The sequence below is a fragment of the Neomonachus schauinslandi genome, chromosome 6 (genome assembly GCF_002201575.2).
Source record: "Neomonachus schauinslandi chromosome 6, ASM220157v2, whole genome shotgun sequence".
NCBI lineage: Eukaryota > Metazoa > Chordata > Mammalia > Carnivora > Phocidae > Neomonachus > Neomonachus schauinslandi.
Genome location: NC_058408.1, coordinates 128953599 through 129092790, shown reverse-complemented (window position 1 = coordinate 129092790; position 139192 = coordinate 128953599). Strand labels below are relative to the sequence as shown.

General features: G+C 44.8%; 7 protein-coding genes and 2 pseudogenes across 8 annotated transcripts in view; 6 read left to right on the top strand and 3 right to left on the bottom strand.

Annotated features, from left to right (window-relative positions):
* Positions 1-2181: 2181 nt before the first annotated feature.
* On the top strand, positions 2182-7870 carry CALHM3 (calcium homeostasis modulator 3). Its single transcript, XM_021700183.1, is given in 4 exon segments — positions 2182-2468; positions 4488-4743; positions 7386-7569; positions 7572-7870. Coding segments are annotated over 4 exon segments (1026 nt in total).
* A 10320-nt stretch (positions 7871-18190) lies between these two features.
* Positions 18191-21467, top strand: CALHM1 (calcium homeostasis modulator 1). Its single transcript, XM_021700042.1, is given in 3 exon segments — positions 18191-18751; positions 20819-21005; positions 21008-21467. Coding segments are annotated over 3 exon segments (1020 nt in total). The 5' UTR covers positions 18191-18211; the 3' UTR covers positions 21301-21467.
* A 2395-nt stretch (positions 21468-23862) lies between these two features.
* On the top strand, positions 23863-28452 carry CALHM2 (calcium homeostasis modulator family member 2). The gene is made up of 3 exons (XM_021699855.1): positions 23863-24092; positions 25261-26656; positions 27673-28452. The coding sequence occupies exons 2-3, from the start codon at positions 26102-26104 to the stop codon at positions 28087-28089; spliced, it is 972 nt and encodes a 323-aa protein (XP_021555530.1). The 5' UTR covers positions 23863-24092; positions 25261-26101; the 3' UTR covers positions 28090-28452.
* Positions 28453-30257: 1805 nt separating this feature from the next.
* Positions 30258-75847, bottom strand: PDCD11 (programmed cell death 11). Its single transcript, XM_044916595.1, has 36 exons — positions 75697-75847; positions 73773-73885; positions 72153-72281; positions 70576-70743; positions 68802-68963; positions 67120-67243; positions 66238-66419; positions 61845-61952; positions 59842-60048; positions 59077-59201; positions 58833-58893; positions 58037-58183; positions 56257-56508; positions 55541-55675; positions 54814-55008; positions 53757-53927; positions 52563-52782; positions 51448-51597; positions 50909-51024; positions 48456-48997; positions 47517-47579; positions 42882-42990; positions 41017-41106; positions 40709-40811; positions 40091-40268; positions 37312-37368; positions 36676-36798; positions 35939-36061; positions 35233-35536; positions 34896-35012; positions 34042-34191; positions 33572-33819; positions 32706-32874; positions 31962-32115; positions 31332-31497; positions 30258-30597 (listed from the first exon to the last, which is right to left on the bottom strand). The coding sequence occupies exons 1-36, from the start codon at positions 75752-75754 to the stop codon at positions 30426-30428; spliced, it is 5691 nt and encodes a 1896-aa protein (XP_044772530.1). The 5' UTR covers positions 75755-75847; the 3' UTR covers positions 30258-30425.
* Positions 75848-75948: 101 nt separating this feature from the next.
* Positions 75949-81633, top strand: ATP5MK (ATP synthase membrane subunit k). Its single transcript, XM_021699603.1, has 4 exons — positions 75949-76034; positions 79915-80010; positions 80099-80191; positions 81538-81633. Exons 2-3 carry the CDS (start codon positions 79924-79926, stop codon positions 80186-80188), a joined length of 177 nt encoding a protein of 58 aa, XP_021555278.1. The 5' UTR covers positions 75949-76034; positions 79915-79923; the 3' UTR covers positions 80189-80191; positions 81538-81633.
* Positions 81634-81656: 23 nt separating this feature from the next.
* Positions 81657-95499, bottom strand: TAF5 (TATA-box binding protein associated factor 5). 2 transcript variants are annotated; one of them, XM_021699602.2, is made up of 11 exons: positions 94919-95499; positions 92920-93157; positions 89124-89439; positions 88184-88347; positions 87942-88077; positions 86991-87111; positions 86053-86182; positions 84104-84268; positions 83297-83474; positions 82937-83114; positions 81657-82682 (listed from the first exon to the last, which is right to left on the bottom strand). In XM_021699602.2, the coding sequence occupies exons 1-11, from the start codon at positions 95478-95480 to the stop codon at positions 82465-82467; spliced, it is 2406 nt and encodes an 801-aa protein (XP_021555277.1). In that variant the 5' UTR covers positions 95481-95499; the 3' UTR covers positions 81657-82464. The 2 variants fall into 2 exon arrangements, with proteins under 2 accessions (XP_021555277.1, XP_044772529.1); XM_044916594.1 differs by lacking the exon at positions 84104-84268.
* A 12143-nt stretch (positions 95500-107642) lies between these two features.
* On the bottom strand, positions 107643-108199 carry LOC110589481 (annotated as a pseudogene).
* A 4285-nt stretch (positions 108200-112484) lies between these two features.
* PCGF6 (polycomb group ring finger 6) overlaps positions 112485-139192 on the top strand; it is a 33857-nt gene continuing 7149 nt past the window's right edge. The window contains 10 exon segments of the mRNA XM_021699593.1: positions 112485-112605; positions 112607-112894; positions 113685-113784; positions 113873-113969; positions 114722-114777; positions 114878-114937; positions 115820-115928; positions 120921-120948; positions 129130-129228; positions 136025-136111. Coding sequence (XP_021555268.1) covers positions 112537-112605; positions 112607-112894; positions 113685-113784; positions 113873-113969; positions 114722-114777; positions 114878-114937; positions 115820-115928; positions 120921-120948; positions 129130-129228; positions 136025-136111 — 993 coding nt within the window. The 5' untranslated portion in view covers positions 112485-112536.
* Positions 117907-118359, top strand: LOC110589153 (annotated as a pseudogene).

Genomic DNA, 139192 nt, shown 5'->3' with positions numbered 1-139192 from the left:
TTCTCTATTTTTAAAGGTTTCATAATGCTGTGATTAATCAGGAAAACTGGAGATTTTTCTCGAAGTTACTTGAGAATAGAGAAACAAGGCTGGTCAGTGCCACTGCAATAGTCCAGGCGAGCCCCCTGGAGATGGGAGAGTTGGGCCGGGTCTCTGAGGATGGGAAGGATACGGAAGGATGCTCACCTGGTGTGCCCTACAGGGTCGGTGTGAAGTGGCACTCAAGACTGTGAGGACCCCGCGTCTGAGGAAAGGACACCAGGGCTGATGCATGAACTTGACTGAGGCCATCACTTGGCGCCCAGGGTGACTGCTCGTCCAGGATGGACAGAGCAGGGGTCAGTGGGATTAGGGTCATCCCAGTCCCTGAGGTTTTCCCTATCTCAGAGGTCACCCTGGCCCGAGCGAGGGAGCCAGAGAGATGGTGAGTAGCTGGGGTCTGGCCACCTCACCCAGCCCCAGCCTACGCTCCAGGCCCAGGGCCCACTGACCCGTGACCCCAGGGACAGACCCCGGGGCTTCTGTGGCAGCCTCACTCCTCTCTCCAAGCCAGGTGGCCAATGTCAGAAGTGGGGGCCAGTAAGACAGGGGTGCTGTGGGTGGACAGCAGGCGAGAAGGGAACGATAGAAAGAAAGAGGCAGCAACACAGAGAGAGGGACAGAGACAGAAAGACCCAGAAACACACATGGAGGGACACCAAGAGTCACACACTCACACACACACACACTAAGGTAGAGTCAGAGAGACAGAGAGAATGAGAGACAGAAAGGGAGGGAGACTGACAGAAATTTGGGCAGGACATACATCCCACTCATTGGCTTCCTAGAAGCAGACAGGGAGGCAGGTGTAGGCTAAGTGGTCGGCAGAGAGGACAGAGCTGGAGATGAAATAAGGGGGTCTGGGCATGAATATCCCAGAGAACAAACGTTTGTTATCACTTGCTGTGCACTCAGCACCATGCTAGATGCTGCAGAGAACAAGGTTGCAGGCCAGATCCCTGCCCTCATTGGGACATGCACCCCCCACCCCTGAGAAGGATTAATAACAGGCTGACGCAGCCTTTCGGGGCCAAAACGGAGGTAGAGGCTCCCCCAGAGCTGAGGTCACCAGGGAGGCCTTGGTGACAGGGCTGCATTTGAGCTGCCTCTTGAAGAGCAGGTGGGAGGAAGGGGCAAGGCTGTTCGGTGGGGAGGATGGTGTCAGCAAAGGTGTGGAGGTAGGAGGGCATGTCTGGGTACATTTAGGAGGGCCTTGAATGTTAAGCTAAGGAAGCTGAGGGAGCCCCTGGTTACACCCGGGTAGACGAGTGACGTGCGGGAAGCTGTGCTTTAGAGACACCTGGGCTGGTCGGTGGCCGGACCTGGGGACAGTGGAATAAAACAGAGAGGAAGGTTGCAGGCACCCACTGACCCCTCTAGCCCCCTCTCACGACACCCCCTGTCTGATACTACATTCCAGCAACCCCAAACTCCTGGCCCATCCCAGGCTGCTTCTCACCTCCTTGCCTTTACCCATGCGGCGCCCTCTGCCGGGAAGGCCTTCCCCTTCCACAACCCCTCACCCAGCAAACGCCGAAACATCATTTAGACTCTTCGCAAGGGTCAGGCAGCCTTCAGGCAGGGGGAGGTCCCAGCATGAAAGTCAACACACAATCTCCCTGAGCTCAGCTGAGTCAAATTGTGTTTTTGACCAAGACCAGAAAATATCATTGGCCCCATCAACATCGTTGCCTTACCACACCCCAAATTTGCCTATCCCCCACAAGAAGCGCCACCAGCTGCTAAGCCTCAGGATCCAAACCCTGAAGAGAGGAAGGAATGGGCTGGGGAGGGTGGCGTGACAGGGCAGGGAACATTTGCCTAGAGGTGCTTTGGGCTGGCGGCTCACAGAGCAGTGACTCTTTCCTCCAGAGAGCAGGGGAGTGGCACTGGGGGACAGTCGGGGCCGGGCAGGGGAGCCTTTGCGGAGAGAGCCTGCCTCTGCCTTACGTCCGTGCCTGGCCCCAGGAAGCTAGGCTGGGAGCTGACCATCGCCCCTTCCTTGTCACCCCAGGCCCTCGGAAGACAGGACCCTCTTGTGCACCCCAGGCTTGCTCCCCCACCCCAATTTGGCCGGGAAGGCAGCCGAAGCCTCGGTGCTCCCCCAGACCCACGGCTGCCCACCCCCGCCAGGCCGGGACCATGGAAAAGTTCCGCATGTTCTTCCAGCACTTCCAGTCCAGCTCGGAGTCGGTGATGAACGGCATCTGCTTGCTGCTGGCCGCGGTCACGGTCAAGCTGTACTCCTCCTTCGACTTCAGTTGCCCCTGCCTGGCGCGCTACAATGCCCTCTACGGCCTGGGCCTGCTGCTCACACCCCCACTCGGCCTCTTCCTCTGTGGCCTCCTTGCCAACCGGCAGTCCGGGGTGATGGTGGAGGAGTGGCGCCGGCCCGCGGGGCAGCGGAGGAAGGACCCGGGCATCATCAGGTGCGGTCCCACACCACCCAGCTACCCGGGGACACGGTCAGGGCCTCCCCCGTCAGACACTGCCAGGTGACTCCCCAGGCCCGGTGATCCTCATGGGTATCAGCAGGCTCTCCCCGCCACCCCCATAGGCCCTATCACGTGAGCCCCTCCTTTCCCCAACTGGGGTAACATTAGCTCACAGAGACTCCTCAGCCACTTTCCACTCTGGAAACAGACATTTCTGTTCCAGTCATCTGTCACCCTTCGGTGGCCAGGGCTGGAGACCCGTGGATGATACAGGATTCCCAGGTTTTGCCCAGGTCACATCTGGTCGCTGGCCAGGAATTATAACTCAGCAAGCACATACATGAAGGGCCATCCCATGACACGTACAGCTGGCTCGCACATGTAGTAGGAGGCGTGACTGGCTTCAAGGCTGCATTCCCGCTCCCGTAAGCTCCCCCGGGGCCAAGGACCTCACCTGCTGTGCCGATGGGTCCTCAGAGTCTCCTGCTCGGTGCACTGCATCAAAATCAGCTGATGGAGTTTAGCAATGTGTAATGCCCCCTGACCGACACTGAGCACCCACTCGGTGCCAAGCTCTGTACCAAGTGCCACGTGTGCCCGGCCTCTCAGTTCTTACCTCGGCCCCGGTCTGCTCCAGGAGTAGACCCATTTTTAACGATGAGGCACCTGACGCAGAGAGGTTAAGTTTAACTCAACTGAGCCCCCACAGCTTGGAAGAGGCATGGCCCAGATTCAAACACAGGTGGACTCCCAGGCCAAGCTGACACCACAGCCCTTAGGGTTTTAGACAAAAGGTCTAAGTGCTCTAGATCTGTGGGTAGAGGCAGGCGGGGCTTGGGTTTCCGCCTGCTCACCATCTCCCCCTTTCCCCTATTGTTTGGTATGGACAATCGCGGTGTTCTCAAGCGTATGTAATGTACGTCCGTAACAAGTCCTCAGTTCCACCTTCTAACCACAGTGCCCCTAGAAAACACCAGAGCCACCCCGATCTACGATGTATTAGTAATTCACTGCTGGGTAGGCCATGCACCCATACACACCCCCCAGCATACACTGTTTTACGTTTTGCACGCGGTCCAAGTCAGAAACAACATCTGCATGCAGTTCTCAGCCGCCTCTGCTTCCTACTGCACTGGGGTCCCGTGCTCCCTGTGATTCGGCCTCGCGGCAAGGGTCACACGCACTGGCTGTGCCCTTTGCCTTTTCCTCTGGGGCCCAGTGAGTACAGCTCCACGGGGCTCCTGTCCTGTGACCAGCACCCAACCTCCAGAAGGGCAGAGGGCTGGAGAGGCCCCTGGCACAGTGGGGCGGGGGGCTTCTGGACCTGGAGGGAGGGGTCTGAGGCACTGCCTCTGGAAGGGTTATTGGGCAGGGCTGGCTTAGCTTAGCCCTCCCCCCGCCCCCCACCCCAGAAGCGGCTCTGGGGAGAAGGTGATAATGAGTGGGCCACTGGGGTCTGTCCTTCTGGGGACCCTCTGAGAACGTGGGTAGAACACACCTCAGAATTGTCCCACTGAGAGTCTAGGAAGCTGGGGTCCCTGTGGAGGGAAGGTTGATTGGGGTCCTTAACTCTCCTGGCTTCCAGCACCCCCCTCTGGGAGCAGAGGCTCCTCCAAAGCCCTCAGGCAGAGCCAGGCAGCTAGCTCAGGTCAGAGGCCCTCAGTCCTGCCAGTGAACAGAACTAGTCACCAAAGATCTAAGTGCCTCTGGCATGGGCAAGGAACCAGCAGAGCCTGCCCCAGCGGTAGGAGTAGGAGGCACACCAGCCCGCAGTGTTCCAGTCCTGGGACCGCTGGTCGGCCTTTCCTGACCTCCCGGGGCCCCAGCCCTCTGGCCTCCCTGCCTCTGCTGCTGGGACCTCTGCAGTGGGAGCCACAACCATCTCTTTGACCCAACCTCACCAGGTATCTCCCCGCCCTCCTGGGAAGTCCATCCTTGCATCCCTCCTGTGGCCTTCCTGCTGCAGCTGAATCCCAGCTGCCCTGCGTGACCCCTCCCTCCCTCTACCCCTAGGTATATGTGTTCCTCTGTGCTGCAGAGAGCCCTGGCCGCCCCCCTCGTCTGGATCCTCCTGGCCGTCCTGGACGGGAAGTGCTTCGTGTGTGCCTTCAGCAGCTCCGTGGACCCCGAAAAGCTTCTGGATTTTGCCAACATGACCCCCAGCCAGGTGCAGCTCTTCCTGGCCAAGGTGCCGTGCAAGGAGGATGAGCTGGTCAGGGACAGCCCCGCGAGAAAGGCAGTGTCCCGCTACCTACGGTGCCTGTCACAGGTAATTCGGGTGGTTCTCTCCCAGTCTGGAAAATCTCCTGCACTGGTTCCGAGGGGCGTGGGGTGAGGAGGTACAGATGGTTTCCTGGGGCCCCTCCCCACTGCTGGAAACACAGCCAAGGAGCAGGTGGTCCCTGGAAGGCTCAGGACCATGATCCACATACAGGACACTGGTGGGCCTAAAGAAGTGCACACTTTACCTTCAACACTTCAGCTAAGTCACCCCAGGGCGGAGACCAGGTGCCCATACCCTCCAGGAGCAGCTACTTCCATCCCTAGGAAGCTAGAGGACAAAAGCACTGGAGATATACTGCTCTGTCCTGTCCCCCACCCCATACGCACATTCTTGGCACCTCTCAGAAATAATACTCATTACCATTTATTGAGCACTTATGTGTCAGGCACTGTGTTAAGTATTTCATATGCATCACTTCATTTATTCTCAGAACAACCCTGTGAGGTGGGTACAATCATTATCATACCATTTTGCAGATAAGGAAACTGAGGTCCTGAGAGTTTAGTTCAGAGGCCCAAGTTGCACAGCTCATAAGAGGCTGGGCAGGGATCTGAAGTGTCATCATTCAAGCCCTCTGAACCACCTCCCTGCAATGCAGGTCCTCCCCAGACCCCTGGCTCCCCACACTGGCACCCACTCCATCACCCTGGGGGCAGACTCCAGCCCCACCCCTAGCCCAGACTCCAGATTCCTCCCAGAGCCCCACTTGGGGCTGGATCCCCCCAAAAGCATTTATATCAACCCACCACATGCAGAGCATGCTGGGGCGACAGGAAATAAAAACACAACCCAGCCCTTTGTGGGAGCCAAGACAAACTCATGGCGGATGCAGGCCCGTGTGATTGAGAGAGGACCAGTGCTTAGGACACATTTGATTCTGGGTCAGACTCTGCCTTGGCCACATTACTTCCCCTCTGGGTCTTAGCCTCTCCTAAAAATCAAGGGAGGTTTGGTCTCCTCCACATGGAAGGGCCCTCCAGGCTTAAACTCTCTGGGCTCTCGTTTGTGCACTAGAAAGAGTGTAGAAGCTTCAGTCACACCAGGTTTTGTGTCCTGACTCAGATGGAGGTTATCAGGCACATAAAATACTCTTCATGTGTAAAACACTCACTCGACTATTTTAAATTGGTAAGAGGAAGGGGGCATCCTGAGAGAGGCCAATGAGAGAACTTTGTAAACCACATCTACAAATGACAAGCGTTCAAATATGTCTTTGTGGCTTAGAGGACTAATTTCTCTGCCCCAGGAGCACACAGTTGCTCTGGTCTTAAGCACAGCCTTGGAGAGACTAAAACTTTGGGTGGGCAGAGAGGAGGGAGAGGTGTCGGGCAGGTGTGGGCTCCAGACTCAGGGAAGTCTTCAAGTCTTTCTTCATGCTTGGCCTGGAAGACTGTTCCCTATTTATATCCTATATAACTATTACTCATCCTTTGGTGCTCAGCATCCACCTCACTGTTCCCTGAGCCTTCAAGTTCAGCTTGGGTGTCCCTCCTCTGTATTCCCATAATCCCCTAGACATCCCTCAACATGGCATTCAGCCAGTCTATCACCAATCTCATTGTTTCCTCCACTAAAGTGTGAGTTCTATGAGTCCCCAGTGCCTCTCCCAAAATATAGGACGGGTGGCTTCATAGATGGGATTCATAAGCCTGTGTGAAGGTAGCTGAAGGACTAGATAAAAAAACAAAAGGATGATGCCTGGATGGAAGGATGGATGGATGGGTGGATGATGGGTGAGAGGGTGGATGGGTGCATGGGTGGAATGTAAGGTTTAGGTTTTCAGCTGAGACTCTAACAACAATGTTAACAGGAGAAAAACAGTTTCTTAATGTGCACAGTACACATCATGTGGGAAAAACCTGAAACAAAGAAAGCGTAACTCAAAGTGGTGGCTTAGAACTGCAACTTATCTGCCATCTTCAAAAAGAGCAATACCTTTGTAGAGCAATGGCAGGACAAAGGAGAGCAGTGTTAGTCTCCAAGGGCAGAAACTGTGGGAGGTCAATAAATGACCGGACACTAATAGAGTAAGGTTTTTCGGCAGATTCCTCTGGTGCTGTCTCTGGGCTGATAAGAGTTGTCTCCCAGTAAAAAGAGAATGTATTTCCTGCCTTTAGGCACAAAAGGGGAGGGTAAAGAGAGCTGTTCCTATGGTTGCTGCTTCTTGTCTTCCATTCAAGATAATTTTGATGTCAAAGAGGCATATTGTGGGGTGACGTATTCTGGTTTCCTTCAGGAGGAAGGTTGGGACGATGAATGGTGGGTGGGTGAGTGGATAGATAAATGGAAGACAGGACAGGAGTATGGGAACAGGATTGGATGGGTAGGAGGATGTATGATGGACCGTCGGAAGGTCCGCAGCAAGGATGGCTGGATGGGACACTGATAGATACGTAGTCAGGTGAGAGGACAGATGGATGGATGCAAGGATGAGACTGAATGCAAGCGAGGATGGGTGGAGGTGGTTGGTAGGATGGATGACTCAATGGGAACATGGATAGATTTGGGGAGAGATGAGAGGGCTAAGTAAAGGGAGAGACCTTGGAACACCCTTGCCATGCTGTTTAGCACCCGACCTCACCCACACCCAACCTGCTACCCCCACCCCTACCCACCCCCCCCCCCAGGCCATCGGCTGGAGCATCATCCTGCTACTGATCGTCGTGGCCTTCCTGGCCCGTTGCCTGAGGCCTTGCTTCGACCAGACGGTCTTCCTGCAGCGCAGATACTGGAGCAACTACGTGGACCTGGAGCAGAAGCTCTTCGACGAGACGTGCTGTGAGCATGCGCGGGACTTCGCGCACCGCTGCGTGCGCACTTCTTCGCCAGCATGCAGAGCGAGATGCGGGCGCGGGGGCTGCGGCGGGACCCCTCGGGCAGGGGCCCCGAGCCACCCGAGATGCCCGACGGCCTGGACGGCGGCGGAAGCAGGAAGGCCCACCTGCGGGCGGTTTCCAGCCGGGAGCAGGTGGACCGCCTCCTGAGCACGTGGTACTCCAGCAAACCGCCACTCGACCTCGTGGCATCCCCGGGGCCCTGGGCGTGTGGCCTCAACCACCGCGCTCCCACGGTGGCCCCAGGCACCAGGCTGTCCCAGCATACTGACGTGTAGGGACCCCAGCAGCGCCCCCACATGAAATGACCAGGCTTACAACGGTCTGGGGGCTTTCCAGGCTGTGGGGATCCCGAGGCAGGGCAACCTAACCCTTGCTGGCCTCCTTCCTCTAAATAGCCCAATCTCTGGGGCGCCTGGGTGGCTCGGTCGGTTAAGTGGCTGCCTTCGGCTCAGGTCATGATGCCGGGGTCCTGGGATGGAGCCCCACATCAGGCTCCGTGCTCAGCAGGGAGCCTGCTTCTCCTTCTCCCTCTGCCTGCCACTCTGCCTACTTGTGTTCTCTCTCTCTGTCAAATAAGTAAATAAAATCTTAAAAAAAAAAAAAATAGCCCAATCTCTGGCCTAGTTTCAGGGTGTGGCCTCCGGTGCACTCTAAAGCAGTGCTTTGCAAACTTTAGGGTGCTCACTGTTCACCTGAGCTCTTGTTCAATGCAGATTCTGATTGGGTGCATCTAGGATTGGGTCCATGATTGCATTTCTGTCAGGGTCCCAGGTGATACTGAACTTATGAACTAGCAAGAGTCTAAGATCTGCAGTGGATTCTGGATCCTGGATATACAGATTCTAAATTTCAAATAATAATAATATAATAACATCTAATATGCTTCAGTGGTGCTTACTACATGCCAGGCATTGTTCTAAGGTCTTTACAGATATAACTCATTTAATCCTCATGATAACCTAATGAAATAGGATGATTATTAGACCCATTTTAGAGGAGAAAACTGAGGCCGAAAGAGGTTGAGCTGCCCGAGGTCACCCATGTGGGAGCTGGAATTTGATCCCAGGAGGTCTGGCTGCTACATAAGTCTAAGCTGCTATATGCCTAGGCCCTCTAGAGAGTTTGTGTATTGGTTTTCAGTGCTCTGGTTGGGTTTCCTGCAGCTTCCACCAAGTTTCTCTGGGCAGCTCCAGGTGTGTGGCGTATGGACGAGATCTGAAAATCGGGGCAGGCAACCCCCACACTGAACTAGCACCCCAGGTGATTTGATAAGTTCCAATGTGGTTTGTTTTAAGATTGATTTATTTGTTTCAGAGAGAGAGAGAGAGAGCGGGAGAGGGTGGAGGGGCAGAGGGAGAGGGAGATAGAATCTTCAAGCCGACTCTGTGCTAAGCACGGAGCCTGATACGGGGCTCGATCCCATGACCCTGAGATCTGAAACCAAGAGCCCAATGCGTAACCGACTGTGCCACCCAGGCACCCCTTATAAGTTCCAGTGTTTAAGAACCTCTGCGCAAAGTGTGAGTGTGGGGTCTGGCTAGGAAGGAAACCACTTGAAACACCAGGGTTAAGTCTTGCTGGAAGAACTGCCACTCACTCTTTGGCAGCCCAAACAGGAAAGGTTGGGAAGATCTAGCCTCTGAGCTCCTCTGGGCCTCCACCCCTCCGTGGTGACTGTCACCATACACATGTGCACACTCACACATACATACACATCCTGCTCTTGTCTCCATCAGCACAGATGGTGACCACAGACAGGCAAACCTGAATTCCCCCCATGCATTTCTGGTCCTCAGGGCCCAGGCGGGGGGCAGTGCAGGGGCCCCTGGTTGCCCCCCTGGAGCCCAGTCCCCTCCCTATCAGGCAATCTCTGCTCTCCTGAGCTCTTGCCAAGAGACCTTCTGGCCAGACAACCCTTGCAGCCCATGCAAATGTTTGAAGTGGAGCAGGGATTGGGTGGGGAAGAAGGAGAGAGATCTTAGACGTAGCCCATTCAGCACAGGGGAGCTCTCAGCTCAGGGGAAGGGGGCTCAGGGACCCCACTTCGGGCTGCAGGGAAGCAGCATTTGGCCCAGGAAAAAGCCACCAACTGCAGTCAATAGCCCTGCCTTCTTGTACTGAGCACTTATGAAGCACCTAGTGCGTAGAAAGCATCGTGCCAGGGAATAGGGAAGAGAGAATACACAGATGATATACCCTGCCCTCAAGGAGTTCACTGTCTGATACAGGGACAGAGATGGGTACAGAAACAATTATAATCCAAAGCAAAAGGTATAAGTGAGACGATAGAGGCAAGCCAGGTGCCACAAAGATTTAGCAAGGAGAAGAATGGCTCCAAGCTGGGGGATCAGGGAAGGCTTCATTTGAATGGGTCTGGAAGGAGGGGGAGGGCTCTGACCAGTGGATAGAGAGATGGGGGTGGGGCCGCAGGGCACCTACAGCGAGGGAACAGCAAAAACAAAGGCAAAGGACAGTGTATGTGTCACTTATTCATTCAGCAAATATTGATGGAATGTCTGGAGTGGCAGAGAGTAGGACAGACAGACGGACAAAAGTTCTGTCTTAATGGCACTTCCAGTCTGGAAGGGAGATACGACATGAGCTAGTGAGCACACAGCCAAATGGAAGGGTGTGCCATTCAGCCTGGCAAAAGTGAGGGACCTTGGCTAGGGGGCTGAGGAGCCCACTCCCAGTGAGTCCCACCAAGAGTTGCTCCCTGAGCCCTGCATCCAGTGGCACATCTTCTGGATTGTCAGCCCTTGACAGCCCTCAAATGTGTCCCTATCCTCTTCAGTCGCCAAATGATGTGGTTTCAAACTCCAACCTCTTTGCCATTGTCCATCCACCATTTGCTCATATCCCATGAGAGGCCTGGGGCAGTGCTTGCCACCCCACCAGGGAGTGAGGGACACGGCTGGAAGGCTTCCACCTGCTCCCAAAGACCCTCACCTCCCAGGAGAGCAGCCATCATGGGTGCCCAAGCCCATTCCCCCAGCCCCAGCCAACTCTGGGTGATAGCCCTCCTGAGCACACCTTGTACATAGGGCCTCTCTCCTGGGAGACACAGTGGCAGAAATGTACTAGAAGCTGCCTGGACAACGGCAGTTCTGCACGAGAAGGGGAAGATGGCAGGAGTCTTGGGGGTTTAGGTCAGGACTTTGGCTTGATCCTGCAGGCAGCTAGACATGAGAGCCAAGAGTGTGTGAGCAACGTCAGGGGGAAGGACATGGCAGTGATGTTTTGACGCTGCAGAAATGGGCAGGGCCAGAAAGAGAAAGAGAGAGGCTTGAGTGAGAAGAGGAAGGAGCAAGACCTTTAGAGCTTTGGAGGAGAAAGCGGGGGCGGTAAATGAGAGAAAGAGGAAAAATCACAGAGGAAGAGTCCAGAAAAATGCCAGGGACGAGGGAATTTCAGGATGGGGGAAGGAGAAGCAATAAATCCAGAGCTTCAGAGAGACCCAGGAGTAGGAGGAACTGAGGGAAAATCATTGGGTTTTGGTAACTGTCCAGGGCAGGGGACTGCTCACAAAGGGAGGTGTCCTGGTGAAGCAGATGGGTGGGTTTCTGTAGGATTCTTATAAATCCCTGGTCATGTGTCCCCCCACCCACCCACACACACCCAGGGTTATAAAGAACAGGTGGGAGGTTTGGAGCCTGCCCCTGTTTTAGGATACTGATATGGGAGGGATCTTAAGCACCCCTGTTTAGGGAAAGGCACCAGGACCCAAAAAGTACGATGAGAATAGAGGAATCATGTCCACACTAACACACTTCCACTGCCAGGGTCTCATAGAAGGTAAAGGAGTTCTCTGCTGAGAGCCCAGCTCTGCCCAGCTCTTTGGGGCCAAATGAAATGATCTCCCCTTGTCTCTACTTGATGTGCTCTGCAGGGGAAGGGCAGAGAGGGCTGTAGAATAGGGAGAGTATCCCTGAAGGTCTAGAGAAGAGCAATGGGAGATGGTCTGGGGTAGAAGGGCAATGGGAGATGGTCTGGGGTTGCAGAGCAGAGGTGACATTAGTTGTTACCATGATAATGAGCTTTGAATGGGCACCAGCCCTTCCTGCCCACCCCTCCCACCCAGGCGCCCTTCACATAAAGGAGGAACCCGCTCTCAGTCTTCCCCACTCTGCTCACAGAATCTAACCCCGGCAGCAAGCCCAGAGCCAGGGTGGCAGGACTGTCTCCTCTTTGTGTCTGAATTCCTGCCTCCTCTCAAAGTTATCTTGATCCAAGGCTCTTTTTCCCCTTATTCACTTATTCATGTATTTATTCATTCAGCACTTATTAACTGAGCATCTACTAAACCAGCCACACTGGGCCAAGCATTGGGAACCCAGCAGTGAACAAAAGAGGTGTGGGCCTTTGACATTTATGGTCCAATGAGAGCCCCCGATCGTAAATAAACACACCCCTCCAAAACAAGGAATTCAAATTGTCATCAGTGCTGGGAAAGGGAAGTACATCCCGGGGGCTATGAAAGCCTGTGTCAACAGAACTGTCCAAGCTAAGGGTTCCGGAACCTCTCTACAGACGGACCATTAAGTTGAGGTCTTAAGGATACAGGAAGGCACATAGCACATGCAAAGATTCTGAGATGGGGAGGAGTTTATCCTGTTTGAGGAACTGCAAGCGGGCAACTGAGCTAGAGAGTAGATACTGGGAGCAGAATGGCCCCGGGGAGCTGGCTCTCACATGGGCATATAGAACCTGTTAAGGATTTTTTTTACTTCAACCATTGAAGGAAATTAAGAATGTGGTCATATAATCAGATGTCCACTCTTAAAAGATCACACCGTCTGCAGCCTGGGAGGAGTTTGATAGGGGCCAGTGTGCACTACAGAAGGAGGCAAGAGCTAGTGGAACCAGGATTAGGGTGGAGATGGGCAGAAATAGTAGGTTAGAAGTATCTAGAACTCTGGGTATTCTTGTTTGTCAGTGTCCTGCTTAAAATGTAATGCATAGAACAGACCACCATTAGGTTAGACCAGGATGTAAAAATAAAATGCAGTCAACATCAAACCAAAATGTCAGTCCCTTAACACAACAAAGATATATTTCTCACTCAGGCCAAGTCTGAGGTAGGTAAACAGGGAAGGGAGGGCAAGAGGAGAGGAGGAAGCCTCCTCTGGTTACCTGGGGACCCAACTGACGGAGACTCCCCCCATCTTGGGATGCCACCATCAAGACACATCGTATTCTCCAGATCCTGAGACAAGGAAGTGAATGCAAGTAGTTTACGTGGAAGCTGCTCCCAGGAAACACCAAAAAAGGAACAGGGGAGGTAATATAGAAAGGGAAGAAAGCCAGCAAAAGGTGGGGAGCTGGCCAGACACTGCTGTGAGCAGGTCTGGGAGCCGTGCGTGGGAGTCATCCCAACCCAGGAGGGAGGAAAGTGGAGTGTTTATTACCAGTTTCCAACCGTCATTCGCTGGGACACTCACTGAGGCACCTCCAGCTCGCCTGGGGCCAAATGTCTCAGGTGTGCTGTGAGCAGCCTTCAGAACGGACTGGTGAGTGCCGGCAAGGGTGGGTGGGGCCCAAAGGCACCTGCTACATCGGTGTCCGGGGTCTAAGAGACAGAAGAAAAGGAGCAGAACAGTGGTAAGAGGTGGGGGGTTCTATCCCAGAACTCAACCACATGGCCCCAACCTACCTGGAGCATGGGCTGGGAATTGTAGGGAAGCACATAGAATATTTGATGAGCACTATTTGTTTTTGCCACACGTAACGACCTCCAATACAGTTTGGCTGATGCCGGAGAGAATGGCACTATAGCCTTCTTGGGTGAAGACTTCATACCTCTGATAACACAACCTGACAGCACTTGACTTGCTTCACAAGCACATCTCACTGACGGTCCCTGCCTCCTCCGCGGCCCTGCCCTCTGGGTGTTCCCACAGCTGCGGCTTGAGGGCAGGGCCCACTGGAGCACCGCACTCGTGCCCTCCTACGCAAATCGGGCATTTTCCTAGACGTACAGCACCCACTCCCCAGGGGCCCCCTTTGCATGACACTCTTGACTCCTCCAAGCCGGAGGGACCTCGCCAGCCTGGGTGCCAGGACAACTCCTGGGGGCAGAAGGGGAAGGGGCTGGTGTGCATCCCACAGTGGTAGCTGTGGGTGAGTCTGCCGCCCAAGGCATCCAAAAGTTTGAGCAGAGTCGTGACGTCCTGTTTTTTGTCTACGCCCAGTCACGCTCTAGAAGCTAGAGTTACAGCGCAGAGGTGCAGAAGACACGGAGTATGGCTAGCCTCTCTACCAAAGACCCCTGCTGCAGTAGATAAAGAGTAATGGGCCCCCAAGTCCACCTTGTGGTCTCTGGAACCTGTGTTACCTACAAAAGGGACTCTGCAGGTGTGATTGTGTTAAAAATCTTGAGATGGGGAGACTCTCCTGGATTAGCCAGGACTACCCAAGTGTCCTTAGAAGAGGGTAGTGGGGTGGGGCGCCTGGGTGGCTCAGTTGGTTAGGCGACTGCCTTCGGCTCAGGTCATGATCCTGGAGTCCCGGGATTGAGTCCCACATCAGGCTCCCTGCTCAGCAGGGAGTCTGCTTCTCCCTCTGACCCTCCTCCCTCTCATGCTCTCTGTCTCTCATTCTCTCTCTCGCAAATAAAAATAAAATCTTAAATAAAAAAAAAAAAGAAGAGTGTAGTGGGAGGGTCAGAGGCAGAGGAGAAATGACGACAGAACAGAGGCTGGAGGGACACGGGGTGGTGACCTGGGGAACGTGGGTATCTTCTCCAAGCCAGGGAAGGCCAGGAAATGGATTCTCCCCTGGAACACAGCCTGCCAACCCCTTGATTCTTAACCCACTGTGACCCATTCCAGACTCCTGACCACCCCCCCCCCCAGAACTATGAGAGAATACACTTGTGTGGTTTTAAGCCAATAAACTTGGGGTAATTTTCTAAAGTAATGGGAAACTAATATAGATTTTTTAAATGCACTACTGAAGCTCAAGTGCAGAGATGATAATTATTACCATTCCAAGGTTATCAGGGTCATTTCCTGAGAGCTCACTGGGGGCCTGGCGCTGCACTCAACTCCTACCTTCAGCATCCTCACAACAGCCTGAGAAGTAAGCTCTTTAATTCTCCCCATTCCACAGATGAGAGGACTGTGGCACCAAGAGGTAAAATTACCTGCCCAAGGTCCATGGCTGCTATGTGGTGGGGCTGAGACTTGAACCCAGGTCATCGGCTAGGTTGCTCTTAACCACTCTGTGACATGGTTTCTTGACTGTTCAGTGAGACAGTGAGTGAATGGGCAGGGCCTTGAGATGGATTTGGGTGGGCAGATGAGGGGCAGCTGGCATTCCCAGAGGGGGACAGTATAAGTAAAGGGATGATGGCTAAGGAGTTGCCCCCAAGCAGCCTTGTGTCCCTTCTGTGGTCGCTGACAGTTCTGGCCTCCTCCAAGCCACCTCCACCTTCTCCCCAGTAGAGCACCTGCCCTTGCCCCACCCCCCTTTAGAGGCAGAAGTTCCTAACCTTCTTCCCTTCCCAGTGGATCAACACACTAATAACATTGGTACAAGACACTGGGGCAAACTGAGGGGATTTGGAGACATCTATATAGAGCCTGGTGGGAAAAAAAATTACACCTTCCTTATCTTCTATAATTACGGTAAGAAAGCTGTGGTACAAAGTACTAGGAAAGTTATTAAATACTGAATTGGTATAAAACATCCTAATGAAATCTCCCAGACCTCTTAAAATGAGAAATGTGAGCTGGTTTTGAGGAGCACAACTTTTTAACATCAGATTTTTTTTGCATGAAATGACCACAGGCAGTTCCTATTCAAGGCTCTTTTTTTTATTGAAATATAATTAACATATAACATTATGTTGGTGTCAGCTCCACAACATAATGATTAGATATTTGTATATACTGCAAAATAGCCACTAGTTAACATCCATCACCACACAGAGTTACAACATTTTTTTCTTGTGAGGAGAACTTTTAAGATCTACTCCCTTAGCAACTTTCAAATATATGATATAGTATCATTAAGTATAGTCACCATGCCGTATATTACATCCCCATGACTTATTTTATAACTGGAAGTTTGTTTTGACCTCCTTCATCCATTTATCCCAACCCCCACCTCAAGGCTCTTTAATGATGATCTTTTCAAAAATTTACAAGAGTTCGAGTGGTATGTAAAGAATCTAACACTCATTTACTTGCCATAACTGTAAATAAAATTCTTGTGATAATGAGAATGGTAGGTTTAGAATCCAATCAAAGTGGGTTTCTTGGTGGGGGGGGGTGTTAAAGATTTTATCTATTTATGAGAGGGAGAGAGCGCACCCCGAGGGAGCTGGCGGGGGGTGGGGGGGGAAGGAGGACAGAGGGAGGGAAGAAGCAGACTCCCCGCTGAGCAAGGAGCCCCATGCGGGGTGCCATCCCAGGACCCTGGGATCATGACCTGAGCCGAAGTAGACGCTTAACTGACTGAGCCACCCAGGTCCCCCCCCCAGTCAAACTTTTATATCAAATATTTTAAAATAACGTTGAAGTTAGAATTGGCAGAGAATGTATGCAGCGTGGCATAGAGTAAAAAGAGGTTCGAGCGGGTAGCCAGCTGGGATGCCACTAAAAGTGCCCACCAGCTACAAACAGGGAGGCACATCCACTATAGGAAACAGAGATTCCAGGCAGCCCCTGGAGCGCCCCCCCGCCACGAGCTCCTGGGCTCCTGCACCCCCCACCCCACCACTCTACACTTGCGGCGTGTACTAGGCTCGGCCAGCAGGTCAGTGTCTACCACGCACACTGATGCTGCAGTAGGTGGCTGGGAGCAGACACCTCCTTGGCTGGATCTCCCTCATCCTGCTCTCCACCTATGGGTGCACCCCTCGAGAGCCCCCAAAAAGGGTGCTCCAAGGGCCACCAGCCTAGGTGCTCGAGCTTGAGGACTGAGGAGAGCAATATCCCTCCCCACCAAATCCTACTTGTGATACATTCGCATTTCCATCCAAACTAGTAGAATAGGGGAACCTGATTCCGTTGGAGGAGAAAGGCCAAAAACACACTGCCCGGCCCCCTCCTTCGTCCCCTAACTCCCACCTAGTCTGAATTCAAATCCCACTCCTCCACCTACAAGCCACGTAACCTTTAGCTAGTAACTTTACTTGAGCCTCAGTCCCCAGTTCTGTACTATGGGGACAATAACACGTCTCCCATAGGATTGTATGAGCGTTACACGAGGTGATGCATGTGGAGGGTTGGCATCGGGCCTGACCCGGGGGAAGCCCCAGACCCGTGCTCCTTCTTGTCGGTCATACAGAGATGCAAAGACACAAAGACCTCTCCTGGGGGCACTCACACACATGCAGATTCACAGAGGCCCAAAGTCACAGGAAGCTCACACGTGGACACACAGATCTGAGGGCCCCACAGAGCCTTCCTATCCAGGCTCTTGCTCTGCTTCGGCCCCATTTGGTTGGCGCTGGGTCTGACCCGTTTTTCTGGGAAAACTGGCAACATCAAAGGAGCCCTTTAAGCTCTACCCCACTTTGATATGCTAATGGAGGGGCCCTGGCCTGGTTCCCCAGACACTCTGGAGGCCACAGCTCCAGGCATGAACCCCACAGCACCACCCCTTTAATTTTTGATCTGGGGGAGTAGAAATAGGAGGGGCAGCCAGGAAAGGATTTGTCATCCACAGTCCGTAAACACACAGACACAGCCACAGAGACAGGAGCAGACAGGACCTAGAAGCACCAGCATTATGCTCACAGGCAGCGCTCCCAGGCCAGCCAGGAGGAGACCCGACAATCTTGCGGATCCCAATCCTCTGAATCCAAATTCAGGGCTTTTTACACTATGCCAGCCTGCTACCCCCCCCCCCACCACCACCGTTGTCGTCCCCACTGTGACCGGCATCACCAACGGCATTGCCGTCCCCCCTCCCACCACCACCCTAACTGCCTTCCCCACCACTACTTCCACCACCACCCCCCACCAACACTACCCCATAGCCACCATCCCCACCATCCCCACCATCCCCACCATCCCCACCATCCCCACCATCCCCGTCATGACTACCTTATCACACCATCACCGTCTGAACTGACGGAGGAGCCCTCAGGAACCCTCATACAGCGTGGAGGAAAGACCCCTTGGGCAGGGCAGAAGGCGGAGGGCTCCCCCCCTTTCTAGGAACGCAGGGGAAAAGGTCAAGAAGCTCAGGCCCTGCCCCAGCCCTGGATTCTCCCACACTCCAACCCTGCTGGAGACCGAGCCTTCCCGGCCTGCGTCCAAGCCTCCTCCCCGTCCCTGCTCCCACACCCACAGAGAACTGGTCTCCATCAGGTGTGGCCCCGTGGCTTCCCAGTGCCGGAGGCAGCCGTGGCGAGAGGAGGAGCCCCGGAGGGGAAGGCAGGGGAGGGGCGGACGCTGGCGGCCCCCACCGGATTGGCCGACCCGGGCCGTCTCAGCCAGCCCCTGACTAGCAGGCTCTCAAAGAGACAGCGACCTCGGCCACTGCCCTGAGCGCTGCCCGTCTCAGCCATGCGGTGGGCGCCCGGGGCACAGAGCCGGCCCCGGGGGCCATCCTGAAGCAGGTGGCGAGGTGGGAGGAGGCCACCTGGCGCCGTAGGGGGCACCATGGACAAGTTCCGGATGATCTTCCAGTTCCTGCAGGCCAACCAGGAGTCCTTCATGAACGGCATCCGCGGAATCATGGCCCTGGTGTACTCCGCCTTCGATTTCAACTGCCCCTGCCTGCCGGGCTACAACGCGGCCTACAGCGCGGGCATCCTGCTGGCGCCGCCCCTCTTGCTCTTCCTGCTCGGCCTGGTCATGAACATCAACGTGTCCATGCTGGCCGAAGAGTGGAAGCGGCCCCCGGGCCGCCGGGCCAAGGACCCCGCCGTGCTGCACTACATGTTCTGCTCCATGGCCCAGCGCGCCCTCATTGCGCCTGTCGTCTGGGTGGCCGTCACACTGCTGGATGGCAAGTGCTTCCTCTGTGCCTTCTGCACTGCGGTGCCCGTGACTGTGCTGGGCAATGGCAGCCTGGCACTGGGCCTGTCTCGGCCCGAGCTTGCCCGCCTGCTGGCCCGGGTGCCCTGCCCCGACATCTACGAGGGCGACTGGCTGCTGGCCCACGACGTGGCCGTGCGCTCCCTGCGCTGCATCTCCCAGGTGAGGGGGCGGCCCCGCCTCAGCCCGGGCCTCCCGTCGCGGCCCAGGGTCCCTCTGGCAAGGTCCAATCCCCCACCTCTTGAAATGAGGCTTGCTCGGGGCACAGCCGTGTTTTCCCAATAGATGGGAGCTCCCCAGACTGGGCTTGGGGCTCCCCCTCGGACGGAGCTCTTTGGGGGCAGGGGCATATTTTCCCAACCGAGGCCAGGGCTTCTGAAGGCAGAACCGTGTGTCTTCCCTGAATCCGTTTTCCCTGGAAAAAGTGCTATGGCTACCTCAGTTCAGAGGCCTGTGTCCTGTCTTGAGGTCCCTAGAGTGGACCCCACAGCTCAGCCAGCCCCACATTCTCCATCCTGAGCTCCAGCTGGGAAGCCTGGTGTATTTGCATCCTTTTCTTCTTCCAGGCCGGGGCAGTGGTGAGGCAGGTGGGTGGCTGGGCCATTTGGGTACATTTTCCTGGCAAATGCCCCCAGCAGGTGCCTCCCTGCTCCGGGAGCGGGATCCGAGGGTCCTGGTGCCCCTGCAAGGGAGGGCTTGGGTGAGGGGGATGCATTGTTGTGATGTGCCCTAAAGGCAGGGTTGGAGGGCCCACTGACAGGAAAATCCAGAGCTTGGTCCTCCCCAGCCCCACTCCTTGTCTTCTGCCCCTCTGGACCCTCCCCCGTCCAAGCCCCCACGCCTCCCCTGCAGTCAGAGCAGCACGGGGAAGAAGCAGCCGTGGGTCCTTGCAGCAGATGTCAGGGGAGGGGCAAGGGACCAGGCCTGCCGGGCCAGGGCCAGAGGAACACTCTGCTCTGGCAAGTCCAGACCCCTGGCTCCCTGGCGCCAGCTCTCCTGTGGGGCCCACGTCACCACCAGACGCCCCACATGAATGTCACGCTCTGAGTGTACAAGCTCTGCTTCCCTCCCAAACCACTTCCTCCCTGTGGGCACTGTGCCATCGTCCCAGGCCTCAGGGCCTAGGACAGTTGTCCCTCTGCTTGACTTCAAACCACCGCAGCATGAGCTAAAAGGGCCCCCAGAGGACAGGCTCCCTGGCCTATAGACATATTTCGTCTGGCCTTCCGAGTGAATTCAAAATTCAACTTTGCAATTTTGGAAAACCAGACATTTTCACACAAAAATCAGATTTCCGGCTTTACCTGAAACATGAGGAGACCCAGCCCCAGGGGTCTACTCCCCATGCCTACTCCCCCAGACCAAACACAGGCTCTGCAGCCTCCCAGCCCATGTTGGCTTGGCCACAACCCCCCGACCCCGATTATAGGCATTTAGCCACCTCTCTCATCCTGATCTGGCCAAAGGCTTCTCTGTGCGGCTGGGGGCTGATCCCGAAGCCCAGATTAGGAGAGCCTCCTGCCCCATGCCTGGCAGTGAATTATTACAGAACAGGCCTAGCACCCAAGTGTCTTCCGCACAGAGTTTGAGCAAGTGTCTGGTTTGTCTCTGCCACCCTTGAGGGCCCAGCTCAGGGCCCACAGAGGAGGCTTGTTTAGTGCAGGCTCCTGAAAGGCAATGCCGGGAGCCAGGGGAGGGTCACTATGCCCCGCAAGGAGGTCAAGAAAGACGCATGGTTAGTGAGGGCCTCTCGAGGTAATAACAGTGGCCAACAGTTATGAGCACTAACTATGTACCAGGCACTGTGCTGGTCGTGACTACATTTAGTCCTCACAACAACCCTATGAGATACATACTACCAGCAACCCCATTTTATAGGTGGGGAAGCTGAGGCACAGAGCAGTCAGATACCTTGCTCCCGGTCAACTAGTAAGGACTGGAGACAAGGTCCAAAGCCAGGTAGCCTAATTCCAAGGTCTGCCCAGTTAACTCCTGCGTATTAAGTGCCAGGCCTACACGTGGGGCATTTCCACACAGAATCTCATTTCTGTGAGAGAGTTTATCTATGCCCATTGGACAGAAAAGGAAATGGAGGCCAAGAGGTGAAATCATTTGCCCAGTCAGCACTCTTCTCCCTAAAGGCCCTAAGAGATCATGCTTTGGGGGGTGTATACAGGCCTGGGAGGTGGGAGGGCAGTGCCAGCCAACTCTCTCTCCTCTCCCCTGCAGGCCCTGGGCTGGTCCTTCGTGCTGCTGACCACACTGCTGGCATTCGTCGTGCGCTCTGTGCGGCCCTGCTTCACACAGGCCGCCTTCCTCAAAAGCAAGTACTGGTCCCACTATATCAACATTGAGTGCAAGCTCTTCGATGAGACATGCATGGAGCACGCCAAGGCCTTCGCCAAGGTCTGCATCCAGCATTCTTCGAGGCCATGAACCATGACCTGGAGTTGGGTCACACCCACAGGGCACTGACCACGGCCCCGGCTGGCTCGGCCACCCCAGCGGCCAAGGATGGGGCTGAGGAGGAGAGAGAGAAGCTGCACGGCATCACGGATCAAGGCACCATGAACAGGCTGCTCACGAGCTGGCACAAATGCAAGCTGCCCTTGCGGCTGGGCCAGGAGGAGCCCCTGATGGGCAACGGCTGGGCGGGGGGCGGGCCCCGGGCTCCACGCAAGGAGGTGGCCACCTACTTCAGCAGAGTGTGAGCTGTGGCCAAGTGAAGAGGCAGGAATGGGGGTCTGAGCCCACGGCCTCTCAGACCCCCGCAAACCAGATGGAAAAATGAAGGTAGGCCCCTGGGACAGACCCACATGCCCAGGCATTCACCTGCCCATTGAGGCAGGAAATTTGGAGCTGGAAGGGGACATCAATCCCCCAGCTGGGACACAGCAGTATTAGAAAGGTTCAGAACTGGCTGGGGGAGGCATGGTCACGTTCTGATGGAGGCCCTCTTCCTTGTTCAAAGCCGGGGCCTTGTCGCTGTGTCCCCACAGGTAGAAGGGGCAGGGGAACTCCCTGGAGCCTCTTTTCCAGGCACTGATCCCATTCATGAGGCTCTGCCCTCCTGACTTAAGCACCTCCCAAAGGCCCCACCCCCTCATATCATCCCCTTGGGGAGTTAAGATTTGGCACATGAATTTGGGGGGACACATTCAGACCATACCACCCTCCCTTGGAGGGCTCCTTGGAGACCACCTGAACGCCTCCTTCACATCCAAGTCTCAGGGGGAAATCAGACCTCCCCAGAGCTTGGGCATTTAGAAAAGAAGCTGTTATCTTCCCATTTTCTCCAAACCCCTACCCCTGGGGAGGGGGCTCCCGAGTGCTAAGAGGCTTTGGCCTGAGCTAGGGATGAGGGTGGTGGGGTGGTGGAGGGAAGCTGCCTAGAGTAGAAACAGCTCAGACTCCAGAGTGAGAGAGAACTGGAACAAATGCTGTTTCTACCACTTACAGTGTCCCTCAGGCCAATTGCTTCCTTTTCTGTGCCTCAGTTTCCTTATCTGTACAATGGGGATGAGGGCACCTACCTGATGGGGTTGTTGTAATCAGGAAACAGGTGAAGCAAGTAAAGTTCGTGGGCCAGAACAGGCACTAGGTACACGGCGGCTAATGGGCTTGTAGATTCCTGAACCTGAGTGCTTATCCTCCTCCCCTGCACAGAAGGGGAGGGTGACACGAGGAACTGGAGCCACCTTGTCGAGGAGGGAATTGAGGGCCAAGAAGATGTAAGTCCCACTCATCTAAGAATTTGTTTTGATCTTGATCCCTGCAACATTGCTTTAATGATTTCCCTTCTTCCCATCCATTCCCACTTCTGAGACCCGGTCTGTGTTCCTTTCATTATTCGGGAGGAGGACGAGCTCTGTAGGCCCAGGAGGCTGGAGGAGGCTGGGGGGCTCCTCTGGGAGTGGGACTTCATCTAGGCCCCGAATGCAGACAGGTTTTGAAGGAGTAGAGACCAGGTCTGTGTTGGTGGGTGGGGAGGGGCTTCCAGTGGGAAAAGCCAGTGCAGAATATCGGGAGGTACAAATGTCAAGGAAAGAGCAAAGCTTTGGGTCAGGCAGATTGGGGTTCAAGAACTAGAGCTGTAAGGGGCGCCTGGGTGGCTCAGTTGGTTAAGCGACTGCCTTCGGCTCAGGTCATGATCCTGGAGTCCCGGGATCGAGTCCCGCATCGGGCTCCCTGCTCGGCGGGGAGTCTGCTTCTCCCTCTGACCCTCTCATGCTCTCTCTGTCTCATTCTCTCTCTCAAATAAATAAATAAAATCTTTAAAAAAAAAGAACCAGAGCTGTAAGACCTCACAAATCCCTCCAAACCTCAGTGTGTCTATCTGTAAAATAGATCTTAAAAGGACCTACTTTTCAGAACTATGGTGAGAATAAAGGAGGGTAACTTTGGAGGAAGAATCTGGAGTGGTGTTTGGATCTGAATAATAAACACTGGTCCTTTCCCTTCATTCCTGCCCATGACAAGCACAGCTCAGGGAGGCCAGCATGGCACTCAGCAGTTCCACGGTCCTAGAACCACAAGCATTGCAGAGCTGACAGGAGGGTGGGGGGGGGTCTCTCCCTTAATCGTAGGGGTCATCTAGCCTGTCCTTGGACAGGGCTCTCCCCTTTAGCATTCTTGACCCATGACTTTTCAGCCTCAGCTTACACAGTCCCACGGATGGGGAGATTATGACCACTTTCTGGGACAGGCTGGGCATATCTGATGGTAACAAAGGGGTTCTTTCAGCAACCACCTGCCTTCTTGTAATTTCTATCCACGACCCAGAGCTCTGCCCACAGGGCCTCAGAGGATCCCTTACCAGCCCTCCTGAGATCTGAAGCAGTACCTGGGAAGGCAGGTGAAGTATGGACAGAAGAGCTGATGGTGGGAGGAGGACTGGCAGGGGCAGGATGGCTCTGAGGGAGAAGAGCCAGAATAAGGCGGGGAGGCCCTGGCCTGTGCATCCTGCTAGGGCTCAGCATCGGTCTGAAGGCATGACCCTCCCCTCCAACCCTGCCGGGGTCCAGCAGGAGTCAAGCATAGGGAGGGCAGGCCCAGGCAGGATGTCCTAGCAGGCCCCCCTGCCTGGCCCCCCGAACTGGTCCCACGGGTGCGCAGGCCGCCAGGGCAGCTGGCTCGGGAGGGCAGGCAAGGCCAGGCACGGGCCGGCGCCGCCGCCGAACGGGAAGCCCAACTTCCTCTCCTCTAGCACCGCCCTCACTGCCCGCCCTCCCCTGCCTGGCGCCGGAGGGAGGCTGTTTTTCCACTCCCCGCTGCTGCTGCACAAGTCCCATCCTGCTTGTTTCCTCCGCTTCCCTGGAGTTTAAAACTTCTTTGAAAACGCCCCCAACCCCGGGCCCTGCTGGTCTCAGGCTCCCTGCTCCGGTGCAGAAGAAAGCACAAGAGAGCCCGCGGAGGGCACCGCCGGCAGCACTGGGGGGTCCGCCCTGCAGGCCCGCGCCCCGCCGAGGCTGGAGCCCCTGGTTGGCGCCGCAGCTGGCCCCAGGTAAGGAAGGGCCCCTCGCTGGGGCGTGCCAGGCGACAGGGGGAGCATGGCAGGACTGCTCAAGGCTGCCCAGAGGGATTGTCCTGGGGAGAAAGGCCCCTCACTGAGGCTCCTCACTCTGGGCAAGGCCAGTGGTACCCCCCTCCCCCAGCCTATCCTGTCTTCTGTCCTGACTGCGGTTGTTGGAGGTCCCAGGCCTGGTCCCTCCTCTGCTCTGCTCCTCCTCAGCTCACCGCCCCCACTTTGGGCAGTTTATGAACCCAGGGCCCCACGAAAGCTCATGAGAAGCCCTGAAGCCAAGAGGGGAAGAGGAAGAGAGGAGCCTGCCTTTAACCCATTCAGCCTTGGCAATGGTACAAACTCTTTCCCAGGGAGTGGGATGGAGCCCCTGGCCTGGGAGTGAGAGGAAGAGTCAGATCCCTCCTCCTCCTGGCTCCGCACGTGGTCACCGAGCTCTGCCGGGGCCCATCTGGCAGCATTGGCAGAGACCGGGTGGGGTGCTGGCGTAGGGAAGAGGCACGGAAGGAAATATGGCAGGTCTCCCCTCCTCCGTTTGCTGCCCACCCTATCCCTCCATTCCCTGGCTTCTTCTGGCTGCGGACTTTTTTCATCCCCCAGATGGGGAGGACATGGGCCACGCCCTGGCCTGTGTCTGCTTGTGTGGGTGGGGTCTCGAAGCCGCAGCCACTTCCTGGCACCGCTGCAGCCCAGACCATGGCTGTAGCAGGCTGGGGATGGGCTGGTGGGGATGGTCGAGCCTTAGCCTCCATTCCCTGTCACTGGGAGGCCGCTAGATAGGGAAGGGGGAATGGGTGGGGAAGGGAAGTTTCGCCAGGGCTCTCATGGATGAGCACAGAGCAAGGGTAGGAGACCAGGAAAACAGAGGACTCACTTGGCTTGACCCACCCTTGTCCGCTTCCCAAGCCTCCTTAAGTCAGGCTCAAAAGTCCTGCCCAGACACCTCCGTACTGTCATGGCCTCAAGCGAGGCACGTTTTCCTCTTCAGGCCTTAGTTTCCTGATCTTGGCAGGAAGGAGAATCGTCCCCACTGCCTAAAGCCTTGGCAGGGTGAGATGGAGGGTCTCAGGCATCGTTTATCCCCTTTCTTTTCCCGCCAGCATCCCTACGGGGAGACCAAGGGCCGGAATGATTTATCCTCTTTTCACAGATGAGGACACAGACCCAGAGAAAAGTCATGAAGTATGTTGAGAGCCAGGATCTCCTAAACCAGTCCAGACTCTGAGGTCTCCAGAATGAAAAGTTCTCATGAACTCCAGGCACACTGCCTCGCTCGGCACTGACCAAAGCCTCCTTCCTCCACCCCACCCCACATCACGGAGTCAAACCCAAGACCCTTATCTCCCAGGACACCCCCTCCAGCTGTGATGCCCATGGGCTAGAGACCTGGAGGACAACAGCCCCCAAATAGTCCTAGGTCCGTCAGCGCTCTAGCACTGCCCGGAACCCCACATTCCCCGGTGCCACAGGGCCGTCCTTAATCCCGGCTTCAAGGGAAGCTTGTGGGAGTAACAAGAACCCAAGTGCCTGAGGCAGACAGATCTGAGCCTGAATCTCAGCTCTGCCCCACCGCTTATATGTGCCCCTGGCAAGCCCCTCAGCTCCAGGGAGCCTCCACCTTGTCTGTGCACACTGGGGACATGTCAGCTCCATGCAGGACCATGACGATGGGCAATGAGGGATAGAAAGCACCTGACACCCAGTGGGAGCTTAGTGAGCAGTGGCCACCACGTCCCCTAGGCCCCAGGGCTCCCCAAGTCTCCTTTCTCACTAGCCTGGCCATACAGGACCCCCCGCCCCCGCTTCCTTTCAGTTTTCAGAGGCCAACATTTATCGGTCCACTATTCCACAGGAAGCACCAGGCTGGCCACTGGAGGGGATAAAATGGCAAGACAGTGCCCTGCCTTCAGATGCCCACCAGCCTGTACTCCCTCCTAGTCCCTCAGGAACCGTCGATCCCGGTCCCCCCGCCCCTCCACTGACAAGCCACCATGGCAGCCCTGATTGCAGAGAACTTCCGCTTCCTATCGCTCTTCTTCAAGAGCAAGGACGTGATGATTTTTAATGGGCTGGTGGCACTGGGCACAGTGGGCAGTCAGGAGCTGTTCTCCGTGGTGGCTTTCCACTGCCCTTGCTCGCCTGCCCGGAACTACCTGTATGGGCTGACAGCCATCGGTGTGCCTGCCCTGGCACTCTTCCTCATCGGGGTCATCCTCAACACCCACACCTGGAACCTGGTTGCCGAGTGCCAGTACCGGAGGACCAAGAACTGCTCGGCTGCCCCCAACTTCCTCCTCCTCAGCTCCATCCTGGGCCGTGCGGCCGTGGCCCCCGTCACCTGGTCTGTCATCTCCCTGCTGCGCGGTGAGGCCTACGTCTGTGCTCTCAGTGAGTTTGTGGACCCCTCCTCCCTCACAGCCGGGGAGAAGGGCTTCCCACCAGCCCATGCCACAGAAATCCTGGCCAGGTTCCCTTGCGGGGAGGGCCCTGCCAACATGTCGGGCTTCCGGGAGGAGGTCACCCGCAGGCTCAAGTATGAGTCCCAGGTAAGGCTGTGCAAAGGGAAGCCCCTTTTCTCTCTTCTCTAGGCCGTGGCGGGTGCGGAGGTACTGGGATGGTCTAGTATTGAAGCTAGAGCTGGTCCTCAGGGGCTGAGGTCTCCAGGAAAGCGCTAGATCATCAGCATCAGGTATCTGAGCTGGGTAACCTGTAGGTTAGGAGTTGGTGAGGCAAGTTTTAAACATTAAAGGAATGTTTTTCTGGCTCAGACTGAGCCTTGATCCCAGTCACAGATTACGCCCCTACTGCTCCCAGATTGAGCACGAACCCCTGTAAGCTTACGAAACATTTGCCATCAGCTAGGAGTTGACATGTTCCTATCCCCAGAAGGACCCCAGCCCAGCCCCGAGTCAGCGCCAGGTGTTGCTGACATCGGGGAGTCCCCTAAGCGAGGACGGAGTGCTGAGTTAGGAAGCAGCGCCTGCGGCCCTGGTCCCAGCCTCAGTGTGGCTCACTTCTGAAGGAGGAGAGCTCAGTCAGGGCAGAGACCTGGGCAGAACACGCGGCTGCAGGTATTCGCTCAGAGCAGCAGGGCATGAGGGAGACAGGAAGGAGCACGAGATTGGCTAAAAAACAAAAACGAGGGCGCCTGGGTGGCTCAGTTGGTTAAGCGACTGCCTTCAGCTCAGGTCATGATCCAGGAGTCCCGGGATCGAGTCCCGCATCGGGCTCCCTGCTCAGCAGGGAGTCTGCTTCTCCCTCCGACCCTCCTCCCTCTCGTGCTGTCTCTCGTTCTCTCTCGCAAATAAATAAATAAAATCTTTAAAAAAAAAAACAAAAAAACGAAAACCAGAGCACGTTGAGTTCAAGGGAGCGAGGACGAAGTGGAATCAGCCGGACGGGCTGGCTTCCCTCATCGAAGGAGAATCTGCTCTCGGGGGGTGTGCAGCCCAGGGTCAGCCCAGCCCAAGCCCTCTGACCAGCTCGTCCGACTTCTTCCTGGGGCGGGTGAGGGTCCAGGCAGCTCCTTGCCCCTCCTCAAACCTGCCCCTTCTCTGGCCAGCTCTTTGGGTGGCTGCTCATCGGCGTGGTGGCCATCCTGGTGTTCCTGACCAAGTGCCTCAAGCATTACTGCTCGCCACTCAGCTTCCGCCAGCAGGCCTACTGGGTGCAGTACCGCACCAACGAGGACCGGCTCTTCCAGCGCACGGCCGAGGCGCACTCGCGGGCGCTGGCTGCTCACAACGTGCGCCGCTTCTTTGGCTTTGTGGCGCTCGACAAGGATGACGAGGAGGTGATTGCCAGGTTCCCAGTAGAGGGCACACAGCCTCGGCCACAGTGGAATGCCATCACGGGCGTCTACTTGTACCGCGAGAACCAGGGCCTCCCGCTCTACAGCCGCCTGCACAAGTGGGCCCAGGGTCTGGCGGGCAACGGAACAGTGCCCGACACTGTGGAGATGGCCCCGCTCACCTCCTAGGGGTCCTGTTCCCACACTCTCTGCAAGTGACGGTACTTGGTCTCAAACTGAACTCCACTGCCTGCTCACATCAGAAGCGGATGATTTTTTTCACTTTTTGGGGAAACAGGCCGGGAGCACAAAGGAGCCTGGGGCATGGAGAGAGCTAGGAGACAATGGGGTCCACTCCGACAGGAAGGCTCTCAGATCTGAAGAAATCCCCTCTCCCGCTGCCACCAACCACTCCGTCAACAGCTTTGGAGAGAAGACCCTTTCGCAGACCTGGTCCTTCATTAACTATGATGTGGACAACCTTTACTGGTGCGACTCCAAGGCTGGGAAGCCCTGGCCAGCAGAGCCAGGTGACAGTGAAACTCACCAGCAGACGCCTCATACAGGATATCATGCAGTTAACGTTATGGCGTGACGCATAGGGTTACCTGGCTCAGCAGTGCTCAGCCAGGAGATGCCCTCCAATGTATGCTTTATTTTATATACTTAAATTTTTGATAAAGTTTTTCTTAGTATAAAGGACTAGCTTGGTGTCTGCATGATTGGATGGGCTATGCCGCTGTAGGCTAGTGGTCATGAAGACAGGCCCAAATCCCATCCCCTGTGGGAGGGAGGGAGGGAGGGGGAAACAGAGAGACCCTGGACAAGATTAAAATGGATGGGAGGGAGGACAGGAGGACAGGGAAAGCCAGGTGTTGGGAAGGCCCTACAGCTTATGATGTCTTGACAATTAGATTCAATTATCTGATTTGATGTGAGGAACAGGTGAAGCCTGGCCTTTCTCACTGAGAAGACTGGCTTAAATTTCATGAGTCAGAAGATCCCGCACACAGTAGGGCAGACTAGCTCCTATAACCTAGGGCTAATGCCCAAAAACCAGGACAGCCCCAGCTATGCCTCTCCCCCGACCCACACATGCCCGCCCTTGCCTGATCACCTCCACCACCCCTAAAACCTCTCTCCTGCTTCCCAGCATTCGACCCAGTCACTTCCCATGGAAAAAGCTCTCCAGCTCTCAGGGCATTTAAAGCTCTCTGCCAGAGAAAACATTTAATCCCCTTAAGACCAAGCCAAACAAGAACTGGCTTCAACAACTAGCTGGGTCTGCGCTGGTGTCCAAGAATTCTGAAACATACGGGATTATTACGTATCAAAGGAGGTGGAGACCATCTTTCTAGGAAGTTTACAAGGGTCACAGGGAGGTGTGGGTGTGGTGGGCCCATCATATCCCCTTTCCCTCAAGTCTCAAAGAAAACCATGAAGCCAATCAATGCCCTCCACCCAGCAACCTCTCCGCACAGGAGCTACAAGGAGAAACTCTGCAGTTCTCCCCAGCTCACACAGCACAGCAGTCTACGTCCTCACTGAGCCGCCTACCCGCCAGGCCCTGTGGCAGCACACAAACATACATGCTCTCACTTCATCCACAAAACAACTCTTCAAGGTAGGACTTTTGGACCCCATTTCACAAATGAGACACCCAACTTGGAGAGCTTGGATAATCTGGGCCTGGTGGGCCTGGGAGGAAACACCACTGGATGGTTTAAGCCAATACCTGTGGCTTTCCTCTCAGATGGCCGGGTTCCCCAACTGTCCTTTCCCCCAAAGGGGTCTGCCTTTGTCCTCCTGTCCCAGCCTCACATACTCCACAAAAGAGCACAAGTACTAGCTGAGCTCAGGTTGAGGGAATGCCCAGAGACTCCGAGACCTAGGGGAGGAGGCCCACTCCCTGGGCCCTGCTGACCCCCTCTGGCTGGACCAAGAGCCTGCCAGGGCCAAAGGGGGATCCTGACCACAAGATTGTCAGGAGTCAGCCCCTCTATTCCTGCTCTCCCGGAAACTTCCAAGAGGGAGAGAGTCTTAGCTTTTCTAGGAGTCCGAGAGCCTGCTGTCTACAGCCTACTATCTACAGCAGCCCCAGAAAAAGGGGAAATGGGCGCCTGGGTGGCTCAGTCAGTTAAGCATCCAACTCTTGATTTCAGCTCAGGTCATGATCTCAGGGCCATGAGATCGAGCCCAGTGTCAGGCTCTCTTTTCAGCGATGAGTCTGCTTGAGATTCGCTCTCTCCCTCTGCCCCTCTGCCCCTCACGCATGCTTTCTCTCGCGTGCTCTAAAAAAAGGGGGAGGGGATGATATAAAGTAGTACTAAAACAAAACACGCAAAAAGGAATTATAGGAAAGCTCAAATTCTTTTTCATCCTGACAGGATTACCATAAAGGTGGTGCAGAAGAAGCAACACTTAAATAAGAGTCCTCAGGCAACATGGTTTTCCGGCTGCCCAGGCACCTGAGAGTCAGCCGGGCTGGCCCACTACAGACAGGGGTCACCGGAGACAGCTAGCCACTAGTCCTCTAACACGGAGCTCTTCGCTTCCACGTATTCCAGGGCCTTCGCCTTCACTGCCTGCACGTCCTTCTCAGTGCCATGTTGTTTCTCATAGTCCAGGTAGCGCTTGAAGAAGAATTTCATTCGCTTGGGGGCCAGGCTGAGATGAATGACCCGTTCAAAGATGTCCCTGTAAGGAAGAGCAAGGCAGCGTTTGCCTCTTGGCCCCCTGCCCCTCGACTGCTGACTAGCCTTCATCCACTTGCCCTCTGGCTCTGCAGCCAGGCCCTCTGTTCTCCAGCACTCTCACTTCTACCTTTACGTTTATTACCATTTTAAACTCCTAAGGTGTCCATGGGGAGAGAGACTGCCACCCTCACTTTCTAGATCAGACAGACACCCACGGGTGTTAAAAGGACTCACTGGCTTGAAGTCACACAGTGAGTCAGGACAAAGCTACTGGGATGGGGACACACATGAGGTAGGGATCTGTGAGAAAAGTTCTGCTTCAAACTCACTGACGTGCTTGCGTGAGGCACTGGTTCTTTCTGGACCTCAGGCCACCCATCTCTGACCCTCCCTGCCCCGTGGGGCTGTAGGCGACAACAGCAAGCCTGTGACCATTCTCTAGCACAAGAGCCAGGCTCAATGAATTATGTGGGAAACCCAAGTCTCCTGACCCCCACATCAGGGCCAGCCTCCCGCCCACCCAGACATAGACCAGAGGTTGGCCCCTGAGGCAGCAAAACAAGTCAACAAGTGAATACCACAGGAGCTGGTGTGTCATGTCAAAGCTGTTCTTCCAGACATGGTAAGAGAAACTGGGGACGCTGGAAGATGCTGTGGGGCTAAAAACTCATCCACTTGGCCAACATCCACAACCTCCCACAGTTACTTCAGCCCTGGCCTGTCTTCCCCTCTCACCGGACTTCCTTCTGGCTGCCATGCTTAATGGTCATGTCTATGTAAACTGACCAGACATCAGTGCGCTTTGGGTAGGTGCTCAGTGTGTTCTCAAAAATGGCTTTGGCCCGTTCCGCATCCCCCAGCTGAAACTCCAGCTGGGCAAACTTGGCAATCACATCCACATCTGCAGGGAGAGAACAGCTCAGACGCACAAAGCAGAGAGACCCCTCACCACAGCATTAACGTGCTGCACAGACAGACTGACTCCCGACTCCCTACTCATAGGTTCCAAGACCTGGGTGATGACAAGTGAACACTGGGAAGGTTTGGGGCCGGATATACACATGGGCACTAATCTATGATTTCCACTGCAGACATCCCACTCCCTGGGCCCAGAAGGGAGAGGGGGCAGCGGCAACAAAATTAGTGCTAATTGTTTTTTGTTCCTCCATCTTTGAAGTTTAGCATCTGAAATGCAACACATGTTATGTTCATGAGCATATAATCAACAGAGAGATCCATGCCCTCCACTAGGCTTTCCTAATACCACACCACCCTCAGATGAGAAAATCTCCAATCCCTATGCCCAGATATCAGAGAGCTTAATGTGATCAGGAATCGGGCCAAAGGGTAGGGATGAGCACTCACGCTCTTTATTGGGCAGACACTCGAGAGCTCGCTGCATCACACGGTGACTGGCCCCAGCCTGGCCCCTCCGTAGAAGAAAAGCGCCATATTTGATCCAGACAGCTTTCTCCTGCCTGAATCGCTTCAGCATCCGGTTGTAAAGTTCACCAGCTTCCTGTGGGAAAGACAAGGTAAGCTATGGAGTGTGATATGACAGAGGGGGCAACAACAGAGACAGAGGGGCAATGACAGAGACAGGCAGCTAGGCTCATGAGAAGCTAGACGTGGCCTCAGACTCTGGTCACTATGTAGGTGCAATTCTAGATGCCTGAGGAAAGCGGGCAGGCTCCCAGAGATGGGGAGAGCATACGAGGGGGCCTAACATGGTGGGGAGAGCCCCTACTAATCCTGTGCTGTATGGAGGTCCTAAGAGTACAAGAACATGAGAATGACAAGGGGGAACAGGAGAGACAGAAAAGGGACATTGGCTGAGCTGCTGCCTTGTGGCTGTACGCCCAAGGGATACACACCAGGGGTCCACTGTCCCTTTACTTTCCTCATCTTCACCCTGCATTCCTAAGGCAGAAGTGGGAGGAAAGGACTCCTCCCACTTCGAAGATGAACAAGTTAGGGCCCAGAGGTCACACAGCAAGCCTGCAGCGGGCCCAGATCCATAAGAGGGGGATTCTTTCCTGGACTTCCCAGGAATTCGTTTCCAAGCTGCTGAGGACCTCTGGCAGCGGGCCACTTGGCCCAGACTCCTACCTGGAATTTCTCGGACTTGGTATAGATGTCAGCCAGATGGAGAAAGACCTTGAGAGGCTCATTGTACTGCACGGCCCGCTCAAAGACCTTGGTCAGTGACTCCTGAGAGCCGTACATGTTCTCTAGATTCAGCAGTGCCACCCACACGTTCAGCTTCTCTTGCTCCTCTCTGGAGGGAGAGTGAGCATGTGAGCTCCATCACCTCAGCCCAAGGAAGCCCCCACTACCACCCAGGGATGCTGACTGGAACTACTTCTCAGTTCCCACCATCAAGTGAGCCACGGAGCAGCCTGGCCCCCACTGCAGCTCACAGAGAAGCAGGAATGCCAACCCGACGCTGGGCTTCCCCGGGTGTCTGCCTCCGTTCCGAAAAAGGAAGCCCAAGAGATCTTAACCTGGCCCAAGGTTTGGGCAGAAAGGAGCAGAATCTCTGGTCTGATTCTGTCTCCAAACTAAGAGAATGAAGCAAAGGATTGCCATCCCTCCTCTTAGCTGTCAGGAAACTCACTCTACCCTGTGCCTGGAAAGTGGCCACTGAGAGTGTCTGCACCCAGCTATGTACAGTCATTGTCCCTGTTCTACTTCTGTTCCAAGTTGGGCACCTTATTTAAGCACAGGGAGTCCTGTAAATGTCACCCTTCGCTACTTCAGTGAAGGGGACTATAAAATATAAATGAGCAGATCTGTTGCGCAGATGGCGCAGCCAGGAGCCAAAGCCTGAAAACCCACGGGTGCTGGTGATAGCCACCCAAAGTGCTGTCGGGCTCCTGAGGAGGGAATGACCCAGAGTCCCCAAGCCCTGCAGCCCAGGGAGACAGCTCCCTGTCTAGAGCCACGCCCACCAAAGCAGCGGGCAAAGCCAAGACCTGAAGGAAATGGTCTTGAGAGCCCTCTCCGCCACGGCCCGGGCCTTCTCGATTTCCGTGGCCTGCAGGTGGAAGGCCATGTACTGCAGCCACAGGATGGAGCTGTTGGGGGAGCTCAGCAAGAGTCGGTCAAAATCATGTGCTGACTCTGGCTGTCTCCCAGGATCCATCAGCGCCTCCTCGATGCGGGACAGCTCTTTCTCTGCCTTCTGCTTCTCCAGCATCCTTTCCTTCCTGCTTTTCTTCTGCTAGGGAAGGCACAAAAATTAGTGAGTAATCTGCTCCTCAGACCACTATGGAGGTCTGTGGTGGAAGCCAAGAGCTGGCAGGGCAGTCCAGGAGCCCTAGGATTACTGGCAGGCCTGAGACCACCCCGCCCTGTCAGAAGGGACCCTCAGGCCAGGACAGAGCCAAGGAGACTAGCACCAAGGGGTCCCTGCAGAAGGACAAAGCCCCACAAAATACGACACCGTGGACTGCTGAGGCTTGTCGTCCTCCTCGCTGTCTGAGCTCTCGCCTCGAGGTGGTAAGGCCGGGGTCAGAGAGTCTAGCCCCACGTCCCAAACAAAACCGGAGGACAGCTGTAGCCGGGGCACTTCTGCTGGCCTGGTCGGCTTCTCCTGAAGGATCGCAGAGGTGTGTGAGGAAAGCATTCAGCTTAGGCTGTACCCTGCTCCCCGGCCCCAACCCCGCTGAGGAGCCGGGGCCCCCACCATGCCCAGAGACCCTTCCTCTCCTCCAGGGCCAGGCTAGGCCCACTCCGCTGGAGAAACTACTCAGTAGTGACATAAAAGCTTTCCTTGTAAATAAATTCATTTAGGCAACAAGCTTTTTAAACATACGTATGTAAAAACAAACAAAAAAAAATCCCATACGTATGTGTATTCATATATACGTTCACGTAAAAAGTACTACATGCGCATAACATAATAGCAGAGCTGGGACAGAGACATGACAGGCGTTCTAAGGGTGAAGGGATGTCAGCACCTACCGTCCAGGCAGCCCTTCCACAGTCAGGACTCAGTCCAAATGGTACTGTCCTCATCTTTCAGAGGGAGATGCAGGCTCAAAAAAGTGAGATCTTTATTTGCCTGCCCCACTGATTTAATTCAGCTCTACTCAATAAACACTGATGAGAATTTATTTTATGCAGCCCACTCCTTGGGTAAAGCAGGGTCTCTGTCCTCAGGATGCTGATGACCAAGTGAGGACCTAACAGCCCCACCTTAGGCAAAGAAAGAAGACTGCCCAGCTCTTAGACAGGAGACCAAGGACTTCCCTCCCCAGAGCAGCGTCTCTGCCCCCAGCCAGTGCTGTCCCTCACCTTGGGCAACACACTCATCTCTTCTACCTCGTCTTCCCCTTCCCGATAATATACTTCAACACCACTGTCGTCCTCCTCCGACGGAGCAGCTTTCTTCTGCTTCTTGTCCACTCTCTCCTGAGGTTCCAAGGGGGAAAGATGGCGAGCCGTCCTCCTGGCCCCAGAGAACCTGCTGGCAGCCCAGGGCAATGCCCTCCCTCTGCCCCTCCCGGCGCCACCCAGCACCTGGCTCCAAACACACCGCTCTCAGTCCAAGAGAAGGCCACTCGGTCGGCTGGCTGGCTTTGAAGTGTGCTCCTTTTCAGGCGAGGGAGGCCATCCTCCCCAAGGGACGTACCTGTTCGCTTGCAGACTCCCGGCGCCGCCGCTTGCCCTGCTTCTTTGCTTGCGGTTTCTGGGGCTCACTCTTCTCCTTGCCAGGCAGCTGCACCTCCTCCTGCCCCTCCTGGTTCCTCTTCCCTTTCCTTTTCTGATTCTTCTTCTCCTTCTCTTCTTCTCCTTTGCACTCTTTCTCTTCTGCCTCCACTTCCCTCTCCTCTTGCTTTAGAAGCGGCAGCCCTAGGGAGGCAGGAAACACGTCCGGCTTCCCGGTGTCACCGGGGAGGAACGACAGCTCTACCAGGTTCTTTTGGCGGCTCAGGCTACAACAGGGAGGGAGAACAATGAGGACAACAAGCACAGCAAACAGCCCAGGCCTTCCTCTCCTGATCAGCCCAGTTTTCTGGGCCCGGCACCCCCTACCTTGCAATCCATTCAGTATCCTTCAGGACAACCTGCACATTTTACCACGCTGAATAGTAAAATACAGGGGGCAGCTGCGATGTCCCCCTACTCTGTCCCCAACAAGTACCTATGCACAGAAAAGTCTCCACATCAGCTTTTAGGAGCGGAGGCTGGGACTGAGGTAGAAGGCTCCAAACAAAGGGGCTTTGCTCATCTGAACACTGCACCAACACCACCCAAGCCGTTATGTCTAGCTTACCTCTGAATCCTCCCAGTGCTCCCAGGGAAAAGAGGGAGTGCAGGGCAGGGGAGACACCTACCTCAGGACCTTGGCTGTGAGCAGCTTCCCTTCTGGGAGGTATCTGCTGTAAAGGGCTTTCTTGGATGGACTGTACTGGGAGACATGCAGATATCGGGCCAAACCCACAACGGAGGGGCCAAGGCTGACAGGAGAGAGACAAGGGTCCTGTGGTCATAAATACAACAACAGAGTCCCAGCCTAGCCTAGCGCCTCCACTTTCCCAGGGACCCAAGTTGTGACAAGGATTTAGGACAGACAGAAGTTCCCGGCACTCAAAAGGTTAAAGAAAGCTTTGTAAACTAGAAACAATTATCAGGCATCATGAAGATCTGACTGAAGGGCGTCTCCCACCCCACAGCAGAGCACCGCAACGCATCACTCGCAATGGCTGGGGAGGATGAAAACGACGAAGCCGTGGCAGAGAAGGCCGTGCTGCCTGCTGGCTGTGAACGTTACGTGGTTTCACAGAACATTTATGAATCACCATTAAACACTAAATCAAAGAAAATCCAAATGTATTTAAAATTGAAATTGGATATGCCATGCTCTTTGTCCAAAACACCAATAAGAATAATTCAAAACTTTTTTTAAAGTATAAAACATCTCAGAATTTTAAAAAACTGGTGCGAACTCAGACTCCCTTTCCTTCATATCCTCTTTGGAGAAGGTGACTGAGGAAAGCCACAGACCTGAGGACCAGAACAGGCCCGGAAGGGGGGCCCTCATGTCTGGCCCACCAAGCACCACCTCACTCACCCAAAGAGCACGCCATGTGGCTGGACAGACTTCACATAGCCCCTCAGGAGTTGCCCTTCCTGAATGTCCTGGATGGAGTTAATCTCAGGATCGGTTATTTTGCTCTTCGTCTCTGGGTTTGTCCTAAAGGAATAAAAGGCTTATGTACATGTACCCCAACCCTCCTTTCCCACTCTCACCCGTGACTCATTTGTGATAATCAAACTCTACATGTAAGAATACAACTCTGGACCCGTCCGTAGTCAGAGCCCAGACCTACTCTTTCGTGAGGTCCTGTCAGGACTTGGCCTCAAAAACATCCATTTCTAACCATGGAACAGGCTAACTTCAGGCCAATTACTTCATGACACATGCCACGAACTACGGAACCCTAGGGGTTGGACCATCTTCCCTCACCGGGGTCACTGCATGGTCATCTTGAACACCACATGCAGATGTCTGAACCTTGCCCTGGGCAACAAGAGTTCGAGCAGACAGGTTCTTCTAGCAATGTGAATGCCTGCAGCTTTTCTGGACAAAGATGGAGCAGGGTAGAAAGTGCACAAGCAGAGAAGAAAGGTGGGAAGCCCAAAGTTCTGTGTCAGGTCCACGGAGCCTCTCCTCCGTGCCCTTCTTGTCCCCACCACAGACTCTCACCTGGACGATCGCAGTGACAGAGTCAATACGTGGCCTGTAGTAGACAGGACGTAACACCTGGAATGAGAGCAAGAAAAGGAGATGCTGACTTTTCAGCATCCCAGGAGACAGCAGAGGGCTTCAGCTTCCTCCCCACAAGGCTTCCTCCCCACAAGGCTGACCAACAAGTAAGAGTGAGGGGACAGGACACCTGGGCTCTTCTTCTTCATTCTGTTGAGAATGTGCTGAGGGACTCTGGACAAGTCACCTCTCTGGGCCTCAGTTTACTTGTCTGTCACTACCTATTCTTACCCAAGAAAGGTATTGGGAGAAGAAAATGAAAGGAGACATGGATTCCTCGGGAAGACACACAGAGCCATATAGGTACTCAGAGATGACACCAGCCTAATGTCAGATCCCAGCAGTGTGCAAACTCAGCCACTAACCACCGGAACTGTGACCAGGGAATGACCTAGGTCCTAGCGCAGGCTCACGGCAGCAGATCAGAGGAAACATCATTGAGGCCTGAGCAGGGGAGGCTTCCAGGAGGGAAAGCAGGGTTTACTCTTTGGTTAGGTTTCCAAACTTTTTTCATCAAAACCAGCACTTAGCAACCCAAAGTCACAATTTCAAAGTACAGAAGCTTAGCAGTGGAAAGAATCTCAGCAATAGTCCAAATTTTTCCCACGACAGGCACCTGCCCCTAAAGCAGGAAGGACCTTAGGGATCATCTACTTTTAGGCAATTAATTTATTATCCATATTAGATAGTTATCACAACTGAATACGACTCACAGATATGGCTACAATAAAATATATTTAAAATAAATATTTTGGGGTGCCTGGGTGGCTTAGTCGGTTAAACATCTGCCTTCAGCTCAGGTCATGATCCTAGGGTCCTGGGATCAAGTCCCGCACTGGGCTCCATGCTCAGTGGGGAATCTGCTTCTCCCTCTGCCTGCCACTCCCCCTGCTTGTGTGCATGTGCACTCTCTCTCTGTCAAATAAATAAAATCTTTAAAAAATAAAATAGGGGCGACTGGGTGGCTCAGTCGTTAAGCGTCTGCCTTCGGCTCAGGTCATGATCCCAGGGTCCTGGGATCGAGCCCCGCATCGGGCTCCCTGCTCTGCCAGGAGCCTGCTTCTCCCTCTCCCTCTGCCTGCACACACTCTCTCTCTGTGTCAGATAAATAAATAAAATCTTTAAAAAAAAATTAAATAAAATAAAAATTTTGCTAAAAGCCACAACCACATTTTTAAGGCTCAAGAGACAAAGCAGAGATAATCCTGGATTTCTCAGATGTGTTCCTTTTCTTCTCCCAGGCCCTGGATATCTCTGTGCTGTTTAGCTCTGATCAGTGGTTGTGAATTTATTAGGCAGATGCTGGTGGCTGGGACACCTGAGGTGGGAAAGAGCATTACAACTTTCTTGCCCGTCTCCTCAAGGCTTCCCACTCTACTGTTAGCCAACCTGGATTCTCAGCCAACCTGGATTCTCAGACGTCTGCACGGTATCAGGCTGAAGCCTGCCTTTCAATGCTAATTTATTCACCCTAGAAAATGACTTTAAAACTCTGAACCAGGGGCACATGGGTGGCTCAGTTGGTTTCAGCTCACGTTGTGATGTCAGGCTCTGCACTCAGCGGGGAGTCTCCTTCTCTCCCTCTGCCCCTCCCCCCACTCGTGCTCCCTCTAAGATAAATCATCTTTAAAAGTCAAAAACAAAAACAAAACTCTGAACCAGGCTCATTTTAGTGCATATAAAATAGTTCATAACACCCCCCCCAACTGCAAAGGTCTCTTTTTGCAGAAATCACCTATAGATCAATTTTTTTTTAATTAAAAAGATGAATGGTTCAGTAGAAAAATGAGCAAGCAAAGCACAGAACAAATGTAAAGAGCTAATAAAGAGGGAAAATGACCAGTAAGAGAAATGCAAATTAAAATGAGAGATCAGGGGCCTGAGCAGGGGAGGCTCAGTCAGTTAAGCGACTGCCTTCAGCTCAAGTCATGATCCCGGGGTCCTGGGCTTGAGTCCCACAACAGGCTCCCTGCTCGGCGGGGAGTCTGCTTCTCCCTCTGACCCTCCCCCCTCTCATGCTCTCTCTCTCAAATAAAATCTTTAAAAATACAATAAAATGAGAGATCAATTTTTGCCTATTTAATAGCTTAGATTAAAAATTAAGAATACCCACTGTTGGCAGGGGTGTGAGAAACAGTCATATTTATGACAGGAACATAAATCGGCACGATCATTTTGGAGGGCACTTTGGCAAAATGTGTGATGTCGTTTGGCCCATCACTTTTAGTCTGGGAATATATTTCACAGATACACTTGCACTCGTGTCCAAACACATGCACAAGGATACTCACTTCATTATTATTGTCCATCACCAGAGCTTTTAGATAATGACAAAAAAAAAAAAATAACAGAACACCAAAAAAAAATGTTAAAAATAAGGTAAAAGAACAAGGTAGATTTAGATATACTAGCCCAGGAAAAAAAAAAAAAGTCCATGATAAACTACTATGAGAAAAAAAGCAAGCTGCAGGATATATAAAATGAAATTCTATTATTACATTAAAAACATTATACCTCCATGTGTGTAAAAGTCTTGAAAGATAGAAACCAAGGTATATAATGGTGAAAAGTGGTGGAGAAAGAGAGGAGCAACAGAACTTTTCTTTTTTTCATACAATTTTTTTCTGGTACAAAATCACATATCACATATATTTTTTTTAAAAAAAGAAATCTACCCACGTAGAGCTGAAGAGGAACAAAACAAACCAACTAGGCCTACCTGACAACCTTCTGGGGGATGAAGTCTTCCAGGGGCGTCTCTGTGTAGGAGTCACTCACGTGAAATACGCTGACTCTTCCGATCTTCCCAAAGGGGAAGGAGACAGTCAGCCCCTCCTTAGGAGTCACCTTCACCACTCGGCCCATGGCCACTTCCCCCTTCTCAAGCTTGTGAGGACCTGGTAGGCAGGAGAATGAACCTGATTCAGGGAAGGGCAAATGAAGAAAGAAGCTGGAACACTGGCCAAGCACGGGCTGGGGAGTCAGAGGCTGCCCAAACTTGGGGATGCCCAGGTTAAGGGGAGCAGAATGATCATGAACACCCATGTTACCATGCCATGTAGTCAGGAAATCTCAGGGCCATGTGATGGACACCCCTTCTGAGAGACTTGTGAAAACCAACTGTGTCAGAAAAGGCGGCTCAGACAGTAGCAGAGTGACACAAGCCAGAGAACAAAGCCCCAAAAGAAAAAATGGTCCCGGAAGGCACAATCCACACTAGGCTTTCTGAGGACTCCAATACCTGAGGCATCCTTGAACCTGGGCACTACCTGATGACTCTTTCCTGATCCTTTCTACCCTCTCCCTTCCCTGACCAGGCAGCATTTCTTCACCACACCTATAAGGGAGAGACACAAGAAGGCCTTGGAAGAATCTGGGCCAACCACAGTAGCCTTCAGGGCCTGGCCAATCCGGAACTTCTTATCTGGATGTTTCAGAACCTGGAAGGACAAGAAAATTCCTTTAACGTTTGAAGAAAGGTCTGGCATTTACCCAAAACTGGCATTTAAGTCTCTATACCAAGTATGTCCCAAACCAATCCCTGAATAAGTACATGGTTCTCTTTACCCACTGCAAACACACCAGACACTGATTTCAGACTCTGAGTTCAGAGATCTTCTCTCCAGGGATCTCAAGCACACTGACCTTGAAGCTGAGAGAAGTGAGCAACAAGGGAATCCTGCCCCGGATGTCTGGAGCAATCTCCACCTCAAGCCATTTCTTAACCACATTGTACTGGAGAAAAAAATAGGAGGAGAAATGGAATGGGATGGATATAAACATCTCCTTTTCCCTTCATTAAAACAGAAGACTTTCCTAAAAATCACAGGGTTGAAGAGGCCCTAATCCTACATTTTTCCAAGGGACAGGAATCCACCCCCTACATCCCACTGCCCCTGCCCAATCTCCACTTCTCACAGACTTCACTCAGAGTCTAGCTCAGAGCCTTTGCTGAGCTAGCCAACCATGCACCCCTCCTGGTGCCTCAGCTGATCAGGAGGCAAAAATGACCTCAGAGGCGTCCTCAAGTAGCAAGAACAATCCCACTGACCTCTGCAGACTCCTCCAAGCTCAGCTCTGCCCAATGATGGTTAATTATCTCCAGGGCTCAACATCTGATTTCTAAATCAATTTAGATTTTGATCCTTCACTGTTTACAGTGTCCTGCCCTAAACACAGAGCCCTAGTTTTCAAAGTGAATTCAACAAAACATTTATCAAGCAGCCACTACGTACGTGGCATCCTAGTGATAAATAAAAGCCAAACCCTACCTTCAAGATTACAGTCTACAAAGAGTAAGTCAAACAAGTACGCAAATAACCAGAGCAGTAGAAATACAATATGCTATGGGAATATATAGGAGAATTAGGAATATGGAGTGGGGGGAATATCTGTGCTAGGCCTTAAAGGGTTGTAGGGGGGCGCCTGGGTGGCTCAGTTGGTTGGGCGACTGCCTTCGGCTCGGGTCATGATCCTGGAGTCCCGGGATCGAGTCCCGCATCGGGCTCCCTGCTCAGCGGGGAGTCTGCTTCTCCCTCTGACCCTCCTCCCTCTCATGCTCTCTGTCTCTTATTCTCTCTCTCTCAAATAAATAAATAAAATCTTTAAAAAAAAAAAAAAAGGGTTGTAGGAATAGAGGGTACTCTGAGCACAGAAATAAAAAAGGGAAAAAGAGGAGGTTTTCAGGCTGACTGGTACACAAGGAGTATGAGGTCAGATTATGAAGAGCCTTAAATACCATCCTACGGCACCGGGGGCTTATGAACCCCACCAAGAGACAACAGGTAACTAAAGGGCATCAGTGACAAGCTCAGCCAAATGCTTATGGAAGAAAAATCTGGCAGCAGTGAAGAGGAGCTAGCCCTCAAGGTCAAGCCCAATCCAACTTTCTCTCTGATATATTCCAACCGGTACAGTTTTTACTGATCTCTTCCCTTTCTTGAATGCCTGTTCCACTTGGGGCTAGAACACATAATCTGGCACCCAGGTATGTATTGCTCTGCATTGCACCTGAACTTTATGAAAGACAAGAATCCAGGGGCGCCTGGGTGGCTCAGTCGTTAAGCGTCTGCCTTCGGCTCAGGTCATGATCCCAGCCAGGGTCCTGGGATCGAGCCTCGTGTTCAGCTCCCTGCTCGGCAGGAAGCCTGCTTCTCCCTCTCCCACTCCCCCTGCTTGTGCTCCTGCTCTCGCTATCTCTGTCAAATAAATAAATAAATAAATAAATAAGACAAGAATCCAGAATCCAATAGCACATTTACTTTAAATCTTGCTCTCTATTTTCCTTTCCCTTTCGTATGATTAATCTATAAACATGTTGAACTGTGAGTTGCTTGCTAATTGTTTCATGAGCCGTAATTTTAGCTCCTCAATTAGGCTTCTGGTCTCCCACGAACCAGCACGGTAGCAAACAGACTCAAATGCTTAGTGCTAATGGCCTTTGTCTCCAGCTGCTCCCCTTTTTTCTGAAAGAAGGATGGCATTCACACTGCAGGGTGTGCATTACTCACCTTCTTCAAGAAGCAAATCAAAGTCTGTCCAGCCTGGTACTGTTTAATCTTCTCCAAGGGGCTAACAGAGTGAGTGTTGAGAGCAGTGCGGCCATCCTTCTCCAGCTCACTGTTCGCAGAAAAGCAACGGAAAGAGTATGCCAACTTCTGCATAAGGCTTCTAGCTTGAAACCGTCTCCCCCACGCGGCCATGGATTGACTGTACACCCCTCGTTCATGCACACCTCCCAAACGCCCATTTCTCTCCCCCAAGGGGAATGTTCATAATACCTACATGAGAGCTAATCTCTTCCTTTTCATTCACCTAGGTATGAACAAGCTATAAAGTAGGTAGGTAGCTTACAATCTTTACAAATTTAGGAAACAAAATTGTTTTACTTCTTTCCTAATACTTTAGCTGTTGCTTTACAGTTTGCAGAACCTTCCCAAATAGTCTCTCAATGAATGTGACAACAATCACATGTGAATGAGGCAGGGCAGATATTACTAAACTCATTTTATGCTATTGAACCAGGAGTTGAAGTCAGGGCTCTGACTTCAAAAATCCAGGGCTCTGTTCCCTATGCTACCTTGCCATTATTACTCTCTTTTCCTGCTCACAAAAGCAACAAGGGGATGTGGTTTGTGGTTACCACAAAGCACTTCAAAGAAATCACAGAACTCCCAACCCAGCTTACCAACTGAAGTAATTTCTAAAACAAAACCAAACTCAACAATAAAATGGTACAAGTAATGCTGGTAGACTGTCACATATAATAGCAAGCACTGGTGAATATAGAAAAATGGAAACCTTCATATACGAGTAAAGTTAAAAATGCATGTACCTTACAACCCGGTAATTCCACCCTACAGAAATCCAGAAGCACAGTGGAACAAGTTCGAAGATGTTCACTGTGGCATTATTTATAAAAGAGAAAAACTAGAAACAACCTTAAACGTCCTCCATCAGTTGGAGAACATATAGAGTTGGGCACATCCATTAAGATGAATTACTGTTTTAACTACAGGCACAAAAGCAGATCTCAAAAACAAAATTTTGAGTGAAAAAAACAAGCTGCAAAATATTAAGTACAGCATACCATTTATGTAAAGTTTGAAAACCACACAAAATAATTTTGTAGACATACATGTGTGTATATAAATATATATGTATGTATATATAAGTGAAGTATGAAAGAGCTGGATATGTATCAAATGAATAACAGGTAATTCATCCTCTGAGGGTGGAGAGAGAAGCCTAGGGAAGGGAACATCTGTAAAATGTTATTTCTTAAAACACACACACACACACACAGAACATCTATGTGCCTGGCACTGAAATAGATAATTTATACACAGTATCTATAATGCTTATACAGTGGTATAAAAAAAAGCTTATTCACTCAATAGCTGACATTGGAATGCCTCTGTTACAGGCTAAACTGTGCCCACCCCCACCTCCAAGTTTATATGTTGACAGGCTAACCCTCAGTATCTCAGAATGTGACCGCATTTGAGATCGGGAATTTAAACGGGTGATTAACTTAAAATGAGAATGTTAGGGTGGACCACTATCCAGCTATGGATTATTATTATTGTCATTATTATTATTAGGGTTAGCCTATAACACAACAACAAAACCCAATTAAAAACCAGGACTTGAAGAGACATTTATCCAAAGAACATATAAAAATGACCAACAAGCAGAGAGCCTGAGTGGCTCAGCCAGTTACGCGTCCGACTGTTGGGGCGCCTGGGTGGCTCAAACCGCTGGGCGTCTGCCTGTGGCTCGGGTCATGATCCCGGGGTCCTGGAATCAAGTCCCACATCGGGCTCCCTGCTGAGCGGGGAGCCTGCTTCTCCCTCTCCCTCTGCCTGCCGTTTCCCCTGCTTGTGCTCTGTCAAATAAAAAATTTAAAAAAAAAAAAAAAAAGCGTCTGACTCTTGATTTTGGCTCAGGTCATGATCTCAAGGTCATGAGATCGAGCCCCGAGTCGGGGTCTGGTGCTGGGCATAGAGCCTGCTTAAGATTCTCTCTCTCGGGGCGCCTAAGCCTGCTTCTCCCTCTCCCACTCCCACTCCTCCTGCTTGTGTTCCCTCTCTCGCTGTCTCTCTGTCAAATAAACAAATAAAATCTTTAAAAAAAAAAAGATTCTCTCTCTCCCTCTCTCTACCCCTCCCCACTCTCTTAAAAAAAAAAAAATGACCAACAAGCATAGGACAAGGTGCTTCACATCACTAACCATCAGGAAAATACACATCAACACCCCAGTGAGATATCTCACCTCACAGCTCTAAGGATGGCCATTAACAAACACACAATACAAGCGTTGGCGGATATGTGGAAAAAAGGGAACCCTTCCTTGCACACTGTTGGCAGAACTATAGGATGGTATAGCCACTATGGAAAACAGTATGGAAGTTCCTCAAAAAATTAAAAACCACCATACCATCCAACACTCCCACCTCTGGGTATATATCCAAAAGAACTAAAAATAGAATCTCAAAGAGATATTTGTACGCCCATGTTGACTGCGGTGTTATTCACAATAGCCAAGAAGATGTGGAAGCAACCTAAATGTTCATGGATGGATGAAGAAAATGTGGTCTATACATACATGGAATATCATTCAGCCTTTAAAAAGAAGGAAAATCCTGCTACATGCTACTATGTGGATGAACCTTCAGAATGTTGTGCTGAGTGAAGTTAGCCAGTCAGAAGGACTGCATTTACACGAGTTATCTAAAGTAATCAAACAGAAAAAGAAACCGTAAAGAAACAGAAAGTAGAATGGTGGTTGCCAGAGGTGGGGGGTAGGAAGAAATGGAGAGTTGTTCTATGGGTAAAGAGTTTCAGCCATGCAAGATGAAAAAGTTTTGGAGATCTGTACTACAATAATGTGCACACAGTTAACACTGTGATGCCTACTTAAAAACTGTTAAGAGGGTAAATTTATGTTTTGTATTTTTACCACAATAAAACAAAAAAGCAAAAAAGGGAAGAGATTAGAACACAGATCTACACAGAGAACACCACATGAAGACACCCTAAGACAGCCATCTGCAAGCCAAGAAGGGAGGACTCAGAAGAACCAACCCTCGTTAACTGAACTTGTCTACCCTTAGCTTGAATAAACTACTTGACCCCCAACTCTTAATTAAACAAGGCATCACACCTCAGGTGAAGATCTGGCGAACTCAAACAACTAATACGGTGCTCTCTCTGTTTTCACTACAAAGACTGGAGGGGGACATGATCAAAATCTACAAAACTAAGGAAACCACACAGTAAACAAATAGGAATGTGTGCATCCACCAAATCTCATTATTCTGGAACTAAAGGGCTTACTCTGAAGTTCCAAGAATGTGGTTAGCATCTCGAACTCAATATTCCAGGAATATATGCCCATCTCAGACCCAAGCCTTCCCAGAAATATTCCTCTTCTATTCTGATACCTTCAGGACAATGACCAAACCTTACTCCCTGATGTAATACTACTCAGCCATAAAAAGGAATGAGATCTTGCCATTTGTGAGAACATGGAAGGATCTAGAGAGTATTACACTAAATAAGAGAAAAACAAATACCACATGATTTCACTTATATGTGGAATCTAAAAAACAAAACGAATAAGCAAAAAAAAGCAGAAATAGACCTATAAATGCAGAGAACTGATGGCTGCCAGAGAGGAAGTGGGTGGCAAGATGCGCAAAATGGGTGAAGGGGAGTGAGAGATATAACCTTCCAGTTATGGAATTAATAAGTCACAGGGATGAGAGATACAGCACAGGAGATATAGTAAATGGTATGATACGAGCATTTATGACAGATGGTCGCCACAAATGTGGTGAGCACAGCATAAGGTATAGATTTGTCCAATCACTATGCTGTACACCTGAAATTGACGTAACATTGTATATCAACTATAATTAAAAACAAGCAAACAAAAAAACCTTACCCCCTAAAAGTTACTTCAGAGGCCCTTCCATTATATCCCTCTGCACTTGAGACTTACACCCTGGATGGACCCCACAGCTGACTCTGAAGAGCCATTCTCTCGGTCATGTGTATCTAGCTTCATTCATTGATGACCTATTAACTTCAAGAGGCTGGTTTTTTAAAGGAGGAAGCAGAAATAGGCCCATGGATCAAAATGCTTCAGATCCTCTGAAAAAAAAAATGATCCCAGACAAACTGGATCCAACATTAAATGAAACTAGTTTTCCTCCACACAGAATCCCTCACTGAACACCCCTCTATAAAATCCACTAAAACATGAGCTAAAATTCCAGTCAACAAGGAGTAGTCTCTACACTCAAAGAATGGGTATTCTTGGCTACATGTTGTTTATTTTTGGAATTACTGAGTTCTAGAAAATTGGATTGAGAGCAAAAATGTGCCTTTTTTTTACATGCTGACAAACAGAACTGCAACCAGCCTTTTAAACCCTAAATACAGCTTTTACATTAAGTTTCATATAATCCCTCTAACTAGCCCTATCAGAGCCAAATATCCTTACTAGAGAAATAAGACAACTGGGACAGACAGAGGCAAAATAAGTCACAACACTGGCAGAATCTAGGCTGGAACTCAGGTTCCTGACTCCAAAGCCCCACACTCTTTCCATGAGACCATGCTGCTGGGGTTCCCCTTACCTTGGCCGGACACTCAGCTCCGGAATGGTTCGAATAAATCTAGGATGACTTATTGGAAGAAATCTGGAGAAAAAAATTAGGTCAAATCATTTCTCTTATTCTCGGTACCACCATAATCTGGAGATCAGTCTTTCTCTCTAGTCCCAGGAAACCAAGCTTAAAAGCCACCTGCTGTGCTGCCATCCCACCCACTGGTGATGTGTCAGGCCTGAGGGCTTCCTCTCATTCTCTGCAGTAAATGTTGGGGAGCTGGCTCATCTGACCTTTCAGTATTATCTTATTAAACCCTGAGTAGTATTTTCCTTACGGACTACATTCTCCAACTCTTTCACTCTGAAAGTAAGGAAACTGAGGTCTAGAGAGAGCAGTTACTGAAATTAATATGCAAATTATAAACTATGAATTATTTTGCTTTTCTTATTACAGCAAGGATTTCTGCTACAATAATAATAGTGCAAGTAGATTTAAAGAAAAGAAGGATGAGTACAGTATGTAGTGGAGAATAGATTATAATAACCTCTGATGTATACTGAGCAATAACTATGTCAGGCAACCTCCTAGGCACATTGGGTACCAGATGTTCTCTCAAGTCTGCAAAAACGGTACTAACCACCCGTACTCCCATTTTACAAATTAGGAAAATAAAACTCAGAGTTAAGTAACTACTTAAGTCATGGTCACCCAATTTTAAGTGGCAAATCTGGAATGCAAACCCAGGTCTCTCTTCACTTTAAACTAATGCCCTTAACCACTACATCATATGCCTTTTTTTTTTTAAGGGGAAAAAGACAAAAGAATTCTTTCGGTAAACATTTCTGCTAATTAGAAGAAAATCTGATTCGTGCACAACTTTTTCAAACCTGCTTTAGTGCCCATTCCTTCTGCCACAATTACAATAATCTCCCCTCAAAACCAGCCCATCTCCCAAAGCCTCCATACTTGAAGGTCTTCATGTCGCGACCACCAATCACTCGGGCAGTGACTGTCTTCCCAACTTTCAGCTTGGCAGTAGGAGATGTGCCCTCTGGAACTTCATCTAGAATGTGGGAGGCGTGAATACAGCCAATGATGCCATCTTCCAGGGTTACAACCACATGAGTGGGCTTAATGGACTTGACAGTGCCCGTGACCATGTCCCCAATGGACAGGGTGTGCTTCTTTATAGCCCCCACAACCAGAGCTGGATCTGCTTCCTCGTCCTCATCGACTGTCTCAGAGTCCTTCCGGGTCTGTCTCACAGTCCTCTTAGCAGCTGGCCCCTCAACAGCCAAAAGAAAACCAGTCACTCCTGGTTCTGTGGTCTTGAGGGTTAGGGAGACACCCTGTCCCACCTGCAACTTCTCTGAGTCAAAGCGGAAGGTGTCATTGAGGTGAGAGGTCAGGGAGAAAGCTGCCAGGTGGCCAGTCTCTACCAAGGAGGCGACAGCAAAGGACTCCTCCAAGTGTTGCACAATCGCCTGGTACTCGCTGCCTTTCTTCAGCTGGAAAACAGAAAACCCACCATCCCCACTTCTTACAGGGCACAAGTGCTCAGTCATCACCCACTGGGCAGAGCGGGGCTGGGGAAGCCCCCTGGGTCCAGGGGGCCCAGGGCTAGTATGAGTTGTAACAAACTAGCCTTCACTCCCTCCACCTAGCTTCCCCGCTTCCCCTCCTGTTACTGAGGTGACCTGACTAAACTCAAGGCACCACATCAGAAGCCCTGGGACTTAGCTTTTGTTTTGAATTCAAATTCCTAGGATCCTATCCTAGAACTAGCGAAATCGGAATTTTAAAGTTACTGAGGTGATTCTGAGCATAGCCGGGTAGCCCCGACTCTTGTAGTTCTGCAGCGCCCCACCTGATTTATTCACCCGTTCAACCACTCATCAGAGTCATTACTGAGAGCTCAATGTATGCAAAGCATTTAGCCCACCTTTCCTCAAAGTCCAACCTGTGCTCATACCCTTATATACGCACCAGCTTCACTTGGATAAATGGAATATGGACCTGCTAGAAAACTCAGTGAGGGGTTAACACTATTTCTATTTCTCTTTGTTTCCCCAGGTCTTAAAATTATAGGCAATCAGACATGAGGAATTATACCTATGTAATTCTCTCCACCATACCCTACACAGTTAGATGCTTAATAAGTACTTTATTTATTTATTAATTTGTTTGTTTATTTATTTTTAAGTGGAGCCTAACATGGGGCTTGAACTCACGACCCTGATATAGAGACCTGAGCTGGGATCAAGAGTTGGGATGCTTAACTGAATGAGCCACCCAGGTGCCCCCTTAATAAGTACTTGAAATGAGGACCAAATATACACATCATCCAGAGAAAAATACTACAAATGTTGAGATTCCCCTTGAACCCATTCTTCTCTCACACAAAAGTGTATAGGAGTGAATGTGGATGAGCAGCCTGGAGGTCAGAACTATGCACAGACATGTTTTGTTTGGGTTATGTGTCTTAAAAAACAGTTTCCAACATTTCCCACATTTATTTCAAATAAAAATCAAATTCTGCCTTCTTTTAAAAATCAGATTCAGCAGAGCTACCCTACGACCCAGCAATTGCACTACTGGGTATTTACCCCAAAGATATAAATGTAATGATCCGAAAGGGTACGTGCACCCCAATGTTTATGGCAGCAATGTCCACAATAGCCAAACTATGCAAAGAGCCAAGATGTCCACAGATGAACGGATAAAGAAGATGTGGTATATACATACAATGCAATATTATGCAGCCATCAAAAAAACCCAAATATGCTAAGCGAAATAAATCAATCAGAGAAAGACAAGTATCATATGATCTCACTGATATGAGGAATTCTTAATCTCAGGAAATAAACTGAGGGTTGTCGGGAGTGGTGGGGGGTGGGAGGGATGGGGTGGCTGGGTGATAGACACTGGGGAGGGTATGTACTATGGTGAGCACTGTGAATTGTATAAGACCGATGAATCACAGACCTGTACCTCTGAAACAAATAATACATTGTATGTTAAAAAAAAAAAAAAAAAGATAGTAGGAAGGGAAAAATGAAGGGGCGAGGGGATCAGATTCAGCAACATCGGACACTGATGTTCCCACCTGGCAATAAGTAGATGGAACTGACTCGTCTCTGCCCCTTTGTAAGCTGACCATGCCCACTTCATTCATTTACATTATCTACCTGGCCCTGAAGACAGGGGGACCACATAATTTATCACCGGCACCAGAGTGCAAATCAGTGCTATTAATAACCACACCAAGACAAGGGGTATAGGAACGACCCACACCAATCCAGGCAGACGATCACCTCATCCACAGGCATTTGCATTAAAACCCCCAAGCAAAGTGTGTGGGGCTGAAGAGGTGGGTAATGCCTTTGAAACCATGGGAATGGAAGTCATCGCCAGCTTACCTTTTTAGCTTTTCTATTCACCAAGTCATGGCAAAGGGAAACATGTACCTCCAACTTCAACATATCAACATTTAAGATGACAACCTTCTTTTTCTGCCCAGGTTCCACCTCTTGCCCTGCAGTGCAGAACCAAACACAGCATGGTCGCCCTCATGGAGCAGGGAAGGAAGCGTCTCTCCAAGAGCCCTGCAAGCCCTTGGGCACAGAAAAGGAAAGAGGACATCCGTCCTGGGACGATATGGGCGAGGAAAACCAAAAGTCTAGCTCCCATAATTCAAGTTCAGGGGTGCCTTAATTTATGCAACCTGATATACAAAAATCTAGATTTACCCAATTATAACAACAGAAGGATTCACACTTAAACCTTCTTTAGCATGCTGTCAGTTGTCTTGATTTACGTCGATACAAGACAGGGATGCCCAAATTTTCTACTGAATCAGGTCCTCTACACTATGTATTTGGGAATTCTGTATCCGAAAGGGAAAAATGGGCAAAGAATTTCCCCCACGAACCATGAGGGGCGAGACAGAAGTGCTCACCTGCCCGATGATATCTGCTGGCCCTCAGGACCAGGCCAGGCACAGGGCCCTCACTGAACACCACAGAGCCATCCTCCAACAACTCCTGCACCTCCAGGTCAAGGACCATCCCAGGGGTCATCTCAGCCAACGTCTGGATCAACACAGAGTCTGCCAGAGACCCAAAGGAAATAGGAATTAACAAGCAGAAACAATACTCACCGTTCTTTTCCTTTGGCAATGTGCTGCCCCATGGAGGACAGCAGAGCGCTGGGGCATTGTGAAGGGAAGATCACTTTTGGTAGAAATATGCAACACCATGAACACTCCTATTGAAGTGAGAGAGACCTGCACCTCTTGCTAATCCTCCCTGGCCAGAATTCATGAAAGTAGCCAACAAATACCACAAACACACACTTTCCTTTGCTTTTTGAATTTTCATTGCTTCGGTTTGAAATCTACCTTCTCAAGCTTCTTATTTCCAAATCCCATCAGGGTTCCAACAATCCTACCTGATGGTTCAAAACTTCAGAAATCAACACAATAACCCCTCACAGTCTTCTAGCAGGTGCTTGCTCCATTCTATCATCCACCAGATATTTGTTGAATAAGAGAACAGTGAAGAGGTAAGTGGATTCACAACAAATGCAAACCTGAGGACACAGAACTAAGGGAAATTTTGATTTTGGTCTGGGAGGGAACACAAAGGGGACCTCTGGGATGCTGGTAATGATCTTTATCTGAATCTGGAGACTAGTTAAACAAGGGTGTTCATTTTATAAACATTTACTGAATTGTACCTTAAATGCCTTATTCAGTTTATACAGGTTATACGCCCATTAAAAAGGGGGGGGGGTTGGCGCCTGGTGGCTCAGTCAGTTAAGCATCTGACTCTCAATTTTGGCTCAGATCATGATCTCAGGGCTGTGGGATCAAGCTGAGCACGGAGCCTGCTTGAGATTCGCTCTCTCTCTGCCCCTCCCACTCGTGTGCTCTCTCTGCCTCTCTCTCTCAAATAAATAATCTTTTTTTTTAAGTTTATCAAAATTGTTTGAGCCCAACAACTCATCGGGACAGGCATAACTTACGACACACTCCCCACCCCCGACCCTCAGCCTCCACCCCCATGCCCCCACCTCGGTTGCTCATGAGGCTGCGTACACCCTGCCGCTCTTCCAGGCACTGGCTCAGGAGGAGGAGGCTGGTGGTAGCCACGTCCCCCAGACAGCAGTCCGACAGCCGCAGCGACAGCAGCATGCGCTGCTTCTCCTCGTCCACGGTGGTCACCTTTGCAACCACCGTCTGCCCCTCGACAAAGTGGTCACTTGTGGAAGTCACAAACTTGTCACTCATGATCTAAAGAGTGGGCAGAAAGTAAACACAGGAAGTCTCTATCAAGACAACTCACTCCATGCCCCCAGAAAAGGATGTGTGGAGGAAGGGGTGGGGAGAAATGGAAGCCAGGAAAGTCCCCCAGTAGAGCACAGCTCTACTCCCCTTCCAGAAAAAAACACAAGACCTTGGCTGTCCAACCCAGCCTTCTAGAGGGCACCCAGCCTAGGCAGCACATCACTGGCAAGCCAGAGGGACACCAAGCTGTCCACGTCTCTAACACCCAGCGGTAACCCTCTGCCCTGCACTATGCATGTTTCTGCAGGCTTCCCCTCTTCTCCCATTGTTAAAATTGTTCTGGCAGGGGATGCAAATGAGAGCCGCCCAAGGAAACATCAGGGGACAAACCTATGGAAGGGAAGAAATATTTATGAATAAACTACAGGCCACTTGCTCTCCCACCGTACTACAATGACTTCGCTAAGACTCCTCCCGACTCTGGGTCTGTTTAGCCAGCAGACATGAGGGGTTCAACGATGGGGTCATGAAGATTTTTTGCAGTCTGAAAAGTTTATGACTTCAGTGACATCGTGGTAGAGGGGATCCTTCCAAGGGTATTCTGGTATCATGATGCCTCAAAAACGCCAGGAGGTTGCAAAACCTATACTCAGCAGCTCAGGAAAATTAACTTCCACGTCTATACATGCTGAGAGTCTAAGTTTACTATCCCCACACTGAAGACTAAAATCTTCACAGCCCCTGCCCAGCTACCCAATGCTGTACTGTGAAGTAAAGATGCCCCTTCTTCCAGGACACAGCCCTGGGCCAGGACACATGGCTGGGCAAGAATCTCAGCCCCATTCCCCTCAGCCAGGTGCCTTTTTGCCTTGCCCCTGAAAATCTTGCAAGGGATTAAGGTATCCTGCTCCTTCCCACCCTCAGGTTCCATGACCCTAATACCTCTCCTCCAAGGCTCTTGTGCATGGAGCTGAACTTACAGCTTTGGGGGCCAGTCCACTAAGACCTGACGGGAACTGGACGAACACACCGTAGTCCTTGATGCTCGTCACAAAACCGATGAGCAGCATCCCAGGATGGATTTCTGTGAAGCTCTTAGGATCCTGGCCACCCTCCACAGTGGACACCAAAGCTGGCTTCCTACAAAGGAGCTAATGGCACTTCATCAAGGAACGTTTCAGAAAGGGCAGATTAAATATCCATCTCTCCATCTCCTTCTTCCACTCTACACACTCAGCTGCTACAATGATTCTCTCAGCATGCACACTAGCAGCATTAGCATCACCTGGAATTTGTTAGAAATGCAAACTCCTAAGCACTGTCCCAGACCTAAAGAATTATAAACTCTGGGGTGGGGCCCAGCAAGCTGTGTAAACAAGGCCTCCAGGTGATTCTGACACACACTCAAGTTTAAGAACCAGTGTTTTTCCTTTCCCTATTAATTCATCCCCAGATTACTGAAGAGGACCAAAAAGAGACTGGTTCATCCCTGCGGTTTGGCAGCTGGACCATGGTCGGTCCACAATCTTCACACTAACCAACTCTATCCCACCTCCTCTGTCTTCACTCTACGGAGATTTTATTTTATATTCTGTGAGAAAGAGGCAGTGTTCTCCTTCGAAGTGTGCACACCAAGATCAAAGGGAAACTTGGAGCCCCATGGGGGTAGGGGGGCGGCTGGGAAGGACGACAACAGCTGCCTATTAATTGTTCCAGCTCCAGGACTAAGCACTGTCTGAGAAGGCAAGATGTGCTATTGGAAATATCCCGCTGGACCTGGCAGGCCACTCTGCCCCCTCTCCAACATCCTGGACTCCCACTCTGCCCTGACCAGCATCTGCTGGTAGGACTTCAATCCTCTTACTTTCCACTAGGGGAAGACAGGGAAAGTACAGTCTGGTCACCAGTTTGGTTTTATGGGGTTATTTCTGAAGTCAAATAACGGACTTTTTTCCATGGAGTTTCCACTTAAGAGCAGAGCCTGACCCAGAGTCTTCCCCCAGGTCCCACGGCTCACCAGATACCAGTAAAGGATACGACACGTCCCTCACTCTGGCTCAGACAAAGTACTCTGTGAAGGGCGTCGCCAGCCTGGAGCCAGTGATACAACAGAGGGCCATTGGCAACGTGGTCCGACAGATGAGGTGTGGGGAGGAAAGCAGGGATGTTGTGGGGCAGGACAGCCACCTGCAGCCCATCTTTGGTCTTCTCTAAAACCTTCACATCCACCAACTACTCAGGAAGAGAAAGACAAAAAATTGTACTTGTCTTGAGCAGACAGCAACCACATCTGGCTCAGGCTAAGATCAGAGGTATCGAGTCCCAGCATCACTGAGGGGTCAAGATCAGAGAAGGAGCTTTCTTCCAAACCCCACACAACTGCCCCCAAAGACCCGGCAGGCACTCACGCACACACACATCAGGACTCATTTGCGTGCTCACGTCACTCCTCTCCCAAGTCCCTCCACTGAGTCCCAGGGGAAAGACAGTCTTGCAGGCTGGTCCTAGAGACCAGAGAGGAAAGAGGACAGCATATACTGCTGAACAGCCATACGAGAATGGTGCTTTCCTTTCCTGGACAGCTTCCATTTGCTCTGACACACAGAAAGAACCCTCTTTCAAGACCCTCAATTCTCTCTAGCCCCAGAACCTTATCCAGCTACCTTGATCTTTCCCTCCACGGGTCCCAGGGCCCCACGTGTCAGTGGCACCCCACTTTCTGCCACTGTCAACTAAAATAGCTTGTCTGGAGAAGTCCACGTACCTGTCCAAGACTAACAGTCCTTCTTTTCTTCTGACTGTGTCCCGGAGGCTCTTTCTTTCGATCACCCAACAGCTTGAAGGACAAAAGCATCCTCTCTTTGGATGGCTCACAGTTCAGCACCACAACCTTCACCACCTAGTGAGAAACCACACTGGCCTGGCTAACTCTTCCCTGCAGGCCAGTCAGGCCCCGGAGAGAGCTGCCCTCCATGAGCACTGCAGAGGGAGATGCACCTAGACCTGGGATCAGATCAGAAGGCAGCGGAAAGCAATGTACTGAAAGGTACGCAGAATCCCCCTACGTCAGCCTTTTGCATGAAAGGAAAACATGAGTAAGTTTTTGGTACAACCCCAAGCTTTCAAAACTTATTTTTCCTATATAGACCCAGACTCACTAGTTTTACGGCACTGCCACCTTGTGGTGACAGTGACCTGAGAACAACTTCTGATGTGAGGAACACGAGCATGTCTGTTGTAGGTAAAGACTAATTCATTTCTTCCAGGTTGTGGGGCTGAGGTCCCTTAGTGTGCCAGCTTCTGCTGAACCCCCTTGAGGGTTTCTCTTGGTTCTGTGCCACATCTCTCCACCTCGCTGGCTCAAACCCACTGCCCTATATGCGCGGTCCTTATCCCTTAAAAAGTAGTCCTCCCACTACTCTGTCAAATCCGTGTTCATGGGGTCACCAAGGACATGGGTCTGTCCCAGGAAAGGGTTACCTGGCCAGCATAAAAGACCCTCTCTGGGTCGGGGACATACTCGGCACTGAGCTCATGCTTAGGCACCAGTCCCTGCACATCATTGTAGAACTTCACAATGCAGCCATAGTCCTTGACCCTGAGGATGAAGCCATGTGTCTGCAGACCAGGCTTGGCATCGGCATAGCAGGTAATGGCAGGCAGATTAGACTCAGTTAGGGTTTTCTTCAGGGTCATCATCAGCTTTTTGGCTTCAGGATCACAAAGCAAAACCTAGGGGAAGGATAACGGTTGTCATCAAGTTACCCATTATCAAGAAAGCCACTGGACTGATCTCTGCGACCTCTGAACCCAAAGGCCAGGGTCCATCCCTAAGAACCTATCTCTGTCCCTCTGAGAATAATCTCAGCCGTAGATCCTCCCTGTTCCCTGCGGGATGACAATCTGGGGAGTAGTCACCTATTTCAAAAGTACTTCTTCCTGTACGTTCGTTCCCTCCTGGGCCTGCATCAACACTCACCATGTCCCTGCACCTCCACAGAGTCCTGTGTCAGTTACTTCACCACTGCCTCAGCTCCTCCCAGACCATGTGCATCTCGTGTAATAGAATGAACAACCGAGCCAATTTACCACCTCGGTACTATTGCGTATTAGCTATTAACTAAGACTGAGGGCGCCTGGGTGGCTCAGTTGGTTAAGCGTCTGCCTTCGGCTCAGGTCATGATCCCAGGGTCCTGGGATGGAGGCCCACATCAGGCTCCCTGCTCGGCGAGGAGCCTGCTCCTCCCCCTCCCTCTGCTTCTCCCCCTGCTCATGCTCTATCTCTGTGTCTCGAATAAATTAAAAAAAAAAAAATACATTTTAACTAAGATTGAGAGATCCAACCATCTCTCATCCCTCAGGTCATCTCCTTGAGGGCAGAGAAATTCCTTTATTTTTAACTTCCTGACTCCAGTACTATAAAATTTTGCACCAATGGGTGAGATCAGTATCTTTCTTGACTCAATAATAAAATAAAATGAAAAGAAGAAAATCTAACATTGTGAGTGCCTGCACACACCAGGCCTTGTATTAAGCACTGTGTATCACATTTAATCTTCACAACTCTGTGAAGCTTCTCTTGGGATTCAAAACTTTGTTATAAACCACTCAAGTTTTGGCAGCTTAGTCTTGATATTTCTGTGCCTGACACAGCCCTTGCTCCTCTTTAAATCCTTTCCAGTTCAAGGACCACCTCTGCCAGAAATCTAGAAGACATTATTGTCATATAGACCTGAATGTGAAAACTGGTTCTGCCATGTATTAGCTGTGTGACTTTGGGCAAGCTGTGTGACTTCACTTTCCTAAGCTTTAATTTCCCCACCTGCAAAATGAGGGTAACAGTACTTACTTTATGGGGTCGTTTTAAGGATTAAATGACATAATGCATGTCATGGGCCTAGGATAGCAACTGGCACAAAATACATGTTACACGGTGGTCGCTACTGATACCACCAATGATTCTTGCTGGCCCAGCCCACCCTCACCTCCCCTTTGAGATATGACCATAGCATAGAGCCTGCACCAAACTATGTGACAAAAGGTCACACGGTGGCCTGCTCTCTTCATGTATGAATATTTTAACTCTCAATTATATCACACAACTCTCAAAGGCAGAGACCCAGTTTTCTCTTCTCAATGCCAGACACATACCATAGATGTTATATGGTCATTCTATGGAAAAAGGCAGAAACTTCAGCTGAGAAGCACTGCTCTCTTCCCATCTGGCTTAAACCCCAACGAGACCCTTCCGGAGGCTCACCCGGCACTTGACCTCATCCCCAATGTGGTACTTCTTCTCTGGATTCTTCATCAGGATGTCGGCCAGGTGCATGGGAGGTATCAAGCCCTTGATTTGCTCGCCCACCTTCACCAGCATCCCGTATGGCTTTATGGTCAGCACTGTGCCCTAGGGAATCCCAAGAAAAGATGCCATCATACCTCAAGAATGGCTTTTTTCCTCCACCTCTTACAACAAAGCAGGTCACATCTCTCTTTTGAAGCCCAGTTTCCCAGGCTAACTGCCTGTTATTCCAGATGTCATGGGGTAAAGCACACACCCCACACTGATTTGAATGCAGTCTGGTTTGTTTACGGGAAACTTCACATCTTTTTGTGGAAGCATGTTCTTTCTATCTACCTCACAAGCACGTTCTCTGAAGGTGACTCTGTCTCCTAAGGAACAAACTCTACATATAAAGGAGATCTGCTCAACTGGGGCTAAATGGTTGGACACGAGAGGCAACTGTAAGTGACCTCTTACTAACATCCCAGGAGTTCAATTATCATAGAACTAACTTTTGCCCAAATCTAATAAACACCATCAAATCCCAGGATTTACAAACTACTGACTCTGTGTATTTGGGTGATGCTATTAAGACCTTATCTTGCAATTAATTACATTACCCAAGAGAAGAAAAAGAAACTCCCGTTAAGAGGCAGAGGTAAGGAACGTGACTTTAAATGTGTTCAGTGAGAACTAATGAGCGGCCAGTTAACTAGCGAACTAAAGAATGTCTGAAGGTGAAAGAGTATCTAATTATATGCTTGAGTCTTACCTTTACCAATGCCCCAGGTTTGATGTCATGATATCTAAGGTACTGAGCTTCAATAATGGACCTAGAACAAAAAGAAAATACAAGATTAAATAAGCCAGGGCAGAGGCTACCTAAAATTCAGGGCTCCCAAAATCATGCTGGCAAGAAAGAAAACCCTCACCGAGTCAGGCCAGGAGAAACTGTGACCATGCATCCCTAGAGAAGCACACTTCTATAGTCCCACATGTGTCAATAACAGACTTACGTCCTCAGAGAGAGCAAGGCCAGCTCATCCATTTGGCTGTAATCGATGATTCTACACTTGTGAGTGTTCCCCGGCTTGAAGGCCTCAGCATTGAAGACGTTCTTAGAATCGGAGAGATGGCTGAGCTACAAAATACCAAGTGATTAAGGGCAAGCCAGACACAGTAAATCTGAGGCAATCAGACATGAAAGCACACTGACACATTTATCACCTACCATAAAAACACTACTAATCGCCTGTTAAAAAATTCCTCTAACTAAAACATTGCTCTTTACAGTCATAGAATATAAGGTCAGAGAACAGTCTAGATCATGGGTCTGTAAACTATAGCTCATGAGTCAGTGCCTATTTTTGCAAATAAAAGTTTTTACTAGAACATAGCCATACCCCTTCATTTACGTACAGTCTATGGCTGCTTTCTGACTACAACAACAGAGCTGAGTAGTTAGGTCAGAGATCGTATGGCCCGCAAACCTGAAATATTTACTATGTGGCCCTTTAAAACCCTTTGCCAAGCTCTGGTGTAGATCTTAATTCATTCTTGTACCTACCATCGACCAGGGATCAAAGTAAGTCAAATTAATCCTAAAGAATTCTAATAGAACAGATAGACATTGGTCTAACCCCTCTGCAGAGTCTGCCACACTTGGGGATATTCAAAAATAGGAAACTAATACAAGGGATGTAAAAAACAGAAAAGGACCCATGTGTCCCCAAAGTCCTTCTAGTGATAAGATCCTGATGAAACAAAGAGCGCCTCCTCACCCGGGCATAGGCCAGTGCCCCATCCTTCAGCCTGAAGGTGGCCCCGGCCTTGCTGAAAAAGCTCTGGACAGGAACCTCATCCAGCACAGCTCCCAGGTGCTGGCAAGAGAGCCGAGTGAGCACGTGCCCCGGCTGCAGGAAGATGGGACGCAGGCTCAGCCGCACAGCCCTGGTCCGAGGATGGACAGAGAGAACACAGGCCCTTACCTAGACAAGGGAAAGAGAATCATGAGCAGGAGGAGGCACACAGAAGATAAGGCCCTCAGAGCTGACTTTCGGAGGTCAAGATTCCACATGTGCCGCCCAGGTTATGGATGTAAGTAGTAATATCAGCTTGTGCAATCAAGCAGCATGTGGAAAATTCAAACAAAATGCCCCAGAGGAACTGTGTCCGACTAAAACAATGCTTACTCAAGGCCAGGAAAACATACCAGGGTCCCCTCAACACCATGAGGCTAATAACGCATACACAACAGAAGCCACGTACCGGCATCACTAGATCAGAGGCCCGTCTGAAACACACCAGAAACAGCCTGCCCTGATCACAAGGTTACAGCAGGTAAAACATCTGCACTTTGTACACAAATACGATTGTATTGCTTCTCGGCTTTTTGGCTAAGATCAAGTGTAGTACACAAATATGATTGTAAGGAGAAAAAGTTACTAGAAAAAAGTTCACCAAACAGTTAATATTATCACTAAGTGCTGGGAAAGCTTGTTTAGCTAAAAAACATGTCTCTATAGACTCCAATAGAATATATTACTGTTAAAAACAAAACAAAGAAAAGAAAAAAATCATTTTAGGATTCCTTTTAAAATTCTGAATAACATATATTGGGACTTTCTTCCCAAATATTCACGATCACTGCAGAAAACTTGGGTATTTAGATAAGTGTAGAAAAATCAGCCAGAGTCCATCATTAACACTTGACTGTGTATAATGTTCCAATATTTTAACCAGGTGTACCATTAAAAAATTTTTTAGGGCCGCCTTGGTGGCTCAATCAGCTAAGCATGTGCCTTCAGCTCGGGTCATGATCTCAGGGTCCTGGGACTGAGCCCTGCATCGGGCTCCTGCTCAGCAGGGAGTCTGCTTCTCCCTCTCCCTCTGCCCTCCCCTGCTCATGCACACACACATGCTCTCTCTCTCCCTAATGAATAAATAAAATCTTTAAAAATTTTTTTAAAAATAAAAATATTTTTTCAGAGCACCTAGGTGTCTCAGTTGGTTGAGTGTCCAACTCTTCATTTCAGCTCAGGTCATTTTAGGGTCATGAGATAGAGTCCTGCATCGGGCTCCACACTCAGCGCAGAGCCTGCTTGAGATTCTCTCTCTCCCTCTCCCTCTGCCCCTCCCCCAGCTCATGCTCACACATGCACACATTCCCTCTCTCTCTCTCTAAAATACATAAGTAAAATCTTTATTTTAAAATAAATTTTTTTCAAAGTTGGACCTACTCTACCCATAGCACTTTTTTTTTTTTTTTAGAGAGATAGCGAGAGCAGGAACACAAGCAGGGGGAGTGGGAGAGGGAGAAGCAGGCTTCCTGCCGAGCAGGGAGCCCATGTGGGACTCAATCCCAGAACCCTGGGATCATGACCTGAGCCAAAGGCAGACGCTTAACGACTGAGCCACCCAGGTGCCCCCCATAGCACTTTTAAACCATATTTTTCTAATTAAACATATATTTTGTTCTTTTACATTACATATTCTTCTTAAACACCTTAAATGATAACAGCAAAAGATTCAGTACCCACCCCCCCAAAACCAAACTATATAAAAGAATTACAAACTACAAGTTATCTTCTTTTTCACAGATTCCCTTCTCTAATCTCAGTGCACAGAAGTAACCACCGTGGCTTCCTGTGATCCTTCCAAAACACATTTCATTCCCCTCACTGCCTCTAACACCTGTACACACGCAGCCCTAGGATCTGCTCATAGCTAGCTGCAATACTGGACAGCTGTTTGGGACACAACGGAATCAAGAAAAATTTCTTACTGTTTGATTTGAGAAATATGTTCCAGCTTTCTTGGGATCCAGGTGCATTAAGTCGACCAGGCCAGTGAAGAATGAGAGGAAGTTTAGTGTAAGGCCAACTGGAGTCACCTAGAAATAAACGGAACAAGAAGGAACCAAGAATGTGAGACACAGTTCATACGAAACCCTCACTGCCACATCTCCCACAACTGTGTATCTCTCCCCCCCCAACTGTGCATCTCCCCCCCCCCCCCCCCATTAAGTGGCAGGACAACTCCCAGTAGCTCACCTCCCTTCTGGCCTGAGAGGCATCAATCCTGCCACCCTTGAGGTTTCCCAATTCATTTACACAAGGATCCTTGGGGAACTGCCAGCCTGACAACCTGGACAAATTATTGCTAACTTGATGATCTGCCCAGACTAAGAAGGCAAAACCCTAATCCTGGCAAAAGGGAGATGCTGACCATGCTGATTCGCCCTACAGAGCCCCCCAAAAGCTAAGGAATGAGAGGCGAGAAGCACCTCAAAAGAGAGCAGTGAGGCAGATGACTGAATTCAGGGAATCAAAATTAAACCCCCAGGTCCTCTCCTCAAACTATAGGGTCTACGCCTCTCCTGCCTCCACAGAAAATGAGAGTTATTCTCTAGGAAACCTGTATGAGACTCAAAAGACAGGGAGAGTGCAAACCCTGAAAATGTAGGTTAAGAAAAATTCTAAATATCATATAGATATAGATATGAAGACATCCAAGCCCTCTCTGACCTAGCTCTCAGGCAGCCAGGATTATACCCTCCTGAGGAGAGATTAATAGATCTTTTCTAGAGAAGACTTATAATGATGACATTTGGAGCTGCTCAAAGTCCTCTAGCTCCTGATCCTGACAGTGAAGTCAGCCAGTCCACAAGCCCCACCCAACCAGGCACACAAAGTTTTTTAGCACCTCACTCATAAAATGGCAGTCAAAACAAAAATTCAATAGAGTACAAAGTTAAAATTGAGAGACTCTCCCAGAAGGTAGGATATGGACAAATACATGCACATACCCAAACAAAGGTGAGATGAAAAAATAAGAAAATTAGAAAACTGAAACATTAAGTCCAACATCAGCTGGAGTTCAAGAGAAAAAAGAGGAAATTATATTTAAAAAATAAAAAAGTCCAATAAGGGGCTACTATCCATAATATATAAAGAAATCTTACAATTTAACAATAAAAGGACAACCTAATTTTAAAATGGACAAAGGACTTTTGAATAGATATTTCTCCAAAGAAGATATACAAATGGTCATAACACAACCGGCACATGAAAAGATGCTCAATATTGCTAATCATTAGAGAAATGTAAATCAAAATCACAAGGAGATACCACTTCACACCCACTAGGATGGCTATAATAAAAAGCATAGTAACAGCTGTGTGTGAAAATGGGAAGAAACCAGAACCCTTAATTGCTGGTGGGAATGTAAAGCTGTGCCGCCACTTAGGCTGTTCCTCTAAGAAGTCAGTTACCATACGACCAGCAATTGCGTTCCTAAGTATACGCCCAAGAGAAATAACAACTTACACCCACACAGAAACTTACACACCAATTTCATAGCAGCATTACTCATAATAGCCCAGAGTGGAAACAACCCAAATGTCCACTAACTGATGAATGGAGAAACAAAATGTGTCATCTCCACAATATGGAACAGTATTCAGCCATAAAAAGGAATGAATCCCATGCTACATCATGCCACAACATGGATGAACCTTGAAAACATGCTAAGTGAAAGAAGCCAGAAACAAAAGGCCACATATTGTATGATTCCATTTATATGAAATATCCAGAATAGACAAATCTAGAGACAAAAAGTACACCCAGGGGAATAAGAGAGGGAAAAATGGAAAGTGACCACCAATGTGTACAGGATTTCTTTCTGGGGTGATGAAAATGTTCTGGAATCAAACAGCTGCACACCTTTGTGAATACACTAAAGAATCACTGAGTTATACATTTTTAAAGGAGTGAATCTTCCTATATGTGAATTACATGTCAATTTGAAAATAGAAAAAAAACGAATAATATAAGAGGTTTTCTCAGAATTGAAAGATCTGCATTTCTGGATTGTAGGACAAATAAATAGAGAGAGATCCACACCAAAACACATCATCATGAAATCTTAAAAGGAATAACAATAATCTTTTTTTTTTTAAAGATTTTATTTATTTGTCAGAGAGAGAGAGAGCATGCACAAGCAGGGGGGAGCAGCAGGTAGAGGGAGAAGCAGGCTCCCCGCCGAGCAAGGAGCCTGATGCATCCTGGGATCATGATCTGAGCTGAAGGCAGATGCCCAACTGACTGAGCCACCCAGGCGTCCCAAGAATAACATTCTTGAACTCTTTTTTTTTTTAATTAAGACCTTTATTATTGGGTGCTTGCCGTTTGTTGATTTTTTTGAAAAAATCAAGTTGTAAACTTTTATTACAAATTAAAAATGAGGTTCTTAAAAATCAAATTCTTGAACTCTTCTAAGGGGCGCCTGGATGGCTCAGTCGACTGAGCATCTGACTCTTGCTTTTAGCTCAGGTCATGATCTTGGGGTTGTAGGACTGAGCCCCAAGTTGGGCTTTGCACTCAGTGGCGAGTCTGCAGGAGATTCTCTCTTTCTCCCTCTCCCTTTGCACCTCCCCCTGCTCGCACTCTCTCTCTCTAAAATAAATAAATAAATCTTAAAAAAAAAAAATTCTTGAACTCTTCCAAAAAGAAGAAACATATATAAGAAAGAGAAACCAAAGGAGCACCAGACTTTTTAAGAACAGTAGAGGCCAGATAACAGCCCTTCAAGATTCTCAGTTATTTTTGACAAAGAATTCTAATCCTAGCTTTCCTACCAATCACATGTGAGTGTAGAATAAAGATATTTTCAGACATACTAGGTGTGCAGAAAAGAGGTAACAAAGCAAGACCCAGAATATGATCCTTAGAAAAGCCTGCTGACAAGGTTGGCCATTGGCTGGTGGCTGAAAATTTAGATTTTAGGAGGGTTCCCACAACTCTCAGAACCAAATGGCTCTCAGCTGAACTGTTTGTGTTAACAATATGGAATCTGGAATTTTGGTACATGTCAGGAGGAGGGTACCTACATGACCAGCCCCAGTAAAAACCCTCGGGCACTGAGTCTCTCATGAGCTTCCCAAATCGACAGTTCTACCCTTGTGACTCCACTGGGAGCAAGGACTCTTGGAAAGAGTCTGTTTCTCCTTCTCCCTCCCTCCTGCTCATGCTCTCTCTCAAATAAATAAATAAAATCTTAAAAAAAAAAAGCTGATTATCAGCTCCAAGGATAAAGCTATTTGAGAAACAATCATAGTACATTACCTAGCTCAGCAGTAAATAATATTTATGTAACCATAATAATTTAAACTAATAATAGTAATAACCATAATAATTTAAATAACGATTTAACAAAAAATTTAATATACCTCTGTTAGGAGGGTGGAGGAAGGAAAGGGAAAATTAAGAAAGCCAAATATTCACCTACTATGATAAGAAGTTAACACTCAATGCCTAAAATCGATAAACCAAGAGATACCAGCAAAAGCTTATTGCTTAGAAATACAGAGGTAAATTTCCAAAGATGTAAGAGTTAAAGATGGAGTTAGAAGAGATGAGATAGTTCTTTGTTATAAAAGTCTTTTAATGCTATTTGACTTTCTCGGGGTGCCTGGCTGGCGCAGTGGGTTAAGCACCCGACTCTTGATTTCAGCTCAGGTTGTGATCTCAGGGCCCTAGGATCGAGCTCTGCCTTGGCTCTGCACTCAGCACGGAGTCTGCTTGAGATTCTCTTCTCCCTCTATCCCTCCCCACTCTCTAAAATAAATAAAATCTTTTAAAAAAGAAAAAACTATTTGACCTTTTCAATCAGCACTGTCCAAAAGAAACATAACCCATATGTAACTATGTAATTAAGCTCTCTAGCAGTCATTTTAAAAACTACAAAGAAAGAAATGAAAATTATTTTAATAACAGTTTAACCCAATACATCCAAAATATTATCATTTCAACATATGGCAATGGCTACATTTCAAGTGTGTAATAAGCCACAAGTGACCAATGTCTACCCTATCGGGCAGCACAAGTTTAGACTGCACATGTACCACTTCAGCAGAAATTATCTCTGTTTTAGAAAATAGTAATGACAGGGCGCCTGGGTGGTTCAGATGGTTAAGGGTCTGCCTTCAGCTCAGGTCATGATTTCAGGGTCCTGGGATTGAGTCCCACATCAGTCTCCTTGCTTAGCAGGGAGCCTGCTTCTCCCTCTACCTGCTACTCCCCCTGTTTGTACTCTCCCTCTCTTTCTCTCTCTCTGACAAATAAATAAATAAATAAAATCTTTAAAAAAGAAAATAGTAATGACAATGAATGGCTTACCTTCTGTACCTGGGCTTTGACCACCAGTCCTGGTAGCAAGTTATTAAGGGTCCAGTTTTGCTCCTCAGTAGCAACGGCAGTAGAAACAGCAGAATGACCAATAGACAGACCAACAACTCCTCCGTTGCCTTTCACCTCTTCAATGATGCAGTTCAGGTACTGACCCACCTTCAGTGTAGCACCTGCAAGCCCCAGCCCCAGCCCCCAAAAGGAAAAATACCTTCATGAGAAGGGCTCTTAACTTGGGCTCAAGCAATACCTGAAAAGATCCATGGTCTACCTGCCCAGTTACCATGTAATACCCATGTTCCCAATCTCTCAGGGACCAACTACAAGAGGGGAATAAAGTGACCCTGACAGATCTGGAATCAACAGCGTTTAAAAATATGAAAATCTCGGGCGCCTGGGTGGCTCAGTTGGTTAAGCGACTGCCTTCAGCTCAGGTCATGATCCTGGAGTCCCGGGATCGAGTCCCGCATCGGGCTCCCTGCTCGGCAGGGAGTCTGCTTCTCCCTCTCCCACTCCTCATTTATGTTCCCTCTCTCGCTGTGTCTTTCTCTGTCAAATAAATAAATAAAATCTTTAAAAAATATATATATATATGAAAATCTCAACAAGGCAGGAAGAGTGCTGCAGGGGCCCTAGGGGCCCAAATTCCAGTGGAATGTTCTAGGTGAGAAAAAGTGAAACTGGTCCATTGGATCTTAGATCCTGTTACTCACTGGTCCTTCACACATATTCCCTTTTCTATCAGCTAGGATTAACGCTGATTTTGGCAAAGCAAAAGAGCCTTTGGGGTCACCATTCTGTCATTTTACTCACCAAATGGTATTTACACATAATGCCTCACTACCATGCACTGGCCCCTCTTCTTCCTCTCACCTTTGTTCTTCTGTCGGATATACTCCTGGGCTTTCTGCAGTGGCAGAAAGGCTCTGGCCCCACAAACACCAATGTCCACTAGGTAGCCATGGTCTTCCAGGCTGGACACAGTGCCTGTGAGCAGCTGGAGGAAGTGAAAGCATTCTGAAGTTCAAAAGTCAGAGTTCAAAAGTTCAAAGGTAATGGGTCACACAACAAAAATCCACTACCAAACATGAATGTTCCCACCATCAATCTTGACACATCATCCCACAAACCTCCCCCAAGCCCACCCCCAACAACTTTGGTCCCACTCAAGGATAGAAAAGGGAAAGACATCAACTTTAATTCTCCTAGGCCTTAAGGGATCTTATGGTTTCCAGACAGTGAGAAGTGTTATACACAGCTGAATGGAATGAAAAAGAGGGGTTTCTCCCCTGGAGAATTTTCAAAAGATAGGAAAGACTATTGTTACACAAAGAGGAGTAAACCAGATTGCCCTGCAAGGTCACTCCCAGAGCCATGACTAATCCAGAACTACTCTTTTAGCTGTCACCATGTCTTTTCTAAGCGCCTCCAAGACTTCAAAAACAGGAAAAAAAAAATCTTGCTAACCTCCTTTACATTTCATGGGAAGCAGTGTGAAATTCAAATCTGGCTCTTACCATTTGGTCCTTTGCAAGTCATAAACCTTTCTGAGTCCATTTTCCCAAATGTATAAGAGGAATATCTATCTACCTCACGGTGTTGCTGTGAGAATTTCTTCAGATGAAACGTCTAAAACAGCACCTGCCAACAGCAGGCTCTTTTGACACTTGTCAATTTCCTGCAACTTGGCTTACTTCTATTCCCCTTTCTAGCCAGCTTTCAGGTCCTGTCCCAAACTGATTGCTTATAACTAAAAGTTCAAAGGTCATACTGGGGCATCTGAGTGGCTCAGTCGTTAAGCGTCTGCCTTCGGCTCAGGTCATGATCCCAGGATCCTGGGATCAAGCCCCGCATTGGGCTCCCTGCTCCACAGGAAGCCTGCTTCTCCCTCTTCCACTCCCCCTGCTTGTGTTCCCTCTCTTGCTGTCTCTCTCTCTCTGCCAAATAAATAAATGAAATCTTAAAAAAAACAAAAAAGATCATACTGATCTCCTTCCTCTTAATTACAAGAGCACCGAGATGAGTGTAGTTCATATGAGTGTGTTTTATACCTATTGGATGTTGAGACTCAGAGCTAGGACTAATTTCTCCTGAATCTCCATAGGACTAGGAGACACAGTAGTGAGCTATCCATCAGTACAGCTGACAGACTAACTGCTCTGTCTACCCTATCTCTTGCTCTCAGAGAGCAGCCCTCAAGCATTCCCCAGAGATGCCAAATAGCCTCTGAAAAAGACTTAATCTGTAAAGAACAAGTCTCGGTAAGTAAGGCACTTTGAGGAACTCCTCACTCCTGCTAAGCCTCCTTGGGAGACATTTTTTTTTTTTATTGGCCGCCAGTAAACCTTCCCTTTCTCCCCTCCAAGGTAATGTGATTAGGCTCAAGCCTTCAATTTCCGTTAAGTACCCTAGAAATCTTCCCCTCCCCCCCAGGGAAAGACCCACCCCTGTGTGTAACAGTTAAGCTGAAAGTAAAAGGTGGTCTAGATACTTCCTAGGAGGCAGAGCAGGAAAAACGCACATTGTCTGATCCTCTTCCCTGGCCCCATACGTACCATGCCAGGCTTCAGGGCCTCAGCACTTAGCACTTTGTTGACATTTTTGGGGTTCAGAGATAACTTGACACTCTTTTTGCCCCTCTCTGTGATACCCACACTGCTCACCACACATCTCACCAGCATCCCAGGTGAGAAGAGTTCAGGCAAGCTGACCAGGTCCTGCACAATACAAATGAGAAAGATCTGATACATATTCCCCCCCTGAACCAACATACCACTGCCCAACCCGTGCTCGGTGGTTTCTCATCCTCAGACCCCAAAGAACCCAAACACTGGACAAAGATAGTAACCACTCGCCAAAGGAAGAGGGACCTGTGGCCAAGTCACAGTCTTGGATTTCAGCCTAAGGCCTCCAAAATATATCCAAAGAACAGGCAGATGTAAATGACTTGTCAAGAGTCGTCTGTATTCACGGTCTCCATTTCTTCACCTCCTGCTCGCCCTTCAGCTCACTCTGTGTTCCACCCCTCACCCACCACTTTATCTCCCAATAAAATCACCAGTGATCTTCACGTCACTAAATTCAATAACCCATTTCTCAGTCCTTCTTATATGTGACCTTCAGAAAGCATTTAACACTGGTGGGGGCGCCTGGGTGGCTCAGTCAGTTGAGCGTCTGACTCTTGGTTTCAGCTCTGGTCGTGATCTCAGGGTTGTGGGATTGAGCCCTGCATGGACTCTGTGCTCAGCGGGGAGTCTGCTTGAGATTCCCTCCCTCTCCCTTTGCCCCTCCCCACTGCACACATATGTGTGCATGCGTGCGCACGCGCTCACTCGCTCTCTCTCTCTTTCAAATAAATAAATAAAATCTAAAAAGAAAAAAAATACTTGAGGGTCAATCTTTCTCCAGGGTCAGGATTCACTCAAGGGTCTGTGCTTCAGTCTCTTCTCACTCTTTTTGCTCCTTCTAGGCACCTTCTTCCCTCTTCTTAGCTTCAGTTACCACCTATGCAAAGCATTCTCACACATGTACGTTTCTAGCCCAGACTACTCTGAATCTCCTGTCTACTGGATGTTTCAACCATTCCTCAAATTCAACAGAGCAAAAAATAAAATCGTGATCGTCTCTCCCAATCCAGGTCCTTTCTCAGGGTTTCTACCTCAGGATGGCAAGGCCGACCATCAAGTCACACACAACAGAAGGTTAGGACTCATGCCCCCTATCCATCAGTGGGCATTGACTTTACTTCCTCAGTAGGTAAACCCTGAACACAGCCTGGCATCAATCTCAGAGCTGGGCTACTACAGTAACCCCCTTAACGGGTCTCTGGGCAACTACATGCCTCTTCCATCTATTCTCTGTGCTGTCTACATGTCACCCACCCCAATGAGAACACTTCAAGGGCTTCCCATTGGTTCTAGAATTAAAAACCAATCTTTAACATGGTCTAGCCTCTACCCAGCTCTCCTGCCCCATCCCACACCACTCTCCCTTGCTCTCTCTGCTCTAGCCACACTAGCCTTCTCTCTGCCCCATATTGTGCTCCTTCTGTCTGAACACCCTTCCTTCTTTACTCTTTAATCTTTACCCAGTACACACTCATGCTTCAGATCTCAGCTCAAGCATCCCTTCCTCAGAGAGGTCTTCCAGACTCCCTGGGCTAAGTCAAAATCCTCTTATTTAAAAAAAAGAAAAAAAAAAAATTCCCTATTATAAACTCTCATGACACCTTGTGCCTTGACTTTTTTTAGCACTGAGCAAAGTTGTAATTTTACATCTACTTGTACACCACTTAGGTCCAGTTACAGAGTACATTCAGGTTTCCCTTACCTTCAGAGGTTCTTCTTGAGCCACCTGCTCACTCAGCTTTTTGGTATAGGCATCACAAATTTCAGTTACTTGCACAAAGCCCCGGAGTCCATTGGGGAGACTAATCACCAGTTCCAGTTCATTGACCTCCTTTACACAACCCAAAATCCGCATCCCCTCACAAAGGGACTAGAAGAGAAAAAGTGAAATGGGCACAATAGGGAAAAGAACAATGATTGAGGATGTTAGGGGGACTGGCTTCTAGTCCCAACTCTGACATATAAAAGCTAGAGGAAGGGTGCCTGGGTGACTCAGTCGTTAGGTGTCTGCCTTCGGCTCAGGTCATGATCCCAGGGTCCTGGGATCAGGCCCCGCATCGGGCCCTCTGCTCAGCTGGAAGCCTGCTTCTCCCTCCCTCTCCCACTCCCCCTGCTTGTGTTCCCTCTCTTGCTGTGTCTCTCTCTGTCAAATAAATAAATAAAATCTTTAAAAAAATAAAAAAATAAAAGCTAGAGGAAATATCTGTGCGTATTACATCCATATACTTATCAAATAGCTGACCAAGCACCATAAAACAGCACTACGATACTGGAGGACACTTCTGTCTTTTGCTTTACTCCACACAAGCCAAACTCAAATGCCTGACAGGCAGCCAAGTGAAGGAAGCAGGCCAGTGGAGAAAACGGCAGTCTGGGGTGTACACGCCAGTCCTGAAGGCACAACCACCACTCAGCTCCATGTGACTCCGAACATGAGGGAATGCGAGTTTGTGCTATCAGCACTCTCAAATTTTTACAAGAAGCCAGAAGTCACATTTTTAAGTGAAATTTCTTCTAATGTTGGCACCAAGTTAAGTAATTATTTTTCTAAGTATCACATAAGACAAACAAAATACTTCTGCAGGCTGAATCTCAATCTTTTCCTTAGGAATCATTTTGTTTGGTTTTTTTTCTTTTTTACAACACATATCCAAGTTATAATCTAAAAACATAAAGAACATTAAAAGACCACTTCACTTTTCCAAGAGAATTTCCATAGCTATGAAATGAAAGAGGAAAAGTAGAAAGGTTTAAAGTTATTGCCAGTTCCAACCTATGAATCTACTAAAACACAAATTTCATTAAGACACAAGCACAAAGAGGGACTCAACAGCTAAAAAGAAAAACAACACATGATCCCAGGCATTGGTTAATAATCGAAGGTGATAGGGGCACCTGGGTGGCTCAGTCGTTAAGCAGCTGCCTTCAGCTCAGGTCATGATCCCAGGGTCCTGGGATCAAGCCCCGCATCGGGCTCCCTGCTCCGTGGGAAGCCTGCTTCTCCCGCTCCCACTCCCCCTGCTTGTGTTCCCTCTCTCGCTGTGTCTCTCTCTGTCAAATAAATAAATAAAATCTTTAAAAAATAATAATAATCGAAGGTGATAATGCTCAATTCTGAGCACAAACTGTAATAATCTCTACCGGGGCGCGCACACACACACACACACACACACACATATATACACAAAAGGATTGAAGGAAAAAAGAAAGAGGGAAGAACATATGCAAATGTAAGCAACCCAGGTAGTTTGTTTAGAACAAAATCAAAATGTAACAAACCTCAATATTAAGGATTTCAAACTTCTCTCTTATAGACTTGCTTTCTCTCTTTTCGGTTTTCAACTTTTTTATTTTTGCTGGCCCTTTCTGGCTCTTTTTCCTTTTGGTGGATTCCTCTTCAGTAGAAATCTACAGAGGGGGGATAAAAGATCCAAAAGAGGGGCGCCTGGGTGGCTCAGTTGGTTAAGCGACTGCCTTCGGCTCAGGTCATGATCCTGGAGTCCCTGGATCGAGTCCCGCATCGGGCTCCCTGCTCGGCAGGGAGTCTGCTTCTCCCTCTGACCCTCCCCCCTCTCATGTACTCGCTCTCTCTCATTCTCTCTCTCTCAAATAAATAAATAAAATCTTTAAAAAAAAAAAAAAAAAGATCCAAAAGAATGAAGAGAAACAATCCTGGGCTTTCCCTTAAACTGTCAGGTCACCTGTCACCTTGCTTTGTTACTCCTCCAGCACACTCCACTCCCAGAGTTCCTGTAATTCCTGCTCCAATCCCATCTCTCCCACTCTCACCAATGTTCCCTTTGCCCAAGGTGGGAGCCCTCTTCATATTTTCAAAAGCCCCTTCACTCCTGTGTTCTTCCTCCCTTGACTGGGATGGACACTGGGGTCCCCACTATGAGAAGCAATTTAGAACAGTGTGTAAAAATGGAAGGTGGAGGGGCGCCTGGGTGGCTCAGTCGGTTAAGTGTCTGCCTTAGGCTCAGGTCATGATCCCAGGGTCCTGGGATAGAGCCCTGCATCAGGCTCCCTGCTCTGTGGGAAGCCTGCTTCTCCCTCTCCCACTCCCCCTATTTGTGTTCCCTCTGTGTTTCTCTCTGTCAAATAAATAAATAAAATCTTTAAAAAAAAAAAAAAAAGAAGGTGGAGACACGGAGACCCGAGTTAAACTCCCAACTCCACCATAACAAGCTGTGTGGTTTGTTAAAATATGTAACCTCTCTCAGCCTCAGTTCCTCATCATGGAATGACATTCTCTACTCCATTGCAGTTGGAAAGATTACATAAAATACACATAAGGCCATACAATGAAATGTTAGCTCCCTTCCCTCTAGCATTTGGAGCCTACTCTAGGTGAAACTGGTGAATTTCAATGCAAATTCTGACCATTATATATGGCAATGATCCCATTTTAAAAAATCAATCACCAACTGCTTTCTCTCCATTCTTTATTTTTAATTAATTGCAGTACAGTTAACACACTATGTTACATTAATTTCAGGTGTATAGCATAGTGATTTGACAACTCCATACATTATGCTATGCTCACCACAGGTGTAGCTACCACCTGTCACCATACAATACTATTACAATACCACTGACTATATCCCCCATGTTGTACCTTTCATGACTTATTTCATAACTTTTCTCTCCAACCTTAACCAACAAGGCACAAAGTTCCTAAGAATAAGGAACAATAGCTCTGCAAACTCAAGTACTAAATGCCATGCTTCGAAAAATATAGCCTCACGGTGGTATGGACTCTCTAACAAGTTCAACTTACAAAAGCAGACTTCAAAAAGAAACAAATACGGAAAATACCAGATTCTCAAACAAGGTTCATTCTTCACAAGGATACTAGAAAATGTTCTGTGAGTTTTATCAAATAAGCACACCACTTACATCAAATAAGTTGTCTTGTTCAACTGACTGCTGCAAAGCTTTCTCTGATTTGTGGGTCCTTCTCGTACCCCCTCGGGGGAAGCTTTCTTCCATGGTTGCTGTGTTTGAGTCTCCTAAAAACAATGCAAAGAGTATCAGTGAGCTGTAGCCTTGGTGTCAGATTTCCTAAAGGTTGTGATCAGTGGACAAGAGATAGAGCCTTGGGTGCCTGGGTGGCTCAGATGGTTAAGCATCTGCCTTCGGCTCAGGTCATGATCCCAGGGTCCTGGGATCGAGTCCCACATAGGGCTCCCGGCTCAGCGGGGAGCCTGCTTCTCCCTCTGACCCTCTCCCTTCTCATGCTGTTTCTCTCTCGCTTGCTCTCTAAAAAATAAATAAAATCTTAAAAAAAAAAAAAAAAGCTAATTATCCCGTTTAAAAAAAAAAAAGAGATAGAACCTTCTAGCACCAATGTCTAGACAACATTCAGGACTAAGAAACAGATGGTTTGATGCTAGGCCCCAGATAACCCATAATTCATCTTTCCAAAGATCTCTGCTTCAAAACCACAAGTCCATACATTTTCCTCCAGGAAAAGAAGTTTTAGATCCAATTTAATAAATATGACAGAGTACACTTAAGTCAGAGATACACAAATGAATATATAAGTCCCTATCTTCAAAGAACATGCACGATTTTGGAGTGCTTGGGTGGTTCAGTTGGTTAAGCATCTGATTCTTGCTCCTGGCTCAGGTCTTGACCTCAACGTTATGAGTTCAAGCCCCATGTTGGGTTACTTAAAAAAATTTTTTTAATTAAAAAAAATAAGAACATGCACAATTTTAAGAAAATAAAACAATTACGCAAATAATTTAAAATACAAATTGGGGCGCCTAGCTGGCTAAGTCAAAAGAGCATGCAGCTCTTGATCTCATGGTCATTAAGTTCGAGCCCTGTGTTGGGTGCAGAGTTACCAAAAAAAAAAAAAAAAACCTAAAATAAAAATCAAACTATAAACAAAAAAATAGGAAGGGATGAGGTTTCAGTAAAGAAGGCAAGCTTCCTAAAGAAGGTGTCTTTGAACTGTTAAAAGATGAAAAAGATTTTGACAGGTGGAAAAGGAAAAGCAGAAGGAATGTGAGAAAAGGCATAGAAACAGTCAAAGCAAAATATTTCAATAATCACCAGCAATTTCTCAAAATATTGTTCAAGAAGTTGCTGTTTCCTTTCTTTGAAAAACTGTTTAGACACACAGGGAGAATAAAGCATAATAATCAGAGTTAAATTGTGGAAGACAGGGGACCTTTTTTGTGAAAGATTTTGACCTAGATATGAGTAGCACAATGTTTACTTTGACAAGTCAGAGCCTTAAGTAGGGAAAGAAATAGAATAGCAATCAAGAAAAATATACTGCAGGCCATTAATTGGACAGGTAGAGAGACAGAACTGAAGGAAAGTAAACAGAGTAGAAGTCAATTGCAGTACAGCAGAGAAACTATGCAAATGAGAACTAGATCCATGAAGGGAAGATAGTAGAGACTGGTTCTGAGAGACACCTGGAATAAGCATCTAGAAAGGGCTGTGACTGTAGAAGAGGTGAAGACCAGTGGAAGCCTTGGATTTGGAATCAGGAATAGGTGGGTGCATGCTTCGCAGAAATAGGAAAGAGCCGAGGAGTCTAGTTTGCAGGAAATTTGATCCTTAATGTCACTTCAGACAAGGGGAAACTGAAGCTTCAAAGAGGCGATCCAGAGGCAAAGAGGGGACATAAGCAACTTCTCAGGGTCCGAACCTGATGTTACAGGGGCCAGCTTCTGAGCTGGTCTGGGGTGCCCGAACCACTCACCAGCACTGCAGGTGCATGGCAGGGACCCAGAGGACCTAGCCCTGGGACAGACCTGGAAGCCATGAGGTTTCCTCCCTTCTCGCCCTTGTCCTCACTCACCAGCCCCGCGACGCCAGCACCTTTCTACTTCAGAGCCCGTACCACTGGAGTCACACATGCGGAGACCAGTACACCCGGAGTCCAACGATGCTATTCCGGAAGCGTGCGCGGGCCCAACACCCTATTTCCGTTACCATGCTGGGTCCTGCGGGTTGGGGGGAGGAGAGTTAGAAACAGGAAGCGGAAGGGCGGGACTTCGAGCCGTAGCCAATCGACGCTGAAGGCTGAATCGTTCTGGCCCGTTGAAAGCGTGCGGGGGAGGCGGCTTCTTCCGGCCGACTGCGGGGTAGCTGCGTACGTTGAAGGACACAACCGGTGGAATTGGTGCCTTCTGCAAGGTGGGTGTGTGGACGGGAACCCGGGCTCAGGCCTCGCGCCTCCGCTTTACAGGGCTGGCATAAAAATCCGACCGCTCCTGGTTCAGGAACACCGCTAGGTCTTCGCTTTGGGGTGCGGGGACAGTGGAGAATGGAAAAGGAATTAGAGATAACGAGAGCCAGGGCTCGAGGGTTTGGACTGGGCTGGGAAGCCTCGGGGTGAGGCGGATAGGAGGTCCCAGAGGCTCCCATAGTTCCCGAAGGCTCTTAGATCGTATTTTACAATAGAGAAAAAAGGGGCCCTCAGCGAAGGGAGTCCCCCAAGGTCACCCAGCGACGTAATATTGAATGAAACTCGGGCTTCTGGCCCAATTAACCTTTTTTCCTCTTTATGCCCATAGCAGTTTATTTCCACTGTGCTGTCTTTAGGGAGCTGGCCAGCAAGGCCTTCTTTAGCTGCGCTGCAGCCTTTGTCAAAGCGAGAGTGTGTGTGGCCCAGCCCCTGCGGTTCGCCAGGCCAGCAGTAAGCAGGTTAGATTTCAGTCTGTGTCCGATCAGCGGAAAGGCCTTTCCTAAGAGATAGCCAGAACAGAGAGCTGTATACTCCTTGAAGTGCAAGACGCTGCTTCTGTTACCTGAGTAGCTCTCGACTTTGCCTCCTTTTATCTCGTGATCTCACCATTCCAGGTAGATGTCCAGTCAGACAGGAAAATAGCAGTTTCAAGAAAATGAGAAAGTAGCGAGGACATTTGGTCACTTTGGGCCTTTTTTCACAGGTGAAGAAAGACGTGGAAGGTTTCATTAATGTTTAATAGCGGTGGGCCGGTTAATTAGAAACAAGAGCAAGACCCCATGCTTAGACTTCTCCACGGGCTACCATTTAACAGTGCAATTTTTAGTCTTAGGTAATTTTTTCCTTAGGTCTTTCTAAACTTTGTACGATTCGAAAGGGAATAAGGTTTCAGTTTGAGTTATTCCACAGAGGGTGCTCTAGCACAAGGGTTCCTGATCTTTGTCTAAAAGTAATGTGCAGTTTGCTGAAGGGTGCAGACCCCAAGGCTTGTAGGTTTTTGTCCCATTGTTTATTTCACCAGCAACATTTTACTCCCCACTCCTGCCTCCATCTCACCTTCACAAGAGTCTTCAAGACCCAGACTAAATTTCAGTTCCTATACCGTGCCCTTCCCTGCAGTCAGAATTAGTCCTCTGTGGAATATCACAGTCTTCCTCCCATACTGTGTAGAGAGAAGTTTAAAGCACTTTAGTATTGTTTCATTTGGACACCACATCCTCCTAAAAATTTTTGTTACCCATAAGGTAGTGGGGTTATCAGTTAATAATTTGATTAAGTTAAGCTCCTGTTTTAACATGTAGGGTTTCTCCTAGAAACCCACTTAATACTGTAAGAATCCAAAAGTGTATCATGAAGATGAATGGGGGGGAAACTAGTAAAATGAAATGTTAATATAAAAGCTACATTATAAAGATTTATTTTAATGCAAATTTTCCTACTTGAGCTGGAAAGGCCAAGGCCCCTGAGGAGGCCCAAGGAAGTCTGGATTTCCTTCATTGTTCCAGCTGTTCAGAATTAAGGTCATTTGTCCAAATTTTCATTGCCAATTCTGTGCACGTGAACGCCTCTGAAGGCCTTTGAATGGTAAATAGGGGAGTGCCAATTTCCATAGCAACGACTTCCTCACAGATCTCTCCCTCTTCCATTTCATCAAGAGCCAGCTGAGTCACTGCCACTGCCTACCAATCTCGACCGGACCTCGACCGGCTCGTCTATGTTGCCAATCGACTCGGCGTGGCGTCGGTCGTGGTAGATAGGCGGTCATACATACGAATTTTCAAGTGTTGTTCTGGTGACTTTTGAATGTGCCTTTGTTATTTTTTATTATAACAAATATATGCCTGTGTAAAATATAGGTACTTATAACTCCAAAATTTTGCTGCATATTTTTCCAGAGTTGTTTTTTTTTCTATATAATTACTAACAAATATTTGGTTTTCTATTACTGCAGTGTCTTTCAAACTTTAGCTTACATCAGAAATGCCCAATAAAACATTATCCAGGCCCCAGAGTTTTTGATTGAATAGGCCTGAGGTCAGGCCTGAGATTTTGCATTTCCAACAAGTTTCCAGTGATGCTATTGCTGCTGGTCTAGGAACCAGACTTTGAGAACCACTTATGTGCTCTGTAATATAATGTCCAGAAATAGAATTTTTTTTTTTATAACTTTTTTTTTTTTTTTTATTCATGAAAGTCAGAGAGAGAGAGAGAGAGGCAGAGGCAGAGGGAGAGAAGCAGGCTCCCCGCCCAGCAGGGAGCCCGATGCGGGACTCGATCCCAGGACCCCGGGATCATGACCTGAGTCGAAGGCAGACGCTTAACCATCTGAGCCACCCAGGCGCCCTAGAATTTTTTTTTTTTACTGTTTAACATTACACAGGGACACCATGTCAGTGCATAAGGATCTATGCACATTGTATTTCCTCAAATGGAAACCATCATTTTATCAGTCTTCTGTATGTAGATGGACTTTCAGTTTTTCCAGTTTATTTCATAAACAGCATTTCAGTCACTGTTCTTGAACCATATAACGTTTCCCTTTGTGGTATCTCTTATAAGGGTAAATTCCTGGAGAACAAGTGAACCAGCTACATAAAAGGGTATACTAATTTTATAATTTGAAGGTATTCCAGAATTGCACTTGAGGAAAAGTTGTACCAGTTTATACTCACGCAACAGCGGAGATGCTTATTTTCCCACATTCTTACTGTTTTTCCCAGTCTGATGGTTAAATATCAGCCTCATTTTACATTTCTTTGATCACTTTTATGTTTTCCCTTCTAGTTTTTGTCCTTTGTATTTTCCCTTACCTAAGGTAATTAAAATTTTGGTCCATGTTTTCTTCCAGGATTCTTTGGTTTTACCATTTATATTTAAATCTTTTATCTATTTTGCTGTGAGGAGTAGGGATTCCAGCTTTCACCAGTAGCTAGTATGGATGGATGCTGGGGGTGGGGGTTAGGTGCTGAGCGCACTGCAGCCTAGACGGTGGGTATCCTGCTCTTTATAACTAGTTGACAGGCTTTGATAATGACATTTTGGTAGGATCTCCATTTTTAAGAACTTGAACCAGCATGCTCTTATTAATTCTTTAAACTGTGTAAATAATCTTCCAGTTCTTATTCTCTGATGTGCATCCCTTTTGTTAAAATAATGCTAATTTTTAAAAAATGGTAGTATCAATTCCATTTAGTAAATGATACCTTCTCTTCCTTCCCATGGAGGTCCTTAATTATTTCGTAAGAAAAATTGTGAAAGGGGTTGCAAGTTGAGCTGTTTAGTTGGTGGTTACCCTTTTTAGAAACTTTGAAATGTATCATCACAAGCTCCAACTTTCAACTACTCTTAAAACTGATTGAGTCCATGCACAGTGTAACATGCTAGAACAAAAATATCAAGCAATGTTGGGTTAAGGGGTGGGGGGTGCTTAGAGACTACTGTGTTCTCTTCCTTGCTAAGTGATTTGATATGTATTTTGGAATGTTATACAATAGCAACCAAGGTAAAGTCTTTTCTGAGTTTCTCTTATCAGCAAGGCTTTTTCCACCATCTTTGCTACTTCTGTGCTGGGCAAGACATAAAAAAAACTCATAATACCTATGTGCAATGATTTTTCAGGTTTTTAAACTTAAAAAAAAAAAAAAGTGCCTGGCTGGCTCAGTTGGTGGAGCATGTGACTCTTGATCTCCGGGTTGTGCGTTCAAGCCCCATGTTGGGTGTAGAGATTACTTAAAAAGATAAAATATTTGAAACAAAAACAAAACTTAATTTTCTTTTAAATTGCATCCAAACCAATTTATTGTTGCTTTCTTTCTTTTTTTTTAAAAGATTGAAATCATGGCAGGTCCAGAAACTGATGCTCAATTCCATTTCACTGGTATCAAAAAATATTTCAACTCTTATACTCTCACAGGTAGAATGAATGTAAGTATTAATGATACCTTTGAGCAGTTATATTTTAGAATAATATAAGTGGCAAAAGCTCTTGTTTACTTTCTCCTTTCTTTTTCAGTGTGTACTGGCCACATACGGAGGCATTGCTTTGATGATCTTATACTTCAAGTTAAGGTCTAAAAAAACACCAGCTGTGAAAGCAACATAAATGGTAAGGAATTGACATTTAAGTTTATAACAGCCATTTTGTTGTTAGGGCTTTTTCTCTCACCATAGAAGTAAATTGTTGTCATTGTGCAAAGTTACATACAAGAGGAAAATATTGTTCATATCCTGTTACCCTGACAATTTTTAACATTTTGGTTTGGCTCTTTTTTTTTATATATTTTTTGTTTGGTTTCCAGTGGCTATGAGTCATGTCTGTAATATTGTCTTATAACAAATATTTTTTCTATTATTTGAATGTATGAGTATTTATGGATATATGATTTATATCTGTTCCCTGTTAGGATTTTTTAAATATAAATAACATTGCATTGAACACTTTTGAGCATGATGTGTTGTATGATTGTTTTAGGCTTAGGTGCTTTCCCCAAAGGTTATGGGGCACCCAGCTTTGTAAGAGGGTGTCTCTCTTGCCCTAGCCAATGTTGAATAGTCAGTTTCTGACCTTTACTCATTTGATGAGTGAAAATGTCTTTTTAATGAAGTTATACATTTTTTCCATTTGTTTTCCATTTGTATTTTTCTTAACATTCCCTGTTTTTCTCATTTAACAATTGAGTCTTTCTCTTTGTGAAGACCTTATTTCTCTTACATAAGCCCTTTATGTAATAATTATTAACCAACCTTTTAAATACATTGCAAGTATATCTTATTTTTTGCTAGTCTCAAATTTTTATATAAGCAATTTTATATTTTCCTTAAATTCCCATAGATTTCATTTTCTTCTTATGGGGCACCACAACCTCCATTTGCCCATGCTTGAGTGAATAAATATTTGTTTTGGTAGTAGATGATGTGCAGAAAACCCAAAACCCAGATCTTTATTTACTATAGCTCTCCACAGAAAATTTTTCCTCTGCTCTTAAAAGCTTTTCCAATCTCAAAACTATTGACTTAAGACTACATACCCCAAAATGCAGTGGTCCATGACTTATTCCTGGCAAACAGGTAGTTTTTGCCCAGTTTTCCGGATGAGGTACCTCCCAACTTTTGGGGAGAGTGGTAGTATCCCCATTATAAAAATGGAGAAATTTTATCTGAGATGTTTACTACTGTTTAAAATGTTACTTTGTACACTAGACTTTTCCAGTAGCATACATTCAGGATCATGCTGAATTGTTGGCAGCTCTTTTGTTAAAGGTGAAGCGTTAGGTTAAACTGTATTAAGCTGAGAGATGCCTTCATTTTGGGGTGGTTACTGACTCTGAGAATCTGATGAATTTGCATTCAATTTGAGGGGGTTCATGGATAGTCCTATACTAGTAATTACTGAATACCTTAAAAGTAGAGTTGAACACAATTGTGTCTAAACTATTTTTGCTTTGTTTATAGAATTTTAACCTGTACCTCATCTGTTAAGTTCCCATGCCTGGAGAAGCTAATGTCAACTCATCATGTGATACTCAATTTGTACAATAAATTATGAACCTGGAAAAGCTGGTTGTCTTTATTTACAAGATATCAAAAATATAAAAACTGTACAAAATGCAACGAAGGCAAAAAACTGGCAGTGACTTGGTCTAAATCTTTTAGTTTCCCAAAGCAAGGCTCAGTACTGGAGGTAAGCAACTGAAATGTCTGTCTGACTTCAAGTGTACTAGGTTGTATGTAGCTATTTTAGCTGAAGTAGAACATGGAAGCTAAATTTTCTTCACCTGGCTTATAGAGTGTTGGGTGCACTCAGAATCCAACAGATATAAATTCAGATGTCAGTAGATGGTTGTACTTCATCTAGTTCTTAGAAAGAAATTATAGTTCACCCTACCAGTAACATTCCACTAGTCATGGGCCAAGCAAAAATGTTAGTGGATCATTTAACATAGTACTTGAGTGCCATACAGTAACCACATTTTTACAGCAGAAACACATGCTCATAGAATTCTTCAGCTAAAATTCAAGATGGTATTATATTACTTGATTTGAATCTTGAAGCAGGATGGATTATTGAAGTCAACTGATTTTTTTTCCTAAACATAATAAATTAAAATAGCATTTGAACAGAAAATGCATAGTTTCCACACATCCAGAGCACCATAAATGTCCCTCCACGAACATAATACCTCTTATTCAACTAACGGAAATTAGTTAAATGTGGTTGCTATAGAAACGTGGAACTGTCCTGTTCAGATTTTCCAAGCAGCATCCTTCCAGATCCATATAGACAAAACATTCTTTGTAGCTTAAATATTAATCACTGAGGTATTTGCTTTTAGTCTCCCTTTTTCAAACAGTAGCTTCCAAAAGGTCTTTAATACCGATTTATTGCGGACTATAAGCTCCTGCAGCTAGAACCAAGTTTCTTCGCGTAAAATGGAGGTGTACAACTGGCGTTGATTTGGTCATATATGTTCCCAACAATAACTCCTGTGAATTCTCAGGTAAATTTATATGCCCAGTGGCTGTAGTAAAATCATCAGTCTCTAAATCTTCAAATGCTTTGACAGCATCCCACAACCGGACTGTATTATCCATTGAACCTAAGGGGAAGTCAAAGGAAACCATTTTAGTAGCATCTACCATATTTAGATTCTGACCTCTTGTCAGATCTATTTTATATATTAACTGTTTCTGGTGAAAAAATCAAGCAGTTTAACCTGAGAAGTCAACACACATGTCAGGGGATACTCTGGAATCATGGCTAAGAGAAGCAAAACCTAACACAGTCAACACTAAATGTTTCATTTTAACGTACCATTTACCCTTTATCACAAAGCCATTTCTAGTCATTTACCTGATGCCAAAATTTCACCATCTCTACTAAACCTAAGTGAACAGACTGTATCAGTGTGGCCTTTTAATTCTCCAACCATCAAACCATGTCCAATATCCCAAAGGAGTACTCTGCCATCCGTTGCTCCTGTAGCCAGGAATCTCCCATTGGGAGAAAATGTCAAGGAATGAATTGGTCCCTAGAAAAGAAGTCCATGGAAAGAATCAAAAGTGGATTAAAAATATCTAATAAAGAGAAAGCTAGAATTTTAAAGCTTAGTGGAATGAATCGTTTCTTTTAATATGTGTTACTGGTTAATTTTTAAAATATTTTTATCTCAAAAGCAACCTTGTGTGCCGTAATAATGAAGGTATAAAATACCTTGTGTCCAGTGAATATTCTTACACAGTTCCCATTCAGGACATCCCAAAGCCGCACAGTTCTGTCTGCAGAGCCCGTAGCAACATAATTAGAATTTGGATGGAATCTGGTACAATTCACATCAGCAAGATGGCCAGCAAATATCCTTAAAGGCTGATAGTGGTCTGTAGCCCAGAGCCTTTTTAAAAAGGCATTGAAAACAAAACAAAACAAAAGGTAATAGTTAACCGCCAAAATTCTAAAATAAATACAGAAACACCCATGTGAAATGTTAGCTCCAAATAGGTCCCCCCTTCACTGGCTACCTGAGGGGAAAAAAATGGAATGATTGAGACAAAGTAACATTCTTAAGGAAAACTAAGTTGATCTAGTACAAGTTTTTTTAATTCTCTAGTTCTCTGTATGTACCTGCCTTTCCTACCCCAATTCCTAGTCTAACCCATAGAAAAGTATTTTTCGCTAGTTTTGGCCACCACAAAATTGGTTTCGAACCTGAGTTACCTCATCCTGAACTTTTAAGGAGATCACAGGAAAACACCAGCAGTGCTTATAGTGGTAGTGAAAATCTAGCTGGTGGGAGGGGCTGGGAGCATGTTAAATAGCTTGAGGGGGAAAAAAGGAGGACTCTTGATATGGACATAATTGCAGACATAGTAATACTCCCCAAACTCATTTACAAATAAGGAGCTATAAATGCTGACATTCTCAAAAAGATCCCAAATAATAGAAGTGAAATGAGTTTGGCTGGAGCTTGTAATTCCCCAAAAAGAAACCATTCTGCCAGTCCTAAGATCACAATGTTCTTACCGAGCTACTCGATCGTGGCCCCCTGACACAAAATAATATCCATATGGAGAAAACTGTGTATCCCATACTGGGTAGTTGTGTCCTTTATATCCCACCAAGCAAGTAAATGTTTGAAGACTCCACAATCTAACAGTTCCATCCTCTGAAGAGGAAAGCAAGTAGTTCCTGAGAGAAGAGAATGTAATATATTTGATCCCCAGAATAACTTAGTTACCTATCCAGTTTCTCTGTACATTTGAGTATGATAAATATAGCTAACTTGACATGCTACATCTTTTACATTATACATGGAATTCACAGTAGATAACAAAAGTTGAAAGTACTAACCAAACTAATGTTAGCTCTAACACTCTACATCTACTGAGCACCTACTAAATGAGGTTAGTTGTTTGTTTTTTTTTTTAAGATTTTATCTATTAGAGCACGCACAAGCAGGGGGAGAGGCAGGCAGAGGGAGAGGGAGAAGCAGGCTCCCACTGAGCAAGAAGCCAGATGCAGGCTCCATCCCAGGACCTTGGGATCATGATCTGAGCTGAAGGCAGACACTCAACCAACTGAGCCACCCAAGCACCTCAAGGTTAGATATTTTTAAAAGTATATTGGAAAAATCACACTTCTTATAAAAAATTATACCAAAGGGTACCAACAAAAAGTTGTCAAAAAGGTCAATTGAGAAAAACTAAGAAATGTGATATATCACTTAAAACTCAACAATTTTTTTACTTTAAAATGGAAATGGCTCTTTTCGTCTCTGACTTGCATAAGCATTTTTTTTTTTTTTTAAGATTTTTTATTTATTTGACAGAGACGCAGCGAAAGAGGGAACACAAGCAGGGGGAGCGGGAGAGGGAGAAGCAGGCCTCCCGTGGAGCAGGGAGCCCGACCGGGGCTCGATTCCAGGACCCCGGGATCATGACCCGAGCCAAAGGCAAATGCCCAACAACTGAGCCACCCAGGCGCCCCTTGCATAAGCATTTAAAAGGAAATGTCTTTGGGGCGCCTGGGTGGCTCAGTCGTAAAGCGTCTGCCTTCAGCTCAGGTCATGGTCCCAGGGTCCTGGGATCGAGCCCTGCATCGGGCTCTCTGCTCCGCGGGAGGCCTGCTTCTCCCCCTCCCACTCCCCGCTGCTTGTGTTCCCTCTCTCGCTGTGTCTCTGTCAAATAAATAAAATCTTTAAAAAAAAAAAAAAAGGAAATGTCTTTTTGACTAAAAACAATACTATAGACATGTAGGTAATATTTTACCTTTTTCAGGGATAAACACAAAAGCTGAACCACTCAAACTATTACGGTTTTCATTGAAATTAGAGGTTTCCCTCAAGTAAAAATGCATCATCTGGCTAAACCTTATTAAAGTTTCACTCTCAAGATTTCATAAAGATGAAAATGTTGATGGACTGAAAGCTATTATCCACATAAGATACAAATGGTTATTATGAATATAAAATTCCCTCCCAATTTCTACAGAATGTCAGAGATCACGAAAAATAAGCAAATACCTATTTGTGGGTTTCAAATTCCCTTTTCAGTATCCTCTTAATTCTTTTGATTACACAAAATCTTCAGTTGACAGCTAACATGCCTTTAATATCAGGAATCTGTCTGAATTTGGAGATGATGGAATACAGCAGTAGCCCCAAGCCCAAGGCAGGAACCCAAAGAAGCAATTTGGCCCCTATCAGGGTTATACAAAAACTAAAGCTAATTTTTAAAACCAACAAATCCTGAAACTGTGCATCTTGATTCTATAAATTTGGGTATATATTAAGTTGCTATCTTATACACCAGTACCCCAAGATGAATTAGCAAATGGCAAAATTCTAAAAGATAATGCATAAGAGGCATCCATGAGATTTTTCTAACAGAATTTTTCCCAATATGTTTCCAGTAATTAACTTATATATAATCTCAATATAATGCAGCAGTATTTAATTTTTCATTGAATGTTACCTATCCGGACTGAAGCTGGCTCCATAGACAGGCCCGCTGTGACCATACAAAATCTTCAACTCACTTGCAGTTTTCTCATCCATTATTCTTTCTAAGACATCATCTGATTCTTTGTCTATGAGGCTAAGATCTAAAATGGTCCAAAAATATTGATTTTTTTAAATACATTCATTTTAAAAAAAAAGTACATTCATTAGAATGTTTCAAGGCAATTACATCATGGTTCAGAAGAAGAACTACCATTTGAACAGTCCTACATACCAATCTACGGCCATACCACCCTGAACGCGCCTGATCTCGTCTGAACAGTCCTACGTACCACCCACCGTGCCAATGCCTCTAACCATCCCAGTGTACAGAAGAGGAAACTGAGGTTCCGAATAATTAACAATTTGCCAGAGTGCACATAGCTGCTCAGTGTCGGAACTATGATTAAAACTCAAAGCAACTCACTATATCATGTTTTACCAAATGAAAACTATGGAAATATTAAAAATTTTTTGAAAATATATTATCTTGTTTAAATAATACATTTAGCAAGAAACTTTCTTTAAAGTGAAATCCTAAAATTAGTTCTTTTTAAGCCATTTTTAGAGCTAAAACAGAATGTACTCTCCCACTATTTACTTTAAAGGCATTTTTAAAAATTCACAGGCAAACAGTCATAAAATTAGATTTTTAACCTTACGGAGTTTTCTAACCCAATCCCCTCATTTTACAGATGAGAAAACTGAGGCCCAGAAAAGTTAAACCAGTCTAGCGCCCCAGTCTCCTGACTGCCACTCCAGTGTACTTCTCGCTTGGGAATGTTAGCATTTTGAGTTAAAGTAAAATCAAGTGAAATTCTGCTGAGATCACAATGTCTTATGTATACTCCATGGAATTCAGATCAGTGTAAACTAGGGCGAGTTCACATCTTCACAGGTCATCTCAGTTACCTGCTGCTTGTTTAACACTACGAAGCTTTTTGGGTGTCACAGACCACACTCTAACAGTTGAATCTGCAAAACCTCCAGCAATCAAACTAGAATCATCAGTGACATCCACTGCAGTGAGGCCCTGCCAATAAAAAAATAAGAACTTTGTACTACACAATATGGTCTTGGGGGGAAAATTACATCTTAGAAACTATATAATGATAACTCTTTTTCTCATAGAAAAGATTTCATTCTCTTATGAAACCCACTGTTTGAAAGTATTTACTTTTTTTTTAAGGATTTTATTTATTTGAGAGAGAGAGAATGAGAGAGAGAGCACATGGGGGGGGGAGGGTCAGAGGGAGAAGCAGACTCCCCACTGAGCAGGGAGGCCAATGCAGGACTCGATCCTGGGACTCCAGGATCATGACCTGAGCTGAAGGCAGTTGCTTAACCAACTGAGCCACCCAGGTGCCCCGAAAGTATTTACTTTGAGAACATGTCACCATTCACCCCTTTTGCCCTCCAAATTTAAAGCACACGATATGAAGAAAATGTTAATCATTTTTGTACTTTAGTAAATATATCCTCAGCAGCTTATTACAATCTATAAAGACATATAGAATCCTTAATAAAAAGTATTAAGTTCATATAAGTACTTAAGCCAAGTTCAATAGAGATAAACTACAGTTTCCTCCTCCTCAAAGGCTAGCGGAATTCCGATCAGTAAAACAAGGGACACACATAAGCAACATTCTGGCACCTGCAAGTTGCTAAAGGTCTTTTCAACACTGCCTTCTATCTATTCCAAATTCCAATTATCCTTTCCTAACTTCTGTCTTTAAGCTATATTTACATCAAGAGTTTAAAAAAGAAAACTCCGTCTTAGTTAACACATCTAAGTTTCTTTTAGTGGTAAGTCACCATTTTACATGACTCCCCAGGCAGAAATTGCACAATTATCTTACCAACCTGGTAAGCATTGAGGAATGTATAGAAACAAATGGAGGGTAAACAGTCTGGCCCAAGGCGTACTCGTTTGGTGGTTTCTTTCATATTCATTATCTTATCCAACTTATCTGAATCTTTCAACTCTGGAAGAGGGATTCTGTGAAAGAAAAACAGACTGAAAATCACTCTATTAAGAAACTGAATTCTCTATAATAACAGTTCATCCTAAACCTCCACACATGTTCCTGAAGTTTTTCCCTCACCTGTTTTGAGGTGGAGCATTGGGATCTTGTTTTTTGCTTTTGGATCCAATGCTATCTTTTTTAGGCTTCTTCTTTTTAGGTTTTCCTTCTTCATTTTCTCCTTCTTCATCTTCATCATCCAAAGGCACCTCAATTTCTGGCTCTTTTAATAAACCAAAAAATACCTACAAGTCAAAAGAGCCAACAATTTCAAAATTAATATTTCATTCATCAATACAGCCTTTTCATATCTTGATAGGATGACTCACAATTACAATATAGTAATTTATATCCTGAAGCAGATTCTGTACTTGTCTACCCAATAGCCAATCTCCCCTTCTTCCTTACTAACAGAACCCTGATTTTGTTGGAGCAGCAATATGCTCAGTTAAATCATTTCTATTCCCAGACTCCCTTGCAGCTGGGAATAGCCATATAATGTCATTCTGGCCAACAGATGTACACACAAATATACTGGGTAGGGTTTTAGGAAAAAAATACTGTTTTCCTGATAAGAAAGAGATTTAGCGGGGATATGCCTTTTGTCCTCCCCCTTCTGCCTTCCTGGAATGCAGGTGCAATGCTGGAGCTACAACAGCCATTTGGGAGCACAAAGAAGAAAGCCACATTCTAAAGATGATGGAGGAGAAACTAGAAGGAGCTAGGCCCCTTGATGGCATTGTGGAGCCCTTATGCCAGAGCAAGAGGGCTTTCCTTTGCAATTCATTATACATGTATGCAAAATCCCTTATTTGTTTCAGTCACTGTAGTCAGGGTTCTGTTAAATGCAACCATTCCCAAATTCTCACTAATTTACACATCATCCTTAGAACATGAAACTTAGTATACAGGGTACGGTTATTCCCAAACTAGCTATAAGAAAAATGTGTAAATTATGTAGATGGAAATGCTACAGTTTTTCATAATCTGCATTATATAGTTCTTAGGTTTATTCCCATACCTTTGATTTGTTTGCCTCTCGTTTAGCCTCTCCTGCCAAACTTCCCACCATCGCATCTATCTGTTGCTTACTACGCGGCATCCCATCAAAGATGTCAATGTAGAGGTGCTCCTGAACTATGTTCCATATCTGATTGTTCTGTTTCTCCTGAAGATGCCTCTTCAAGAGTTGGTACGAGTCACGGGAAATACGCAGAACAAATTTACTTGTTCGAAAATCCAACATGGTCTCATTCCCTTTCATGTGTTCCTTTTTGGTAAGACTAGATAATACTCGTAGGTCATCCTGGTAATAACATTCCTGATCTCCATGGAACCTGTTTCAGTGATTTTAAAAAGTCATTTTTCAATGTAATCATTAAGGGATCTGCTCTCCCCCATATATTTATAAACATCCCAGAATATTTTCAACGTAGCAGTCTGAATAATCCTGGACTAAGCTACAGGATCAGAAGTAACTCGTTTCAAAATGATTACAATTCAGTTTCTGAATTCATCCTGAAATTTAAAAATTTAATTCTCTAATGAAATGTATCATTAACATTTTAAGAGAATTTGAAATAAATACCATAAGTGAATGAAAGATGTCTACCACTGGTAGACATTTGAATTAGAATTTCTGCTTTACTAAATTTTATGTTCTCTCAAAACCCACTTTTAAAAACTTTTTATTATAGAAAGTTTCAAACATATACAAAAGTAGAAACTAGTATAATTAACTCAATGAACCTATCACCCAGCCTCTTAACAATAATCAATACATGGCATTCTCATAAAACCCACCATTTTCAATGACTTCTTATATTCTTAATACCAGACATATTTATTAAACATCAGTAAAATAATATGACTAAAGGACAAACAAATGTTGATACCAAAGAATGAACACTTCCATTTACTCACCATTACCAAAGGTAATTAAGTAAAGCTTTCAGCCTTGGTGAAAATTAGTAAATTTAAATGTACTTTTGTTTCTATAAATCTTAATTTTCCTAATAAAGTAAAATTAAAGATCATATATTTGGCACTAAGAGCAGCAAACAATGCAAAAACATTTAGGGAACAATGACTAAACATAAGATACTAGGCTCTAGCTCTGATACACAGCCAATAGATGCCTAAACTGTTACCCCTGTTACCCTTTTATGACTCATCAAGACAAGATTTGTTTCTGTCCAAGATTTCAGTGAAATTAGAAATCTCAGCCTCCTGGTGTTCACATCAGTCACTGCCCATAACCTCATCTGAGCATGGTGTCTGGGCAAGGGCTGAGATTGTCCATAACAAGGAGACAGAGTCCCCCAGGATATTCTAGCTTCCTATGTGAAGAAATGGCTATCCCATGAGACTGGGAGAGAAAGAGGTTTTTTGATGACAATACTATAAGAAAAATTAGGTTAGAGTAGAAGTTCTGTCATCATCAGCCTTTGTTAATTTTTTCAAAAATGCTATGCTTTATAAACCTTCTATTAGGTATCATACAATAATGAATGGATATAATGGCATAGAAGCTAAGTGTCCCGAGTTCTATTATTCCTGTATTACCACTACTTGTGTTATTTGACAAATGCCAGCTTTTGGGTCTATTGCTTGTACTAAAATGCTCTCATTCAAACTGTTAAGTACCACCTCCTTTTTAACCTCTCCTTTCTTTGGCTTCTATAACTCAATACCCTCCTGGTTTTCTTCCTACTTCTCTGACCTCTCCTTACATACCTCTTCTACGTGGCCATCCCTTCTACTCATTTTCTATCTCTTCTATTCCAAATGTTGGCGTTCCTCAAGGCCCAGGTCTAGGCCTCTCATTGACTTATTTCATAACCCCCACCCCCACCCCAGACAATCTCATCCATATCCATCAATATTACACACAACTCCAATTTATGGCTCCAGTCCCTACATCTCCTCAGAGCTCCAGAGCCTTATATATCATTCATCTATCAACTTGGTATCTCTTAAATGAGTCAAAGGCATATTCAAATCCGAAGCCAAGATTATTCCACAACCTGACAAACCAGGTCCTCTTCCAGGGTTTTCTATCTTAGTGAAGGGCACTCCTCCATCCCGATGGGGGAGCCAGAAACCTAGGGGTTATCAATAATACCTTCATTTCCCTGACTTCCATATCCAATCCATCACCAACTGCCTCACCAATATGTCTACTTACCTTCACAAACACTACTGTACCCTAGTCTAGTGTTTCTCAACAGAACATTTTGGGGCAGAACAATTCTTTGCTAAGTAGCACTACCCGCACATATTAGAACATTTGGCATCCCTAAGCCACCTGCTCTTCCCCACCCTAGCCATTATGACAACCAAAACACCTCCACGCAGTTTCAAATAGCCAACGGGAAGCAGGAATAATATTACCCCCAGTTGAGAACCACAATAACCTCCCAAACTGGTCACTCTAAAGTCACTCTGTTCCCCCTCACCACCATCTATTTTCCCAACTGCATAAAGGTCCTTTCAAAATGCAAATCGGGGCGCCTGGCTGGCTCAGGTGGTAGAGCGTGCAACTCTTGATCTCGGGGTTGTGAGTTCCACCCCAGGCTGAGTGAAGAGATTACTTTAAAAAAATTTTTTTGGGGGCGCCTGGGTGGCTCAGTTGGTTAAGCGACTGCCTTCAGCTCAGGTCATGATCCTGGAGTCCCGGGATCGAGTCCCGCATCGGGCTCCCTGCTCAGCGGGGGGTCTGCTTCTCCGTCTGACCCTCTTCCCTCTTGTGCTCTCTGTCTCTCATTCTCTCTCTCAAATAAATAAATAAAATCTTTAAAAAAAAAATTTTTTAATGCAAATCTAATAATGACATGGTCCTTCAATGGCTTCTATAGCAGAGACACCTCACTGTCCCCAAACATCCATTTTTTCTTTCTTCCTTCACAACAGAATATCTGAATATTAGCTGAGCACATGAACACCTAGGCAAAGGCCACACTTTCTACCTCCCTTGTAGGTAATTGTAGCCGTTGCCTAACGACATAAAAAAAGGAAGAGTTGTGTGCAACTTCGAGGAAGGATGTATGCCCTCCCAGCTGACTATAACACTGATGTGACTGCACAGAGCCAAAGAGCCATCTTGTGCCACAGGAGGAAGCTGCATGACAAGGATGGAAGAGCATCAAGATGGAGAGAGCCTAGGTCCCTGGTAATCAAAGACTCTATACCAGTCCTGGACTGCCTAACCTTTATGAGAGAGAAATAAACTTTTATTGTATTTAAGCCTCTATTTTTTGGGTTTTCAGTCACTCTCAGTCTAATCTAATCCTAACACAGCTTCCTACTGCTCTTAGGATAAAAACAAAAAATAAACTTTTATTTTATTTATGCCATTATTATTGGAGTTTTCAGGGAATCTCAGCCAAATCTAATACTACCCAATACAACCCACTACTGCTCTCAGGATAAACAAAGACCCTCAACATGACCCAAGAACCTGCCTGTTCCAGCCCAGCTTTGACCCTGTACTCTGCTCCAGCCACACTGGCCTTCTTTCATCTCTGTACCTACCATGACCCCTCCCACCAGAGGTGTCACACATGCTTTTCCCTCTTCTCTTCATCTGGTTAGCTCCTACCCAATCTTCTGATCTTACCTCAAGTATCACTTCCTCTGGGAGCCTTCCCTGACTTCTCCAACTAGATCAAACTCCCTCTTTTTAGGTTCTCCTAGCACCAGGTACCTCTCCTTCATGAAATACTTTTTCAGTTACAATCTTACATTTGTGTGGTTACAGATGTGTATATACATTATATATATGTGCTATATATATAATATATATAAAATTCACATACTTCTCAAAAAATGATTTTGCTTCATTCTCATGTTGATTGTAGACTAGTTCCAAGTACATGTGTACAAACAGAGGATAAAACAGTTGGGATAACTCTGCCCGATGGCAGTCCAAGGAACATTCAATGAAGTGTTTCAGTCCACTATAGTATTCTTCATACATTGTGGGGTCCCCTTGTTGGTTGTAGGCTGACAGCACAGCACTGACATCCGGCTGGTCTTCTACAGCTACACTTCCAACTGTTTAAAAAATGAAGAACAACCTTCAAAAAATGACTGATACATACCAAGTGACTAAGGCTGCTTTGCTAAGGTCCAGAGGTAAACTGCTTCTCAGATGTTTGTCCCTCTCCTCTCAAAGTCTCTTCCCCAACACAATCATACACTCTTTCAATGGGATTTTCACTTTGTTTCAGTCACCTATCCCAAACTCCTTCAGCTTGTTCATATCTTAAAATAAAATTTTCAAATCAGTAACAAAAAGGTTCAATATTTTTCCTGCAGCTACCTCAAAGGCAAAATTCATAAAACATGGTATGTGCAAATCAAACAACTATATTAATCTTCTCTCAAGGCTCAATGTAAATGGCACCCACCACCACCAAGCCAAGTCCTGAAGTAAGATTCCCAGCTCTCTGAGCTACCTAAGTATTTTGTAACTTTCCTATAACACATCCTATCCTATAGGATATGTGTACATCTATCACTCCTTATAAAATGCAAGCATTTTAAGGGTGGGAAGGCGGAGCCTTGTTTCCAAAAGATAACTCAATTTATATGCTTAAAATAATTTCTATAAACATCATTCCAAGGCAGAAAACATGAGTATTTATTTGTAATATTGCAATACCAAACAATGATAACCTGTCAATCTAATCAGTTTGTTGGAAAATTTTAAGTTGCAATTATAATACTGCTGTGCTCTTCACTGCACAAATGTTTTAAGTTCTTTTGGTTACTCTGATGGCCTCTTTTCCTTCTTACTGGTTTCTGAGTTATGATAGGTCAAGTTTCTGAAGAGATGAGAGATTACAGAAAAATAACCAACATAATTCATCCATCTTATAGTTCATTCACAAAGTTCAGCATTCAGAAAAGATTCCTCTCAGTCATATTTTTGCACATTTCTATTTGTGGGATACAATGCTACATATTCATACTTCACTTCTGGCAATGCTGCAAAGATTAGGTCTCATAAATACAGATTAATTTGGCTAGAGGCTCTGCACTAGACAACTTAATTCAATAAACGTTTATTATCAGCTCAGGATCACCTTTGAGACCTCATATTGTGTATGAATTTTACTGCATGGACTTTGCAATTACAGTTGCTAGGAAAAGGCTGGGGAAGGAGGTCTCAGGTGTTAAGTGTTAGGTGCTGGGCATAAATTTATCAGTACCAGGCATTTTATATATATTATATCTGAGCCTCACAATAACCCATTTAATAGAGGGGGGAACACTTATTCTCAGGAAGAATTAGCATCACACAAGTAAAAGCAACAGAGACAGATTCTGAACCCAGGTCTGTCCAAAGCCTATTCCTAAATGAATGATTCTCAACCTCTGCCATACGTCAATACCACTTGGAAGCATATATTCAAAAATGGAGATTCCTAGACTCCACCTCTACATGATCTGATTCACTAAGTCTGAAGTGACAGACTGTATAAATATTGTTAGTGCTAATGCAGACCTGCCAAGGCTCAAGAACCCAAAAAAGAAGAAAGGGACCAAAAGCCTGAAGCTCCCCGCCTCTCGGCGCCCACCCTCCCCAGACATCCCTCTGCTCAACAGCTCTCCTCAGCCTCTCACTGGAACTGACAGCTTGGAAGAGGGTTTGACTGCGCAGCCGGCGCACTAGAGAAAGGGGCGGGCATGTGGCCCTAGAGGCGGGCCCAGGAAATTCAAAACAAGCCCGCAGAGGTGCAGGCCTGCCAGCCTCTGCCTTCCCGGCTTGCTCCTCTTAGTGCCCTGCCTTCCCGGGACTCCGCGGCTCACCTTTCCCCGGAGCCGCAGGACCTGTCGCTAAGCCCGAGACGGCGGCGGCCCCCGAAGCGCCGGTGCCCGGAGGGTCAGGGGCCGCGGGGCCGGGGGCCGAGGCTGTGACCCGGCTGAGAAGCGCGCTAGCCGCCTCTGTACCGGCGCCGTCCGCCTCTCCCGGGGCTCCGGTGCCCGCCACTGCCTCCTCCAGCAGCCGGGCCTCACGGCGCAGCGCCTCTTCGGCCTCGCGGAGGTTGCTCTGCCGCAGGAACTGCAGCACGGCCAGCAGAGTCTGTCGGTCGTGGGGAACGCCTGCCTCCGGAGCAGCGGCGGGCACCGGGGCCGCCCCCGCCGGAGCAACGGCGGAGACAGCCGCCGAGGGCTTGGGGGTCCCACCATCCCCGCCGGCCGACGACGACGCCGTCGCAACGTTCCCGCCGCCGCCGTTGGGGCCGTTGTTGGTAGTGCCGCCGCCACCCTCGCCAGCGCCGTCCCCCGCCTGCGGAGGTAGCAGCGTCGGCGGTCCCTCTGGCTCTAACTTGACCGCCACCTCCGTCTGCTCCTCCGCCAGCGCCGCCATCTTGCGGCTGAGCCACCTCGCGCCGTCAAGCGTGATTGCGTTTTCGCCACATGGAGGGCGGGGAGGAGAGTTTTACGACACCTTGGGAAGGCCATATACGGCAGTAGGAGGGGCGAGAAAGAAGGAGAAAAAGAATAGGAGGAAGAGCAAGTTTCAAAAAGTGAGTGACAGAAAGGCAGGAAGTGGGAGGTGGCGATCGCCTGTAACATTTGACTGTAATAATTGCCGTTCACTGCAGACCCGCTATTTTTAGGCACTGTGAGAGACATTTTACATTTTATGATCTCCTTTAATTCACCAATCTTATAAGGCATTATTATCCTCTCTTTACAGGTGGCTCAACCGAAACCGAAAGAGGTTAAACAACTTGCCAAAGTCACGCAAGAAGAAAGTGAAAGTATCAAAATTCGAATCCAGGTCTCTAACTCAAAAAGCATATCCCATAGCCTGAAGGTGGCTTCTGAGATACTGGTAATGTTTTATATTATCATCTGGGTGGTGGTGACTTTTTATTTTTTTGCAGTTTTTACCTTCGTAAAAATTAAGCTACACGCATAAGTTTTGTGAGCTCTACAGTATGTATGTTATAATTCAATAAAAAGTTTTTAAGTACCTAAGTTTTGTCATTGTGAAATGTGTACATTCTGTATTCGTGCTATGTTATCCTTTATTACAAATAAACTGCGTTTTAATTGTATATTTTTATAAATAGTATGTGCCATTTTGGAATATGCTTCATAGATTATAAAACCTTGCTGATATTTTATTTCATTTGAATCTCAAAATTCTGGGCATGGGTGCAGACAAGAAAAGTGAGCCTGGGGAGTTGGGAAGATCTAGCACAGTTATTCCTGTTGCTGGTTTTTAAGTCCTACTAGTTTCTTTCAACCCTGTTGAGTAGCTGAATGACCTGGATCAAATTACTTAACTCAAGTTGCCCAATTTCTTTTTTTTTTTTTTTTTTTTTTTTAAGATTTTATTTATTTATTTGAGAGAGAGAGCATGAGAGGGGGAGGGTCAGAGGGAGAAGCAGACTCCCTGCCGAGCAGGGAGCCCGATGCGGGACTCGATCCAGGGACTCCAGGATCATGACCTGAGCCGAAGGCAGTCGCTTAACCGACTGAGCCACCCAGGCGCCCTCAAGTTGCCCAATTTCTAAAATAGGGATAATAATAGTACCTACCTCACAGAGTTGTGTAAGGATTAAATGAGATAATGTATGTATGATACCTAACACATAATAAATAGCTGTTGGTTATTTTTCCTTCACCATAAAAGCTGTTCTGTAAATGTAGAGTCCAGTTATGATGTTCAAGGTGATCTCAACACGGGAATATGAAGCTAATCTAACTAGATATCTAAAGTAAGATTATGGGGGCGCCTGGGTGGCTCAGTGGTTAAGCATCTGCCTTTGGCTCAGGTCATGATCCCAGGGTCCTGGGATCGAGCCCCGCATTGGGCTCCCTGCTCCGTGGGAGGCCTGCTTCTCCCTCTCCCACTCCCCCCTGCTTGTGTTCCCTGTCTCTCCGTGTCTCTGTCAAATAAATAAATAAAAATCTTTAAAAAATTTTTTTAAATAAATAAAGTAAGATTATGAAACCTGGTAGGAGTAGGGGGTAGTGGAAGATGACTAAGAATTGGTTAGCATTTTTTTTTAGATTTTATTTTATTTTTTTAAGTAATCTCTATACCTAATGTGGGGGCTCAAACTCACAACCCCAAGATCAAGAGTTGCATGCTCCATCAATTAAGCCAGCCAGGCGCCTTTTTTTGTTTGTTTGTTTGTTTTAAGAAGATTTGCTTAGCATTTACCCAGCACTGATCAATAGAGAGAGAACCTGAATCTCATGTGCACACTCATGAGGTGGGGAGAATTTGTCCTTTTCCTTAGGATCATTGAACTAATTTTTCTGATTCAATATTTACTAAATAACTTGATAATTGGTAAATAATTGAGCACTTAGATGAGAGAAGCCATGAATAACAAGCTCAGGCATGTTTATTATCCCCTGGAAGGTGGTTTTACGCCTTTACAAATAGTATATTAACATCTGATGCATATATATTAGTCTCGAGAATCAGATCCTAAGAACTAGATCTACCTCTACAGCTGAAGCCCACATACTGGGACTTACAAAAGTACAGCCACCTCCTTTCCCTCTGTAGGGTCCACCTTTCACCTACCTTTGTTTCTTAAGTTCCAAAAAGTCTGCGTTGGTACCTCAGACAAATAGAGTGGTTTTCCTGTTATACCACAGAAGAGATAAGTATACTGAGTAACTGCAAGGCCTACTTTTAATTTTTGTTTCTCTTTTCCCCCTTCCTTTCTAATTCCTACTCCCATCCTCCTACTCTCTTCTTAGGATGTTTTAAGAAGTCAGGTATCAATCTATATCTTTTTCCTTTACAGGAGAACTACCCTTTCTCTCTGGATGTTTCTCTTTCTCTTCAGTGTTCTTTCATTTTACTCTAATACATCTAGGATTCGATTTTTCATGTCTATCCTGATTGGTCCTTTATGCACCCATTCAATCTGAGATTTTTTTTTTTTAATTCTAGGAACTTAGAAGCATTATATCTACAAATATTTTCTCCCTTCTATTTTTCCCCTTCTTATATTCTTGTTTTTTTTAAAAAGATTTTTATTTATTTATTTGAGAGAGAGAGCACAAGCAGGGGAGATGGGGAGAGGGAGAAGCCGACTCCCCGCTGAGCAGGGAGCTCAATGCAGGACTCAGTCACAGGACCCTGGGATCATGACCTGAGCCGAACACAGATGCTTAACAGACTGAGCCAGGCAGGTACCCCTCTTCTTGTATTCTTGTAAACAGATATTGATACTTACACTTTTATCTTCTAGGTCTGCTTTCATATTTTCATGTTTATCCCTTCCTAATACCTTCTAGAAGGGTTCCTCTACCTGATTTTCAGTGAAATCATTCTCAGCCTAGCTCCCTATTGTTATATAACCCATTTATTAAGTTATTTACTTCAACCATTATATTTTCCATAGTATTTTGAATTGGTTCTTCATGATTTATTATCCTGCTTCAACCCAGTTGGGAGATTTTGTCCCCCCTGGGGACATCTGGCAATATCTGGAGACACTTTAGGTTTTTACATCTCAGGTGGTGCTTCTGGAATCCAACTGGTAGAAGCCAGGGACGCTCCTAAACTTACCACAATGCACAGGACAGCCCCATCCCACCACAACATAGAACTGTCTGGCCCAAAATGTCAGTAGTGCCCAAATCAAGAACCCATGATATAACCAATATGAACTCTTTTTTTTTGAGGATGTATATTTATTTAAATTATCTTTTCATCTGATGCATTTAATCTGTTATCTTATCCCTCCTATAACTCATTACTTTTCTCTATGAATTTGTATTTCACTAAAGGTATCAGCTCCTTGGCTAATATGTATACGCAGAGGGAGAGGCAGAAGCCCAGCATTGGGAAAAGGTGAAGGATGCACCAAAAGGAGGAAAGTCTGTAGTGTCACTGTCTGGGCTCCATCGCTCCCTGTTTGCCAACTCACATGCACACATGTGCACACACACATATCCTCAGGATTTTCACAGTTTTTACAGATCTGTCAATTTTGGTGCCATCTCAGTTTAGGTGTGATAGGGGAGCCAGCCACCAGTGTGAATTTACCATCTTGTTTGATTCCTACATTTAAACTCACACCAGGGGGATGAGGCTGAAAGTTCCAACCCTCAAATCACATGGTTGGTTCCAGACCTCATCCTGAGACTATCCAGGTGTCCTCAGCCACCAATCATCTCATTAGCATACAAAAAGACCCTTATTACTTCAGAGATTCCATGGGTTTTAAGAGTCATATGCTAGAGGGAAGGGGCACAGAGACCAAATGTATATTTCTTACTATGTCACAAACAGTTTCATTATGTCCTTTCCAATCGTATGCCTTTTATTTCTTTTTCTTGTCTTATTGCATTAGCTAGGATTTGCAATATGGTGTTGAATATGAGTGTTGAGGTGAAAGTGGACATACTTCATTCCTTGTCTTAGGGAGAAAATACTTGTTTTTTTGTTATTAAGTGTGATGTTTGCTGTGGGATTTTTATAAATGCCCTTTATCAAATTAAGGAAATTTCTGGGCAGTGGCATACCTTGTATCTCAGTTCTTAAAACCTATGGAACATTGATTAGGCTCAGATCATGTATATGCAGCTTGAGGATAAACCCAACTTTATGGGACCATTTTATTGATCTCCTTAATCTCCCCAACACTTCCCTTTCTGGTCCTCTAGCTATAAAAGGGAGTGGGCTTTAGTTTTCTCACTCTGTTGTGTACTCCCTGAAAATGCAACTGCTGTGGAACCAAGAAGCAAGAGGATATACAGTGAAAACAGTAGTGGGGATCCCCCATTGCTCTTGGGATCAAAGCTCTCCCCTCAGAGTTTTAGGTGCCTGCCTAGCCTCCACTGCCATCCCCCCTTCCATTGCCACTATGGATGTGCCAATGGACTGGTGTGAGAGAGAATGGAAAAACAACAACAAACGTTGGATTTCCATCACAGTTTATGACCTACAGAGGTCCCCTTTGCTGTTCCTCAAACCATGATAGAGGATTTCTCTTGGAGTTCTCTCTGACCACACCTGGTACACAGCTCTGTGTTTCAGCTTGTGTTTGAGTCCGGGCCAGGAGCTACCAGAGGGAAAACAAAATGGGAAATGCTGTGATGGGTCAGTTGTAGTTTGAGTTCTGGTTGCCTTCCTCAACCTGCCTCTTGCCATTTGCATTCTAGAGTCTGTAGATAGCTGTTCCATGTATTTTGTCCAGAGTTTTTACCTGTATTGAGTGGGAAATACAGAATGAAGCACTAATTATCTTGACCAGACCCAGTAGTCTCAACCACCTTAGTCGATACGTATTTTAGTTTATATTTTGTCTTATCATTAGAGAGTTTGAACATCTTTTCATATTTTGGAGCTGTTTTTATATTACTGTGGGGGATTAAGTTTTATCTTTTTCCTCTAATTTTTTAGAGTTTTTTATCTGTCTAGCATATTAGTTCTTTATCTGAGATATGTGTTGCAAATACTTTCTCCTGGTTTGGCCATTGTCTTTTCATAGTGTTTATATTTTGGGGGCCTGCAGAAGGTCTTTTTTTTTTAAGACTTATTCATATATTTGAGTGAGAGAGAAAGAGCATGAGCAGGAGGGGCGGAAGGAGAGGAAGAGAGAATCTGAAGCCGACTCCGTGCTCAGCACAGAGCCTGACGTGGGTCTCCATCTCATGACCCTGAGATCACGACCTGAGCTGAAACAAGAGTAGGACACTTAACCAACTGTGCCACCCAGGTGCCGCCAGAAGTGTTTTTTATGAAGTCAAAGTTACCAACTTCTATTTTATTGCATCTGGATTTGGAACCATAGAAAGATCTTCCTTTCACCTAAAGAGGAATTCACCCATGTTTTCCTCTGGAGCTTGTATAGTTTCCAATGAGCTCTCTAATTGGTTTGGGACTGAATCTTGTATATGAGGTGAGGTATGAATCTATTTTTTTTCAAAAGTGTTTCAGAAATCCCACAACTGAATAAATAAAATCTTTAAGGGAAAAAAAAAAGGGACGCCTGGGTGGCTCAGTCAGTTGAGCATCTGCCTTTGGCTCAGGTCATGATCCCAGGGTCCTGGGATCCGATCCCCACGTTGGGCTCCTTGCTCAGTGGGGAGCCTGCTTCTCCCTCTCCCTCTGCCAGCCACTCCCCCTGCTTGTGCTCTCTCTTTTTCTCTCTCTGACAAATAAATAAAATATTAAAAAAAAAAAGGACAGACGGAAGGAAGGAAGGAAGGAAAGAAGGAAGGAAGGAAAGGAAGGAAGGAAGGAAGGAAGGAAGGAAGGAAGGAAGGAAAATCCCACAACTGGAGTGCCTGGCTGCCTCGGTTGTTAAGCATGTGACTCTTGATCTCAGGGTTGTGAGTTCGAGCCCCATGTTGGGGGGTGTAGAGATTACTTAAAAATAAAATCTTTAAACAAAAATCCCACAACCTTTTCAAGTTTGGCAATTCGCTAAAAGCATTCATAAGACTCAATTGCAGGCTATACTCAAGGCTAGAGTTGATTACAGCAAAGGATGCAGAGCAAAGAAGCAGGAAGATATACATTGGCAGAGTCCAGAGAGGCCAAACACAGGCTTTTGCATCTTTCCCATCCAAGCCCACATAGACATGCTTTTTCTGCTGTCAAATTACAGAGACAAATGTGATATGCTTCTGCCCAAGGAATCTTGTTTGAGTTTTGGGATCTAAGGCATTTGTGGGAAGGCTAGTCATATGAGAGGCCTATCCTGCTACACAACCAGCCCTGGCAACCCACATTCAGGACCCCAACAGTGAAATCAAATGCATGCAAATCATCAGTCTTAATGTTTGTGTAAAGTAATCTGACAAGCTGGGACAGCACGGTCCATTGCTTCAGGTGTACACAGCAAAATCATCAATCACTGACACACACATACACAAAAATATTCTGAGGGCCATATTCCCAGAGGTTGACCAAGGGTCAATCATGGTTCTAGGTTCCCATGAAACAGGAGAGAATAAGCAACCAGACCTATTTTAACTCTTTCCTCATAAAATGACTAACCAATTTTCCTAAATACCTTCGTGAAAAAGTCTCACTTCACCTCAGTGATTTGAGATGCCACTTTTATCATATACTGAGGTTCTATATGGACTTGCATCTATTTCCGGATTTTCTATTCTATTTCAGGTTTATTTATTCATGTAGTAGTTAGTAATGCAATGTTTTCATTAAAAAGGGTTTATATTGTGCTTGATATTGTAGAGCTTGTCCATCCTTGTAGCTTTTCTAGTCTTTTCCTGACTATTCCTGCATGTTTATTTTTCCATATGAAGTTTAGCATCAACATGTCTATCTCCATGAAAGCTTGTTTCTACCCGACTTTTCTTCCTTTGATAATGTCTGTATCCCAACCTTTAACAAGTATCATTTTATCTACAAAAGTCATCCACATTACAGAAAGGATGACAAAGAAAAGCCACATTAAGCCCAATACTCTAACATAACATGGATATCATTGTGTTTCTTTTTATACAATTGTAATTATATATATAGATATATATTTCTATCATGTTATTACAGTCTTCATAACCATCATTTTAATGACTGTATAGTATTTTAACGGAGACTCATAATTTTTTTCATGACTTATTTAATGAAGAATATTTAAGTTATGCCCCAATCATACCATAAACAATGCTAAATACTACTTTTTCATTTATTTATTTCCTTAGGTAGAGACTCCCAGAGTAGGATTGCCAAAAGGTAAAAGGTATAAACATTTTTCGATCTCTTGATATATGTTAATAAGTTGCTTTGTTTAAAGTTGTACTAATTAAACTGTCACCAGCAATAAGAGGGCCTATTTTCATAGCATCCTTATGTTTCATTGTTTACCATGGCTTAAAATAAAATAATAACCACAAGTGTGACCAAAATGTAAACGTTTATACCTTCTGACCCACCAATTCCACTGCTAGAATTATGGAAATAATCATCTGGTGTGTATATGCAAGGATGTCCACTATAGAATATGGCAGTGTGATACCAGGCTTTTTTTTTTTTTTTAAGAATTTATTTATTTATTTGAGAGAGGGCGCACAGGGGGAGGGAAGGGAAGAGGGAGAGAGAGAATCTCAAGCAGATCCCATGCTGAGAGTGGAGCCTGATACGGGGCTCCATCCCAAGACCCTGAGATCATGACCTGAGCCAAACTCAAGAGTCAGACGCTCAACTGACTGAGCCACCCAGGCACCCCTCTACATTTCCTCTTGATGATTCTCCAGCATCTTAAACACAATACATCCAAAATGAACTCCACACTGGTTCCTTCCCTGTCTCAGTAATTAGCAATGCCATCATCCTCGTTTCTTAAGCCAGAAACCAAGGACTCATTAGCTCATATTCAGTCTGTTCCAAGTCCTAGTTTGACACAGCCCTCTATTCTGACAACCTGTCTCCCTCTTCACTGCCATCATCCTAGACCAAACTATGAGCATCAGTCATCTGGATTATTTAGGCTCCTAAAGGGTCTCCTTACTTCTTTTCTTATCCCATGTACTCGTTTCCTGAAGCTGCTATAACAAATTATCACAAAATTGGTGCCTTTAAACAACAGAAATGTATTCTCTTACAGTTCTAGAAGCCAGAAATCTGAAATCAAGTTGTCAGAAGGGCAGTGTTCCCTCTCAAGGCTCTAGGGAGTGAATGCGATCCTTGCATCTTCTACCTTCTGGTGGTTGCTGGCATTCTTTGGTGTGCCTTGGCTTGTGACCACACCAATCCACCCTCTATCTTCACACCACCTTCTTTGTGTGTCTGTGTCTTTTTCTTTTATATATATATATTTTTTTTTTTTTAAGATTTTATTTATTTTAGAAAGAAGGAGAGACAGCATGAGTAGGAGGGGCAGAAGGAAAGGAAGAGAAAATCTCAAGCAGACTCCACACTGAGTGCGGAGTCTGACACGGAGCTCAATCCCAAGATCCTGAGATAAAACCAAGAGTCAGACATTTAACTAACTGCACTAGCCAGGCGCCTCTGCCTTTTTCTTATGAGAACACTTGTCCTTGGATTTAGGGCCCACCTCAGTAATCCAGGATTCTCTCCTTATCTCAAGATCCTTATTTTAAGGGTGCCTGGATGGTTCAGTCGGTTAAGCATCTGCCTTTGGCTCAGGTCATGATCCCAGAATCCTTGGATCAAGTTCCACGTCGGGCTCCCTGCTCCGTGGGGAGTCTGCTTCTCTGTCCCTCCCCTGGCTCGTGCTCTCTCTCTCTCTCTCACTCTCTCTCAAATTAATTAATTAATTAACTAAAAAAAGATCCTTATTTTAGTTGCATCTGCAAAGGTCCTTTTTCTAAATAAGAGCATTCACAGAATGCAGTTTTGATGTGGATATCCTTTGGTGGGGGGGCCTTTTTCAACCTACCACATCACATTTTTTCACCTAGTAGCCACAGTGACCTTTTGAAATAGAAATTTATTTAAAATTTTACATACCTGGGGTGCCTGGCTGGCTCAGTCTGTAGAACATGCAACACTTGAACGTAGGGTCGTGAGTTCAAGTCCCACATCGGTGGTGAAGATTACATTAAAAAATTTTTAAAATAAAATCTTTAAAATTTTACATGGCCTATAACCCCTCAGTGCCTTCCCACCTCAGTTATCATAATATGTAAATTCTTCCCCTTGGTTCAAATCTCCTGCCTAACCTGAAGCCTATCTCTCCAACCTCAACTCCCATTCATCTGCTGCACACTTGGCCTAAGGCAGCTTTTCCCCTCCACCTCCATCTTCTTACAGTTAATTCCCATTACACCTTCTCTCTCCACAGGTTTGATGACCGACTGGTGTGGTAGTTCACCTCTAATGCTTGGATATTAGTTGATCTGCAGCTGGGGTCAACAAACTAGAGTTAGTGGGCCAAACTTGGCCTGCTGCCTTTCTTTATAAATAAAGTTTTATTGGCACAAAGTCAGAGTTATTTGTCTATATATTATCTATGGCTGTTTCTGTGCAATAGCAGCAGAGTTGAGTGGCTGCAACAGAGGCTAAATGGCCCATGAAGCCAAACATATTTACTACATGGAACTTTCCAGAAAAAAAAATTTGCCGATCTCTGTTCTAGGCTATTGGTTTCCTGTTTAGTGCTCTCAGATCCACTATTTGGTTTCCTCTTTTCTCCAGAGAGTCAACTTTTTTCCAGGTGCTATTGCTGCCTCCTCTAGTAAATCCTCTAAATTTTCAATAATCTGTAGTTATAATAGACTGCGTTGTTTGGTCTATTAAGTGTAATAAGACATGGTGTGACTTGTGGAACAGGCCACAGACATCAGGCAGCCACTGGTCTTCCGTCAGGCCAAATGAGCCCCTCCTAATGAAGAGAAGGGGTAATCTCACCCATTTTGAGGGAATTTAAATGACTGTCACATTTTTATTTTATGAGTATTTATTTCCCCACTCCTCCAGCTCTTGTGTCTGGGTCAGGCCTTGACTTATGAACATGCATCTTCTTGTTCATGATACTCAGCAGGTGCCTATGCCCAGTGATAGTTGCAGACTGGGTACTTACCTCGCTCTCTCTGTTTCTCTTCTCTGCCCTGCCCCTCTCTCCCTGTCCAAATATGCTCTTCTTCATGGAACAAGATGAGTATGATCCATTTTTACAACACTGGATTCCTGACCCATCTCTCCTGTGGGGGCTTGTGCTTCTTGGGGTGTGTGGTTGGCTGATGCTTTATCCCCTCCTGTATGAATATCCTGTAGGACATGACTATATACTATACTATACTCCAAATTGCAAGCCCTTCTGCCACCTTGACATTTGTAGGACTTGACTTGAAAAGCTCATAGCCTCCTTTCAGACATGGCTTTGGCCTTTTCTGACTCCCACCTAGTAGAGGGTTTGCCTCAGAATTCCAGTATTTCCAGTGGAACAGCATCATATTTCTCACAGGGGAATTATGAAACAAAAACAGCAAACTCTCAGACCTGAGAAATTGTTGCTTGAATGACTTATACAGGATATGCAAAAGTATTCATTTTTCAACTATTGGCTAAACGGTTCTCTACATCTGTGGACCCAAACTGGTCTTAGGGAGATTGTTGCTCTGTTTCAATGTCTTCCAGTGGTTTGCCACTGGCTGGTTCCTTTTCTTAACTCTGTGGGCACTCCTGATAGTAGTCTCAACCAAGAAGATATGGGTTGCCTCATTGTGCAGAATATCTTGTCTGAATTAAGCTAAACCAACACTTACAGCCTATCAATATATCCATACCCCCACCCCAAGTGACAAAATTTTGCTTTATAATATACTTTAAAAGATTTCAGAGTGCCTGGGTGGCTCAAGTCAGTAAAGCATACGACTCTTGATTTTGGCTAAGGTCATGATCTCAAGGTCATGAGATCAAGCCCTGTGGAGCCCGCTTAAGATTCTTTCTCTTCCCTCTGCCCCTCCCCCACTCCCTCTTAAAAAAAAATATTTCGGGGCTCCTGGGTGGCTCATCTTGGTTCTTGACCTCTGGGTCCTGGGATCGAGCTCCACATGGGGCTCCCTGCTCGGCGGGGAGTCCGCTTCTCCCTCTCCCTCTGCCTCTCCCCATTTATGCGCTCTCTCTCTCTATCTCTCTGTCTCAAATGAATAAATAAAATCTTAAAAGAAAATAATTTGGGTCTCAGAACTATCAATGGAGACATTTCATTAGCACACATACAAAAACTCTAATTTTTTTTTTAAGATTTTATTTATTTATTTGACAGAGAAAGCGAGAGAGGGAACACAAGCAGGGGGAGTGGGAGAGGGAGAAGCAGGCTTCCCACTGAGCAGGGAGCCTGATGCGGGGCTCGATCCCAGAACCCTGGGACCATGAGCCAAGCTGAAGGCAGACGTTTAATGACTGAGCCACCCAGGTGCCCCATCTAATTTTTTTTTTAAGATTTTATTTATTTATTTGACAGAGACACAGCAAGAGAGGGAATACAAGCAGGCAGTGGGAGAGAGAGAAGCAGGCCTCCTGCCAAGCAGGAAGCCAGAAGTGGGGCTCGAACCCAGGACCCTGGGATCATGACCTGAGCCGAAGGCAGACGCTCAACAACTGAGCCACCCAGGTGCCTCTTTTTTTTATTTTTTAAGGACAGGAAGGGGCTATCTAACATTCCTTGCACATGATGATGATGGGCACCAGACATGTATCTGGGGATTCATGAAAGCATATCAGAAAAACTGTGCTTTATCTTATGTAGTCTCTTTCTTGGGTCCAGTGTCGTTTTACATGAAGGCTTATTATTATTATTCAGGAATTATTCCTATTATAGAATTTTTATGACCTCTTTTTTTAACTTCCAAGTCTTTGAACATAATTTTTGAAAAGAAAAAACAATGCAATCATTTTTCATAACCATAATGTTCTATTTTCATGTTTGCTAATGTACTCTCGCTTTTTTTCAGCTATTACATTTAAGTCTGTGATCCATTTAAGCTAATTTTTGTAGATGGTAAGAGGTAGAGGTCCAACTTCATTCTTTTGCATGTGGATATCCAGCTATCCCAGCACCATTTGTTGAAATTCTTTTTTTTTTTAATTTATTTTTTTTATTTGCATTTATTCTGCAGAATTTACTCCCGGGCCATGTTTTTGTTTCTTCAGTCTCTTCTGGGATATCTTTTTCTTCTGTGCAACCTCCTCTTCTGGCTCAGGAACAATCTGCTCTTTTTCAGTAAGGATCATCTCAGTGTGGCAGGGAGAGCTCATGTATGGGTTAATCCGACCATGAGCCCTGTACATTTCCGCCACATCCTAGGGGCTTTGTTCACCTGGATGTGCTCAATGACCAGAGAATCAACATCTAAACCCTAAGTTCTGCATTACTCCCTGCATTTTTAAGCATGTGCAGTAAAAGTCTTCTTGGGCCACCGACCCTGTGTCCAGCCCCACTGTTTGGCCTGGGCACACCTACCAACTCCACCATTGTAGCGACGGAATGGCACACACTGCTTCTGTAAAGTGACGCCTTTCAGATACTTGGTGGCTTTTCGGATATGCATACCCTTGATGGCCTGGGCAGTTTCACGTGTGCCCTTAAAGTGAACACGAAGGTTTGAACCTCTTGATTTACATGATTTCGTAGGGTTTTCTGGGTCAAGCGAATAGTGAACCATTTTCAGAGGTCACCTCAGGCCGCTTAGGGGAAGAGCCATTTGTTGAAATTCTTGCCCCTTTAGATGTTCTGGGAACTTTGTGAAAAACCAATTGACTACAAATATGAGGGTTTATTTCTGCACTCTCAATTCTATTTTGTTTGATCTGTATGTCTATCATTATGCTAGTACCACAGGGTTTTGATTACTGTAGCTTTGTAGTAAGTTCCAAAATTGGGATGTGTGTGTCCTCCAACTTCATTCTTCTCTTTCAAGATGGTTTTGGCTATCATTGGTCAATTTTTTGTAGCAACAACAAAAAAATGAGTTTATTCATCCATTGCCTTTAATCAGATTTAGTATTGTTCTTACGAACCTCTATAATGGAATTCTAAGAAGGCTGTTTTGGAATGGGGTATTTGGGAAAACACTTTAATTTGGGAAAGGTACCATGATGCTTAAAACCTTTGGAGTCTGACTTGTTTCAGAGGAATCTAAAGTTTGATTTTCTTTCACAAATACAATTTGTTGTATAACATCAGAACACATGATTTGTAGGACTTGAGCAGCAGTACAGAATTTTAGATCATTAGCCATGTGATCCTTGAAATCAAAACAAAGCTTTGAGTTTCAGGAACCCTCATGGTAGCAAATCAACACAAGAAATAGGTGTAAATAATATCTTCAATTCAAGTCCTGACCTTGATTGGAGTCTGTATTTTAGGTCAGAATTGTATCAGTAATTATTTATAACATAGGCATTTGATGATTTGAAACTTTTAATAATACTTTTTGAAATGAATATTGATACCATAAAGTCCTTTTTTGGTTTTGTTGTTGTTGTTGTTTACTTTTTTTTACTTAAGTAATCTTTTCACCCAACATGGGGTTCAAACTCACAACCCTGAGATCAAGAGTCACATGCTCTTCTGACTGAGCCAGACAGGTGCCTCAGCCCTTCGGTTTTTAATCTGCTTTTAAAAATTAAAGTCTTTGGTGAATTATTTCCTTACAAACAAAGACTACCAGGAAATCACTCCAAATCCCAAGGAACATTTATGGATTTCTTGATTCCCCAACCAGTCCCACAATAATGATCATAGATCTGCTTTAAAAATTTCATACCCAGGGGTGCCTGGGTGGCTCAGTCATTAAGCGTCTGCCTTCGGCTCGGGTCATGATCCCAGGGTCCTGGGATCGAGCCCCACATCGGGCTCCCTGCTCTGCAGGAAGCCTGCTTCTCCCTCTCCCACTCCCCCTGCTTGTGTTCCCTCTCTCTCTGTGTCTTTGTCAAATAAATAAATAAAATCTTCAAAAAAAAATTTCATACCTAGAGACTCACTATCCTTCACAATCAACCAACCTCTACCATCTCCTAGTGAATTAATGTGTGAAACTTTCATAACAGTTTTTAGATATGATTTTCTTTTTTTCTTTTTTTTCTAAGTAGGCTCCACACCAAATGTGGGGCTCAAATTCATAACTCCAAGAACAAGAGTCACATGCTCCACCAGTTGAACTAGCCAGACACCCCTAGATATGATTTTCTGTTTGAAATGGCAAAGTACCACCTCCCCCAAAAAACCCAACTCCATAGCATCTCTCTTGGTCTAATGATCATACAAGGAATACAATTACTGTTTGTGTTAGGTCCACTTTTGCTGTTTTACATTTATACCATTTTAACAAGTTAGCATCCAGGGTAAGAGTGAAGTTCTAGGTCAATCTAGAACATGATTCAATTCTGATGCTTTGTCAAAATGTAAAGGTCCCTGATAAGTGCCAAAATATAACTTTAATGTGGAAACACACTTGGATCACAATGGAGATATAAGAAATTCTCATTTTATGAAATAGATACATTCCGGAAGTCCTCGCATATTGTAAATAACACATAATTAAGCCATTTACCACATAGATTAGTTGGTCTACCTAGAAACATAACCAGTAGGACATATATATTTATTAAGAGATTTATTACAAACTGGGTGCCTGGGTGGCTCAGTTGGTTAAGCGACTGCCTTCGGCTCAGGTCATGATCCTGGAGTCCCTGGATCGAGTCCCGCATCAGGCTCCCTGCTCTGCAGGGAGTCTGCTTCTCCCTCCGACCCTCCCCCCTCTCATGTGCTCTCTCTCATTCTCTCTCTCTCAAATAAATAAATAAATAAATAAGAAGAGATTTATTATAAGGAATTGCTTTACACAATTTTGGGGGCTTGCTAGGCAGGTCTGAAACCTGTAGGGCAGGCCAACATGCTGGAAACTCCTGGGAAGGATTAATGCTGCAGTCCTCAGGAAGAATTTCTCTTCCAGGGGAATTTCAGTTTTACCTCTAAGGCCTTTCAACTGATTGGCTAAGGTCTGTTCAGATTATATAGGATAATATCTTTTACTTAAATTCAACTGATTGCATATGTTAATTACATCTACAAATACCTTCACAGCAATACCTAGGTAAGTAAGTTTTTGAATCACTGGGAAATATAGCCAAGCCAAGATGACACATAAAACTACCTTCCACACCATAGAACTGACAAAGCCTGCAGATATTTCTGTTTACCAAATAAACTGACACCACCCCATGGCAATAATAAAAATTCATAATTCCTCAGCTTGCCAGCTTTGAAAATATACAATTCTTGATTGTATTTTTTAAAATTTGGGGATTCTCAATATTTTACATTATCACATACATAAAGTAAAACTTTATTAATATTATTAATAATATTTTCATATCATACTACTTCAAAATTTTATAATTAAAGCTCATGGCACAAGTAATTCTTTTTCGTCAGGTAGCTCTTACAATGCTGAAAGGTTAGAAGCTATGCCTTTATCTAATGTAATCAGGTGGAGCCCAGTGGGAGAGTATCTCAGGTGTCTATGTATGTCTGTCTCTTTCAATATCTCTCTCTTCAATGTCCTCTTTCAATATCCTGGTCTAGTTCCCCTCCTTTGAGGCTCTATACTCCCCCATGTAGGAGGAGACATTTCCTTCCTTCCACTTTTTGGATCTTGCAAACTTCAGTATCTTAAGCTTGACCAGACTTTGGGGACTGCAGAGGTAAAGGTAGAGTCTAGTCCAGGAGGAATGGGGGCACATTAAATCTTGTTCAGTTTTCCCCAGACAATCACAGTGACTTGATTTCCTCACCATTCCCTAAGAAGTAGGTACACCACTCCCAAATTAGCATTAATTTTACTCATTGACAACACAGTCTCTCTCAGATACGATTTTTTCCCCCAGCATTATTTCGTTAAGGAGCTTTTGACTCCTTTCTGAATCCAGCTTGCAAGCATCATGACATTAGCTGGCACTATGTTAGTCAGCAAGAATAAAGTAAGCCAACTCCAAATATCTTTCCTAAAAAAATTGTGGGTGGGGGTGGGAGTGCGTAATAGGTCTCAGTTCCTGCTACAGTAGACCTTCGATAAATGTTTGTTGAATTAAATATAATGGGCTTTCCTCTATGTGATGGGGACTCATGGATGGTCTTCGAATGGCGATTAAATTTCCATCCTGTGGCAATACAAGATTTAATTCCTCCAAACAAACTTAACATATTTCAACAAGAGACGTCATACTTCCTAAGGGAAATAATCTTGAATGAAAGAAACACACAATCGCTACTCAAATTTAAATCATTATTGTTCATAATACAACATCATTTTAACACCTATTTCAATGCTCTGCCCATCAACTGATGCAGACAGAATACTGCTGTCTGGAACGGTACCAATTTTGTCATTTTTAAAAGGGAGTGAAGAGGGGTGCCGGGTTGGCTCAGTCGGTAGAGCCTGCGACTCTTGATCTCAGGTTTGTAAGATCAAGCCCCACGTTGGGTACAGAGATTACTTTACAAAATAAAATCTTAAAAAAGAATAAATAGGGGCGACTGGGTGGCTCAGTCGTTAAGCGTCTGCCTTCGGCTCAGGTCATCATCCCAGGGTCCTGGGATCGAGCCCCAAATCGGACTCCATGCTCCAGGGGAAGCCTGCTTCTCCCTCTTCCATTCCCCTTCCTTGTGTTCCCTCTCTCGCTGTGTCTCTCTCTGTCAAATAAATAAATAAAATCTTAAAAAATAAATAAATAAATAAAACAAAAGGGAGTAAAGAGAGCGTCAGACTTCCAAAGCAAAAATTGGGTGAGCTTCTTCTACATACGACCCCCAAGCCCCGCCCTATATGCAGAGCGGCTCAGTGCACGCCCGCCCAGGTTTAGGTGAGGGGCAGTGAACCACATTTCCCAGCGGGCCCTGCAGGTTGCCGCGCCTGCGCACTGGCAGCGTAGGCAGGTAGGCAGAACTCCCGCGCTATCCAGCCGCGGGGTCTCGTCTCCACCGGTCTCTGGCCGCGGCATGGAGAGGGTCTCGGTGGCCACCGGGAGCGCGGGCGCCGCCAAGGCCGAGGGAGCTGCAGCCATGCCGCCCCCCCCCTGCGGTCTCCCCGCCTGCTCTTACCCCGGCACCCGCAGCGGATGAGGAGGGCCCGCCGCCTTTGCCCGAGGCGGGGGCTCCAGGCTGCTCGGGCTCCCGGCCCCCAGAGTTGGAGCCCGAGCGCAGCCTGGGCCGCATGAGGGGCCGCTTCGAGGACGAGGACGACGAGTTGGAAGAGGATGAGGAGCTGGAGGAGGAAGAGGAGGAGGAGGAGGAAGAGATGAGCCACTTCTCGCTGAGGCTGGAGGGGGGTCGGCCGGAGTCAGAGGACGAGGAGGAGGTATTTATAGCCGGTGCCGGACCACGCCGGGCCGGAGGGGCCTGAGTGAGGGACGAAGCCAGCCCTCCCCAGTAAGGGCCCGGCCGCGTCCCCAGCTCGCCGCTGCAGCTTTTGGCACTCGCGTCGACCTCCACCCCTCTCTCTCAACCTGCCTAGGCATGTGGCGCGGACTGGTCCGCGCCCGATTCCCTGCCGACTCTTTTTGTGAGCTTCCTGCCGATCACTTAGGCTCTTCAGGTCCGCCTCGATTATTTTGTAAATAATTACTAAATTATGCCAGGCGGGTAGGCGCCAAGGGTACAGTGCTCCTGCCTTCCAAGAGCTTACAGTCGGACAGGGAAACAGTCCATTTTTACAGGGTGTTCGGAGGATGGTAAACCCTTCCCTATCTCATCAGTCTCTTAATTGGGAAGGTTTTTTGTTCGTTTTTTTAATGTGGTAGTGCATACTTTATCAAGTTGGTAACACCTAGCCAGTCAGAATTGATATATTAAACATAAACACCAGTATCTCTGGCAAGTTTGCCCATTTTGTAAGTAATTCATAAAGTAAGATGCCCCTCATAGGGCAATATACAATATATCCAAAAGAATGAGATCTTTTTGAAACATTGGTGTATATTGTGTTATTGTAACTTTGAGCAGGATTTTGAAGGGTTGGAGGTACTGTAACATGTTTCCATGTTGCAAAGTAAGTTACACATTGTTCATAATGAAATGTGGGAATTATGGTTTAAGAATTTGAGAAGGCAAGGACTTGTATTTTAAAACTATTTCCATTGCATTTTCAGCGCCTGATTAATCTCTCTGAGCTGACACCATACATCTTGTGTTCCATTTGCAAAGGTTACTTAATAGATGCAACTACCATTACAGAATGTCTTCATACGTGTAAGCATATAGTTCACATTTCAAACTAATACATTCAATTTTTGAAATGTCTCTAAAGCATCCTAATTTAAACTTTTTTTCCCAACAGTTTGTAAAAGCTGCATTGTAAGACATTTTTACTATAGCAACAGATGTCCAAAATGCAACATAGTAGTACATCAGACACAACCTCTTTATAACATAAGGTAAGAGAAATATATAAGTAAAATTTGTATTTTAAATACACTTTTTCTGAAAGCTTCTAGTTGTGTAGTTGGAAATAAACTCTTGACCTATTTCAAAAAGGGAACTACATATTCTCTAAAATACATATAGAACACTTACTGTGTACCAGGCACTGTGATATCTGCTGGAGACAAAAAAAATAAAAAAGCACAGGCCTCTCTTTTTGAGGATTTTAATTCCATCACTCAAGTTAATGAGACTAGTTTAGCCTTGTCATTTTGGGGTACTTTTTAAAAGTAATGCCTGAAATAACTGGCCTCTTTAGAAAAACCCGTGTATCATAGGTCATTGTGTTTTTTTATTATTATTATTTTTTTAATTTTCAGTTCATACTCCGTTTCCTAAGGGAAGAAAAATACTAAAAGTGGATTGCTTTCATTTGTTCAGCAAATACTATAACATTTCTATCCCTTTATAGAAGAATGCTTTGTAGATGATGCATAGAAGTTCAAAATACAGTCTCTGCAAGTGAATAAGACCAGTACACATGGAACAATTGAGCAAACCATTCAAGAGTCTATGATTATTTATAATTAATTACTTCAGGTTATCTCAGGTGAGAGCCAGTGCTACCTAAAAATAATTCACCTCTGAAAAAGGAGATATCCACTCCCAAGAGAAAACAGTTGCAAAGAGCATCATTCACTCTCACTCTGTACCAAAATGCATTTTGCTGAATTCTGAGGTATTCTCCATCCTTTCCTTTTATTAGGTTGGACCGACAATTACAAGACATAGTGTACAAATTAGTGATCAATCTAGAGGAAAGTAAGTTTGTTTTATTACATAGTTGTGAATCCCAGAATCTCTGCTGACTCTATTAGTTACATTTTAAGTGTAATTTAGTCTGTGTTTTATCATTTTTTAGGAGAAAAAAAGCAAATGCATGATTTCTATAAAGAAAGAGGTCTAGAAGTACCTAAACCTGGTAAGTTTGGGTGTATATCATAATGTATTTATAGATTAAAGAATACTAACTTAATAAAATTTAATCCCTTTGAGGTTGTTTTTGGTGATAGTTGGTTATTTTATGATCAAAGAGAAAGATTATGAAGGTAAAGATGTAGTATAATCCAATTTAATTATTTATAAAAATGAAAGAGTATAGACTCTGGAGCTAGACTGTCTGAGTTTGACCCTAGCTCTGCCACTTTACTTTCTGTGTGACTTTGGCAAATTACTCCAATGTCTCAATTTCCTCATCTGTAAAGTAGGGATAATGACAGCACTTCATAAAATTGTAGTAAGGATACATTGAGTAATACAAAGCACTTAAAACAGTGCCTGGAACATAGTAACTGTTCAGATAGTTTTTGTGATGATGGTAGTGTCACAGTATAGAAGTTAGATAAATTTCTGTTTAAATCCTGATTCTTCCACTTACTACATATTGCCTAATCTCACTTAAACAGTAATCTCAGTTTCTTTACAGTTTTAACTGTTAAAAAAAAAAAAAGAGTAGCAGTATACTTATGGGATTATAACAAGGATTAAACAAGAATGCGCATGTGCAATGCTGAGTATGAGCCCTGAACCCTGGCACACAGTAGTGCTTATTAAAGATTACCTGTATCTGTTGTGTTATGATGAGCTCTCTCTGTGGCCCTGATAAACCAGCCACATATGTCTGCCTTCCATTGTGGACTGGTCCCCAGGTGCAATTTCAGTGGCTTTGACAGATTAATGTTATTAAAGAAAGGAAGATTGAGGGCTTTATGATCTTTTAAATAGTCAACATAGTTATCATATGTGTGGTTATTTTTCAAAGATCTCAATTCATGAAATTTTTTTTTCTTTGGCTATTAAACAGCTGTTCCTCAGCCAGTCCCTTCAAGCAAAGGAAGATCTAAGAAAGTCTTAGAGTCAGTGTTTCGTATTCCACCTGAACTTGATATGTCTTTATTACTAGAGTTCATTGGGTGAGTACCCTAAACCTCTGCCTCTTAACCTTAAAATAAAGAATTTGTTAAGTCCCAACAGTTATGAAATCATCCTGAACTCAGGCAAAATCAAGTTTTTCTGATATTCTTTTAAAAATGAATCATGAAATATTTAAGATTTAAAAAAAGGTCTAAAGAAATAGTACTACAACTGCTTGTATTGCCATCATCTGGCTTAAGAAATAACCCATGCTAGTATATGGCGGGAGCCCTTCGGCTACCTCTTCCTGTTCACCACCCCCCCTTTTCTTAGAGGTTAATAACCACTCTCCTAAAAGTAATGATCGCCATCCCAATGATTTTTAAAATATGTTTATCTCATGTATCAATGCTTAAGTAATATGTAGAATTGCTTTTGTCCGTTAAAAACTTTATATGGTACCACTGTGTCTTACAACTTTTTTTTTTTTTAATACAACTTGCTTTTTTCACTCAGCATTCTGTGATTCATCCTTATGGAAATGTGTAGCTGTAGTTCATTCATTTTCACCATTGCCTGGTATTCCCTCAAAATCAACATGCCATAATTTATCTTTTCTTGTACTGTTGAACATTTAGCTTGTTTCCAATTTTTGCTATTATAAACAATGTCGCTTTAAATATTTGTGTACATATCTCATGTATATCTCATATATACATAAATATTTGTCTACATATCTCATATATCTCGTATATATATACAAGAGAGTTCTCTAAGAGTATAGATTTGCTGGTCTCAGCATATGTTTGTTTTTAACTTAACTTGGTTTTGCCAAACTGTTTTCTAAAGTAGATGGATATCTTTCTAATTCATATAAATTGCTTCTTTCAAACACTGTATGTAGCCTATGGTGTACTCCATTATATTGAAACATTGTTAAACACTATCATGATCACAGAGTTGGCATGCATCAAACTGCAGTTTTCAGAATACTTAAATAGTTTGCAGAATAAACTAAAATGCCTTTTTTGGAAAATATAGACTTTCCATTTTATGTCACTGATGACTACTTTACTTTTTAGTTATTTCCTCCTTATAATTTTTGGTTGCCTATATCACTTATTAGTGTCTAGCTTGTGCTATGTTGTATTTATCTCTTTATGTAGTCACCCTATGTTCTCAGCTGATATTAAGGACCCCTAAGAGGCCAGAAACCGTTTCTCATGCCTACACAGATCCCATGTAGTAGTGCTTGATAATGAAATAAAAATCCCTTTGGAGGAATGAACAGAAACTAGGTAATACCAAACTTTAAACCAGCAATTTCTGATAATAAAGAATATGTTCCAATCTAAATGTCCAAAAGGGACCTGGTTAAATAATGGTATATAGCACATGAGTACGTGCTAATGTGATAGCATATGTGCTAATGTGGAACAATCTCCAAAGTAAGAATACATTGTACGTCTCGTTTATTTATTTATATTAAAGAGAGTGGTAGAAAATATGTGCGTAGACACGTTTTACATGCACAGACCATTCCTTAAAGGACGTAGAAGAGGATTTTAATGGCCATTAGTTGCCTCTAGGAAAGGACAGCTGGAGTCTGTGAGTCCACGATGGGAAAAGGTCTTACTTTTCATTGCATTTGAATTTTGACCATGTACCTTGGTTTTTAATAAGTCTATTTAATTAAAATTTGAAAATGGAAAGGAATTTATATTTCTAAAAAATATTTTGGGGAAATGTGATATTTCCTACAATGCACAGCAAGAACTGATGATCAGGGTTTTTTTATACATTTTTTGAAAAGTGGCAGGGATGCAAAGATAGCAAATATGTGATGGGCATGCCACCGTTACCTCTTCCTTTGCCCACTGCAGAAATCAATAATTAATCATAGCAGGCTTTCCTAATGAGTGAGACTTGACCATGGTACTCAAGGCAGTCATTACCACTTACCAAACTTACTACATTATCAGTACATTCCCTCCTATAGAAAAAAGAGCCCTCATGTTCTTTCCCTGCTGCCAGTTGCCGGGAGGCTGAGGCTCAGGTGGACTTGGTTCGGCTTCACCCAAAACCCACCGCCATGGCCAAGGAAGGCATTGCTGCTGGAGGTGTAATGGACATTAATACTGCTTTACAAGAGGTGCTGAAGACTGCCCTCCTCCATGCTGGCCTAGCACATGGAGTTTGCAAAGCTGCCAAAACCTTAGATAAGCACCAAGCCCATCTTTGTGTGCTTGCATCCAACTGTGATGAGCCTATGTATGTCAAGTTGATGGAGGCCCTTTATGCTGAACACCAAATCAACCTAATTAAGGTTGATGACAGCAAGAAACTAGGGGAGTGGGTGGGCCTCTATAAAATTGACAGAGAGGGAAAACCCCATAAGTGGTTGGCTGCAATTGTGTGGTGGTTAAGGACTATAACAAAGAGTCTCAGGCCAAGGATGTCATTGAGGAATACTTCAAATGCAAGAAATAAACAACAACAAAACTTTGTTCTTGTTCTAAAAAAAGAAAAAAAGAGCCCTCACTTGGAATAAGGGATCTAGAATTAAATCCTAGCTTCTCTATTATCTAGTTTTGTGAACATTGACAAATTGCTTTTTGTTTTTTCACACGATGTTTATTAAGGTCCTGCTCTATGTACCAGCATAGCATTCTGCTAGTTGTTGATCATACAGTTTGAATAAGTAGGCCACGGCCTTTGCCCCTCATGGAACTTTTAGTTTTAACTTCTCAGAGCTTCAGCTTCCCTATCTGTAAAAAGAAAGAATTGAGCCTTTTATGTGGATGATTATGATGAGTAGTTGAACTCATAATATAGCTCTTTATCTGTTGTCAACTAGTTGAGGGGAAGAAAGCTTCCAGGGTGGCAAGGAGTCCTTTTGAAAGAAAGCTTCCAGAGGCAAAGAATCCGTTTGAAGTCACCAGTTCCCAGAGTTCACTACATGGAAGAGCTTTTATATTGCCACAGAAGTCAGGCTCCTGAGGGTAGCCTGTAGGCAGCTCTTTCATGGCAGGACAAATATCAGAGGAGTTTTAACCTGAGGCAAGTACAAAAGCAAATTTGGTCCAGCTTTTGAGCCCACTTAAGTTGGAGGAGCAAGAAAACTGAGGTAGGTTCAGCCTGTGAACAGTGATTTTTCAACCATTGGAATATGAAGTTAGATTTCCCCCCTTAAATTGGGTATGCGTGTTTGGTGATCTTTAGATATTCTTGTACTTCTTCTTTTTGTTCTTCAGTTTCTGTGTGTAAAGTAGAAGATGATAAAAAGAAGTAACTTCAGACAAGCAGTATAGTGTGTACAGAAAGCATAGACTTTGAAGAGTCTTAGTAAGTCAAGGTATATAACCTTTGGGATGTAACTGAACTTCTCTCATCATCAGTTTCTGTATTGCTGAATTGGGGATTATAATAGCAACTAACAGGGTTGTCCTAAGTACCAATTTATGGTATTCCTACCATGTCTAAACTATTAGCAATATATGAGTATTGAAATAATGCAGGGTCATTCAAAAATAAAAGTTAAAGTAGTCTGTGGTGCTGTAATTTGTTCATGTGCTAGTGAGGAAAATGGACTCACATGACTTAAGTGTGATACAGCAAAAATTTCATGCAGTCTTAAGCTCAGTAGCATTTAGTGAACCATGGAGGTAATATCCAACTGTATGCTGTATTAATCCAACTAGAGTATTATGTTCAACTCTGGGCACTACGTTTTAAGAGAGATCTTGGTAAGCCGCGGTGTAACCAGAATAGTAAAAGGTTTGAAAAACCATATCATATGTGGTAAGGGAAGGAACAAAAATAATCTGAAAAAGAGAAAACAATCATAAGCCCCTTAAGTTCATTTCAAATCTTTAGAGGGTTATCGTATAAAAGAAAGATTGGGTCTAGTTCACAAGAGTACCGAAAGGCAAAACTAGGACTAGTGGGTGTAAGTTACAGGGAGAAACATATTTGCTTCAGTGCAAGCAAGCAATTCTAACAAAGTTGCCCACAAATGGAGTGAATTGACTTGTCAAATAAGAAGCCGTCTATCTCTTTAGGTGCCTAAGCAGAAGCCAAATGACCATACATCATGGATTCTATAGAGATAATTCTTGTAACACATAGGGTATTTTATTTTACAACTCTAAGCTTATATATCTTAGGTTCCTATTATGTCCATATATATAACATTTATATTAATGTAATATTATTTATAATATAGCTTATATGTTATATTTTAATATATTTCTCTCTTTGTATTATAAGAATATTCTGTAGATGATGCAATTGTTATCTGGCCTACTCTTCACAACATGATAAGGAAGAAAGAATGTGGGTTTTGATGCTAGGTACACCTGAGTTTGAAGCTTTATCACTTAATAGCTCTGTGACCTTAAACAAGTTATTAAACCTCTCTGAGCTTAATTTTCCTCATATATATAAGGGGAATATTAATACCTGATATGCAGGGCTATTATGAGGACTGAATGAAAAACATGCATCCTGTGTGAAGACCCAATATAATGCCTGGTACATAAGATGCCCAACAAAAATTAGTGCCCCTTGTCTCCTCATGACATAAACATAATTGATTTAATCAAGAAATCTCTTTGTACTTCAAGGTGAAGGGCAAACTGAGTAAGTCATGCCCATTATGCTATAAGTAAAACAACAGGAAATCTAGCAGCCTTCTTGTAAGAAATCTATCTTGTAAGGGTTACTGTAAAGGAAAAAAAACATTAATTATGATAGAAGTTTTACTTTAAATTGGAAAATGTTAGAATGCTACATGTGGGGGAAATCTAAATATTACGGATATACTTCTAATTCCTAGAAGTATACAAAGTAAAGTAGTGGCTGACACTGCCTTTGCCTTACCAATAGGTGGCAGAAATGACAACTACATTATTTATTTCGTAAAGGGCTAGGTGATGGTGTTTTAAAATTAAATTGATGTTCCTCAAATATTTATATTCATGTTATTTTTCTGTGTTATATGATTTAACGTATAGTTTAAAATGTTGATTAATTTTGCTTTCATTTTTCAGTGCTAATGAAGGCACGGGACATTTTAAGGTATTTTATTTTTATTTACTTCACAGGAGGACCCTGTAGTACACAATTAAAGAGTCAGATTAGCAGCCATGTGGAGATTGTTTTCAATTACGTAGAGTTTTGTAAATAAAAGTAGAAATGTGAAGTACATTCAGTAATGCTCTCATAATAAGTTTATGAGAAAAGAGTTATTAAGTAGGGATTTGTTATTAATTCAGGACAGTGGTCTAAGGAAACAAGTGAGAAATTTTTAAAACTCTAAAACCAAATACTGCGATAATTTGGTGACTTTAAAAAATATTTCAAAACATTTTTTGCATAGTTTGGCATTCAGAGTTAAATATGAGCTTAAATTTTTATTTGCATGTAACATTTTGGGCTCAAGGTAAACCTGCCCTAACTTGCGGCTTCAATCATTTACTGAAATTTTAGAGGTAAGAATGAAGTCCTTTGTTAATGTACCTAAGTTAAGAGTTGCCTTAAAGGCTCTATTATCACAGGTCCCATTGTACACAGTGTTGCTCCTATAGTATGAGTCATTAAGGAAGAGGTAACTTTTCCTTCTTTTTTTTTTGAAAAGGTAACTTTTTAAAAAGGGCTAAATCAGGCCTTATAGTTACTTGGGACTGTAAGTATACAGGAAATAACTGACTTTCATCTGTTTAGATTTTTAGTGACTTTTTCAAAGTCTGTACTAATACTTGGGTGGATTATACCTGGTTGGGTATACTGTTTTATGAGTATATTGGCTTAGAGACATGAATTGAAGCATAGGAATAGATGGGTACTTCTGTGGATGAAGTATATTGTAGATGTTTCCCAGAGATGAGTGTGATGGAGGGAATGTAGTGTTAAGTTTGGTAACTTTGAATTTCTTCTAAGTTGTAAAATACCAGATTTATGGGGATTAGGGAGTTCTTTCCTAGTAGTATGGTGGCTGGGAAAGTGGCATATGAGTTTCTGTATGGGACAAGTACAGTGTCATATGCTCCTAGAGTTTGCCGAAGATGTTTGTCTAATGACCTGTAGTAGCACACAAACCAACAGAGTATAAAAACTTCATGAAGAAAGAACTAGACATTAAGTTGAAATATTAGCCTGTTGCTTCCACAAACGCACATATGGACCTAGAATATTTATGTAGTTCCAGTTGTCACACATTAGAAAAATAGGATGACAATACCACCTGTGAAGTATTCTTACCAAAACAAATGTGCAGCTGATCACACTCCTAGATTTAATTACTAATTTACAAGAAATTCAGGGGACAAAGGAACATGTTAAATGACACCTTAGGAATATAATAAGCCAAATCTAGACAGTGGAAAGCTACAGCACAAACAATTGTGTTTCTCCAGAATAAAAGGGAGGGGTGAAGAGGAAACATAGATAGAACATATTAATTAAAAGAGACTCAGAGGACATAACTAACTACAATGTATGGAGTTTATTTGGATTTGATTTGAAAAATAAACATTTATGAGAGAATAACCCCCAACTGAAACAACCCAAATATCACATCAACTGGTAAATGGATAAACACAATATGATATAGCCACACAGTGGAGTATTATTTGGCAGTAAAAGGGAGTGTGTACTGATAAATGCTACAACATGGATGAATTTTGAAAATATTATGTTAAATGAAAGAAACCAGGCACCAAAAGACCACATAATGTGTGATTCCATTTATGTGAAATGTCTAGAGCAGAGAAATTCATAGAAGCAGAAAATACTATATAGATTGGTGGTTGCCAGAGTCCCGGGAGAGAGGGGGAAATTGGGAGTGACTGCTAATTGGTGTGGGGTTTCTTTTTGGGTGATGAAGATGTTCTGAAATTAGATAGTGGTGATGAGTTGCACAATCCTGTTTAAATAAACTAAAAATCTTTGAATTGTATACTTTAAAATGGTGAATTTAATGATACATGAATTATATCCCAATAAAGGTGTTGAATTTTTAAAAAGTAACTAAGCCAAGATCCAATGGGAACTTTGAATAGAAATATTGTTTGTAATATATTTAGTGTATATATTTTGAAAGTACAAAAATACATCTGGTAAAAATAATACATGTAAAAATTAGAATTCGAATTCATAGTTTGAGTTCATATTTGGTTATTATATTTTTTTTCACAAAATCTTTGTTTTATTTTTATTCTCTCTTTAATGACAGCCCTAAAAACAATAAAATCATTTCCTGCTGGGTAAGAAAATTGAGACATTTGGTGAAATTTGAACATTTACTAGAAATTTTCTGATATTAAGGAATTTTAAAGTATGATAATGGCATCATGTTTTTAAAAAGATCTCTTATCTTTTAGGGATACCTACTGAAGTGTTTACAAATGAAATATGTCTGGGGTTTGCTCCAAAACAAATCTGGGAATGGGGGCCACGAAGTAGTTACAGTGGGAAATGGGTGTGGTATATTTAAAACAAAATTGGCCTTGAGTTGATAAAGCTAGGTGATAGGCATATAGGAGTTTGATTTATACTGTTCTATAGTTTTGAGACAATAAGTTTTCAGTTTTAATTGATGATACAGGTGTTAATTTGAAGGCCTTATACCTGTGAGAAATGATGAACCTCTTTCAGAAACAAATGATCCTGTTAATGCTGCATTTTGTGACTATTTTTACTTTGCTAAAACTGTCTTATACTTCCTTAGTTAATAGATTGGCAATCTTACTGTTTTTCTTTTTATTCTGTGATTTTAACGGAGTTCTAGTTATAGCTTTTGGTATTATAGCTCAGTATTCTCTGCTGCTTAAAAAGCTGTTTTTATATCTTTTTTTTTAAAGATTTTATTTATTTATTTGACAGAGAGAGACATAGCGAGAGAGGGAACACAAGCAAGGAGAGTGGGAGAGGGAGAAGCAGGCTTCCCGCCGAGCAGGGAGCCCAATGCGGGGCTCGATCTCAGGACCCTGGGATCATGACCTGAGCTGAAGGCAGATGCTTAACGACTGAGCCACCCAGGCGCCCCTGTTTTTATATCTTATCTTTGAGTTTAAGTATGTCCGTCTAGATGATGCCTGGTTGTTAAACTTTTTACCATGTAGACCTGTAGCATGAAAGTCATAAACCCTTTTTGCTACATTCAATTTCACAGTGTTTCACTAGGCAGTAATAAAGTCCAGATAATTTTTCCCAGGAGTCATTTTTTTTTAACCTTTAATTACAAAAAAAAAAAAGATTTTTTTTTTTTTTTTTTTTTTTTAAGAGAGAAAGAGCCCATGTGGGCAAGGGGGAAAGGGTAGAGGGAGAATCCTAAGCAGGCCCCACACGAGCTCAATCTCATGACTGTGAGATCATGATCCAAGCCAAAATCAAGTTGGATGCTTAAACTGACTGAGCCACCCAGGCACCTCATTAATTATGAAAATTTTTAAACCTAGTGAAAAGTAGAACCTCCCTGTGTCCATCACCCAGCTTTACCAATTAACTAATGGCCAATTTAATTTCTTCTATACCTCTGTCCACTTCCCTTCTAGTATTATTCTGAAATAAATCCCCAGCATTTTGCCACTTCATTTGTAAATATTTCAGTATTCTTAAAAGATGAGTCTCTTTTTTTAATGACCATGTATCATACCAAAAAAAAAAAAAAGTTACAAAAGTGTCAGTGTCATGAAAGATAATAAAGTGGCAGAGCTATTCTAGATTAAAGGAGATTACAGAAACATGACAACAAAATGCATTGTGTGAGCCTTCATGACATAAAACAATTTTTAAAGGATATAAGTAGGACAGTTTATAAAAGAATTTGTACTATTTAGGTAATTGTATTAATGTTAAATTGCTTAAATATTCTGTATATTTCCTTTTAATTATATTGTATATTGTATATAAGAAAATCCCTTTATTCTGAGAAGATAACTGCTAATATGTTTAGGGGTAAAATATCTGTCTGCAAATCTCATGTGGTCCAACAAACCATTAGCATGCACATATACACACATACATATAAATTAGAAGAGATAAAGTGAATATAGCAATATATTAAGAGTTTGTAAACTAGGTGAAAGCTGTCTGGGTCTTCCTGGTACTATCTTACAACTTTGTAAGTTAGTCATTTTTCAAAAGGTTGGGGATGGTAAATGAAAAAGAAATTAATGATTTCTTACTGTCAAATATCTACTCAGTGTTCAGATTTTTAATTGTCTCAATCATAGTGGGTGTTTTCTCTCTCTCCCTTTTTTCTTTAACACTTTAAATCAGGATCCAGATAAAGTTCACACATTGTGATTGGTTGATATATCTTTAAGTCTATGGTTTTCCTTTTCTTTTTTCTTTCAACTCATTGTTGATGAAACTGAGTCATTTGTCCTATAGTTTTCTACAGATTGGGTTTTAATGTTGCATTGCCATAGTATAATTTAGCATGTATTTCTGTCTTCTGTGTTTCCCATAAACTGGTAGTTAAGTCTGAGTGTTGATAAGACAGGTTTGATTTGAGGGGAGCAAGACTATTTCATAGGTGGTGGTGTTTCTTTCCATCTAGAGGCACATAATGTCTGGTTGTCTGGGCCTCTTTATAATGTTAGCAGCCAGTGGTGCTCAGTGGCTAAGCGCATTAACTTAGTAGGGTTTGGAAAATGATGTTATCATTCCTTCTTCTTTTTTTTTTTTTTTTTAAGATTTTATTTTTAAGTAATCTCTACACCCAATGTGGGGCTTGAACTTACAACCCCAAGATCAAGAGTCGCATGCTCCACCAACAGAGCCAGCCAGGCGCCCCTATCATTCTTTCTCTTATTAGTTGAAATACTTCTATAAAGAGAAACTTCTCTTTGTCTGTTTGGTTAGCCAGTGGTAGTTTATATAGGAAAAAAAGGATAAATGCTTGATTCTTTCCCTTCACTTACCAAGTTCAAAGTAATGAGTTGGTTCATTAGCATACTCCAGTCATGACCAAATAGGTTTTGTTGTTTTTGTTTTTACTTTAATATGAACTCATGAATTTAAACATATTTGTGATTTAAACCCATTTCTTCGAGCCCTGCATCAGGCTCCCTGCTCAGCGGGGAGCCTGCTTCCTCCTCTCCTCCTGGCTCACGCTCTCTGTCGCTATCTCTGGCTCTTTCTCTCTCAAATAAATAAAAAATCTTTAAAAAAATTACTTCTAAAAAAATAAATAAGCCCATTTCAGTTATTTTCTTTATTGATGTTCAAATTGTCCTTCATAGGTATCATAGTCTGTGATATTTTCTTGCTATCTGATATGACAAGATGTGCATTGATGTGCTTTTCAGAGATGCTGAACTTGTACATTTTTTGTCCCCCAGACATGGAATTAGTCCTTTCTCCAAGGTGTCCTAGTTCCTTTTGGTAGGTTTTAAAAATCAAAATCTGGCTACCAAGGGTTCATCTAGCTACTGGGTTCATAACTGTTTCCAGCCCTCTTCAGTTGACAGATATAGGAATTTTTTCAAGGTAAAATGTAATTATGAGTTGATAGCATCTTTTTAAAAGCTCTTTTTAGTGAAGGGCGCCTGGGTGGCTCAGTCGTTAAGCGTCTGCCTTCGGCTTAGGTCATGATCCCAGGGTCCTGGGATCGAGCCCCGCATCAGGCTCCCTGCTCTGCAGGAAACCTGCTTCTCCCTCTTCTACTCCCCCTGCTTGTGTTCCCTCTCTCACTGTGTCTCTCTCTGTCAAATAAATAAATAAAATCTTTAAAAAAAAAAAAAAATCTCTTTTTAGTGGTATGCATTATCTAAAGCAAGAAAATAACCAAATGTCTTATAAATCTCCCTACAGATCTTAAACTAGCTTATTCAGCTTTCTTATCAAATTGACCTTTTGTGTTACAGGTGGCAGGGAAGACTGCTGTGTTTAATTTCAAAAAAGTGTAATTCTGTGGATTTCTTTTTTCCTATTTATTTGCAGATGGTAGGTGGCTATTAGGTGTAGCAAAAAAAATGAGTTGACTATGTAGGTAAGAACTGGTTTTTGAGCTTTAAATGAAAAAACAAAACAACCAAAAAACAAATTGTTTTCTTAAAAACTGGATGTGAATTATAGGGGGGGAAATCCAGTTAACTTGTGAACCTGGGGCATGAGGACTAGGGTTAGCCACCCTAGCTTTGAAAGCCAAGACCAGTTTTTTTCTTTCAGGTATTGGCACATGTCCTAATTCTGTTCTGGATGATCTAAACAGTTCAGTATTTATAACTTTAGCTAAGTTGGATTAATTTTAACGAACACCTGGGGTAAGGTGCTCACCAAGAATTTAGAAATAAGGGAGATTGGACTGTCCTCTGCTGGTATACCTGAGGTAAGCCCAGGAAATTCACCTTCAGAAATGCGCTGGTTGCCAGACAGGCATAGCTAGATGATTCAGAATAGCAGCTTCTTAAGGCACTTACTGGGATTCTCATGCTCGTCAGTCATTGCCCCCTACAGTGAGGTATTTTCTTGGGGTCTGTACCTGTGGGACGGCTGTACCTCCTCCTCAGTGAGAATACCTTAGCTTTGTGAGGTGAATCCTGTACCTACCTTAAAAGAATATGAAATTTTGCCATTTTTGTCTAGGTTATATCAGTATCCCATGGTGACTGTTAAGCCCTCTATAAGAGTCCAGTTCTTTCACATTGAGAGTAAAATGGTCACAGTACGCCAGTAGTAACTATGTGCCAGGATTAATAGGTATCTACATACATTAACTCACTTTCCTCTTGATAAACCTATGAGGTGTAAGAGGTGCTATTATCTCTTTTACAAATGAGGACGGAAAGGTTCAGCAACTTGCCTAAAGACTTATAGCTAGAAAATGGCAGAAACCCAGGACCTATAGCCAAGCAGTCTGTTTCTGGAGTACCTGCACTTAACACTTAGGCTACCTGCTACACTGTGGTAATAAGAGATGGCTTTATTGTAAGGAAAGATCTTAAGAAAAACTACAGGTAGGAAAGCTGAGCACTGTTACATGGAACAAGTCTAGGTCCTCTGGTAGTCATTCTGGGCTCCTTCTCTTTCAGGGTTGAAAAACACTGCTCATGTTTTCCTAAAAGGTACCCTTTTAGTTCTGATTACCTCAGCTTTTCATTTGTATTAGAGAGTAGCCTCCTTAAAATTGCCTCCGAGACAAGAGTAGCTGGCTAAGTGTTAGTTTCTGCTTTAAAACCCCGAGACCTCTCCACCTATCACCTTAGACCATTGGATCAGATTCCAGCCACATTTGTCTGGATGTTAATCTTTTTATTTTTCCACTTAAAAAGGAAAACTCTTTATTACGGAAAATTTTGCACTCATACAGAAGTAGATAGAGTAGAATGCCTGTGTACACAACTCAGCTTCAGTAATTATAAACTGATGGCCAATCTGATTTCATCTATATCTTCACCACTTCTCATAATTTTAAAGCAAATCCCAGACTATGTATCATTTTTATCAGTAAATAATTAAATTTATTTCTAAAAGATAAGGACTTTTTACAAACATAATAATGATACTACAGTTTTAAAAATGAATGGTAATTCCTTAATCAAATAGCACATGCTATTTAAATTTCCTAGATTATCTCATGAAAATTGTTCTATAAGCTTGTTTAAATCAGGACCCAAATAAGATCCATACATTGTAATTGGTTGACATATCTCTTATTTATATTCCTTACTAGAAGTTTGTCCTCCATCTTGTTCTTTTTTTTCCCTTGCAGTTTTTTTGTTGAAGAAACTAGATTATTTTAGACATAATTTAGTCTTAGGTATTCTTTCTCTGTCAATAAATTTTACTCTAAGTTTTATTTTTGGTGACGTATTAAAATAAACCAGTAAGCCTTTCTATTAAAAAGTTATTGATGTGGGGCGCCTGGATGGCTCAGTCGTTGGGCGTCTGCCTTCGGCTCGGGTCATGATCCCAGGGTCCTGGGATCGGGCCCCGCATCGGGCTCCCTGCTCCGCGGGAAGCCTGCTTCTCCCTCTCCCACTCCCCCCGCTTGTGTTCCCTCTCTCGCTGTGTCTCTCTCTGTCAAATAACTAAAATCTTTAAAAAAAAAAAAAGTTATTGATGTGCTTTTCAGAGAGGGCAAGCTAAGCAAAAATTCTTTTTTTTTTCCTTGATAGGTAAATTAACTCAAAGTTCATAGTAGTTTTTTTCATAAATCTGTTGAACATCTTTGCTGTAAAATTTGCTTTTTGACTTACATGTTTTATGCATATTTGTTCTGAAAATATTTATTTATGTTTATTTATGTAGCCCTTGGAGAAGAAGTTTGTCCGAGTTTCAGGAGAAGCAACTATTGGGCATGTAGAAAAATTTCTGAGAAGAAAAATGGGTCTTGATCCAGCTTGTCAGGTAGAGTACATGTGTGTAAAAGGACAGATGAAGTTGTGAGGTCACCTTTAGCATTTTGAAGAAAGAACTGTCTCAGGATTTTATGGCATGGCTTTTGTTTTATGATATGTAGATATTGTAAATGTTCATTAAATATTGGTACACAGTGGTTCCAGCCCCACTTGAATCACATTTGACTTACTGTCTGCTTCTCGCTGCCACTGATGACCACCAAGTGTCAAAGAAGAGCTGAAGACATGAGCCTCAGTTCCCCTCTTTGGTTTTAAAAATGAATGGTAATTCCTTAATCAAATAGGCACGTGCTATTTAAATTTCTTAGTAGCGTAGCATAGTGGCGTAACAAATTATCTCTTATCCATCCACTTCTTTTCAGAGGACATCTTTGCATTTATAACAAGCTGACTCCAAGACACCTAGAAAAGTGAAATAGCTATCTGGTATGAGCCCTGTTTGTTTTTGTTTTTTTTTAAGATTTTATTTATTTATTTGACAGAGACAGCAAGAGAGGGAACACAAGCAGGGGGAGTGGGAGAGGGAGAAGCAGGCTCCCCGTTGAGCAGGGAGCCCAATGTAGGGCTCGATCCCAGGACCCTGAGATCATGACCTGAGCCGAAGGCAGACGCTTAATGACTGAGCCACCCAGGTGCCCCACCCTATTTGGTTTTTGAGCATTGGAAAATATCTCCCATTCTAGCTGTGTAATTTGTTCTTGTTATAAGGTGGAAACTCAAACCTCATGTATTGTTGAACATAACATAGAATGTGAGCCATTAACAATGCACATCTATATAGTTTTCCTTTTTTATTACTTAAGTTTTAAAGGGGTTTTTGTTATTCTCCATCATGTGTAAAATGTCATAAAATAATTTTTATTTAAAACACCTATTTGTTGTTAATTTAACTGATATTTTAAAGCTGGCTGAAAGTTTGGTAGTGTTTTTAGTACTGGTATTTGTAGGTACTAAATAAATGTCTAATCCAGAGAAATGTAACTTCTCTTACTGAGTTTGACATAATGCTGGCTGTATCTCATGACAACTAAAGACTGGAATGACTTACCTGTAACTTTGTAGCCATAGCTTACTTGAGGTTATTCCTCCTCTTTTGGTTAGAAATAGGTAGCTGCTTAGAGACCTCTGGACAAAGAATTGTGAGTGATCCCGTAACAGTCTATTATTTCTAAAAACAGAAGTCAGAAGACTTGCACCTGATTATGTAGAATAACTAAGAAGTGCCACCCAAGAGGGCTTTCTTAGGATATAGGTTATTTCCTCTGTGGCTAGATACTGATCAGAACACAATTAGCATTTATAAGTTTTACATTGGTGTTTTAAGAAATGTGGTTGTGGGGCACCTGGGTGGCTTAGTCAGTTGAGTGTCTGACTCTTGATTTTGGCCCAAGTCACTATCTCAGGGTTGTGAAATGGAGCCCCATGTTGGGCTCCCTGCTTAGCGGGGAGCCTGCTTCTCCCTCTGCCTGCCACTCCCCCTGCTTGTGCTCTCTCTATCTCTCTCTCTGTCAGATAAATAAATAAATAAATAAATAAAATCTTTAAAAAAGATTCTCTCTCCCTCTCCTGCCCCTCCCCTCCACCCCTCTCTAAATAAAAGAAAAAGAGGGCACCTGGGTGGCTCAGTCAGTTAAATAAATGCCTTCGGCTCGGGTCTCGGGTCATGATCTGGGTCCTAAGATCAAGCCCTGCAGGGAGCCTGCTTCTCCCTCTCCCACTCCCCCTGCTTGTGTTCCCTCTCTCACTGTGTCTCTCTCTGTCAAATAAATAAATAAATAATCTTTTAAAAAAATAAACATTTAAAAAAAGAAGAAAAAGAAATGTGGTTGCCAAATTGGCTTTACTGTGTAACAATGTGGGGGTTTTTTTCATGTCATAGAATTCAAGGCTTTTAGCATTTTGAAATAAAATTATATAAAATCTGTTTCAGCATTTAATTTTCTCTGTCAGCTCTTGGTTCTCTAGGTAAATATTTCTTTCCTATTCAGGTAATATATAGCTGGTAATACTCATAAATTACTATTTCACCAAAATGTTGAAATAATGGAACAGAGAATTATCAAATATGCAGATACTGTGACTAAAATTGTTTAGACCTTCTAAATCCAAGAGAGAATAAACAAGAGTTACTTCTAATATGAGCAGAACATTGAGCTAGTTAACCATTAATCAAAATAAAATGCTTGGCCAACCCAGTCACTTGATCCTGCTATGCTGACCTTTAAACCAGTTATTCCCAAGTAGGAAATGTGTGCTTTGTTTACAGATATGTGACCTTCATTTATGGTTCTTGACTAGCAGGAATGGATGAGACTACAGGACTGTTAAATGCTAAACTACCTTTTAAAGTTATTTGTGGCAGATCAAAATAAAAAAGGAAGACAATTCTGAAAGATAATAAAATACAGATCATGTATTCTTAAGAAATTTAAGTTAATTCAAAATTAGAAATCAATAATTGTCTGAATAGATTGCATCACCTAGAGACCTCAGTGCCTCTGGATTACCATGGTTGAGTTAGTGGTGTTTTGAACTAGTTTATGCCTTATTTTTATTTTGTTTTATAGTTATTCTTGTGTTCCTTTGTACATTGTTTTGTCTTAGATCTTACTTTGCTTTTATGAAATGAGACTTAGAAAATAAACATCATATTGATCACTAAAAAATCTTTATATAAAAGAAGTGATACTAGATTTTGTTGTTAATCCTGCCATAATTCTATCTTAAAAGATAGGTTATATTTATTATTATTTATTTAGTATATGACTTTAACCTTACTATTAAATTGTTTCAAATCAGTTTTTGAACAGACTCTAATGTATCATATGGTATATCCCTACCATTTACTTATTACCTATTGATATTAAATTGAGCATCTGTGTAGTTAGCCATAAGAGTACAAAGGTGAGACAGAAAATTCATGCCACCCAGGGACTCAGTTGTGTGGGAAAGATACACAGTACAACAATGGAATGACAGTAGGATGTGGTGAGTGCAACAAGAGCACAAGAATGAATGATTTAACTCTGGAGGAGTTAAAGAATGGGCTTGAAGAGTATCGGATAGGAATTTACCAGACAAAGAAAAAAGAACTTTCTATCAAAGAAAAGAACAAATGTGGCACTAGCTCATACAGTGAAAAATCCTATCTTGGAATCTGTAGTGTGATCTTGCTTGTAAAAAAAAATACAGGTTTTAAAAATCAATAAATAAAAAGACACAGGTTTTTCTTGCCTTAAGACTACCCTCACATTCTGATTTCTGCTCTGAGATTCAGAAATATTATAGTTATCCTTTCTATCTGAGACTTGATACTCCAGAGTGTAGAAAGATTGTACAGAAAAAGAGTTAATAAAGCCAACTTGAGGCTTCTGTCTTTAGAAGGGCCTGCTTACAAGGTTAGCCCTTGCCTAGCATCTAGGAACTTGGCCCACAAAAAGTTTCCTACAATAATAGGAAAAGTCCCCTAACTGATAAGGGTGTTACACTGTGCCTAGACTGTACAAACTGGGTCTGTGATGAATACCAGCCTTCCTTCTGGGAGTCTGGAATTTACTAGTTGCTAGGCAGAGAATGCCAACATGAACAGCCCTCAGTAAACATCTGTACTCCAAGCTTCAAATGGGCTTCCCTGGGTAGAAATACTGTACAAGTTGGCCGCATTGACAGTGCTAGGAAAAGGAATACTGTGGGTGTATCTTTTCTTAAACTGAGATGGGGGCTGTGCATAGGAAGCCTGTGCATGAATTTGTCCAGACTTCAGCTACATCTTTTTCCCTTACTGATCTGGCCATGTATCCTTGCTGTGTTTTGTGAGTCCATCTAGCAAATTACCAGAAATGTGGGTCATGTTTGTGGGACTTCAGAGATCTGACTGTTTGTGGTAATTTATGAAATATTTACAGTCAGGTGACTTTTAAAAATCAGTATATAAAACTGGAAGCAATTTAAATGTGTACCAAGGGAATGGGTACATAAAGTATGATATATTCATACAATGTAACACTATGTTGCTATTTTTTTAAAAAAAAAGATTTTATTTATTTATTTGAGAGAGAAAGAGAGTACAAGCCAGGAGGCGAGGCAGAGGGAGAAACAGACTCCCCACTGAGCAGGGAGCCTGGGATCATGACCTGAGCCGAAGGCAGATGGCTTAACTGACTGAGCCACCCATGTGCCCCCACTATGTAGCTATTAAAGAGAGAGCTAACTATGTACTTCAAAGATGACCATGGTATATTAAGGTTTTTTGTTTTGTTTTTTAAATAAGTTGTAAAACAATTTATGTGGTATAATCCCATTTTTAAAAATCAAAACACAAAACCTACATGGACACATAGCATCTAGGGCCATACACATCAAAATGTTAGTAACTGGCCAACTTCTGGGGGTTAAGATTAAGTTGAAAAAGGGCGCCTGGGTGGCTCAGTCGTTAAGCGTCTGCCTTCAGCTCAGGTCATGATCCCAGGGTCCTGGGATCGAGTCCCACATCAGGCTCCCTGTCCGGCGGGAGGCCTGCTTCTCCCTCTCCCACTCCCCTTGCTTGTGGTTCCTGCTCTCGCTATCTCTCTCTCTGTCAAATAAATAAATAAAATCTTTAAAAAAAAAAAAAAAGATTAAGTTGAAAAATATAGTAACGAGGGGCGCCTGGGTGGCTAAATCATTAAGTGTCTGCCTTCAGCTCAGGTCATGATCCCAGGGTCCTGGGATCGAGCCCCGCATCGGGCTCCCTGCTCGGCAGGAAGCCTGCTTCTCCCTCTCCCACTCCCCTCTGCTTGTGTTCCCTCTCTAGCTGTGTCTCTGTCAAATAAATAAATAAAATCTTAAAAAAAAAAAAATACAGTAACCAAACCATAAATGTATATCATGTGGTGAAGCTCATGAAGAGTGATGGTCCCTGGATTGCTGAATACTAAATCAAAACATAGTGATAGTTTCCAAATTCTTTAATTTTTCATGGACCTAAGTTCTGTGCTCAAGCTACACTATCATTGCTTTTAAGTCATTTTGCAAACAAGTATTGCTCTGCCAATTTTGAAACTAGTAAGTGTGAAACACAGAAGTTGGTACTAATTGGAGTTTATGAATTATGATATAGCATGGATGTTGACAGACTATGACCCATGGGTCAAATCTAGCCTGCCATCTGTTTTTATAAATAAAATTTCATTGAACACAGCCATACTAAGGCTGTTTTCATGCTATAGTGCCAGATCGAGTAGATACGACAGAGATCCTATGGCCTACAGAGCCAAAATATTTATTATCTAGCCTTTTATAGAAAAAGTTTGCCAACCCCTGACATGCACTTGGGCTTTGGAGAAAGATGGACCTGGGGACAGACCTGGGTTTCGATCTGGACTTTGCTAGTTACTAGCTTTGTGACCTTAGGAAAGTTAAGTATCTTTACCTCTAAGTATTCCTGTCTGTAAAGTGGGAATTTTAATACCTAGCTCATAAGAATGAAGATTAGATGAGATCACATATATCAAATATGTAGTATATAACATATGGTATACATAGTAGCTTCTCAGTGAAATGCAATTGCTTTCACTATTCTTCCCCATCCCTGCTTAAGGTTTTAGGAAGATTAACATGTTGGCAGTGTGTGGGATTTTTAGAGTAAACAGAATTTGAAAGTAGGAAATCTGGTTAGGAGGTGGTATGGTTTCTGCTTTAAGCCTTGGGGCAGCAGCTGAAAGGATGACATGAACTCTAAGAAGTATTATGATAAAGCGCCATAGGACTTGGTAACTGATTGTTGTAAGAAGAAAGGGAAAGGAGAAGTAAGAATCAGGTGATATTCTATTCTGGGTTAGAGGACGAGGAGAAATGTCATGCCATAAACTAAATAGGGACATTAGGAGATTTAGCCAATGAAAGGATAGTAAGACATCAAGGACCTGACCCCATTTTAAGGCAATAGGAAACGAGCACTCATTGCAAGACAAGAAAGATTGAAGATTTGCATTTTTGTCTTAGGAAGTAAGTATACTGGAATCTTACTACCATATAGTATATAACTATACAACATCATTTCTAGAGCATCCAGTGTAAAAGTAGATTTATCTTAGAGCTTTGATATTACTAAAGGACTAAAACGATCCTAAGATGTTTCATCCATAAAATAGTTCCCTTAGTGTGTATTTTAAGGGTTAGACTCTCCATTGTTGGAAAATGAGATATTCCTTATAAGAGAATTATTCAAAATAACTAGAGATTACCTTTTTAAGTATTATATATCCTTTTAATCATTTTATCATGGATCTTAAAAAAAATGTACCTTCCTGTGCCACCTTTATGCTGAATGTATCATGTGATTTTACTTGTTCTCAGCAATTCAAGGAAATCATTTTGAGTATCTGCTTACTATGCTATTGTCCTGCAATGTCTTCTAATGCTCCTTCCATTTTATTTCTTTTTTATTTATTTATTTATTTTTTGTTTGTTTGCTTTTTTTTTAGTTTTTTATTGTTATGTTTATCCCCATACATTACATCATTAGTTTTAGATGTAGGGTTGCATGATTCATTGTTTGTGCATAACACCCAGTGCTCCATGCAGAACGTGCCCTCCTCAATACCCATCACCAGGCTAACCCATCCTCCCACCCACCTTCCATTTTATTTCTGTAGCAAGTTTCTAAAATCTGTCTTGAGAGTGTTTTATCAGTCTGAAATAAAATAGCAAAGTCTAGTCTGGAAATAATTACATTGGTTTTTCCTAATTTTTTCATATGGTTTTTTGAAGCAAGAAAGCAATTTGATACTCTTATTTGCCCATAGGTAGATATCATCTGTGGTGATCACTTGTTGGAGCAGTATCAGACTCTGAGGGAAATTCGACGTGCTATTGGTGAGGCAGCAATGCAGGTAGGTCTTAGACTTTATCGTGCTTATGCCTAACAGGAAAATTATTTAATGAAAGAAATGTTAAAGCATTACTTGGACTATAACTAGTAAAGTTAATATTTATCAGATGCTTCCTGTGTGTCAGGCACTTTTCTAAACGGTTTATATGGTTTAGCTCTTATTCCTCATATTTCTGTCTTTTTGTGTGGACATGTTTTTATCTCTCTTTGGTGTACATCTAGGAGTGGAATCACTGGGTCATATGGTAACTCTGTGTTTAACCTTTCGAGGAACTATTAAGACTGTTTCCAAAGCAACGTCACCATTTTATAATCCCACCAGCAGTGTATATGGGTTCCAATTTCCCTAGATCCTTGCCAACACTTACTGTCTATTTTTTTTTTATTATAGCCATCCTGTTGGGTGTGCAGTGGTGTCTCATTGTGATTTTGATTTCATTTCCCTGATGACTAATCCTGTTGAGGATCTTTTCATGTGTTTATTGGCCATTTGTGTATCTTTTTTGGAGAAATTTCTATTTAGATCCTTTGCCCATTTTTAAAAATTGGAGTTTTTGTCTTTTTATGTTGAGTTGTAAGAGTTCTTCATATATCCTAAATACTAGTCCATCACTATCAGATATATGATTTGTAAAAATTTTCTCCCATTCAGTGGGTTGTCTTTTCATTTCCATTGTGGTGACCTTTGAAACACAAAAGTTTTTTATTAGAATGAAGTCCATTTTATCTATTTTTCCTTTTGTTCCTTTTGTGTTTGGTGTCATATCTAAGAAACCATTGCCTAATCCAAGATCATAAATATTTACACCTATGTTTACCATAGATTAATTTTTATTCTAGAATGTCATATAAGTGGAATCATAGAACATGTACTCTTTTGTGTCTGGCATCTTTCATTCAGCATATATTTTGAAACTTATCCATGTGGTTGCATATAGCCATAATTTGTTCCTTTTCATTGCTGCATAGTATTTCAATGTATAATATGCCATATTTTATCATTTTCCTATTCATGGACATGTGGGCTATTTCCAGTTTTTAGCTAATACAAATGAAGTAGCTATAAACAGTCTTATACAAGTATATTTTTTCCTTTTCTTCCTCCTCCTTGTCTTCTTCTTTAACTAGCTTTTTTAAGAACATATGCTTTCACTTATTTTGGACAAATAACTAGGAGTTGAATTGCTGGATCATAGGAAAGATATATGTTTTGTTTGATAGGAAACAAAGAACTGTTTTTTTTTTTTTTTTAAGATTTTATTTATTTATTTATTTGAGAGAGAGAGAGAGAGAGAGCATGAGAGGGGGGAGGGTCAGAGGGAGACTCAGACGCCCTGCTGAGCAGGAAGCCCAATGAGGGACTTGATCCTGGGAATCCAGGATCATGACCTGAGTCGAAGGCAGTTGCTTAACCAACTGAGCCACCCAGGCACCCCAGAACTGATATATTTTGATGTGATTTTTGTGATTGTGCTTTACCACCAACATATAAAGAACTATTACTGAAATTTCTGTAACCTTAATGACTGGTCTATTGTGGAGAATTTTTTTTTTTAAGATTTTATTTGTTTATTTGAGAGAGAGAATGAGAGAGAGAGAAAGAGAGAGAGAGCATGAGAGGGGGGAGCATCAGAGGGAGAAGCAGACTCCCCACTGAGCAGGGAGGCTGATGCAGGACTCGATCCCAGGACTCCAGGATCATGACTTGAGCCGAAGGCAGTTGCTTAACCAGCTGAGCCACCCAGATGCCCCTATTGTGGAGAATTTTATTTAATTTTTTTGCTTGGTTTTCTTTTTAGTAATTTGCTACAGATTTCCTTGCACCCACCACTCAGATTTAGTGAGTGATAACACTTTGCTCTTTCAGATAGAAAGATGTAAAATTTTTATCATTTTATTTTATTTTCTTATTTTTTTAAAATTCTTTATTTATTTGACAGAGAGAGAACGACCATGTGCACAAGCAGGGAGAGTGCTAGTGGGAGAAGCAGACTCCCCGCTGAGCAGGGAGCCCGGATGCAGGGCTCGATCCCAGGACCCCGGGATCATGACCTGAGCTGAAGGCAGATTCCTAACCAACTGAGCCTCTCAGGCGCCCCTATTTTACTTTGTTTTTTACAGATTTTATTTATCTGTTTGTTGAGAGAGAGAGAGAGAGCGCGCACACGCGTGCAAGGGGGGAGGGAGGGCATCTCAAGCAGACTCTGCTGGCACAGAGCCCGATGCAGGGCTCGATCTCACAACCCTGAGATCACAACCTGAGCTGAAATCAAGGGGCAGACACTGAACCGACTGCCCAGACATCCCAAAAATTTTTATCATTTTAAAAAGGAATTTGAAACAAACAAGGCAAAGTGTTAATACTCAATAAAACTGAGTACGGGTAACAGAGGTGTTATATTAATCTTTGTACTTTGAAAAAATTTTAAACCTTCAGAAAAGTCATAGGAATAGTACAATGAACATCCATCTATGCTTTGCCTGGATTCACCAGATTTAACATTTAGGATTCCATCTCGGAAACAGAACCAATATGATTGTTAGGGAATAAGGGATTATATCTTAAAACGTTTGTTAGGGGCTGGTGAAGAAGTGTTTGGAAAGATACTGCCTGTGGATCAGTAGTCATTGTAAATCAACAGGGCAGCACTTGGAAGAAAAGACAGACATAAAGTGGGGAATAGTGAGAATGAACTGGCACCTGTAAGGAGAAACTGGAATGTGTGTCTCATCATTTCCGTCTTCAGGGACATGGGTGATCTGTAGACAAGCTGGTGGCCTTTGGCCCAAAATTCAGAGAGGCTGGAAGGTGGGGCGCTTGTGGGAGCAGGAGTTAGCTGCAGGCCTTGTTGTACCTGTACGTACAGTGCAAGCCAGCGCGCCAGCAGCAAAGCGTGTAAGTTGGATGGGCCTCTGGCGCCCTGCAATGACCTGAGCATAATGGCTTCTGCCTCCTTCCACTTTGCAAGTCTGGTACAAGTCTCTACTGGCCGACTCAAAAGGGAAGGGAATTCTGGGAAACACAGTTCCAGTTCGGCTAAGTGGGCCTACCAGAATGCAAAAGAACCGGCGAAAATGAAAA

What these genes read in the sequence shown, in the direction of transcription:
- CALHM2 (XM_021699855.1), top strand. Translation starts at nt 26,102, where the DNA reads ATGGCAGCCCTGATTGCAGAGAACTTCCGCTTCCTATCGCTCTTCTTC. An exon ending in GGCTCAAGTATGAGTCCCAG is followed by an intron (nt 26,657 to 27,672) that starts GTAAGGCTGTGC and finishes TTCTCTGGCCAG; the next exon opens with CTCTTTGGGTGGCTGCTCAT.
- PDCD11 (XM_044916595.1), bottom strand. Translation starts at nt 75,754, where the DNA reads ATGTGTGACTCCAGTGGTACGGGCTCTGAAGTAGAAAGGTGCTGGCGT. An exon ending in GCCTTGCTCTCTCTGAGGAC is followed by an intron (nt 58,894 to 59,076) that starts GTAAGTCTGTTA and finishes TTTTTGTTCTAG; the next exon opens with GTCCATTATTGAAGCTCAGT. An exon ending in GCCAGAGTGAGGGACGTGTC is followed by an intron (nt 53,928 to 54,813) that starts GTATCCTTTACT and finishes AAGTGCCATTAG; the next exon opens with CTCCTTTGTAGGAAGCCAGC.
- ATP5MK (XM_021699603.1), top strand. Translation starts at nt 79,924, where the DNA reads ATGGCAGGTCCAGAAACTGATGCTCAATTCCATTTCACTGGTATCAAA. An exon ending in CTCTCACAGGTAGAATGAAT is followed by an intron (nt 80,011 to 80,098) that starts GTAAGTATTAAT and finishes TTTCTTTTTCAG; the next exon opens with TGTGTACTGGCCACATACGG.
- TAF5 (XM_021699602.2), bottom strand. Translation starts at nt 95,480, where the DNA reads ATGGCGGCGCTGGCGGAGGAGCAGACGGAGGTGGCGGTCAAGTTAGAG. An exon ending in GCAAAATCATTTTTTGAGAA is followed by an intron (nt 89,440 to 92,919) that starts GTATGTGAATTT and finishes TCACTGAAACAG; the next exon opens with GTTCCATGGAGATCAGGAAT. An exon ending in GGCCACGATCGAGTAGCTCG is followed by an intron (nt 83,475 to 84,103) that starts GTAAGAACATTG and finishes CTTTTTAAAAAG; the next exon opens with GCTCTGGGCTACAGACCACT.